This window comes from Saccopteryx leptura, chromosome 2, assembly GCF_036850995.1.
Source record: "Saccopteryx leptura isolate mSacLep1 chromosome 2, mSacLep1_pri_phased_curated, whole genome shotgun sequence".
In the NCBI taxonomy this organism is placed as follows: domain Eukaryota; kingdom Metazoa; phylum Chordata; class Mammalia; order Chiroptera; family Emballonuridae; genus Saccopteryx; species Saccopteryx leptura.
In genome coordinates, this window is record NC_089504.1 from 290,713,058 (window position 1) to 290,840,015 (window position 126,958).

A 126,958-nucleotide genomic window follows, 5' to 3' on the forward strand; every position below is an offset into this window, starting at 1 on the left:
CTGTGTTTCCTGAATGAGTTCAATTTCCCTGCCTGACCAGGTAGTGGGCAGTGGATACAGCATCCATCTGTGATGCTGAGAACGCAGGTTGGAAACCAGAGATCACCGGCTCCGTCGTCAGCTTGAGTGCAGGCTCAGCTGGTTTGAGTGCGAGGTCACCAGCTTAGACATGAGATCATAGACATGATCCCATGGTAGCTGGCTTGATTGAGCCCAAAGGTTACAGGCATGAAGCTTAAGATTGCTGACTTGAGCCCAAGGTCACTGGCTTGAGCAACCAGTCACTAGCTCAGCTGGAGCCCTCCTGGTCAAGGCACGCATGAAAAGTAATCAATAAACAACTAAGAGTTCCATAACTATGAGAGATGCTTCCTTCTTAGTGTATGTATATATACTAGCTGTACCCAGCCTCATTAAATAGAAAAGGAAAAGAGAAAGTGCATGTTTCTAATATGTTTAATTTCACAACGCTTGTGGGTATACAATATTTTTTGTTGTTCCACTGTCTGTGCAGATATAGAGATTATCTAGTTTGCCGACTCTAGAATATGCAACATATAATTGTCCATGTGAGAAGCAATCCGTGTCTAGATCTAAACTGCATAATTCTAAAGATTGGCCCTGAGCTTTGTTGATTGCAAATGTCAATCGAATTGGGAACTGCAATTCCTTAAATTGAAATGGTATATCCTTTGGAATCATAGGAATGCAATGAATGAGGACATCTTTACCTTTGAAAGGTCCTGTCAAGATTGTTGCTTCTACGATGTTGCTCATTCATTTTTTTTACTGCAAGCTGCGTGCCATTGCAAAGTTTTGGCTGGTTGATATTTTGCAACATGATAATTGGCAAGCCGATTTTTAATTGCAGTACGTGCGGTGGCATCCCTGGCAGATCGAGTGAATTCAAAAATTCTGTTGGATAATTAACCACTTCATCTGCTTCCACAACAGTGTCGATGGACTTGTATGTGACTGCCTCACTTTGAATATTAGACTAAATAATATTGTTAAGTTCATAGACATCTTTGTTCTTGGCCACAAGAATAACTCGTTCACTCAGCCAGTCGTGATTCTTATAATTGGTTTGAATATCGGGAAATACTTTTTCAACCAATTCTTCTTTTGACGTCACTAAATTGCAGAAGTTATGAGGTAATGAAATTTGTCCTGAGGTCAGATCAACCGGCATCTTTCCGTTCCCAATTTCCAGCAATTGATGTGAGAATATCTCAGCTGATCGATCGTTTTGCATCTGGACATGCATATTTGTAGTTAATTTTAACGTTTTTATGTGTCACCACAAAGTAGAGTATTTCAGGCAAGCATTTGTTTCATCTGTTGGTGTTGATCAAAGAACTACAGGTAATGTTTGCCTGAAATCTCTTGCAAGCAATATTAATACATTCCCAAATGGTCTGATGTTTCCACGCAAATCTTGCAATGATTGATCAAGAGCCTCGAGTGATTTTTTGTGTGCCATTGTGCATTCATCCCAAACAATAAGTTTGCATTTCTGCAATACTTTTCCCATGCCAGATGATTTGGAAATGTTGCACTTGGGAGTTTCAATGAATTGCATGTTCAATGGCAATTTCAAAGCAGAATGAGCAGTTCTTCCAACTGGTAGCAATGTCGCAGCTATTCCGAACGACTCAAGAGCTAAGGCTATGTCATTTTGGGATCGAATTGCTGCCAGAATCAATCTAATTAAGAACATTTTACCAGTTCCTCCTGGAGCATCTAAGAAAGATTTCTCCAACCCTGTTATTGACAGTTTGCATTATTTGATCATAAATGCCTTTTGCTCAAGCGTTAGCTTAGGAATATTTGATTGCACATACAACAAACGATCACCCATGTTGTAATTTTATTCACAACGCAATTCTACATCGAACAAAGCAGCAGCAGATCAATTCGGCGATGGCATTCCCAATTGATTGAGAACTTTGTTCGTGATTTCTAAGCACAAATCTTCAATCATTATTAACATTTCGTTGTAGATTTCTGCTGTGAAATCCATGTTCATATTTGAATTTTCCTTGAGTATTCGATGGAAAATATCTTCAGCCATGTATGATTTATATTTCTCCCATAACATTAAAATGGAATCGTAAAATATTTAGTATAGCATGTGTTACTTTTATGTGCAACAGATGGCGCTGTTTTTCAAAAACAACATGTTTTTACCTGTTACAGGTGTGACAGCTATATAATAGTAGGTATATAAAAACATGCACATATTTGAATGCAATGTTGTGTCAAAATTTCAAAGCAATCAGTGAAGAACTTTCAGAGATTTAAGATTTTGAACAAACAAACATTTACATTTTTATTTATATAAGATATATCGCAAAAAAGTAAAAAATTAAAATAAAATAAAAATGCTTCAATTTCCCCATCTATAAATTGGGGATAATAATTGACCTTACATAACTAAAAAATTGAGTCAAAATACATTAAATATTTAGAACAGTGGATGGCACCTAATTAGTATTCAGCAAATGTCAACTTTATTATTATCATCTCTCCCAATGAAAATCACTGGCAACTCAAAAATACTGACTCCATTGGACAGTGATTTTCAGCAAAATGATGTCACCTCTAGAAAGTGTCTAGGAAATTTACAAGTGTGGGTTGTTTTGTTTTGTTCTCAGCTGTCGCAATGATTGACAGGCATTGTTAGCAGTCAGTGGGTAGGGGCAGGGGTAGGGTTAGTATTAGATACTAGATGTTCTATAATCTATGAGTCAGTGCAATGGTGTTCTATAATACCCTAACGGAACTACATAATTACCTTATGTAGAGTTCTACATACCATTATGTAGAACTGCCTTATGTTCTACATAACTTTATATATTCTCCCAGTCTTCATGTAGATAAAAAATTTGATTATGATTATCTGAATCTGGAACCTATTTTCATTTTACATATACACGCAGAGCATTTTTAACATAGCTTGAATATTACTATAAATCAAGTGAAGCTAAATTTCATGTTGTTTGGAACCTTCCCAAGAATTCTTCACATTTTGTAAAGTTGATGACTAACAACAAATTTGAGTCACCAATATACCTGTATCAGCCAGTATCTTTAACTATTGCGGTCACAGTGGTTCTATGTGTACCTGCAAGATTTTTATTCCATCATTGCGTCTTCTGAGGTATCTAATCCTGAACAATTACATATTGGCATTGATAATGTTTCATTATAAATTACTTCCCTTTTATTTATTCTTTGCATAACTGCTTGGGCATTAGATTGGTTTTTTTAAACTATGGATATCAATATTATCTATGAATTTTGTTTCAAGAAAGCAAAGGAAGCATTATTTTGATTGATTGATTTTAGAGGAAGAGAAGAGAGGTAAAGAAACTGATTTGTTATTTCATTTATTTATGTATTCATTGGTTGATTCTTTTTTTAAAAGATTTTATTTATTAATTTTACAAAGAGAAGAGAGAAGGGTGTGGGGAGTGAAAAGTATCAGCTCATAGTTGTTTCACTTTAATTGTTCATTGATTGCTTGCCTTATGTACCTTGACTGGGCAAGCTTAGGGTTTCGACCTGCTAATCTCAGCATTATAGGTCAATGCTTTATCCACTGCGCCACCACAGGCCAGGCACAGAGAGTTATTTGAAAGAGGATTTGTACCATAAGTGATGAAAGAACCATACTCACAGAGCCCACAATTAAAAGGAAATTCATTAACTTCCAAATTATGCATACAACAAATTCTTTAGTCAAATAGATGTTTCATATGTCAACTATGGTGATACCTAATGTGATAGAATAATGTACTTCCTGCCAAAAATGTTCATGTCCTAATCCCCAGAACCTATGCATATGTTAGATGACATGGCAAAGGGGAATCAATGTTGCAGAAGAAATTCAGGTTACTAATCAGCTGACCTTAAGCTAGGAATTATCCAGGTATGCCAATGTAGTCACTATAGTTCTTAAAAGTCAAAGAGAGAAGCAGAAGAGTAAGAGTCAGGCCCTGGCCGTTTGGCTCAGTGGTAGAACATCGGCCTGGCGTGCAGGAGTCCCAGGTTTGATTCCCGGCCAGGGCACACAGGAGAAGCACCCATCTGCTTCTCCACCCCTCCCCCTCTCCTTCCTCTCTGTCTCTCTCTTCCCCTCCCATAGCCAAGGCTCCATTGGAGCAAAGTTGGCCCCGGGCACTGAGGATGGCTCCATGGCCTCTGCCTCAGGCGCTAGAATGGCTCTGGTTGCAACAAAGCGACACCCCAAATGGGCAGAGCATCGCCCCCTGGTGGGTGTGCCGGGTGGATCCCAGTCAGGCGCATGCAGGAGTCTGTCTGACTGCCTCCCCGTTTCCAACTTCAGAAAAATACAAAAAAAAAAAAAAAGAAGAAGAAGAAGAAGAGTAAGAGTAAGAGTCAGAAGAAGATGTGATTTTGAAAGAAAGGTACAGAGAAACTCAATATGGTGGAAGAAAGCGGCTGTCTCTAGAAGCTGGAAAAGGTGAAGAAACATTCTCCCCTGGAACCTCCAGAAAGGAAAACAACCCTGCTGACACCTGGATTCTAGCCCATTGGGACCTGGGTTTGACCTTGAATTTACACATCTGTAAGATAACAATACATTTGTGTCGTTTAAATCTGTGGTAATTTGTTAAAGCAGCAATAGAGAACCAATAAACCTGAAAATACAAAATATTATTAAACAAATTTTAAAAAATTCAGAACACACACACAGCCTGCAGCTGTGTTTAAATTTCGATGGGTAGATGAAGAGTGTGGGGCTGGTGTTTCAGTGACTCAACACTAGCAAGTTAGACCAGTGAACACAGAGCAGGTACTCTGGGTCTGGGCTTGGATCCACAGCAGACTTGCTGTGTGAAGTTGTTAATATTCTTGTGAATCAGTCATTTCTCTGGGCCTCAACTTTCTTCATTCAGATAACAAATATTTATGGAACACCTGCTACTGACAAGGGTCTGGGCTGGGCTTTATGGTCAAAGAATGTGTCATTGTCCTTGGTCTCAGCTTTCTCAGCCAGATTCTCAGTCACTCCAGGGAAAATAAAGTGGTGACTAGATGTTGTCTGAGTTCTCCTTCTGCTTTAACAGTCTATGAGTCCATGAGTCTAAATTTAATTTAATGCTTACTACCTTTGATGAATGTGTCTGAGGTTGCCTGAAACAGTCACGTGAAGTTAGAGCACTGGAAAAGTTCCTCCAGAATAGTAAAGAAAATCACATTCTCACTTTATTTCAATTCAAATCTGCTAAATTTTTCTTTTTTCCAAACTAAGATTTAAGTATTGTTATTACATTCTATTCCATTTCATTTTAATTCAGTGCCCTCCCCCCACTCTACCTCCACACTCCCTCAAAAAAACCAGTGAGTACTTACTAGCATTCTCTTTGTAGTGATTCTTTTATATTAGTGCTGCTTTGTAACCTTCAGTTTACATGTATAGAAACAATTTTAAACAAGTATATTTCAAGACAAATTTGAAGTTCTTCAAAAGAAGAGAAAGAATCTAAAGGTAGGGGAAAAAACAGTAGGGAGGAGAATGATCTAAGGAATAAAGCAGTTAAGCTAATGTAGCAAAGAGAATGTAATTATGATAGGCAGGTTTAAGAAGAAAAACTGGTCAGGGAACACACAGGAACAGATTGATGTTTCTGTCTCTCTCCCTTCCTCTCACTCTAAAATCAAGAAATAAAAATTTTTTTAAAAGAGAGAACAGTAAAACAAAAGTATATTTTAAGAAAAGAAAGCGAAATGTGGTAGGAAAACAGCCAGGAGGAAAGTGAGACACTTCTTCTTCCCAACAGTAAACATCACTTTGTTTTATTCCTGGCCCACATCCTGCGTACATAGTGACACCCCTGTCACAGTGCCCTTTGCCTACTTTCTGAATTGGGCTCAAGACCAATGAGGACCAGGTTCAATGGGCCTCTGATGCCCCTACAGGTTCTCAAGGCAACTTGCTTTTTTTCTTTTTCTTTTCTTTTCTTTTCTTTTTTTTTTTTTAATGTGACTTAGCAGACCACACTTAACCTTTGTATAGAAACCCGGGTCCAACAATGCGCTAGCGCAACTGCAGGTTTTAACAAGTGTGTAGTTCTGGGAATTACTTTGAGATTATGCTTTGGCATTCCCCATATTAATGAAATGAAAGATATCATCATGATTTATAAAAGACTGGTAGTGTAGTTCACTGTGATTTAGTTAAAATGCATGAACCTTGTCAGAAAGACATGGCTTTGAATTCCTGCTCCATAACTTCCTGGCTGTGTGATCCTGGGAAAATTTATTAATCTCTTGAAGCTGTTTCCTCACATTTTTAAGGGAGATATCAAGATAGATCTTAGAGGCCTGACCTGTGGTGGCAAAGTGGATAGAGTATCGACCTAGAATGCCAGTTTGAAAACCTGGGCTTGCCCAGTCCAGGCACATATGAGAAGCAACTACTATGAGTTGATGCTTCCCACTCCCTTGCCCCTCCTCTCTCTCTCTATCATCTGTAAAAAAAAAAAAAAGATAGACTTTATAGGGCTGCTGTGAGAATTAAATGAGATATTATGGTATTATGGGTATAAAGTGCTTCATTCAGTATCTAGTACCTGGTAGCTCCTCAGGAAGTGATAGCTTTTATTACTTTATTCCAAAGAGAAAAGTATATTGTTAAGAGCTCTATATCTCCTTGTGATACCAGAAGCCAAGAAGATGTAAATAATAATCTTATAATAATAATCTTACATTTTTTATTCTCTCTCTCTTTCTCTCCCCCACTATTCCTCCACGTGAGATGGCTGCAGTTTCTGCTCTGCAGTGAGAAATCCTGCAGGGGGAGCCCATGCTTCTGCAGCTGACAGCTCCCTCCTGAGAAGTGCCGTCCCTGAGGGGACTCGCACTTCATTTTCCAGGAGAACCCTTAGAACTCAAGTACTTTTTTCTCACAGCCCTAGAAATGTGCCAGAGCATTCATACAAACTTTTCACACAACAGATTTCTATGCCTTGGTACCTGCTTTCTCTGATCATAATCCCACTCTGGGGAGGACACAGGTACTGCTCGCTAGGCACTCCTCAGTGCATCTGCGGTACAGTCCACCTGGCAGTATCACCTGTACAGTGCCACCAAAAAGTAACAATTCAAGATCTATCAACTCTGCAATTCCATGAGATTTGATGGTGACAAGCACTGCAGTCCAGGCTTCTAGGAGAGCTAGGATGTCCACTCCTGGTGGTAATTTCTAAGCTAGTTTGAATCACTAAATATACTTGATTGTGTTTAGGTACATTAAGTCCTGCCATGAATGTAAATATAAGAACTGAAGAAAGAAGAGTGGAGCATCTTATCCTTTTTTTTTTTTTTTTTTTTTAGAGAAAGAAAGACAGGCCTGACCTATGGTAGCACAGTGGATAAAGCATCAACCTGGAACCCTAGGTTGCTGGTTCGAAGCCCTTGACTTGCCTGGTCAAGGCACATATGGGAGTTGATGCTTCCTGCTCCCCTCCCCTTCTCTCTCTCTCTCTCTCTCTCTCTCTCTCTCTCTCTCACTCTCTCTCTCTCTCCTCTCTCTATAAAAATGAATAAATAAAATATTTTTAAAAAGTAAAAAAAAAAAGAAAGAGAGACAGGAAGGAAGGAGGGAAAGGAGAGAGAGATAAGAATCATCAACTCATAGTCACTTCACTTAGTGGTTCATTGATTGCTTCTCATATGTGCCTTGATAGGGGGAGGGCGGGGGAGGGTGCTCAGGCCGAGTCGGTGATCCCCTGTTAAAGCCAGCCACCTTGGGCTCAAGCCAGTTACCCATGGGCTCAAGCAAGCAACTTTGGGATAATGTTGATGATCTCACACTCAAGCCACTGACCCCACACTCATGCTGACAAGCACGTGCTCTAGCAGATGACCTCGGGGTTTCCAACCAGGATCCTCAGCATCCCAGGTCAACACTCAATCCACTGCACCACCACCAGTTAGATTTACCTCCTTTTTTTAAAGAAGAGGAAAGAGTCCCCAAGATCTCGCTGTTTGTATCTGTTGGCTCTTTTATACCCAAGTTGGAAGCCAAAATGATTAAATAATAAAGCAATCTAAATCTGGGTAAGGCCCAGGTGACTAAGTTTTAAAGATCTTCTAAGCTTCAAATGAGACAATAGTCATCAATTAAAGTACAAACTATTAGTTATTTGAGATACATATTCGCTTACTGAGAAAAATTAGATCAGGAAATAAAGATGCATGAAATCTTTCTAATTACTCAAATGATATTTAATATATCCAAAATTTTACCTGATGACCAAAATATCAGACAATTCAAAATAAAAGTAAATAAAACAAAGAGATGCACTTGTGGCAGGAAGAATGGGCTCCCGTAGAGGTCCACATCTTAATGCCCAGAACCAGCGGTGGGATTCAAATAATTTAACAACCAGTTCTCTACCCTAATTACCATTTTAAGTATAAAAAACAATATGCCAAAAGGTAGTTTATTATTTCATGCATTTAATACTTACATAAGAACAATAAAAGAGGTCACAAAACTAGATTATGTTATGAGTTTTAAAATATTAAATAATACCTGACAAAAAACAATAAAACTGTTATTTAAGATATTTCCATATTGCTTCTTGATTGGCATCCTCACTTGCAATTTGCTTCGCTTTTATCCATGCATCATCGGCTGTGTGATTTATCCTTGACCATCTTTTCCCTGTAGGAGTAGGATCCCATTCCTTTACCTATGGACAGAATGAACATTACTATGGGCACTTAGAATATGCTGTTGCGCAGATGAATGTTAAGAAAGAGTAAGGAATGTACATTTGTGACTTCCACATTGGACAGCTGCCCAGGCCATTTTAACAACCAGCTCACCAAACTCAACAAAAAGTTAGGTATCTGCCTAACCAGGCGGTGGCACAGTGGATAGAGCGTCGGACTGGGATGCGGAAGGACCAAGGTTCGAGACCCCGAGGTCGCCAGCTTCAGCGCGGGCTCATCTGGCTTGAGCAAAAAGCTCACCAGCTTGGACCCAAGGTCACTGGCTCAAGCAAGGGGTTACTCAGTCTGCTGAAGGCCCGCAGTCAAGGCACATATGAGAAAGAATCAATGAACAACTAAGGTGTTGCAACAAAGAACTAATGATTGATGCTTCTCATCTCTCTCCATTCCTATCTGTCTGTCCCTATCTATCCCTCTCTCTGATTCTCTGTCTCTGTAAAAATAAATAAATAAATAAATAAATAAATAAATAAATAAATAAAGTTAGGTATCAGTTCTACCAAACTGGTACAAAACATCTGAATCCCACCACTGCCCAGAACCTATGTGTATATTACCTCACTTAGCAAAATGGACTTTGCCAGATGTGACTGAGTTAGGGATCTTGAAATGAGGAGATTATCCTGGGTTATCTAGGTAGATCCAATGGTATTACAACAGTTCTTAGATATCGAAGAAGGAGGCAGAAAAGTCAAAAGAGAAGGATGACAAAGAGGTTGCAGTGATGTAACCAGTGATGCCCACAGGGGGCCTCAAACCAAGGGATGAGGGCTCCCTCTAGAGGCTAAAGGTAAGGAAACAGACTATCCCCTAATCCTCCAGCCCTGCAGAAACCTCAATTTTAGCTTCATGAGATCCATTTCAAACTTTAGACCTCCAGAAATCTAATACATTTATCTCATTTTAAGCCACCAAGTTTGTGGTCATTTACAGCAGCAATGAGAAACTTATACACACACTATTTTGGCTATTTCAAGTTAATGCGCAGTTTGGGTCAGAACCTATTGATCAAAATTGTCAACAAATTCTGTGATGTTCCTTTTGTGTGTACTCAGTGATACTATAAGGTAATTTCAAAACAAACAAAAAAATAGTTTTAAGAAATAAATGGAAGGCATAGTTGCTGCAATTTAATTAGAAGGATGAAAACTACAAATTTTATGGAACATATAGCTTTAAACAGCTCCACACAGAGACACAAAAGGAAAGTAATAAAAAAGCCACTAGGAGTTTGGCATTATTCCTAAAGCATTTCCTCACAACCTACTATTTCAGAATAAACTAAAGACATTAAGAATATGACATAAACTTTAAATGAAGTTCATTTGGGCTTATGCAAATGAATATATCCATGTAAACACCACCCATTTCAAGAACTGGAATAATACCAGCATCCTTCTAGGTTTCCTTGTGTCCCCTCCTTACCAATCCCTCCCCAAAGGTAATACCACCATCTTGGCTTCTATCATTTTTAATTAGTTTGCCTGAGGTTTTTTGTTTGTTTGTTTTGTTTTGGGGGTGTTTTTTTTTTAAGTGAGAGGAGGGGAGATAGTGAGCCAGACTCCTGCATGTACATCAACTGAGATCTACCTGGCAACCCCTGTCTGGGGCCAGTGTTCAAATCAGCTGAGCCATCCTCAGCACCCAAGGCCAACATTTGAACCAATCGAGCCACTGGCTATGGGAAAGAAAGAGGGAGAGAAGGGGGAGAGGGAGGGAGCGAGAAGCTGATGGTTGCTTTCCTGTGTGCCCTGACCAGGAATTGAATTTAGGATGTACATACACTGGGCCAATGCTCTATCTATGGAGCCAGCCAGCTCCTCTCCCCTCTGGCAACCCTCAGTTGTTCTTTGTACCTTTGATTATTGTAAAGCCAGCAGCCAGGGCCAGGGCCACCATCAAAGCAGCCCAGCCAGTGCAGGTTCGCATTGGATTCGGACAGTCGGTAAAGAAAGAACGGAGCCACAAACTGGTGGGCCATAGTCTTTAATCCTAGCTTGCACCCGGCAGGCAAGTAAAAACACACACTGGGCTCCAAAACCCAATCACATTCAGTGCTCACAAAGCCACTGACTTATCCGAGTTTCCTAGAATCAAAGGTTTCTAGCTCACCAGCCTTATTCTCCTCAGTTCCCCATCTCCTTCCTTATCCCAGATACAAACTCTGTACAAACTGGCATCTCACTCAGCACTCTGCCATCTTGGCTGCTTTTCCTGGCCTCCTCCATGTGGCCTCCTCCCGCTGCTGGCTCTACTCTCTCTCATGCTAACCTCAGGAACCAAGAGCCCAAACTCCCATTCTGCCCCTATTTTATAGTGTAGCTTCACAACCTTTAATCCAATATACAAAATAGGGAAGTCTCTAATACAAAGTCACTTCTCTGAGGCATGATTGGATTGTACCGCCCCACATCAAAAAGGGTGGGAAAGGCTTAATCCCAAAACCAAGCCCCAGGCTACAAGGATTCTGCCTGCCCAGAGAGACACACATTAATATCACCTGGGCAACGGCCTCCCTGTGGGCAGCGCAGTCTTTAACAAAGTGAGCATAATACATTTTATCTGCCCAACAATTATGTTTGTATTTTGTTTGTTCCTGTATTTTGTTATTTAGATTCCACATATCAGTGAAATCACATGGTATTTGTCTTTCTCTGTCGGATATTTCACTTAGCATAATACCCTCTAGGTCCATGCATGTTGTTACAAATGGTAAGATTTTATTCTTTTTATGGCCAAGTAATGTTTCATTGTATATATGTACCATCACTTTTTTATCCAGTTATCTACTTATTGATCGGCTCCTCGCAACTACAAGTTGGTGCCTCTCATTTCTCTTCTTCCCCTCTATCTCTCCCTTCTTGTCTCTCTCTCAAAAAAATCTAATACTCCAGACACAAGAGGAATTTCCTGAGGATAGGGTATCTTTTGTTATTCATAACAAGCCCCTTTCAACTATAGTTTATGCTAATGAAGTGACTCCTGTCAGGGCTTCTAGATAGCTTCAGGATTGGGGAACCAATCATGTGATTAGTGAGTTAGACCTTTCTGTCCACCCCTTGACCTTGGAGGAGAGAGGGGTTAATGATTGAGTTCAATCATCAGTGCCAAATGATTCAATCAATCGTGCCCACATAATGAAACCTCAGTAAAATACTCTGACAAGGTTTGGTGGACTTGATGTGCTGCTTGAAGTGTGGCACATGTGAAGCTCTGTACCAATTCCCCTCCAGCCAGCCACCTACCTGCCCCTTCCTTGCATTCGGCAGTTCCTGTATTATATTCCTTACAAAAGAAGTGTTATGGTTATTATATGCTTTCCTGACTTTTGTGAATTATTGAAGTTGGGGGAAGGGTGCAAGGAGAGAGGCAAGAGAAGCCCTGAATTTATAGTCAGCTGAATGGAAGTAAAAGTAGCCTGGGTACCCCATTTGTAGCTGGCATCTGAAATGAGGGCAGTCTTGTGGGATAGAGCCCTTAATCCATAGGGTCTGCATTAAATGCAGATAGTGTCATAATTGAGTTATAGAAAACCCAGTTGGTGTCAAAGAATTGAAGGATTGCTTGTTGGTTGAAAAAAAACAAAAAAAAAAAAAAAACAGCCACAACCAAGAAGAGACAAAGTCTGATTTGAACCCAAGCATTCTACCAGAATACAAACAGTAATTAAGGTTGGCAGCTCAGACTACATAAAAAGAAAAGAGGACAGATGTCCCCAGATTTAAAGAGAAAGTAAATTATCCAAGAAAGAAGCAAATTTCCAGAAACAAAGAAATTTAACTTGAATGAGGTGGTATTGAGAAAACTAAGAGAAAAAGAAATGATCAATAGATTAAACAAAAATCATCACTACTGTTAATTGTTGTGAAGAGATCAAATAAGATGAGGCTTGACAAATATCTACCTAACTTAGCAGTTCTGAATGTCAACTCAATAGTGTCTGGGGCCTGAATATCAGTTGAAAAATATGGGCTTTTTTATTTTTATTTTTTTTTTATAAATTCAGCTTGGTGGAAAGAGGGGAAATAACAATAGGTAAGTAGGTAAGTGATACAGGAGGGAGGCTTTCTGCTGCCTTTATTGTGGTTATTTCAGATTTAAACAGAAGTAAAATCACTTAATGGTGGTTGCCAGGCCCACAGCTGAGGAGTCTGGTGAAAAAGCAAACTGACAAGTCTTTGCTTTTATTTTTATGACTTCTGTGTTGTTTGAATTTTCTTAGCATGTACAGTTGATATTTTCTCTATCAAAAAAAAAAAAGAGCCAAAAAGAGAAAGAACCTTATTTATTTATTTATTTATTTTTGTGGAGGAGACAGAGAGAGTCAGAGAGAGGGACAGATAAGGACAAACAGACAGGAAGGGAGAGAGATGAGAAGCATCAATTCTTTGTTGAGACTCCTTAGTTGTTGATTGATTGATTTCTCATATGTGCCTTGACGGGGGGGGGGGGGGGGGGGGGCTACAGCAGACCAAGTAACCCCTTGCTCGAGCCAGCGGCCTTGGGTTCAAGCTGGTGAGCTTTGCTCAAACCAGATGAGTCTGCACTCAAGCTGACGACCTCGGGGTCTCGAACCTGGGTCCTCCACATCCCAGACTGACACTCTATCCACTGTGCCACCGCCTGGTCAGGCAAAAACCTTATTTTTAAAAAACAAATAATCTTTTCTTCCCTTCTAGCTGCTTCCCTCTCCTCTCATGGTCAAGTTTCAAAAGAGCAGTCAATCTATTCTGATTTTTTGCAGGTTTGTCCATTTCTCACTCATTCATCCCACCTTTCATGTCTGGCCTCCAACCTCACTTCACCCTAACAAGTCTTGTTACAGTCTCTAATATGTTCTGAATTGTTCAATCAAAGGACATTTTCAGGTCTTACATTTAAGTTCCTGACTGAACTCCTCTACTGGTATGTCCAACTCATTCCAGTCTAAGACAGACTTTTCGTCCCTCTTCCCTCAAATACACTTCTCCTTTTGTCCACTTTGAAGATTACCTTCTACCCACAACCCTATGCAAGCCCAGAAACCTGGATGACACTGTGACTCCTTCTCTCTCTCATGCCCCAGGTCTCATCCATAATTAAATCCCTTCACTGCCACCCACCCCCACAAAGACCTCTCAGGCGTATCCAACTACAATGCCATCATCTTTCTAAAATATAAATCAGATGTTACTCCTCTGCTAACAGTCCTCCTGTGGCTCCCCATTGCCCAAGCACATTAGTATGAGTGGTAATAGCCCTTCAGAATACAGATGGGCCTGCCTGCTTCTCCAAACTCATTTCTCGCTGCATCCCCCTCCTATCAAATGCCTAAATCCTACAGAAACTATTTGTAGTTCCCTGAACTTGCCAAGTGACTCTAAGCTCTTCTTTGGCATGGAGAATCACTCTTGGACACCCCACACTTGCAAATTCGCTGCCCTCTCATTTGCTGGGCCAACCCCTACTTCCCCTCAAGACTTAGATCTCACCTGCTCAGGGATTTAGCAACTCACAAGAACAGTTTCACTGTGAATGTATTGTAACTTCTTTCCCTCAAAGCTGTTAAGGAATTTGGATTAGTGTCTAATCCTAAATGGTTTTATAACAGAAAAGGACTGCCACAACTACAGACGTGGATATTTCTTCAGTCACATGTGGGTGTCTTAAAAATCTGTATTGAACATTTATAAGTATTTATAAATGGTGCTTTTATTACTCATGGCATACCAAAGCAAAAATAACTTTCTTAAATTAGAATTCTGTAAAGAATGCTGTTTATCTGGTTCAGCTGACCCCACATTTATTACTAGAATCTTCATCTAACAGCTTGATTGGCATGAGACAGACAGTTGCTGTGGGTGTCACTAAAGCAGTGGACAAGAAGGCAGCTAGAGCTGGCAAAGTCACTGAGTCTGCCTAAAAAAGATCAGAAGGCTAAATGAATATTATTCCTAATACCTGCCACCCCAGTCTTAATCAGTGGAGGAAGAATGGTCTCAGAACTATTTGTTTCAATTGGCCATTTAAGTTTAATAGTATAAGGCCCTTTAGAAGGAAAGAAAGTTATGTGGACCATTTAGTATATTTGCGTCAGTTTTTTAAAAAATTTTATTTAGAAAATTAAGTTTAACAGGGTGACATTGACCAATAACAGGACATAGGTTTTAGGTAAACATCTCTATAGCACTTGAACTGTTGATTACGTTGTAAACCCATTACCTAAAGTCAATCATTTTTCATCACCATATATTTGTCCCTCTTTACTTCCTTCCCCTTATCCACTTACCCCACCCCCACCCCTGGTAGCCACTTCACTTTTATCTATGTCCATCAGTCTCAGTTTTATATCCCACCTATATATAAAATCATATAGTTCTTAGCTTTTTCTGATGTATTTATTTCACTCACTATAATGTTCTCAAGGTCCATCTATGTTGTTGTAAATGGCAATAGGTCATCATCTCTTATGGCTGAGTAGTATTCCATCATATATATGTACCACATCTTCTTTATCCAATCCTCAATTGAGGGACACTTTAGTTGTTTCCATGTCTTGGCCACTGTGAAAAATGCTGCAATGAACATGGGGAAGTTAGTAGTTTTTAAAATCAGTACTTTCTAATGGAAACAACTTTACCAAAAATTTGTCACCAAATTGAGGCCCACTAAAACAAGTTTAATAAGAAACTGGTATGTTCTTTGAGTCAACACTGTAACTTCCTGTAGTTTTACTTACGTAAAAGACTTAAGAGTTGCCTGTGACCTAATTCTGGTGTTACAGCTGCTGAAACTTTAGAACTTGATGATTTTGTTAACTTTTTTTTTCTGGGTGAGAAGGTTTTTTCACCTTATCCTTTGGGGAGAAATTATCTGATTACATAGTAAAAAGCTGGTAGAGAGGGTCTATTGGTGCAACACTAAATACCGTATTTTTCGCTCCATAAGAAGTACCTGACCATAAGACACACCTAGGGTTTTAAGGAGAAAAATAAGAAAAAAAATATTTTGAACAAATGGTGTGTTAAAATATTTAATAAAATACCGTATTTTTCACTGTATAAAATACACAGGCATTTTCGCCTCCACTTTTTTTTGGGGGGGGAGGGAAAGTGCGTCTTATGGAGCAAAAAATACGGTAAGTTAGGACAGATAAGCGAAGAGTAACTTTATGAGTAAGCTAGTTTACAAAAACCAATTCCATTATATTAAAGTCCTAGTGTTGCATATAAAATTTTGTGTAGTTACATCAATACAGAGTAAATTTGTTATGTCAAATTTTAGTTTTTCAGGTTTACTGAATGTGATTTTACTCCTAAAATAAGTATTAAATTGTATTGAGCACTGTCTTGCTGCAGTACAGTATCTAGATTCTAGGAAAAATAAATTATACTAGAAGTTGAAAAAATAAAATTCCACCCAAACTCTTCCAGAAATTGAACAGAAGGAAATACTTCCCAACTAATTCTGTGAGGTCAGCATTATCCTATTATCACAACCAGGAAAAGATATTACAAGAAAAGTATACCCCTCATGGTTTATCCCAGGAAAGCAAGGTCAGTTCCACTTTAAAAAATAAATCACATTCCACATAAAAGTGAAATCATATGGTGTCTTTCTCTGTCTGACTTATTTCACTTAGCATAATACCCTCTAGGTTTATTCATGTTGTCAGAAATGGCAAGATTTTCTTTTTCTTTATGTCTGAGTAATATTCCATTGTATATGTGCACAATTGTGATTATACTCAATATTGTCGTAACTATAGTGCCAGATGGATACTAGACTTTGTGGTGGGCACTTCATAAGGCAAGGCATATAAATGTCTAATTACTGTGATGTACACCTGAAACAAATATACTATTGTCTGTGAACTATTAAAAAAAAACTAAAATTTTGCCTGACCCGGTGGTGGCACAGAGGATAGAGTGTTGGCCTGGGATGCTGAGGACCGAGGTTCGAAGGTTACTGGCTTGAGCACAATCTCATCCAGCTTGAGCATGGGCTCAGCAGCTTGAGTGTGGGGTCACTGGCTTGGCTAAAGCCCCCCAGGTCAAGGCACATATGAGAAAATAATCAATAAACAACTAAGGTGCCACAACTATGAGTTCATGCTTCTTATCTCTCTCCCTTCCTGTATATCCCCCACCCCCACCCTCTAAGAAAAAAAACCTACAGAAATCAAGATACTATCAAGAAAGATAACTAGATCAATGGTACAGTATAAAGAGTCCAGAAATAAATGCATACTTATATGGATTACCAGGTTTTGATCCAGGTGCAGACAACTGGATTGAGAAAGAAGAATCTTTGAAACAGTATTGCAATTACTGCAAGTTAATTTCATAGATAGTAATTGCAAGAAGAAGAAGAAGAAGAAGAAGAAGAAGAAGAAGGAGGAGGAGGAGGAGGAGGAGGAGGAGGAGGAGGAGGAAGAAGAAGAAGAAGAAGAAGAAGAAGAAGAAGAAGAAGAAGAAGAAGAAGAAGAAGAAGAAGAAACAGGGCTCTCTGTGAAAGGTGAAAACTGTGGGCCAAACCAAAAACACAAGGCTAGTGTGTTCCAAAAGAAAAGTTTATTTTAAAAGTGCCTAGATGCAAGTAGGCTGAGACCAGCAACAGATGTCACCCTGAGCTGCAGGAGTGATGTTAGATATAGGAATTGCTGAAGGCATTTGCTGGTATGGAGTTGCCTGCACCTGCTCAAATTAGCATATCTTGGTTTGTTGCCTTTGGTCACAGACTGTCTCCCTTTCTGAACTCTCAGGTCCCTCATGATGGCCTTGTCCAAAGGACATTTCTCAGAACCTTCTCAAGGTGAGGGGAGTTGTTTAAGAGGAGAGGGAGGTTGGGCAAGGGAGATGCTTAATGAAAAAAATTGCCTTTCCGCAGGAGGCGACCCAGAGAGACACCCTGTGTGCTGGTGGGGCAAAGCCCGCAAAGGCACGGAGTCCCCCATGCCCACAGGGCAGCCCCAAGGGGCAGCCTGAGATACAACCCACGAGCCATGAGCCCACGAGCCCGTGAGCCCACGACGAGCCTGTGCACCAGGCAGTGTTGGTGCCCAAGTGCCTCAGAAGGCTGCAGCAGTGGGAGACCAGCAGAAAGAACACACCTCGGGAATAGAGAGGCCACACACACTGGCCAAGAGTAGATAAAAGCCAGCCTAGGAGTACACCTGATATTTACAACGGCATCAGAGCCCAGCAGAGGCACCCACAAATTCTGGATCGTGTGTAGCTCCAAAAAGGTTGCTAAGGGCCAGTCATATGCATGGACCCCCCTAGTCTCCACCAGGTTCCAGCCAGGGAGGTCTAGGGCTGGAACACTCAGTGGCCAGAAACGGAGAGCATCAGCTCAGGACCTAACAACCCTAGTTAGAATGGTATCTTAAGGAAAGGCTCCACACACCTGACCCAGCTAAGACATAAAAAACGCTGACAGAAATAGCAAAAAGAGCCATACAGCAGACAAGTAGCCTAGAGCAGATTACAAATAACAGCTGAGGCCAACCCAAGATCTAGAAACAACACAACTGAAAGCTGGAGGCAGACAACACCAACCCTATACTCAGCTAGTTACAAAAACAACACATCCAAAGGATCAGTCTATACAGAGACAAAATAGGAAGACAGAGAAATGCAAAATCCCTAGAAAAAGAACTGAATGAAATGGAAATAGCCAAGATATTGGATGTAGAGTTTAGAATAATGATTTTTAGGATGCTTAAGGATTTTAGATGGACAATAATGAGCACCTAAAAAAAGAGATAGTAAGCACCAAAAAGGACATTGAAATCATAAAAAAGAATCAGACAGAAATGACAAACACAATATCAGAAATTAAGACTACACTAGAAGAAATTAAAAGCAGGCTGGATGAAGCAGAGGACTGAATCAGCAATTTAGAGGAAAAGATAAGCAAAAGCACAGAAGCAGAACAGCAAAAAGAAAAGAGGATCAAAAAGTCTGAGGAAACTATAAGAGAGCTCTGTGACAACATGAAGAGAAACAACATCCGTATCATAGGGTTTCCTGAAAAAGAAGAGAAAGAACAAGGGATAGAGAACCTGATTGAAGAAATCAGTTGAAAACTTCCCTAAACTGATGCAGGAAAAAGCCATACAAGTTCAAGAAGCACAGAGAATCCTAGTAAAGAGGAACCCAAAGAGACCTACATCAAGACACATCATAATTAAAATACCAAAGCTAAGAGATAAAGAAAGACTACTAAAAGCTGCAAGAGAAAAGCAGTCAATCATCTACAAAGGAGCCCCTATAAGGATGACATCCAATTTTTCAATAGAAACACTTGAGACCAGAAGGGAATGGTGAAAAATATTCAAAGTAATACAGAACAAGAGCCTACAACCAAGACTACTTTATCTAGCAAGGCTATTGTTTAAAATCGAAGGAGAAATAAAAAGCTTCCCAGACAAAAAAAACTCGAGTAATTCATTACAACTAAACCAATGCTGCAAGAAATATTAAGGGGTCTATTGTAAACAGAACAAAGGGGAAAATATCTAGTAAAAGAGGAATGTAGATTTAAAGGAAAAAATGGCAATAAACAACTACATATCAATAATAACCTTAAATATAAATGGAGTCAATGCTCCAATCAAAAGACATAGGGTAGCTGCATGAATAAGAAAACAGGACCCATACATATGCTGTCTACAAGAGACACATCTCAAAACAAAAGGTACATATAGACTGAAAGTAAAGCGATGGAAAAAAATATTTCATGCAAATGGAAATGAAAATAAAAGCTGGGGTAGCAAAACTTATATCTTACAAAATAGACTTTAAAACAAAGTCTATAGTAAGAAATAAAAAGGTCACTATATAATGATAAAGAAAGCAATCCAACAGGAATATATAACCATTATAAATATCTATGCACCTAATATAGGAGCACCTAAATATATATAGCAGATTTTGATGGACATAAAGGGCGAGATCAACAGCAATATTATAATAGTAGGGAATTTTAATACCCCACTAACATCACTGGATAGATCCTCAAGAATGAAAATTAACAAAGAAACAGCAGACTTAAAAAACATACGAGATCAACTGGATTTAATAGATATCTTCAGTACCTTTAACCCTAAAGCAGCAGAATATACATTCTTTTCAAGTGCTCATGGTATATTCTCTAGGATAGACTACATGTTAGGGCACAAAATGAGTCTCAATAAATTTAAGTAGATTGAAATCATATCAAGCATCTTCTCTGATCACAATGGCATGAAACTAGAACTCAACTAAAATAAAAAAAACTGAAAAACACTCAAACACTTAGAAACTAAATAGCATGTTATTAAATAACAAATGGGTTAACAAGATCAAGAAAGAAATCAAAAATTTCCTTGAAACAAATTCATTTGTATGAACATACAACAACTCAGGACACAGCAAAAGCAGTCCTGAGAGGGAGGTTCATAGCATTACAGGCATACCTTAAGAAGGAAGAAAAACCTCAAATAAACAACTTAACCCTGCATCTAAAAGAACTAGAAAAAGAATAGCAAGGAAAGCCCAGGGGAAGTAGAAGGAAGTAAATAATAAAGATCAGAGCAAAAATAAATGACATAGGCTAAAAAAAAGACAATACAGAGGATCAGTGAAACCAAGATCTGGTTCTTTGAAAAGGTAAACAAGACTGATGGACCTGAAACCATACTCACCAAGAAAAAAAGAGAGAGGACTCAAATAAATAAAATTAGAAATGAGAGTGGAGAAGTAACAACTGACACAGCATAAATACAAAGGATTGTAAAAAAAAAATACTATGAAGAACTGAATGTCAAAAAATTAGACAACCTAGATGAAACGGACAAATTCCTTGAAACATATTATCTTTCAAAAATCAATCTGGAAAAATAAAAAAACCTAAACAGATCGATTACAACAAATGAGATGGAAACAGTTATCAAAAAACTCCCAATAAAAAAACAAAACTCCCAATAAACAAAAGCCCTGGGCCAGATGGCTTCACAGGTGAATTCTACCAAATATTCAAAGAAGAAATAATTCCTATCCTTCTCAAGCTATTTCAAAAAATTCAAGAGGAAGGAAGACTTCCAAGCTCATTTTATGAGGCGAGCATAATTCTGATTCCAAAACCAGGCAAAAACAATACAAAGAAAGAAAACTATAGGCCAATATCCCTGATAAATTTAGATGCTAAAATTCTCAACAAAATATTAGCAAACCAGATCCAGCAATACATGAAAAAAAATCATACATCATGATCAAGTGGGATTTATTCTGGGGAGGCAAAGCTGGTACAATATTCGCAAATCAATCAATGTGATTCATCACATAAACAAAAGAAAAAATATCACATGATAATATCAATAGATGCAGAAAAAGCATTTGATAAAATCTAGCACTCGTTTATGATCAAACTCAGCAAAGTGGGAATACAGGGAACATACCTCAACATGATAAAGGCCATCTATGACAAACCCACAGCCAACATCACACTCAATGGGCAAAAATTAAAAGCAATGTTCTTAAGATCAGGAACAAGGCAGGGGTGCCCCCTTTCACCACTCTTATTCAACATAGTTCTGGAAGTTATAGCCACAGCAATCAGACAAGAAGAAAAAATAAAAGGCATCCAAATTGAAAAAGAAGAAGTAAAACTATCATTATTTGCTGATGATATTATACTGTACATAGAAAACCCTAAAGTCTCAGTCAAAAAACTACTGGACCTGATAAATAAATTCAGCAAGGTGGCAGGATATAAAATTAATTTTCAGAAATCAGAGACATTTTTATACACCAACAATAAACTGTCTAAAAGAGAAATTAAGAAAACAATCCCCTTCACTATTACAACAACAACCAAAAAAGTACCTGGGCCCTGGCCGGTTGGCTCAGCAGTAGAGCGTCGGCCTGGCGTGCAGGGGACCCGGGGTTCAATTCCCGGCCAGGGCACATAGGAGAAGCGCCCATTTGCTTCTCCACGCCCCCCCCTCCTTCCTCTCTGTCTCTCTCTTCCCCTCCCGCAGCCAAGGCTCCATTGGAGCAAAGATGGCCCGGGCGCTGGGGATGGCTCCTTGGCCTCTGCCCCAGGCGCTAGAGTGGCTCTGGTTGTGGCAGAGTGACGCCCCAGAGGGGCAGAGCATCGCCCCCTGGTGGGCAGAGCGTCGCCCCTGGTGGGCGTGCTGGGTGGATCCCGGTTGGGCACATGCGGGAGTCTGTCTGACTGTCTCTCCCCGTTTCCAGCTTCAGAAAAATACAAAAAAAAAAAAAAAAAAGGACCTAGTACTAAATTTAACCAAGGAGGTTAAAGACATGTACTCAGAAAATTATAAAACATTGATAAAAGAAATCAAGGAAGATACAAACAAGTGAAAGCATATACTGTGTTCATGGATAGGAAGAATAAACATCATTAAAATGTCTATATTACCCAAAGTAATTTATAAATTCAGTGCAATTCCTATTAAAATAGCAATGACATACTTCAAAGATATAGAACAAATATTCCAAAAATTTATATGGAATCAAAAAAGAACATGAATAGCCTCAGCAATCTTGAAAAAAATAAATAAAATGGGTGGTATCACACTTCCTGATGTCGTTATGCTACAAGGCCATTGTATTCAAAACGGTTTGGTACTGCCATAAGAACAGGCATATAGCTCAATGGAACAAAATAGACAACCCAGAAATAAACCCACACCTTTATGGACAATTGATATTTGACAAAGTTGGTAAGAGCATACAATAGAGTAATGACAGTCTCTTTAACAAATGGTGTTGGAAAATTGGACAGCTACCTACCAAAAAATGAAACTAGACCACCAAGTTACACCATTCACAAAAATAAACTCAAAATGGATAAAAGACTTAAATGTAAGTCATGAAACCATAAGCATCTTAGAAGAAACATAGGCAGTAAGCTCTCCAACATCTCTCGCAGCAATATATTTCATTTATGTCCACGGGCAAGTGAAATAAAGGACAGCATGAACAAGTGGGACTATATCAAACTAAAAAGCTAAAGACAATATGAACAAAATAAAAAGACAAACCACACAATGGGAGAACATATTCAACAATACCCCTGATAAGGGCGATAACCAAAATTTACGAAGAACTTGTAAAACTCAACACCAGGAAGATAAACAATCCAATCCAAAAAATGGGCAGAAGAAATGAATAGACACTTCTCCAAAGAGGACATACAGATGGCCAATAGGCAGATGAAAAAATGTTCAATATCACTAATCATTAGTGAAGTGCAAATTAAAACCACAATGAGATACTACCTAACACCAGTTGGAATGGCGCTCGTTAACAAAACAACATATAATAAGTGCTGACGAGGATGTGGAGAAAAGGGAACCCTTCTGCACTACTGGTGGGAATGCAGACTGGTGCAGCCGCTGTGGAAAACAGTATGGAGATTTCTTAAAAAATTAAATATGGAACTGCCTTTTGACCCAGTCATCCCACTTTTAGGAATATATTCTAAGAACACCAAATCACTGATTCAAAAGAAGAAATGGCCCTGGCCAGTTGGCTCAGTGGTAGAGCGTCGGCCTGGTGTGCAGAAGTCCCGGGTTCAATTCCCGGCCAGGGCACACAGGAGAGGCGCCCATCTGCTTCTCCGCCCCTCCCCCTCTCCTTTCTCTCTGTCTCTTTCTTCCCCTCTCGCAGCCGGGGCTCCATTGGAGCGGGGATGGCCCGGGCGCTGGGGATGGCTCTGTGGCCTCTGCCTCAGGCGCTGGAGTGGCTCTGGTCGCTGCATAGCGATGCCCAGGATGGGCAGAGCATTGCCCCCTAGTGGGCAGAGTGTCGCCCCCTGGTGGGCGTGCCGGGTGGTTCCCGGTCAGATCCCGGTCTGGCGCATGCGGGAGTCTGTCTGGCTGTCTCTCCCCGTTTCCAGCTTCAGAGAAGTACAGGGGGGAAAAAAAATTTAAAAAAAAAAAAGAAGAAGAAATGCACTCCCATGTTTATGGCAGCGTTGTTTACAATAGCCAAGTTCTGGAAACAGTCCAAGTGTCTGTCAGTGGATGAGTGGATTAAAAAGCAGTGGTACATATATACAATGGAATACTATGGGGCCATGAAAAAGAAGAAAATCTTATCTTTTGTGACAGCATGGATGGACCTGGAAACTATTATGTTAAGTGAAATAAGCCAGGCAGAGAAAGAAAAATATCATATGACCTCACTCATTTGAGGAATCCAATGAACAATGTGAACTGAGGAACAGAGTAGAGGCAGAGCCGGGATCAAAGGGACCAGAGGGAAAGAGGACAGAGGGAAAGTGGATGAGAAGATAGGATTAGAGATGAGAAAGAGATTGGTGAAATTATATATACATAACACAACGTTGTAGAGAGCAGAAAAGCAAATCCTGGAAGGGAGAGGGTGTGGGGGGGAGGGGGGCAAGGGGAAGGTTGAAGGGAACACAGTGGTGGGGGATATGTATTCAGTGGGACACTGAAATCTATGTAAACACAATAAATTAAAATCAATAAAGTATACAATTAAAAAAAAAGTTGCCCTGTGGGAAATTGGGTGAGGGGAATTTGAGTTTCAAAGGGACCTTGAATTTAAAGGAGCCCTGAACCTAAACTTAACACAAGCCCAAGGCCAAGTTTATTTATCTCTGACAAATCTCTCAAAAACAATCCGTCCAGTCCCACCCTTTACTATATGGTTACACAGTTGTGTCTGTGAGAAAATATTGTGTAACGATGTGTTGGGGTTAAGCAATTCTAGTAGCCCATTATTCTAGTAATTCCTAGAGTCTTAAAACTTAATCTCAGGATGGACATGGATTGTAGTATATTGGTCGTTTAGTAGAAAGGATAGAGAAGAAGGCCCTTATTTGTAGTATCTGAGTGAATACTCCCATCCAGTACATTTCAAATTACCATTGTGTTATGACTGAATGTGGATATTGGAAGAAATGTTTCTAGTATTACCACCATACAAACATGATAGAGATAAATAACCTCAAAAGCTCAGATAATAGCAAAACAATTAGGAATACAATTTTAGTATCTAATACCTTCATTTTTAATATAACTTATTTACTTGTAAGTTCACATAATTTACATTTTAATAATGACAGTGTTTAAGAATTGGCTAACCGCATTTTTGAAATTTTATTTTCTAAAACAGGGAACACTTCACAAACATGTCATCCTTGCACAAGGGCCAAGCTAATCTGCTGTGTCCTTCCTATTCTAATATATGCACCGCCAAGCAAGCACCAAATTCTTTAAATTTTAACGACCTGCTCCCAACGAGCCTGTACAAGCTAGCTGCTGGGGACACGTTCTTTGTAAGGGAAGCAGTATAAGGCAACTCCAGGTAACTTCTAAATTCGTGATTCCTACTGAAGGAGAGGGTCCTGGGAATAGTAAAACTCTATGTACACTCTCTTTAGTTCTCACAACAAACAGATGAAACAGACCAGGTGCAGTTGAAGAGTCTGTACATGGCACTAAGGAGTGGAGGGGGAGTTTGAGCTCAGGTCTGTCTCCAAAGACAAAGGTAACACATCTTTTAAATGGTCCTATGATTCCTATCTGAAAAAGCCTGGCTTATGGATTTATAGCTTTGCTGAAAGTTTTAAGGGTGTGAGAAGGGTGGGGCGTGGAGTAGACACGGGAGCATTTTAAGCGCATAAATACCCTTTGCACCCAGAAAACGCTCTGTAAGGCAATACCAACCCCATCCCAGGGTCTTGTCCACGGCCTACAAGGAAAGACCTTTTTTCTACAATTCCCTTGGGCGCTCCTACCGCCCCAGGGCGTTAATTCTCCTGCGCGAGGGACAACTCAGAAGCAAAATATCACGGAGTTCGGCAGGCGCGCGGGGCGGGAGGACACAGCGCGCAGGCGCGGGAGGACACAGCGCGCAGGCGCGGGGCCAGGGGCGGTGTATAGCCACCCGGCCGGGCAGGCTCTCTCCGCCTCACAACGGTTTAGGTCTCGTTAGACTTCACGCCCCTTTCGGCGCACCGCCCCTCGCGACCGGCTCCGCCCTCCTCCCTGTGGATTTAAAGGAAGAGCGTGCTTCTAGTGAGTGAGTTGGCGGTGTCAGGTCCTGGCCACGTTCTCGAGCGATGCTGAGGAGCTGCGCCGCGCGTCTCAACTCGCTCCGGGGCCTGCGCGGCCTGAGGGGAGGATTCGCGGGGGTGAGTTCCGGGGGCGGAGAGGCGGGAATGGCCGGGACTGTCTGTCAGGAGCACCCCTGCGCTAACGAATAGGTTCAGCTGTTCTTCCATTAGCTCAACCAACTCAGAATAAGCTCCGAAAAGGTCATAGGATCTTTCAGCCCTGAGATGGGAACCTTGAGAGACTGTAGGAAGGTGGTTCCGGTTTGAAAGCGTGCGGGATATTTGGTCAGAAAATGCGGGACTACCACTACTACTGATCATAATAAAGAAAGATTATTCAAACAAGGTCACACAGAAATCAAGTGGTAGGGTTTAATCCTAATTTTCTGTGCTTGTTGGGTAATTATATCCTCTCTAAACCAGGTTCCTCATCTTTCAAGGTTATTATAAGATTTAAAGCAGATTATGCAAATAAAGTGTTTAACACAGTGCCCGGCGTTAGTAATAAGTATTGTCTTATGTCACCATTCTTATATCACTGTTTTGTTTCATTGATGTACACAGTTAATACTAATTAGTTCGGAAGAAAGAAGTGAAATTGCAAAATTAAAAAATATATACTATGTGCTATCAATATAATGAAGTACTAAGGGACATAGAATAGGAGCAGAGAATAGAAAACAGTTGTGTGTTGAACAAGAACCAGAAGCTAGTGCAGCTTTCTTTTAAAGAATAGCAAAGTGTAGATTGTTTGTTAATCCTGTGTCATTTGTACTTTGGAAAAGGAAATGTCCCTTACAGATTTGACAAGAACAAAGATAAAGTCGTTTCCCTATTATATGTTGGTGCCTTTTAATCTGTTGCGAATATTTAACAGTATTGAATTTTTATAGGCTAAGTCATACTTCCTGATTTTCAGTAAATTACTCTTAAAAGGAGACACTTTTTTTTTAAGTCAGAACTTTACTTAACAAGTCCCACTTATAGAATTATTTAATTGAAAGAGCAATAAGAACTTTTCCTCTACTTAGGACAACAAAAGTTCATGATTATCCCTAACATTTATCCCTTGTATGCTCTGAATTTACAAGTGCCTTTGCTTCAAGTATCTCTTAGTTCTCAGCTCCGTGAACTGAAACTTTTATTATTTTTATTTCTCACATCTAGGGTCCTAAATTCAACATGCCGCAAACTAAATAATTCAGCTTTTCTCTTTGCATCCTAACACACACAGGAACACTAACAAAACCTCTTTCTTTTCTATCCACTACAGTCTTTAAAGTCACAACTCACCCAAGACTTCTTTCTTCTCCCCATCTCTCCATATCCCTTGATGCCTAAAATATCTCTTAAATATTTTCTTTCATTCTTCTCTACATAGTTCAGCTTCTAACCATTCTCTCACCTGGACCTTTGCAACAGTCTTTTACTAGTTCCCATACCATTGCTTCTCTCCTTACAATTCATCTGTTACACCACAATCAATTTGGGAACTTTATTCACTGGCCAGTGGACTGCCCGCCGTGCCTCCCCCAACAGACAGCGATGAGCTCAGGGGGTGTGGGGAAGAAGGGTATTTATAGGCGAAACCCATAAGGTTACAATTTTTTAGCACATTTGTACAATATCTTTGCAAAAGCACACAAACACACACTGTTCTAAGATAATAAACCACCTTCCTGCAATATCTGCAGGGAGGGCTGATGCACAAGGAACTTATCCTGCCTTTGCTAGCAAGATTAGATTTGTTGAGGCTCATGAGAATTTTCTACTTTAGCTGTAGCTATAAGCTAAATTGGGTCAGGGGTCCTCCCCAGCATGTGCTGGCACACCAGTACATTCCCCACTGGTTTTACCAGGGAATCAAATCATTGTTCCCTTATTGGTGTGAAGGGGCTGATAGTGTGCCCTTAATACTAGAAGCTTTACGGCTTGAATTCTCTCTGCCTTGTGGTTTTCTTCTCTGTACTAACCTCCTACAACCTGTACAAACCCTCTGTAACTTACATAAACTCTCAACTTTTATGAACTTTCTTAACTATTTAGAAATAACTGGCTTTTATAATAACTTACTTCCTTTTTCGTTCAAAAGTATTTCTATACCTCGTAGCTTCCCTTCTAGTAAAGGGATTTATAGTAGTACATGTATTAACCCTTCAGACAACTTGTTCTGGCTTTCCTTTGATCTTAGTTTCCCTCCCTTCTTAAAGTCCAATTAAAAGGAGGTCCTTAGTGAATTTCTTCAGGTATTAGCCATGTGTAGACCAGCCAGCTTCTGGTTTGTGGCTGGAGCAAGGCATGCTGTTCTTCACAGAGTCAACTTCAAAGGGCTGGCGGGGTCAGTCTCCGCTGTCAACGAGGGTGTCTCTGCTGGGACTGCAGCCTTCAACCGTCTGTGGTGGACCCATCCACGTGGAAGTCAGTCCTTGGGTGGTGTACTTCTTTACTTAGACTGAGTCTACAGGCTGGAAGGAATGTACTAGATCTCCTGGCAGTGCTGGGGGCGCCTCTCACACAGTCTTTTGGCTAGCCTACTGAGTAGTTTGTAGACCCTGTAAATACTTAAGGAAGGAGTGGTTGCTTAACTTAGCTTTTATTTCTTCTCTGAGTTTCGGTAGGAAGGGAGGGGGTCTCCTAAACATGATCTCAAAAGGAGTGAATTCTTCCCTGTAGGGGATGCCTCATCCTACGGAGGGCTACTTTTCACCTGTTTCAGAACAAATTTGGTTAAAGTTTCCTTTAAGACCCAATTCATACATTCTACTTGCCTTGTACTTTGGGGCCTGTAGGCACAATGCAATTTCATAACAACTGTTACTGCAGTTTTATTTCTAGTAGGAAAGGCTTCTGCCTACCTGTTAACTACTTTTTTTTTTTTTTTTTACAGAGATAGAGAGTCAGAGAAAGAGATGATAGGGACAGACAGATAGGAATGGAGAGAGATGAGAAGCATCAATCATTAGTTTTTTGTTGCAAAACCTTAGTTGTTCATTGATTGCTTTCTCATATGTGCCTTCACTGGGGCTACAGCAGACCTAGTAACCCCTTGCTCGGGCCAGCAACCTTGGGTCCAAGCTGGTGAGCCTTACTCAAACCAGATGAGCCCGCACTCAAGCTGGCGACCTCGGGGTCTCGAACCTGGGTCCTCCGCATCCCAGTCCGACGCTCTATCCACTGGGCCACCGCCTGGTCAGGCCTGTTAACTACTTTAGTAAAATTTATTTCTAAATGTTTACTTGGGAAAGTTCTTGTCTCTCTGTTTCTCTTTATAATCTCTCTACTTTGCTTAGTATTTATTTGGGCACAGACTAAACACTCGGACATTATGCCTTCTTTATTAGATTCTAAGTCTGACTTTTCTAATTGGCTGCAAAAAACCTTTGGCAACCTGGGTTCTAGTAAAGTTACTAAAATTTCCTAAAACCCCACTGGTTTTAGGGCTACTTTATTGGTAGTATCATCAGCTGCTTGCTTTTCTAGAGTTTCTATGGAGCTCTCCCTCTTTTGGTGCCCTGAACAGTGGATGAAGGCCACTTTTTCAGGTGAGCAGTCTCCTGCATTCTCCAGGGTGAGGGTTTGAGCCTCACCTTTGTTAGTTCTTAAGCCTTCTCCTGATGGCCCCTCTTCAACTGTGCCTGTCTTAGGTTGTTCCTGCCTTCAGGAATCTTACCCGTCTTTGGCTAACCAGCCATCTTAGGGGCCAAACACAGTTAGTTATAGTTATGTGAGTGAGGGAGGAGCAATGTCCCTTCTGAATACTTAGTTTTAGCAGCTGATGATTCTACTTTTTAAAAACTTATAATACATTTCCTTTCTAATTTCTAGAGCTGAATGCTATATAAAGGCTAAATTGACTGCCTTAGTATCTTCTGGTGCCTCTTAAGTCTAGGGATATATAGACTCTGTAAGCTTTCTATAGTCTAAGAAAGCTGAGGAGGTCTTCTAAGGATCCTGAATAACTTCTGACACCTTAGACAAACTTATGGTTCTTTTTCTTAGTATCTTCTCTGATCGTGGCTAACAGAAACTGGTAGAAAGTGTCTAAAAATTTCCTCACTTGCTTGAGTGATAGGGTCCCACTTAGGCTCGGCAATTAGAAACATTTTCTCGAGGTGGTCTCACTTGTCTTAAGTGGGGCAGTGTATTTGCAGTACAGACTCCTAACAGTCCTGTTAAGGTTTGAGGCTTCCTCAGGAAAAGGGGATTCTGAGCTGTCTAATTCTATAGGTTACTTGGAAAAAAGGATTTAAACTAAAGTGTGTCTGTAAAGTCATGGTGCACTTTTGACCAGTCACAGGAAAGCAACAAAAGACGATAGAAATGTGAAATCTGCACCAAATAAAAGGAAAACTCTCCGAGTTTCTGTAGGATGATGTGGCAACATGTGCAGATGATGACATAACACCATGTATACAGCAGAGCAGCCCAAGGCCATGCCAGTTGAGATGTGTATGGTACAGAGGAAAGTTCAGTGTGTTCTGTGGCTCACTAAATTCAAATTCGTGACCAAAGTGCGACGTGAATATCGGCACATTTATAACAAAGCGCCACCACATAGAAATAACATTACTCGGTGGGATAAGCAGTTGAAGGAAACTGGCAGTTTGGTGGAGAAACACCGTTCTGGTAGGCCATCAGTCAGTGACGAGTCTGTAGAGGCTATACGGGATAGCTACCTAAGGAGCCCTAAAAAATCTGTGCATGAGCCCACATTGAACTGCACTGAATAGGTATGAAACTGGGAGAGTTTTCCTTTTATTTGGTGCAGATTTCACATTTCTATTGTCTTTTGTTGCTTTCCTGTGACTGGGTCAAAAGTGCACCATGACTTTACGGACACACTGTATTTCCTATTTTCTCCTTCCTTGATTATCAGCTGTAATTGAACTATAGTTCTTATGCTACCTTAAATCAGCACCTTGCCCTTTAACTCAGTCAGAACCATGAGGGCTCTAATGTATGACATTTCCATAGGAAATATTAAGTAAAACCCAAGCAGTTTCTCCTCTGCAATTATCTCAATGTACCTATTTACTTAGCTGATTAACAATTGTAGTTTGACAGAGTGGTAAATCAGGTGGAGGTTGAGAATCATGTCTCTAAAGTTCTCTTTTCTACTTACTATGTTGAGAATTCTTCTGTTAAACCAATCAATAGTAATATTTGTCACTCTGGGTTTGGTGACCTAACATTGAACAATTAACAATTACTGAATTGAGAAAGACAAGATGGTGCTGGAGTAGGCGGACGTACCAACATCCACCTCCCAGAACCAAAGTGGATTACAAACTAATCTTAAGAACTATCATCTGGAAAAACCAACTTTGGACTAAACTAAGAGGACTCTTCAACCAAGGAACACTGAAGAAGCCACACCGAGTCTGGTAGGAAAAGTGGAAACGCGGAGAGGGCTGCCCAGCTCCCCGGAGCGAACAGCAGCCGGGTGAGACTGCTGTGGTGGGAAGTGAGTTTAGCAGAGAGGGGAGGGTCCTGAATCCCAGGAACAAAGCCCCAGCCTACAGCCCCAGAGCCTAGAAGAGGTGTATGGACAGTATTTAGCTGGAAACAAGTCAGGATACTGTTTGTGAGAAAGAGACTGATTTCTCAGACCCAGGATTCTTAAAGGGACCACAGAACACCCCTCTCACAACCACTCACCCAGGGGACGGGGAGAGAGGAGAGTACCAGAGTAGCAGGAAGAGAGTATAATCTAGGAGGCACAGGGAGAAACATTTTGGGAGACAGCCACCCTAACCCCTGGGATGAGTCAATCCCCAAATCTGAAGTGAATATTTCCCCTAGAAACAGCAATACCAGCAAAGGGAAGCAGGACGCCAGCCAAACAAGCTCTCCCACGGCACTCAGAGCAGAGTCGCTTAGAAGGAGGGAGCCTACAGTAGTGAGTGTTAGGGTCTGAGCTGCAGTGCCTGCACCCCACATGGCTGAGGGCTCTCCGGAGGGAGGGCGGCGGCAGGACGCAGAAGCGCAGTTCTGTCGGCAAGGGCGGAAGTCGGCTGGCCACCACTGGGCCCAGGTGTGAGCTCAGTCTTGCCCAGCGGGGGGGGGGGGGGGGGAGGCGTGCAAAAGTGATCAAGCCCAGCTGCAGGCAGCCTGTAATCCAGCCTGTGGGAGGACAGGAACCCCAGAAGGGGTGGAGACCAGCCCTTGAGCAAGGGCACAGAAGCACAGCCTTGCCCCGCCCACAGAACCGAGGCTTGTGGCTTGACTTAGGAGCCGGCTCCTACCGCGGGGGTGGAGCCAAAAACTCAGAACAGGCAGAGTCCCACTACTGAGTGTGGGCAAGCAGTCCCGCCTGGCCTGTGGAGCCAAGGCTTACAGACGTCCCATGAGCAGGCTCCTCATGCAAGGGCGGGGCAAAAGCCTGGAAACAGAGACCCGCAGCTGAGCAAAGGTGCTAGCTACTGTCCTCAGGGCCGAGCATAATGCCACCCATGGGGGCAGGGCAAAGGCCAAGGCCACCAAAGCTTGTACACCCGAGCACTTGATCACAGCCACTCCCATGAAGGAGAGGCAGAAACCACAGCAACAGCCCCAGTGGGCAGACACTGGCAACACCCATACCCAAACGCCCTAGGCAGCAACAGCAGAGGGGGTGGCGGGCCTGAAAACAGACCATACCTAGGGAACAGAGGCCACACCTAGTGGACTCCAGTGGCCAAAACCTTCCTTTATACAGAGAAAATAAGAAGGCAGAGAAAAGCTACACAAATGAATCAAGAGAAATTCCCAGAAAAAGACCTGAATAAATCAGATATAACCAAATTTCCAAATGCAGAGTTTAAAATAACGATTGTTAGGATGCTCAAAGATATTAGAACAACAATAGATGGTCATTACAAATACTTAAATAAAGAGATAGCAAATATAAAGAAGGACATTGAAATAATAAAAAAGAATCAGTCAGAAATGACAAATACAATATCTGAAATGAAAAACACTATGGAAGGAATTAAAAGCAGGATGGATGAAGCTGAGAATCAAATCAGCGAGTTAGAGGACACGATAAATAAAGGCACAGAGCAGAGAAAAGAAAAGAGACTCAAAAAGTCTGAGGAAACTCTAAGAGAGCTCTGTGACAACATGAAGAGAAATAACATCCGCATCATAGGGGTTCCTGAAGAAGAGAAAGAACAAGGGATAGAGACTTTGTTCAAGCATATCATGGCTGAAAAATTCCCTCAATTAAGGCAGGAAAACATCTCACATGTTCAAGAAGCACAGAGAACTCCATTAAAGAGAAACCCAAAGAAATCAACACCAAGACACATCATAATTAAAATACCAAAGCTAAGTGATAATGAGAAAATATTAAAAGCTGCTAGAGAAAAAAAGACTATCACCTACAAAGGAGCCCCCCATAAGGATGACTTCCGACATCTCAACAGAAACACTTGAGGCCAGAAGGGAATGGCAAGAAATATTCAAAATAATGCAGAACAAGAGCCTACAACCAAGACTACTTTATCCAGCAAGGCTATCATTTAAAATTGAAGGAGAAATAAAAAGCTTTACAGACAAAAAGAAACTCAAGGAATTCACTACAACCAAACCAAGGCTGCAAGATATGTTAAGGGGCCTGTTGTAAACAGATCAAAGGAGAAAAAGAATATAGCAAAAGAGAAATACAGTTTTAAAGACTAAAATGGCAATAAACAATTACATATCAATAATAACCTTAAATGTAAAGGGATTAAAAGATCTGATCAAAAGACATAGGGTAGCTGCGTGGATAAGAAAACAGGACCCATACATATGCTATCTACAAGAGACACACCTTAAAACAAAAGATGCACATAGACTGAAGATAAGTGGATGGAAAAAAATATTTCACGCAAATGGAAATAAAAAAAAGCTGGGATAGCAATACTTATATCAGACAAAATAGCCTTTAAAACAAAGACTATAGTTACAGATAAAGAAGGTCACTACATAATGATAAAGGGAGCAATCCAACAGGAAGATATAACCGTTATAAATATCTATGCACCTAATATAGGAGCACCTAAATATATAAAGCAGACTTTGATAGATTTAAAGGGCAAGATCAACAGCAATACGATAATAGTAGGGGATTTCAATACCCCACTAACATCACTAGATAGATTCTCAAGAAAGAAAATTAACAAAGAAACAGCAGACTTAAAGGACATACTAGATCAACTTGATTTAATAGATATCTTCAGAACCTTTCACCCTAAAACAGCAGAATATATGTTCTTTTCAAGTGCGCATGGTACATTCTCTAGAATAGACCACATGTTAGGGCACAAAAGCAGTCTTAACAAATTTAAGAAGATTGAAATCATATCAAGCACTTTCTCCGATCACAGTGGCATGAAACTAGAAATCAACCACAACTGAAAAATACTCATATTGGAAACTAAATAGTATGTTATTAAATAACGAATGGGTAAACAATGAGATCAAAAAGAAATTTAAAAATTCCTAGAAATGAATGATAAGCATACATCAACTCAAAATTTATGGGACACAGCAAAAGCAGTCCTGAGAGGGGAGTTCATAGCATTACAGGCATACCTCAAGAAGCTAGAAAAAGCTCAAATAAATAACTTGACCCTACATCTAAAATAACTATAAAAAGAACAAGTAAAGCCCAGAGCTAGTAGAAGGAAGGAATTAATAAAGATCAGAGTAGAAATAAATGACATAGAGGCTAAAGAAACAATACAGAGGATCAATGAAACCAGGAGCTGGTTCTTTGAAAACGTAAACAAGATCCATGAACCTTTAACAAGACTCACCAAGAAAAAAAGAGAGGACTCAAATAAATAAAATTAGAAACAAGAGTGGAGAAATAACAACTGACACAACAGAAATATAAAATATTGTAAGAAAATACTATGAAGAACTGTACACCAAAAAACTAGACAACCTAGATGAAATGGACAAATTCCTTGAATCATATACTCTTCCAAAAATTAATCTGGGAGAATCAGAAAATCTTAACAGACCAGTTATACCAAATGAGATTGAAACAGCTATCAAAAAACTCCCAAAAAAGAAAAGTCCTGGGCCTGATGGCTTCACAAGTGAATTCTACCAAATATTCAAATAACTAACTCCTATCCTTCTCAAGCTATTTCAAAAAATTCAAGAGGAAGGAAGACTTCCAAGCTCCTTGTATGAGGCAAGCATAATTCTGATTCCAAAACCAGGCAAAGACAACACAAAGAAAGAAAATTATAGGCCAATATCCCTGATGAATTTAGATGCTAAAATCCTCAACAAAATATTAGCAAACCGGATCCAGCAATATGTGGAAAAAATCATACACCATGATCAAGAGGGATTTATTCTTGGGAGGCAAGGCTGGTACAATATTTGCAAATCAATCAATGTGATTTATCACATAAACAAAAGGAAGGAGAAAAAACACATAATAATTTCAATAGATGCAGAAAAAGCATTTGATAAAATCCAGCACCCATTCATGATCAAAACTCTCAGCAAAGTGGGAATACAGGGAATATACGTCAACATGATAAAGGCCATCTATGACAAACCCACAGCCAACATCATACTCAATGGGCAAAAATTAAAAGCAATGTTCTTAAGATCAGGAACAAGGCAGGGGTGCCCGCTTTCACCACTCTTATTCAACATAGTTCTGGAAGTCCTAGCCACAGCAATCAGACAAGAAAAAGAAATAAAAGGCATCCAAATTGGAAAAGAAGAAGTAAAACTATCATTATTTGCAGATGATATGATATTGTATATAGAAAACCCTAAAGTCGCAGTCAAAAAAACTACTGGACCTGATAAATGAATTCAGCAAGGTGGCAGGATATAAAATTAATACTCAGAAATCAGACGCATTTTTATACACTAACAATGAACTGTCAGAGAAAGAAATTAAGGAATCAATCCCCTTTACCATTGCAACCAAAAACATAAAGTAACCTAGGAATAAATTTAACCAGGGAGATTAAAGACTTATACTTGGAAAATTATAAAACATTGATAAAAGAAATCAGGGAAGATACAAACAAGTGGAAGCATATACTGTGCTCATGGTTAGGAAAAATAAACATTAAAATGTCTATATTACCCAAAGCAATTTATAAATGCAATGGAATACCAATTAAAATACCAATGACTTACTTCAAAGATATAGAACACATATTCCAAAAATTTATATGGAACCAAAAGAGAACACAAATAGCCTCAGCAATCTTGAAAAGGAAGAATAAAGTGGGAGGTATCATACTTCCAGATATCAAGTTATACTACAAGGCCTTTGTACTCAAAACAGCCTGGTACTGGCATAAGAACAGGCATATAGATCAATGGAACAGAACTGAGAACCCAGAAATAAACCCACACTTTCATGGACAACTGATATTTGATAAAGGAGGTAAGAGCATACATTGGAGTAAAGACAGCCTCTTCAACAAATGGTGTTGGGAAAATTGGACAGCTACCTGCAAAAAAATGAAACTAGACCACCAACTTACACCATTCACAAAAATAAACTCAAAATGGATAAAAGACTTAAATGTAAGCCGTAAAACCATAAGCATCTTAGAAGAAAACATAGGCAGTAAGCTCTCTGACATCTCTCGCAGCAATATATTTGCCAATTCGTCTCCACAGGCAAGTGAAATAAAAGAATAAACAAATGGGACTTTATCAAACTAAAAAGCTTCTGCACAGCTAAAGACAATAAGAACAAAATAAAAAGACAAACTACACAATGGGAGAATATATTTGACAATGCATCTGATAAGGGCTTAATAACCAAAATTTATAAAGAACTTGTAAAACTTAATACCAGGAAGACAATCCAGTCCAAAAATGGGCAAAAGAAATGAATAGACACTTCTCCAAAGAGGACATACAGATGGCCAACAGGCATATGAAAAAATGCTTAACATCACTAATCATTAGAGAAATGCAAATTAAAACCACAGTGGTATATCACCTCACACCAGTCAGAATGGCGCTTATCAACAAAACAACACAGAATAAGTGCTGGTGAGGATGTGGAGAAAAGGGAACCCTCCTACACTGCTGGTGGGAATGCAGACTGGTGCAGCCTCTGTGGAAAACAGTGTGGAGATTCCTCAAGAAATTAAAAATCGAACTGCCTTTTGACCCAGCTATACCATTGTTAGGAATATACCCCAAGAACACCATAGCACTGTTTGAAAAAAAGAAATGCACCCCCATGTTTATGGCAGCATTGTTCACAATAGCAAAGATCTGAAACAGCCCAAGTGTCTGTCAGTGGACGAGTGGATTAAAAAGCTTTGGTACATATATACTATGGAATACTAAGCCATAAGAAATGATGACATCAGATCATTTACAACAACATGGATGGACCTTGATAACATTATACTGAGCAAAATAAGTAAATCAGAAAAAACTAAGAACTATATGATTCCATACATAGGTGGGTCATAAAAATGAGACTCAGAGACATGGACAAGAGTGTGGGGGTTACAGGGGTGGTGGAGAAGGAGGGGGTTGGGGGAGGGGAGGGGCACAAAGAAAATCAGTTAGAAGGTGACAGAAGACAATTGGACTTTGGGTGATGGGAATGCAGCATAATCAAATGTCAAAATAACCTAGAGATGTTTTCTCTGAACATATGTACCCTGATTTACCAAGGTCACCCCATTAAAATTAATTAAAAAGAATTTGTCTCACGGCTATTTCAGGCAATTACAAGAATAGTATAAGGATGCTAATTCTGCTTCTTAGGCCACATCCTGCAAAAGGGGCCCCAAGAAAATTGGTGATTTGGCTCCTCTGATTTTGCCAATTGGATTTAAAAAAATAGGTTAGGAACGCCCTGAAATGGAACTAACAATACATGGGCATAAATTTAAAGGACTTTTAGATACTGGAGCTGATGTATCTGTTATTGCTAAGCTACATTGGCCTCCTTCCTGGCCCACTCATGCAGTAGCCACAGAATTACAAGGTATAGGGCAGAGTAAATCCTCTCAACAAAGTTCTAGTTTTTGACATTGGGAAGATTAAGAAGGTCATTCTGGATTTTTTAAGCCTTATATGCTCCCTGGATAGCCAGTTAATGTGTGGAGTAGAGATGTTTTGAAAAATACGGGAGCGTTGCTTGTCAGTCCTAATGGTCTAGTCAGTACTCAGATGCTTGATCGGGGATTTTTGCCCACTAAGGAACTAGGGAAAGAACAGCAAGGAATTCTCACCCCCATAGAAGTGGCACCCAATACCAGAAGGTGTGGATTAGGATATCAAAATTTAGCATAGGGGCCTTGTTAGCTCCTGCTACCCCAATAATGCATTGTGCAGACCCAGTTACTTGGAAATCAGATAATCCTGTATGGGTAGACCAATGGCCCCTTCCTCAGGAGAAACTTAGGGCAGCTGCTAGATTGGTACAAGAGCAGCTACAGCTTGGGCACATTGAACCATCTAATAGCCCACGGAATATACTTCCATATTTTGATCTTGTCGCCTCCTGGATTATCAAGGGGCATAGGCGACCGTTACAGCTTATAGGTTTTGAGCCTCAAAATTATTGTTGTTCCTTTTTTCAAAGGATCAACAACAATGGCTCTGGGAAACTTCACTAAATGGCAAATCACTTTTGTAAATCAATGGACAACTTCAGTGGGGTTTGCCACTGAAGGCTGAAGGTGCCCAGGGCCATCGGCACCATCTACGACACTGTGGACGAGCCTAGGGTATTTCTTCCAAGAAGCAGGTAAACTGATCTCACTTGCACAAGTGCCACTTAACTATGTTTTGCCTGAATAGTCAGGTTTTTTATTCTTCCCTCGAAGATCTCTGTTGTGGGTGTTGATAGTCCTATTTTCTGCTGCTTTGTTTAATATATAGTGTTTCCTTTATTCCTCCTACCTCAATGCCCCACTCATATTTCAGGCTGGGACCTACTCCTATTTTAGAGCTCTCTTTCCCCCTTTTGCCAACTTCTATTATGAATTTACCTTTGCCACCCAGCTTAGTGTATCCCAAGGTTCTCTTTACCATGCCACAGTCGCAGAGCTCCAGGGAAAAGCAACCTGGTCTCATCTCTCCAGGCAGAGGAGAACAGAAGCTCCATCTCCACACATGCTGCAGATGGCTTTTCCAGTCTACCTGAATCATTACCAGCTAGAAGCAGCGGTCATTGGGACTTGGACGTGAGCTGCAAAGTATAGAATTGTGACAACAATTCCAGTGCCATGTGGACTTTTCCTGGATGTGGACTTTTCCTGGACTCCTGCTCCTTGTGACAGCTCCTAACGGACTGAACTGGGGTTGGGTTGCATTTGCAGGGATTTGGAATGGTGTTGTTGCCAACTTGGACTTGGTGAACATGTTAAGGACACTACTCTTTTATGGGTTCTTGTTGTATTAGCCAAGAGTTTGCTTAAAGGCCTTAAATCACTGTAAAAAAAAAACAACAGAAGACTGGATAAAGAAGATGTGGCACATATACACTATAGTATACTACTCAGCCATAAGAAATGGTGACATTGGATCATTTACAACAAAATGGTGGGATCTTGATAACATTATATGGAGTGAAATAAGTAAATCAGAAAAAACCAAGAGCTACATGATTCCATCCATTGGTGGGACATAAAAACGAGACTAAGAGACATGGACAAGAGTGTAGTGGTAACAGGGGGGGGGGGTGGAGGAGGGAGAGAGAGGTGGGAGGGGCACAAAGAAAACTAGATAGAAGGTAACGAGGACAATCTGACTTTGGGTGATGGGTATGTCATTCAACACAATTGAATGACAAGATAACCTGGACATGTTTTCTTTGGATATATGTACCCTGATTTACTGATGTCACCCCATTAAAATTAATAAAAATTTATTTATTTATAATAAATAAATAAATAAAATTTACAAGGAAGATAAAAAAACCAATTACTGAATTATTACATTAATAATTATTACATATCCAGTAATATTTAAACTTAGATTTTTAACATTACAGGGCTATGAAATAGCAAATAAAAAGGAATTAACAAAAGGCTCTTGAAATAATATATACATTTCTAACATAGAAAATATTTTTTCTACAACAACAGATTTTTGGTACAAAAAGGAAGTCTTCGTATTTGGCAGACTATACAATTCTATATGCCTTATTAGTACAAACAGTACAGTTTACAATAAAAAGATTATAAACTGCTATCCCTAATGAACTACTGATTTACAGAGAAAAATAAGGAATGGTCAAAATGTAGTTACTGTTTTGTGGCTACCCAGCTGGCAAAGAGACACTAACCCTCTTTTTGACCTATAGAGTTTTACAACATTAAGTCAATATAAGGGTCAGGGTAGCAAACCCAAATAACACAAATTTTTCAAACTCATTTTCTCAACAGTGGGGCATTCTAGTTTACATAAGGTCCTCAATTTTCTCAGGGACATAGTAACCCTATAATTCCTGAGGACTCTTGCTTACAACTCCTGACTATTATGGCTAAAGGGGTGGGTTTAGGAGGGGCAGTATTCTCTAAATCTTATCCTCGGGTCTGGCTCTGAATGGAGGTGGGGATTCCCTGGAGCCAAAGCAGAGGAAGGGGGTGGCTGTAGCTTGCTGCGGTGTTATCTTTTGCCTGACTAAGCAGTGGTGCAACCCTTGAGCTAAGAAAGTGGTTTCTTTGTTAGTCTGGGATTCCCAGTGCCTGAGGAGGAGGGGCAGGTGACCAGAGCTGTAAGAGGAGCCTGCCGCTCCTATTTTTTTTTTTCCTTTTCTCTGCTGCTTTTCATGCAGCCAGCTACTCTTTCTTTCCCTGCTGCTGCCACACTCGGCTGCATCCTGGCTATGCCACCTGCTTGCAGGTGGGTGCCAGTGATAGTATGCTAGACTGACTGCCTGTGCTTTCTCTGGGTCTAGCAATTCTTGATTTGGCTATTCTGCTCTAAAGTTGGCTATTTTAATTTACAGAGAGTTTTCAATGTATCTTCTTAATATTAATTCCTACCTTGTATTTTCTAAATGGGTACTAGTTTCTACTCTATATTCCCTCTAGCACTCTCTTAGGTCTTTAGTTAGTTTTTATAATTTGTGGGCTTGTTTACGAATTTCCCTTTACTTTTGCCCTCTGGTTTTACACCAGAAATTTCTAATTGAAATCACCTCTTCAAGGCTAAGTACCTCACACAAGAGGAGAGATAAGAGCTAACAGAAAAAGCACTTTTCTCAAGGGAAAAGTTGCACAGAGAGCCTTGAAACTAGAGGTCTTGGATCCAAGAAAAGATATCTAGTGGGTCCAGGGAAGGTGGCTTTAAACTAGAAAATGTCATGAGAGATTTCTTTGATGAACAAAGAGAAACTTTAGAACAAACAGCACTGAGGTGTCCCAGGAAGCCTGAGACAGGACTTAATTTAGTCTCTACTATTTCCTTTCCCTGAGAACACAAACAAATGTGTCCTAGAAAAGCTGGAGGCAGAACCTAATTCTCTACTAATGTCCTGGTCCTGGAGAGTTTCAAATTGACTAGTCACAAACAGAAAAGCTAGAATTCAGTAAAGCAAAAGATTTGCTTTACTTACCTCTGGAGGTCCTCAATTTTGCCGAATCTAGGGACCGGGGGTGTCTGCCGGGAAGTTGTCTGAGACCCACAGAAAACTGGAGCCCTGGAACATCTCAGGGGGCACCCCTCCTAGAGATCTAGCGAGGTCAGGCACCCCCCCCCCCAGAGGCCAACTGGTCTAGATGTCCAGGACGCCTGAATATGACTGATTGAACCTGATAAGCAAGAGAGATATTAGTAGATCCCTCGGAAGGCCAATTCCCTGGGGGGAGCGCTGGCCGCTGTAACTCACACAGAGTGCATAGTCTCCCGGAGCTAACGATTACTCCATAATCCGCAGCTCGTTCCTTGAAGTCCTGGAAATTATTCAAAAAACATTGAAGCGGCGTACACTTAGCACACAAAGCAGACTGACCCATATTGACAGACTTGAGGTCTAGACTGAGAAAAACAACTAGACAAATACTCCAGAGAACATATAAATAGACACAAACTAAACAGACAAAAAACAAACATGAAACTTGACTGGCCAACTAAACCTGACTGGCAAACCAAACCTGGGATTGCTGGCCACCGTCGTGTGCCAGGATCTGGTCGCAGAGATTATGCTGCATCCAGCCCTGCTGCTGACGCCCCCTGGGAGTGCCACAACCTGTCCGGACCCTGTTGCTTACCAGTAAGACCCTGTGCGGCTCAACGTCCAATTGAGTGCTGCCTTCTGCCTGGGGCTAAGGAACATCTCTCAGAGATCTCCCCCTCGGCAGGCACTCCCTTGGTTCTTCGGTCTTGCCTGGGGCTGAGGAGTGTCCCTCAGAGATCTCCCCCAGGCAGATGCCCTATAGGCTCCGGTCACACCAGAAAAGTCTGGTGGATCCCCAACGAGCCCCCAAATGTTTTGGTGCAACCACAACATACAGAAACCGGAGCCCCAAATTGATGCAGTCAATTTGGGAACTTTATTCACTGGCCAGTGGACTGCCCACTGTGCCTCTCGCAATGGACAGCAATGAGCTCAAGGGAAGAGGGGTATTTATAGGCGAAACCCACAAGGTTACAATTTTTTAGCACATTTGTACAATATCTTTGCAAAAGCACACAAACACACACTGTTCTAAGATAATAAACCTCCTTCCTGCAATATCTGCAGGGCTGATGCATAAGGAACATATCCTGCCTTTGCTAGCAAGATTAGATTTGTTGAGACTCATGAGAATTTTCTACTTTAGCTGTAGCTATAAACTAAATTGGGTCAGGGGCCCTCCCCAGCATATGCTGGCACACCAGTACATTGGGAAAACAGCTGTGTTAGGCCTGCTCTCTTGCACTTTGCATGATTAGTGTGTGAGCTTCAGGCAGAAAGCCATGTGTGTGTCTCTGTGAAAAGCTATAGGTGCTTTCCCTTGATGGTAATTCTCCCAGATTACTCTCCTGCCACTGCGAGGTACAGTTTCCTGATTCCCTCAGCTGCCACCATGAGGGGCAGTTTTACTGATCCCTTGCAGAAAGGGATCCACTGCAGAAAGCAGTTTTTCTTTGCTTATTTACTCGCCCATCTCTATGAGCCTTCATTGAACAGGAATAGCCCAACCCTTTCCAGCTGCACAGTTCTGTCTGCCCAAGTCCACTGTGAACCTGCCTGGCCTCGGCCACCAGCATATATCTGGCATAGTGGGCAGGATTCATATGATTGCTATGGAGCTGCCAACATCCTTGAAGGGAGAGATAGTGGTGTGGCCATTGTTCCCCAGCATATGGTTTCCTGTAGCTGTTTTGTTGGGGGCCATGGGCTAGATGTTTTTTACATCCCTGCAAGAAGAAACTGAAAGCTCTATGCAAGAGGCTACATGACGTCAGAAGCTCCAGAAATAGCTACAGACTAAGCATCAACAGTGGCTTGAACTGCAAAACTTGCTGGAGAAGGAGATTGACTGCTTTTGAGAGCATCATTGTGAAATGCAGGCTGAGCACCAGCAGCCCCTGGAACTGGAATAGTCACTGGAGTAGGAATTGCAGATTCAAGAGCTTCAGTTTGCCCTAGAAGCCAAATGCGAGCAACAAGAGTCATTAGAGAAATAACTATGGGCTCAAGGCCTTCAGTCTCAGCTTAAGGCCAAGAGCTGGCAGCCACAAGAGCCAAAGCGGTTGCTGAAGAAGAGGCTGCATTTGTACCAGCAGAGTGTCTCTGGGTTGGCAGTAGCAGTCATTTACAACTACTTTTCAGGAGCAGGAGGTTCAGGCTGAAACTGCTGTCAGCAGACTCAGAGCCCAGCCAATGGTCACCCAGAAGGTAAAAACTCAGCAGCCAAGAGTGCCTCAGGGGCAGGCACAACTGCCTTCACAAGTAGTTGAGTACTCTGTGGTTTAGCCCTACACCCAGACAGAGTTGATGGCATTAGGGGCAAAATTCAGGCAGAAACCCACCAAGTCCCTGGGAGCTTGTTTGCTGCAGTTGTGGGGCATATGGGTGGATGGCATTATGCTCTCCAGAACAGAGATGGAGAAGTTAGCTGCTATTACCACACACTCCTCCTTGAGGCAGCATCTTCAGAACTGCCATGATAACCCAGGAGAATGGGTAATGATTGCCATTTGTATGGTTTGGCAGAATGCTAGAGACTTGCCCGGGGCAGTGAGTCTGTGGCAGTTGTATACTGAGCTGCAGCAGGTTCTCTGAGAACTGGGTATGAAGAATACTGCTTTCAACCTGAGGTCCCATGGGCCAGATGAGGAAGTATTTATGGCAGGGACGAGAGAACTTACTCTGCAGTTCCCTTGCAGCTCTTTTTGGGTCCTTAGTTGCCGGGGTCCAGCCCCGGGGGGGATCCAGGGGTCCCACAGGAGGAGACGGCGTCGGTGAAAATCAAGTGAGAGAGCCGAATTCTTTTCTTTCTCTTTATTCTCTGGTTAGCATTTACTGCCAGGCATCTCCGCTAAATGCTGGTCTAGCTTTCTTTTTATACACACACACTAAGTTACAATCACATGGTATTTTGAATACATCATTGTTTTAGTTTCACTGTGGTTACATATTTCCAAATAACAGTTAATTCATATCTATAAACTACAAATCAGGTGGTAAGTTATTCAAAGTACAGTTATACAATAACTTGAATAGTAATAACAATATTGGTACAAAATTCTAAAAGATTAGTACTAATTAATAACTCTATATTACTGTTGTTGTGAGTCGAGGGCGCAGAAAGAGATAGCAGACGAAATCATCAAGGGCTAGCAAAAGGACCACCGCTTGCTCAGGCAAATGGCCTTGAGTTCATGCAGTGTCCTAATTCTTTTCCCACGAGACTACAAAAGGCCTGCTATAAGAAACTGACATAGTATCAAGAGTAACTTTCACCCAAAGATACATAGAGCGCATCTGCAAGATAGCTAGCAGCAACACAATATCAGAAGGCATTAGTTGCTACTGCTGCTATGAATCCCACCACATTCCTCTCCTTATTCTTGGAAAATACAAAAATCTCATGAGAATGTTTTACTGAGAAAAGCCCAGCAACTGTCTTCAGTGACAAAACAAGTCTTTTAACAAAACATTCTTTACTTGCCAGCTGCACTCTTATCCAAGGCCATGCAACAGGCCACTCTACTACACTTTACCTAAGATTCTAATGTCTAGTTAAACTTTATTCATTTACTATATTCATACACTAGTTAAGTTCTAACTTTATTCTTTCTAACATGATTAATAAGAAGAAATTCTCCTACAAACTTAACCCTTTATGAGAGATATCATAGCCAGCCTCTTATGTTTATGAGCCCAGTTCAAGGGGCTTACAGGCTTTTCTGTGGAACTTACACCTTCTGTCTCATTTCCAAAGAAATTACTACAAATCTACAGGGAAAGCATGGTACTATTATCCCTGTGCCACAAATAATAGCACACACCCAGAAAAGGGGGGAATATAAGGCCAGATTAATTCACAAAGGTCAAAGGGGGAAGTATCGTTGTGCCTTTCCTTTGCGGTGACTTTGTCACCCCGCAGCCATTGGTCTTCACTGCAGTGACTTTGTCAATCAGCAGTTTTTGATCTTCTGCTGTGACCTTGTCAGCCAGCAGTTGTGGGTCTTCTCCTGCTGTGACCTTGTCAGCCAGCAGTTGTGGGTCTTCTCCTGCTGTGACCTTGCCAGCCAGCAGTCGTTGATCGGCTCCCGACACTTAGTGGCTATCTTGAGTCCCTATGTGGGGCAGCCCATCAACACTGTTAACACAGACAGTGGCAGATTTGGGGTAGGAGGAGGCAGCACAGACCATAAGGCTGTGCAGGCTGCTGCTTCTGCTTCTCCCCGCCCCCTGACTAACAAGAGAAACATTTCTATAAAGGTTACCCAAACACAGATGTGGTTAGATTTGATTGTAGGTGTTATTGTGGCCAGGGAAAATAAAGAGAAATTGGATGGTAAGTCTAATAGAGTCCTGTTAGAGCTTTGGCAGCAGCTTAAACTAGAATAGAGGTTCCAGCTGCTGAAACGAAAAGCCCCAGCAGCTACCAATAAAACAGTTGGTGTACAGGTAGTACAGTTGCAAGGTTATATGATGGAGACTGCTGAGAGAGAAGAGGATCCCCAAGACCCATTGTTCCAGTTTGAATATGGGGAAGGCTGAGGAACCTGTCTAACGGACATGCAGGGGCTAGAGGTCCCATGTGAAATTGGCAATCCACTGGTCCCCTTCTAATGTGCAGCAGGTGTTGGCCTTCGAAGATAATAGGAGGCCCTGCCAGTTGGCTCAGTGGTAGAGTGTCAACGCCACGTGTGGATGCCCTGGGTTTAATTCCTAGTCAGGGCACACAGGAGAAGTGACCATCTGCTTCTCCACTCCTCCCCCTCCCCATGTCTCTCTTTTTCTCTCTCTCTCTTTTCCTCTCCCCCTTGCGCAGCCATGGCTCAATTAGTTTGAATGCATCCACCCTGAGCGTTGAGGATGGCTCCATGGAGCCTTCACCTCAGGCACTAAAAATAGCTGAGTTGAGAGCATGGCTCCAGATGGGCAGAGGATTGGCCCCAGAGGGGGTTGCCAGGTGGATCCTGGTCAGGGTGCATACTAGAGTCTGTCTCTCTGTCTCTCCTCCTCTCACTTGGAAAAAGAAGAAGAAAAAAGGAGATAATAGATGCTTTTTTGCAGCATCAGCAACTAAGAGACCTGTCAAGGTGGCACAGGCCTTGAACATGTTTGACCCCGCCAGGCCCAGTAAGCTTGCTGGGGAGTTTGGATGGGGTTTGTGGCAATGGACAGAGCGCTTATGGAAAGGCACTGAGGTCTGTTAATAAAGAGCTGTGTGGCTAGTTACCTGTAACAGACCTTTACCTTGGTTATTTGCACAGATAGCTCTACTGTTGTTGATCATGGACTGATCATTGATTGGTGTAACAAACTTTTGAAGCAGGGGCTGTGATTAGAAGGGGGCACTGGCTCCCTTGCTGGATAGACACGCCACTTGCGGACAGTATTAGACACCCTGCCCTGATGGGGGCGGGGGGAACAGCACCTGTGGAGGCATCTCGCACCACACAGCCGCCCCATGCAGTTGCAGAGACTCACCAAGGACACTTTCTTCAATGGGCATGGCCCTGGACTGTACAGGCCCCTCACACATGATGGTGGCCTTGTCACCATGCAGTAGGGGGCTAGAGGTGGGCCTCCAATTAATTCCCTGGGAAGAGTGCTCAGGGAGACATTGTGAAGGACACCTTTGTAATGTCATTTTTCCTATAGCTTGTGCCTTTGTAATTCGGTTCCTGTGGTCTGTACCGTTTCTGTTATGTACCGTACCTCATTCCTCACACAGGAACCATTGCGGAAGATACCTGTTGCATAGGTTGTGAGGTGAGCAACCCTAAAGCAGTGGATTGAGCTTTGCTTGCTTGCACTTTGCATGATTAGTGTGTGAGCACATGGCAGAGTCACGTGCATAACCTATATAAGTCTATGGGTCCTTTGATTCGGGTCGGATTACGGATCACTTGCCCACCTCTGTGAGGGGCCATTTTGCTGTTCATTCTCATGCTGCTACCATGAGAAGTGGTTTTTCCTCTGCCTGCTTGCTTGCCCGCCATTGCAAGAATCTATTAAATAGGAATGGCCCAATACTTTCTGGCTCTACAGTTCCTCTACCATCTGCCTGGATCCACTGTGAACCTGCCTGACCATGGCCACCAGTATTAAAATGGCTAGGCTATGCAGAAGTGCTGGTAGGGCAAGTTTTAATTGAAGGACCTTGAAATCTGGCCATTTATGTTACCAAACTCAAGGGGTTTGCTGTTTAAATACAAAAACAAGGCGTATTTGTCACCAGGTAGTTTTATTTACCTGAAATAAGTAAAGGAGACAGGATTTATATTCAAAGCCCTGTTTCCCCAAAGGTAGGTTCAGCCATTACTTATGTAGACTATTTAGTCAGTTACACATTGATGTCTTCTTTGTAGCTGACTGCATTTATCCAGTTGAGTTCCTGTTAAGCTCATCCTATTTATAGCTGATCTGCAAAATATTGTGCTACATTTTAACATTTAGCAAGAATAGCATTTATAATAAGAATGGCCCAGACCTTGAGACCTTTGCCCTATCTAACAACTCCCCCTAAACATTTTCACTCCTCATTCTTTTTTTTTTTTGAGACACAGATAGGAAGGGAGATAGATGAAAAGCATCAACTAGTAGTTGTGTCAGTTTAATTATTCATTGATTGCTTCTCATATTTGCCTTGACCCCTTGCTCAAGCCAGTGACCTTAGGATCATTTTGAATATCCCACACTCAAACTGGCGAGCCTTAGCTCAAGCCAGATGAGCCCACACTCAAGCTGGCAACCTCAGTGTCCCAAGCTGATGCTCTGTCCACAGCACCACCACCAGCCAGGCTTCACTCCTCATTCTTAAGAGAATGGGAACAAAGAACAGAAGTAACTGTTTCCTGCTAAATAAAGGCAGAGTATGTCTTTAAGTTAGAATAGTGAAAGTCTCTGGCTGCCCCATTTTATGAAAGTCTTGTATTCCCGTAGATTCTGGGATTCATGAGAATGAATGTGCAGAAAGAGAGCACTACTCTAATGGGAGACTTGTGCCATAAGAGGTGAGACAGACACGGGGAAAAAATCAAGGAGACCAGGACCCTGCCACTGATAAATTCACACTGTGGTTGGTGGGGATCTAATGAGCAAGATGGACTAGAGTGGCAGCCTCCCTGAAGACAGATGCCAACAGGGAGAGAAGGGGGAAGATGGCTGTCGTATCTGATTGCCTTTCATATGACCTAGGATACTGATCCTTGATTTTTATTCAGGTATCATTTATTGAGCTGCTAAGTCTATCCAGGACTTTGAAGAACAGGTGGGATCTGGGCAGGAAGTGACTATCCAGAGAGGGCCAGCCCCAGTGGATGAAGCACAGCAATCCCAGAGGGAGAAAGGATACTAGGTATGATAGTTCTACACAATATCTGGTAGGTGTTCCATGTTTTCTCAAGCACAGTGATGCTTGCCATGTGGCTGAGGGAAGAGCTGCACCTCATAAGACACCTTGGCCTGGGGAGGTGTCTTTGCATCCATGCTCTTGAGACAGTGCCTCACAGAAAAGACCCCTGTGGTGACAGGAGGCACTCCCAGGATATATAAATTTTGTGTGTGCACACACATAAGCAAGCATGTGTATACATATGCACACACACTTGGAGGAGGGTAAGGCCAAACTTGTGAGGCCATGGTATTCTGGCCCACACAGCACAAAGCCCTCTATGATCAGACATCCTGTTAGACATTCCCTAGTTAACAGTGACACAGCTGCAATTCAGAGACTAAAGCCCTTCTGAAAACCAGGACACAGGGAGAAAGCATAACTCACTCGTAACCTCTTTGTCCCCCAAACCCACTGCCCAGTAGGCACTGGGACTGGCCTTGAGATGGGTATATCATCTGAGGTCTGTATAACTCACAGTTTTGATCTTTCACAGACTTTGGCTCCTCCACCCCTTGATTCCGATTTGAAAATACTAGGAGTGAAGCTCAGATTCTGAGCTAAGAAGATACAGAAAACAGCTGTGGGCACAAGCTGTAATGAAACAGGAAGAAAAAGTAAGGAGAGTCAGTGATGCCACAAGGTGTTGCTCACGTGAGGCACTACCCTGCCTCATCTTCTCTCCAGGCCCAGACACCCCCCCTAGCTGTCACATCCTGCTGCGGTTCCAGATCCCAGCTCCTCTCAGCCCTCTGGCTTCTGGACTCCTAGAAAGGGAGAGCCGAGCCAGCCTCCCCAAGGTAGCTTACCCCCTCCCTCGCCACCCTGTCCTAAGCAAGCCCAGATGCTTGTTTTAATAGCTTGGCACATGTGCCAGAATTCAGACCCAGTCTGCTAAAAGGAAGGTTCTGGGTAGTGTGGCCTCCCTGTACTTGTCTCCCATTGTCGGTGTCCAGGGCCCCTTGGGAGGTGTGATGCCAAGGTTAAAGAATGCACGCAGAACATGGGGGGGGGGGGGAATACAACAAAAGCTGCAGCACACTTTATTACTCAAGGCCAGTTTATGTACATTGTAGGAGGGTTTGCACATGTCCTCCTCCTCCTTCTGCTGGAATAAATTATAGATAAGGCAGCAGGTTATATAACTGTGGGAGCAACAGCACATGTGCTCCCACTTCCAGGTCAGGTCCTTTGGCCTAGTTCCTATGCAGGCACCCCAGGTGCTAGCTAGCCACAGGGCCTGACACCCGTCTAGCTCACACCTTAGCAGTGCAGTATTCTGGTCTTGAACTTTCATGGCTGCCTCTGGCTGTGAAAGTCACTGGACTGCTCCACCTTGCTGCTTTCACAGAAGGACATGTGCCCTGGTCAGCCTGTCTCACTGCTAGTTAGTAGACCCCCAAAGCCATAGAAGCCTTTGCCCAAACTGAATGTAGGCCACTCCTCAAGAGGGGACACACCTTAGCAGCACTTTATTCTGCCCGTGGATGAAGAGAGCAAGCTCCCTTACCTCAGCCTGCCCCACTCCCAGCCACAGCTTTGGAGGAAAGAGGGCCAGCTAATAGGCTGCTGCTCAGAAAAGCTGAGCTCTCATAAGTCTTCCAGACTTGACTGGATTCTGACACAAAGGAATGCATGACTCTGCACCTGCCCAGGGTCAATGATTTCAAAACCATCCTTACAGATGAACAAACAGGGAGCCAGCGAATTACTTCTTAGGAACACTCTGAAATCTTACTAAAAGTAATTTCCCTGTGTCGCTTTCACCTTCCTTCCATACCATGTGACTAGGAAGACCAATATTTTGACCTCTGTTACTCAAAATACATGCACATGGTTGATTCTCCCTGCTTCATTTTGCAAGTCCAGTAAAGCTGACTCAAGCTACATTTTTAAATCATAGCAAACTTCTCTTTTTCTGGCACCAATCCAATCGGATAATCTTTGGTGTTTTGTTTTATTTTTGTTTTTCTCCTCCCAGTACTCCTAAGATATTTGGCCTGTGTTACCACACCTTTGATAAAACTTCTGAAATCAAAGCTGTTAATATCAATGAGACTCTTTGAAGAGATGTCATGTAATTTTTTTTCCTCTTGTCCTTCAGAGGAAGGAAGGCAGTGGGAATCTTACTCAAACCTCTCATAAGTAAAACTAGTAATTCTTCCCATATAACCCCAATCATATATCTTTACATTATTGGTTATAGACTGACCCCTGGGTCCCATAGCCCAACCTTTGCCTCTGTCTTACTTGTCCTCAAGTAAGAGGTCCTCTCTTCTATTCCACGTCACCTCCACTGGGAATTGTGAGCTCTCTTACTTGTCCTCTTCAGTGAAGGTAGTGTGATCTGTCTGATGAAAACTTTGTTGTTCAGGGAACTGCTGGGTTGCCATTCCCATTTCCATCATGAGTACCACCCTGGCTGGAGGTACTCCAGAAAGTGTACTACTTGGGTGGAAGCTAGACAGGAGTTGCAGGGGAGAAACTTATATGTGGTTAGTAAATGCTGAAACTTGAGGATGCAAGGAAGCTACACTTAGAAAGCAGTGCTTCCCAAATCCACAGTAGACTCCCAGCATAGAACAAGGCTGCTTTGGACAGTACAGGCAGTTTTTACCATTGACCAATTTGTTTTCTTTCTTAATTTATATAAGTTCTTTTTTTAAATTTTTTTTTTTCTTTACAGGGACAGAGAGAGTCAGAGAGAGGGGGATAGATAGGGACAGACAGACAGGAATGGAGAGAGATGAGAAGCATCAATCATCAGTGTTTCGTTGCGACACCTTAGTTGTTCATTGATTGCTTTCTCATACGTGCCTTGACCGCGGGCCTTCAGCAGACCGAGTAACCCCTTGCTTGAGCCAGCGACCTTGGGTCTAAGCTGGTGAGCATTTTTTTATTTTGCTCAAGCCAGATGAGCCCGCGCTCAAACTGGCAACCTTGGGGTCTCGAACCTGGGTCCTCAGCATCCCAGTCCAATGTTTTATCCACTGTGCCACCGCCTAGTCAGGCTTTTAATTTATATAAGTTCTTCATTTCTTTAAGTCAAATAAGCAGAGCTCTTTTTATCCAATTCTGAAGAATGCACCCCACAGAGGCTGCGTTTGGGGCTGAAATTTGTGTTTCCCATAGCCATCACCCACATTTACATATAAGACAAGGCAAATGAAATCATGTACTCACAAAGAACAAAATCTAGCTCCTGCAGAACAGATAGCCAGACTGGAGCTTGTCACCTAAGGATGTCTTCCATTGCCCCACAAACATTTCACAACCTTCTAGAGTTAAACCTAGGTTGGGCCCTGAATCTAGCATCCCGAGACAGTTCCTGCTTAACCAACCAGAAACCCAGTGTGCACCAGAACTGAAACTACCTTTCCAACAACCTTATACCCAAAGTGAGAATAGAAACACGAATTAAAGCAACCACAGGGGCTGACCTGCCCACCTCCTTTTCGAAGCACTGAATGAGAATTCAATTAGCCACTCCACTTTGCCGCTGAGGCATGTTAGGCAGCCATTCTAGTGGTCAGCACCAAGTGGGAGTCTCCTATGAAAGAGTTCTTTTAAGAGACTCCCATCTGTAGTCACCAAATTTGTTATTGATCTCAAGAAGTTTGCCACTTGGGGTGCTCAATTCAAAGACATGGCTTTTACAAGGTAGTTTTATTTACAGTACTTGCAACAAGTGATTTGGAGATAAGATTCATATCCAAAGCTCTGTCTCCCCAAGGAGAGGCTTAGTCATTGCTTATAATACTATTTCATCTGTAACCCAGGTCAGAAGAAGGATCCACTTTGGGAAGCCAACTAAAAAGATCATGGAGGATGTCAAACTCCAGTTCTTTATTAGAGACTGTCTAATTTTATCTAGGTGGGTTTCAACTTTTGCAGAAGTTATTATATAAATGCAATATACTAAGTTGGCAGACTATATGACAAACTTCTGCCTAAGGGTTAAATTTCATGCATCAGTATTTGCTAAGAGGTGTACTTATGAAAACAAAATCAAAGGTTAATGATCGGAGAAAATTATAAACCAGTTTCTGAGTTTGTAAGGCTGTCAGTTGAGAGAGTTTTTAGATGTAAGACTAGAAGCATCCTTTGTAGTTTGAAATGTCTCTAATGATGTCATCAGGTACTCAGGCAACCTCTGTTTGGCTTACACAGAATCAGTCACTGAGATTGTTTAAGCATCAGCTGTTGTGGTGATTTCTTTGACATTTATACCATGTCATTTAGCTGCAGTTTGTAATTGCAGTGTTCGGGAAAAGGCAGTTTGAGTTTCAAAGATTCCAAGTCAAAGGATGGGAGAAAAATTAGAAACATGTTGGACAGTCATAGGTAATTATTGGAAGAAAGTAGAAGAATTCAAGATTCAGTCCAATTTGCAAGTAGCAAAAAAACAAAAAAGACAATGGACAGCACTAACATATGTCTAATATCCACAAAGGTGTATTATAGTTCCTATTGAGACATAATTTTCTCTCTAATATCACCCCTATATTTACCAATGATAGCTAAATTAAGACTAATGTATCTGCAAAATAAGTCTAATTTCAACAAAATTGGTCTGGTTATTTGTACAAGTCTAGCAAAAACAGTAATCAACCATATAAGCACTTTTAAATCTGCTTTGCTGGAATTTTTCATAAGGAATCTCCAGAATGAACTTTAGCCTCTTAAGGCTAAGAAGTCAAGCCACATAATTGCCATCAGACTTCACCTGTAATACCTATAGATTTAAATGAATTCCTCTCTTCTTCAGGTCCCTACTGTATCCTGAAGTTTCTCTTTGCATTTCCCAGGAAGCAACCTTTATTCTTCATCTGGAAAGACTGCTATGAACCTTGTAAGCAAGGTACCAGGCTGTTTTCCCAAAGAGATTTTTTTTAAGTGAGAGAAGGGGAGATAGACATACTCCCACCTGTGCCCCAACTGGGATCCACTTAGCAACTCCCATCTGGGGCCAATGCTAGAATCAAACAAAGCTATCCTCAGCACCTGAGGCTGACATTTAACTGACCAACTGAGCTATCCTCAGTGCCTAGGGCCAACGCTCGAACCAATCAAGCCACTGCCTGCAGGAGGGGGAGAGAAGCAGATGACCATTTCTCTTGTGTGCCCTGACAAGGAAATGAACCTGGGATGTCCATATAGTGGGCTGTCACTATCCACTGAGCAAACCAGCCAGGGCCAAAAGGATTTTTATTGGCTTCCAAAGTCAATCTTAATTCCTTAAAGCTTTCTGGTCATATTTGAGTCTATATATCTGTCTCTTTTTAAACATGATGTTTCAGTCAAAGCCTTGGTAATAAAAGCAGTTTTCAATTATGTCCTATTGTTAAGAGAACAGATTCTTATTAAACTTATGCAAATAATCATATATTACCATGAAAATAAAAATACTCATTAAGAGTTTCCAAATTCTAGAGGGATCAAGTAGGGAGGAAAAATAAATGTTTCAATTCTGTTTACTCATATATAATACCAGAATTACTTTTAGTCATAGGTAGTAGCTGGCAAACAGAAGATTTTTAAAAATCAACAATATTTTAAATATAAATTCATAAACATTATAATCATCCTCAGTTCACTGAGTCCCATATAATCAATTATTATCTGTCTTGATTACTTGCCACCATTTTATGAATACAGTTATTCCTTAGAGTTCTATATATCTTTATCCATTTTAAAGTTATGATGTGAAGGCTTATTCTCAGAAACCAGTATTTTAGAATAACTTAGAGTTCTCTTTATGGATCTTTCTGAAGATGAAATATATTTACAAAAGTATCAGAGTAGACCCTGGCTGGTTGGCTTAGTGGTAGAGTGTGACACTGACATGTGGAAGTCCCAGGTTCAATTCCCAGCCAGGGCATACAGGAGAAGCACCTATCTGCTTCTCCACCCTTCTCCCTCTCCTTTCTCTCTCTCTCTCTTACCCTCCCGCAGCCAAGACTCCACTGGAGCAAAGTTAGCCTCAGCACTAAGGATGGCTTGACAGCCTCCACCTCAGGCACTAGAATGGCTCCAGTTGCAATGGAGCAACACCCCAGATGGTCAGAGCATCACACCTTGGTGGGCTTGCTGGGTGGATCCCAGTCGGGCACATGAGGAAGTCTGTGTCTCTGCCTCCCCGCTTCTCACTTCAGAAAAATACAAAACAAAAAGGTATCAGAGTAAAATAATGACTGTGTAAATGACCAAAAAAACCTGCAAATGGCATGGTTATAGGCCTGATAATGCATTAAGAAATTTACTTTTCTCTGTAACATATTTTAAGATACCAACTAGAATTACAAATAATTTTTTTTTTATTTTTTTTACAGAGATAGAGAAAGGGATAGACAGGGACAGAGAGAAATGAGAAGCATCAATCATCAGTTTTTCGTTGTGACACCTTAGTTGTTCATTGATTGCTTTCTCATATGTGCCTTGACCGTGGGCCTTCAGCAGACGGAGTAACCCCTTGCTCGAGCCAGCAACCTTGGGTCCAAGCTGGTGAGCTTTGCTCAAACCAGATGAGCTCGCACTCAAGCTGGCGACCTCAGGGTCTCGAACCTGGGTCTTCCACATCCCAGTCTGATGCTCTATCCACTGCGCCACCACCTGGTCAGGCACAAATAAAAATGTTATATGAGGCCTGACAGGTGTGGCACAGTGGATAGATCATCAGCCTGGGATGTGGAGGACCCAAATTCAAGACCCTGAGGTCGCTGGCTTGAGCGTGGGCTCATCCAACTTGAGTATGGGGTCACTGGCTTGAGTGAAGGGTCCCTGGCTTAAGCATGGATCATAGATATCATCCCATGATTGCTGGCTTGAGCCCAAAGGTCGCTAGCTTGAAGCCCAAGGTCGCTTCCCCCTCCCCTTCACCCCCCCCCCCCCGCCGTCAAGGCACATATGAGAAAGCAATCAATGAACAACTAAAGTGCCACAACTACGAGTTGATGCGTCTCATGTCTTTCTCCTCCTGTCTGCCTGTCCCTGTCTGTCTCTCTCTCTTGCTAAAAAAATATATATGAGGACATGTTAGACTCTTGGAGGTTGTACTCTCTAGAAACTCATTTTACTGATACGAATATACATATACAAATACAACATAATTTATTTTACAAAGTTTCCCATGTAATTTTAATATATTAAACAGGACTAATTAGTTTAAATGTTTTCTTTTATAAAGAGAATAAATCTTTAAGGCATTCCAGGGTCCCACTGGAATAACCCAAAACTATTTCAGGTTAAGAAAAGTCTCCTTTTAAACCCTGAACCCTGGGAAGTTTATCAAAATATATCAAAAGTTTTGGACATTTGACTGGGATCATAAGTTATTATGAATATATGCATTAATAATGCATTTAACCAAAGTGACAATAAAAGATTTTTAAAGGTTTTATTTTATTGATTTTTGAGGGCAGATGGGAGCAAGAAGTATCAACTCATAGTTACTTTAGTTGTTGATTGCTTGTTTGTTGTTTGTCATGTATGTGTGCCTTGACTGGGTAAGCCCAGGGTTTCAAACCCATGACCTCAGCACCCTAGGTCAAATGCTTTGTCCTCTGTGCCACCACAGTCCAGGCGACAATAAAAGATTTTAAAGACAAATACAGAAAGTTTACATAAATGTTAGCAAAATTTAGTAACTATTGAGGAGATTCAGTTTTCTTATGTAATCAAATACCTGATTTAGATAATATAAAACAAAATTATTTTGATAAAACACAGAATCTGCTTGCTAAGCAGAACACTTTTTCATTGTATCAGTAGCAAACCAATAGTCCTTTTTAACAGAGAGAGAAAACTTAGCTCTAATTTTGCATTATCTTACTTTTGATATTTAAATTTGCTTTCTTGATAAAATTGACTTCAATCTTCTTCAGCTTGACCTCACATAAAACTTTCTCAGAATTTCTTTTTTACAAACCTATAATTTCCCTTTTTACATTTAGGTTTTGTCCTTTTCTGCCCCTCACGCTTCCTCTTTCTTTTTCATCTGAAACAACCAACTTACTTCAGGGCAAAATTACTAAATTTCCTTGCCCTCAAAAATAACAATAATCTCCATATCTTATACATTCTCTACTGAAAACATATTTTCTTCCATAGTTTTTTGGGTTTTTTTATTCAGTGAGAGGAGGGGAGGCAGGGACAGATTCCCGCATGTATCTGGACCAGGATCCACTGAGCAAGCCTACTAGGAAGTGATGCTCTTCCTATCTAGGTATTGCTCTGTTGCTCAGAAGAGCTATTCTTAGTGCTTGAGAGGGAGACCATAGAACCATCCTCAGCACCCAGGGCCAACTCAGTCCAATCGAGCCATAGCTGCAGGAGGAGAAGAGAGAGAGAGAGAGAGAGAGAGAGAGAGAGAAATGAGAGGAGGAAGGGTAGAGAAGCAGATGGGCGCTTCTGTGTGCCCTGACTGGAAATCGAACCCAGGACATCCACACGGTGGGTCAATGCTCTACCACTGAGCCTTTCTTCCATATTAATTAGGATTCTTAACCCTTAGAAATTTTTAATTTCTAGCTACAGCTAAAAATAATCAATTAACATTCTTATTTGGTAATGACTTAGATATTCAGTGAATATCCATCATTTAATTTAGCTATAAAAACTTTAAAGGTTCAAGTTACCAGAGATTTAGAAAACCACTTTTAAGTACACATATATAGTATAATTACTGCTAAAGAATTAACCTAAAAGAAACATTTTGTACTACTTACATTCATTTAATATACTTGCTTCTAACAAGTTTGGATTACTTATGAGAATCTTATCATACCAAGTTATTTTTCTTGCTGTGTTTTGCAACAAAGATAATATGAACTTATTTGACTAATAAACCCAGGTAGAATAAAAGTACTATTTAATGCTAATGATTCTAAAGATAAGCTTATTTAACCAAACCAAACTCAAAACCTGCTAAAACGTAGAATATTTTCTCAGTACATGTGATTCTGAAAAGCATTTGGGTTTCTGTTAATTTTTGAGAGTTGTCATAAAAGTACTTGTTTGTTTAAGCCAATTTAGTATTACAAATTAGTACCATTCAGCAGTATATGCTATATCTAGAATGTATAGACATACATAAACACACAAATAAACATAGAGATCTCATAGCTTTCATTTTAAAATGTTAGCTTTTGTGTCCCAGGTACAATGAAAAACTCAGAGGAAAAACTGGATCCCAATGATGTTTCTGACAGATGGACTAAGTGAAGATTTTGCTCAGGTGACCAAAGCTTTGCATGCTGCAAGAATTTCTTTAAAGCTACCTTTAAATTAATTTATATTCGATCAAAGAGTATATTCCATTCTCTTTGAGAGGCCTGGGATCCTCTCCTTCAAGGATACACCGTGTTTTTTTAAAGGGCACACCTTAACATGGACTTGTTGACAAACACAAACAACAGAAAATGAAAGTGAGTGTTCATAATCAAGGTGAAAAACTCAGCAAGAAAAAAGAATGGCTTCAGAAAACCTGAATTTAAAGTGGCAGCTTTTCATAGAGGAAGATGGCAGTGGGATGGAGAATGAACCCAGGATGGCTGCTGCCACAGGTCTTGAGACAAAGTAGATGGGGGAGGGGAAGAAGAAGCCTCAGACGCTATTTTATCTCTTACTTCCAAGTCAATAAAATACATCCAAAACAAGATTGATACACAGGTAATACACAAACAAGACAAATTAAGTACTCTTCTATCCAAACTTCAGATAACCAGAGGCTGTTTCTTCTCTTAAAAGTAAAACAAATGAGCCTGACCAGGCTGTGGCACAGTGGATAGAGCATCAGACTGGGACCTGGAGGACCCAGGTTGGAAACCCAGAGGTCGCCAGCTTGAGCGCAGGCTCACCAGCTTGAGCACAGGGTGCTGGCTTGAGCCCAAAGGTCACTGGCTTGAAGCCCAAGGTGGCTTGCTTAAGCCCAGGGTTGCTGGCTTAAGCAAGGGGTCACTCACTCTGCTGTAGTCCCCCAGTCAAGGCACATATGAGAAAGCAATCAATGAACAAGCAATCAGCAACAAAGAATTGATGATTCTCATCTCTCTCCCTTCCTGTCCATCTGTCCCTATCTGTCCCTCTCTCTGACTCTCTGTCTCTGTCAAAAAGGAAAAGTAAAAAAATGGCCCTACGGTTCAAAACCCTGGGCTTACCTGGTCAAGGCACATATGGGAGTTGATGCTTCCTGCTCCTCTCTCTCTTTCTCTCTCTCTCTCTCTCTCCTCTCTCTGAAAAAATGAATAAATAAAAATATAAAAATAAATCTTTAAAAAAAAAAGATGGCCCTGGCTGGTTGGCTCAGCAGTAGAGCATAGGTCTGGTATGTGGATGTCCCAGGTTCAATTCCTGGTCAAGGCACACAGGAGACATGACCATCTGCTTCTCCACCCCCCTACCTTCTCTACTTCTCTCTTCCCCTCCAGCAGCCATGATTTGTTTGGAGCAAGTTGGCCCCATGCTCTGAAGATGGCTCCATGACCTTGCCTGAGGTGCAAAAAAGAGCTTGAATGCTTAGCAACTGAGCAATACGCCAAATGGACCTAGCATCACCTGTTAGAGGGCTTGCTGGGTGGATCCTGGTGGGGGTGTATGCGGGAATCTGACATCCCACTTCTCACTTAAAAAGAAATGTGAAAAAAATGATACCAAGGGAGCTTAGAACATATTATCAGGAGAAGCAACCTCCCAGCAGCCAAGCCTCTACCAGGCATGGCCAACATATGGCCCAGATCCGGCCCGCATAATGAGTTTATGCGGCCCATGATTAAATTTTTCATTTTCTCTGCTACTTTAAAATCTCAGCTACTGAGAAGCAGAAGCATCTTTGATTATTGGAAATCAAGATATTTAAGAAGACAGTGATATGCGGAAAAGAATTCCACGTGTGACTAATCTAGGGTTAACTTCCAATAATTGGTCAAATGGATTCGCGATACTTCTTTATTTTTTAAAAAAATTCCATTATAAAGATTTACAACTTTGTACTCGTCTGTACTCGATACGAACTGACATTTAGCAGCGATGTGAAACCCACATTTTTTTAGGTGGACTTTGCCAGTGCGCACCCAAAGTCAAACAATTTGTTATTTTTGTGGTCAAGTGTGCTAAATTAGGTGGCATTGTAGCATAGACAATAGCTGTAGTTGATAACTGAAAACGTGTCCAGGCTATTTGTAAAACGAAATAATTGTTTTATTTGCAATATAACCCATTCAAGCTCATTCTATTAATTAAATATTGTTTCAATTAATTTCTATACAGTTTGGATATTTATACAGTATGTAATTACATTTTTATTAAAATAATATTGTATATTAAAATTTTTTTCACTCACTTACATTTATTCATAAATTATATAATAAAATTTTGTTTACTTAAACAAATTATTTTTGTATTTAACATTTTTTAATTTTAATATTTCATCCGGCCAGTGAAAAAAATTTTCTTTCTAATCTGGCCCAGGGGCAAAAACTGTTGGCCATCCCTACTCTAGACAAACCAGTCTCAGTGGCCACTCAGGGTCAGCTGCTAGTGTCCACACCCTGCTGAGAGCTACAGTACCCTGGGAAGGTGGCCAAGAGACCATCTCCTCATAAGGAGGCGGTGCTATTGTAGTAGGATAGTCTGAGTTAATAACAGGTCATCTTCTCTTTCCCTATTTTGCTTAGATTCTGGCAACAGTGGCCTCGTATTAGGTTCCTCTAGCTTCACCATGACCTCACATTTCTTTTGAATTATCTACTAAAGGCAGTCCAGTTCTGAAGGGTGCATTCCAGCGGGCTATCATGAGGAACTGAACTTGGATTTTCTATTCTCTTAGTTATAGACTCAAACTTCCAAAATAGAGATGTAGAAATATAGACAAAACAAACATAGTCTACCAAAAACAAAGAGATAAATGGGTATAGTACAATAATCCTGATCTACCCTCAGAAAAAGGCCCACAGTTAAATTAAAAATGCAGATTAGATGGTTTTGTCCTAAGGGAGAGAAGACCCAAATAGAGAGCAAGGATTCCTAACTGCTCACACTAGAGCAACCTACCCCAGGTCTACCAAACTGTAGATCAAATTCCAAAGATATTTCCTTATTGCATACAAGTCATGTGCATAGGCCAACCAGTGCCTGCCAGGGAAAGAGCCGCCTATACCCCACGGCAGAACAGCTTTGGCATCTGCTTACCACTCAAGGGGAACCCCAGCCGGGCCAGCCTAACATGGGCATCAGCTCCTGGCTGGCTTGCCAAAGTGCTACCGAGTTAGTGTGCCCAAAATTTCAAGTGTCAGAGTTTGGAGTAAGGAAAGGTTTAGGGAACCAACCAAGAAGACAGGAGACCTAATAGTGCCTCAGCTCCATCATGTTCACTGGACTTGATGAAGGGTTAGGGGAACAGTTACGTGGAAGTGCTGGTGGGTCAAGTTTTAATTAGAGGACCTTGGAGCTTGGCCATTGATGGTAAAGGGGCATCAACACCACATCTTCCTGGACAACGGACACTTTGCTTCTGAAAGGGTTCCAGTGTTCAAGTGTCTTGGTTCTTTGGTTCCATGGTGGGGAAAGGTTGGCAAACTTTGGTTCCAAGTGTAGCTGGAGATCCAGGTTCTCTCCTCTGTCCATGCTGCTTTAGCCAGTGGTCCCCAATCTTTTTTGGGCCACAGACCTGTTTAATGTCAGAAAGTATTTTCACGGACCAGCCTTTAGGGTGGGACGGATAAATGCACAAAATAAAATTATGCGACCGGTGTAAAAACTGTGGTATTTTTAAATATAATTGTCGAACTTACGAGACAAGCATCAAGAGTGAGTCTTAGACGGATGTAACAGAGGGAATCTGGTCATTTTTAAAAAATAAAACATCGTTCAGACTTAAATATAAATAAAACGGAAATTATTTATTTTTTCTCTGTGGACCAGTACTGGGGATTGGGGACCACTGGCTTTAGCTGTATGACTTGCAGTTTTGGTCTATTTTCTCATAAAAGCAACTCAGTATCTCGTTAAACAGGATAGGACCATTTTGAGTTCTGCAATTATAAGTTCATGTTACTGCTTTGCTTAAAACTTCTGAAGACTCTACATCAGCGGTTCTCAACCTGTGGGTCGCGACCCCAGTGGGGTCGCCTAAAGCCATCGGAAAATATATAATGCGTATCAGGTATTTACATTCCGAATCATAACTGTAGCAAAATTACAGTTATGAAGTAGCCACCAAAATTATTTTTTGGTTTGGGGTCACCGCAACATGAGGAACTGTATTGCAGGGTCACGGCATTAGAAAGGTTGAGAACCACTGAAAAAAAGTATTTTATCACTCAGTCCCACCTTTGTGATTCTTTAAAAACTTTTTTAATTAGCTTCATCCTAGGAAATAATATGTGTGGCCCTGGCCAATTAGCTCAGTCGGTTAAGAGAGTCCTCCCGAAACGAAGTTGTGGATTTGATTCCAGTCAGGGCACACTCAGGAATCAACCAACAAATGCGTAATTGAGTGGAACAACAAATGAATGCTTTACTTCCCCCTCACCTCTCTCTTCCTTCCTCTCTCTGTCTCTCTCAAAATCAATCAATAAATAAAACCCTGGCTGGATAGCTTAGTTGGTTGGAGTGTCGTCCCTATGCAGACTCCCCAGTTAGGGCACGTACAGGAGCAGCTCGGTGTTCCTGTGTCTCTCTCCCTGCTGAGAGAAAGAGAGAAAGAGGAAGGGAGGGAGGGAAGGAGGGTGTGAGAAAAAGAGAGAAAAAGAAAAGAAAGAAAAAAGAGGGAGAGAGGGAGGGAGAAAAGGAAAGAAGGGAGGGAGGGAGGGAGGGAGGGAGGAAGGAGAGAAGGAGAGAGAAAGAAGAGAAAGAAGAGAAAGAAAGGAGGTTGAATCAGGGAATCCTTGAAATTTGCTCCCATTCAAATGACAAGCTTCTGGAAAAGGAAAAGTGCAGAAGAGTCTTTAAAAATAGGGGAATATGTTATGACATAGAATGTACCTCCCATTACTCTTCCTTTATTTCCGGTCTTTCAGAGTTCGTTTCCTCTTAAGAACATCATTCATGAGAATCATTCTCTCCCCAAACCCTGCTGGAGCAAGGACATGAGACTCCTCTTTGACCAGATGATGAAGAAATGTGAAGATGGCTCCTGGATATGTTTTCCGTCACATACGTATGGATCAACTAAAATGAGTCAAGATTTCTCAGCCTTCATTCATGGTAGGAACTGTCCCATAAAGAAAATTATATAGCAAAAACATAAAACTAAGAACAGATTGAAGCACTGGTTACCACTTGAAAAAAGAAAGACTATTACGCAGGGGTTTCTTTATTTTCCAGTTTTATAGGTCAGAAATCTCAGTGGATTTTATACATTGTGGGAAGGCATAAGACCTTTTGCCAAGAATTAGACTGCTTCCCACTCTGGCATCTTTATCACCATTAGCAGGAATGAACAAGGAAGCCCAGAGAGCCACCCTCCCACAGCCCCCTCATTTCTCTTGTGTTGAGGCTGTTATCAGTAATTTCATTGTACCATTTATCCCAGTAAATTACTCTGCCACTGTAAAGAATCATAGGATGCTTAGGTTTCCCCCTGATCTCCTAGACTTATAACTCCCAAGCAGTTGTGGGTTTCAAATAATTTAACAACTGGTTTTCTGCCCTAATGACCCTTTAAAGCAGTGGTCCCCAACCTTTTTTGGGCCACGGACTGGTTTAATGTCAGAAAATATTTTCACGGACTGGCCTTTAGGGTGGGATGGATAAATGCACGAAATAAAATTATGTGACCGGCGTAAAAACTGTGGTATTTTTAAGCATAATTGTCGAACTTACGAGACAAGTGTCAAGAGTGAGTCTTAGATGGATGTAACAGAGGGAATCTGGTCATTTTTTAAAAATAAAACATCGTTCAGACTTAAATAAAAATAAAATGGAAATAATGTAAGTTATTTATTCTTTCTCTGTGGACCGGTACCAAATGGCCCACGGACTGGTACCGGTCCGCAGCCCAGGGGTTGGGGACCACTGTTTTAAAGTATAAAAAATGATATACCAAAAGTTAGTTTATTATTTTGTGCATTTAATACTTAAATAAGAACAAAAAAAGAGGTACACAAAACTAGATTGAGTTTTAAAATATTAATGAAAGAATATTAACTAATACATGACAAAAACCAAAAAACTTAAGATATTTCCATATTGCTTCTTGATTGCCGTCCTCACTTGCAATTTTTTTCACCTATGGACAGAATGAACATCACTATGGGGGCTTAGAATACGCTGTAGCGCAGATGAACGTTAGAAAAGAGAAAGGAATGTAAATTTGTGATTTCCACATTGGGCAGCTGCCCAGGCGCCCACTTGAGAGAAAACCCTGATTAAAAGTTCCATTTTAACAACCGATTCACCAAACTCAACAAAAGATCAGGTATCAGTTCTGCCAAACCAATGTGAACTGGCTGAATCCCACCACTGCTCCTACTCCACCTCCAGCACACACACATTATATATACTTTTTGTTCTTCTGTTGTGTGTGAGAAGAGCTTTCTAATTAAGACTTTTTTTTTTTTTGGCCCTGGCCAGTTGGCTCAGTGGTAGAACGTCGGCCTGGCATGCGGAAGTCCCGGGTTCGATTCCGGCCAGGGCACACAGGAGAGGCGCCCATCTGCTTCTCCACCCCTCCCCCTCTCCTTCCTCTCTGTCTCTCTCTTCCCCTCCTGCAGCCAAGGCTCCATTGGAGCAAAAGATGGCCTGGGCGCTGGGGATGGCTCCATGGCCTCTGCCCCAGGCACTAGAGTGGCTCTGGTTGCAACAGAGTGACGCCCCGGATGGGCAGAGCATCGCCCCCTGGTGGGCGTGCCAGGTGGATCCCAGTCAGGCGCATGTGGGAGTCTGTCTGACTGCCTCCCCGTTTCCAGCTTCAGAAAAATACAAAAAAAAAAAAAAAAGACTTTTTTTTTAATTTTCTTTATTAATTTTTAGAGAGAGGGAAGAGACAGAGAGAGAGAGAAGGAAAGAGGGAGGAGAAACAGGAAGCATCAACTCATAGTAGTTGCTCCCTATATGTGCCTTGACCAGGCAAGCCCAAGGATTTGAACCAGCAACCTCAGCATTCCAGGCCAATGCTTTATCCAGTGCGCCACCACAGGTCAGGCAAATTAAGACTTTTTTTTTAAGCAGTTTCAGGTTTACAGAAAAATGAGTGGAAAGTAGAGGTCCCGTATACTCCTTACCCTCCCACCAAATTTGCTGCTATTATTAATACCTTGCATTAGTGTGGTGCCTCTATTATAACTGATGAGCTAGTATTGATACATTATTATTAACTAAAGTTCATACTTTACATTAAGGTTCACTCTAAGTTGTATTTACTATGGGCTTTGACAAATGTAAAATGACATGTTATCAATCATAAAAGTATCATACTGAATAGTTTCACTGCCGGAAAAATGCTCTCTGCTTCTGTCCGTCCCTCCCTCCTTCCCTCTGAACCCTTGGCAGCCATTGATCTTTGCACTGCCTCCATAGTCTTGCCTTTTCCAGAATGCCATGTAGTTGGAGTCATTTTCAGATTTTCTTTTGCCTAATATGCAGTTATAAAAGTACATTTATTTTTCTTTTACAGCACTTATCATCTGACATACTTTGTGTTTTCTTTTTGCAATAGTGTGTCGTTCACCACTAGTGGGTGAACTTCATGTTTTATTTCCTACTGTATCTCTGGTGCTTAGAACAGTACCCAATACATAGTAAGTGCCTTACAAGTATTTGTAAAAAGATGAGAGAAGAGAGAAAACATACCAGGGGACCCGTGTAAGAGGCTCTATCCTTTTATTCTTTAAAATGTGGTGCCCTATCTTAGGGATCTGGTGGCTATGGCTCAGTGGATAGAGCATCAGCCTGGCATATGGACATCTTGGTTGGATTCCCAGTCAGAACACACAGGAGAAGCAACTGACCAACCATCTGCTTCTTCCCACTCCCTCTCTTGCTTCTCTCCCTCTTCCCCTCCTGCAGCCAGTGGCTCAGTTGGTTTGAGCTTGGTTCTCGGGGCACTGAGGATAGCTCAGTTGGTCTGAGTGCATCAGCCTCAGGTGCTGAAATAGCTCGGTACTCAAGCATCAGCCCCAGAAAGGGTTGCCGGGTGGATCCCAGTCAGGGTGCATGCAGGAGTCTGCCTCACTATCTCCCCTCCAATCACCTAAAAAAATAAATAAATAAATAAATAAATAAATAAAAATAAATTGGGAAGAGTAGTGAACTACTTTCTTTCCTGTCCAGTGCTTTATTGAAACAAACAAAAAGCCCAGAAGTTTAACATAATATATACCTCATGTATGTTAGGGAAATACCCAAGGAATAGTAACTCCCCACGGTTGTTTAAGCCATCAGTTTAGTTTATTTTGTTAAGGCATATCAAAATTTTTTATTAGCCAATAAAGTCTTTTTCTTGGCCTTTTATTAATTTTTAAAATTTAGATATTAAATTTAATGGGGTGCATTGATCAATAAGAGTACATAGGTTTCAGGTGAACACCTCCATAGCATTTGAACTGTTGATTGCGTTGTGTGCCCATCACTCAAAGTCAAATCATTTTCTGTCAATGCCTCAGACTAGAGCAGCTAGTAATTCTGGGTCCTGAGGGAGAACGGTGCAGAATTAAGAAAATAGACTTACTGAGAAAAGAGGATGGGATCGGAAGTCCTCTTCAATGCTGATGGCAATATCCGAGAGCGCCATAGCCCCCAGTTTGCCATATGCAAATAAGGAAGTCTTAGATACAAAGTCACACATCTAAGGCAAAAACAGGAACTCTCTTAAGGCAATTAACAGGAATCCCCCCACCATGCATAAGTGAAATCAACCAACATCTGAACAAACAAAGGGTGAGAGGAAGGGCATGTAAATTGCTTCCAGCAACTTAAGCAAGCAAGTGAAGTGGGGCTATGGGATGAGTGCAAATACTCAGCTTCATAGCAAATATGGAGGTGGTGGGGAGAACTTAGCCTTTTGCTAAGCCTCAAATTTACAAAGGCTTTTTGCCACTTGCAGTTTACCACATCACCATGTATTTGTCCTCTCAAACTCCCCTCCCAGCCTCCCCAATAACCATTTTACTTTTATCTATGTCCATGAGTCTCAGTTTTATATCCCACCTATGTGTGAAATCATATACAGTGTGTCCGTAAAGTCATGGTGCACTTTTGACCGGTCACAGGAAAGCAACAAAAGACAATAGAAATGTGAAATCTGCACCAAATAAAAGGAAAACTCTCCCAGTTTCATACCTATTCAGTGCAGCTTTTTTAGGGCTCCTTAGGTAGCTAACCCGTATAGTCTCTACAGACTCATCACTGACTGATGGCCTACCAGAATGGGGTTTCTCCACCAAACTGCCGGTTTCCTTCAACTGCTTATCCCACCGTGTAATGTTATTCCTGTGTGGTGGCGCTTCATTATAAATGCACCGATATTCACATTGCACTTTGGTCACGGATTCGAATTTAGCAAGCCACAGAACACACTGAACTTTCCTCTATATCATCCACATCTTGACTGGCATGGCCATGGGCTGCTTCGCTGTATACACGGTGTTACGTCATCATCTGTGCATGCGCACAAGCTGCCACATCATCCTACAGAAACTAGGAGGGTTTTCCTTTTATTTGGTGCAGATTTCACATTTCTATTGTCTTTTGTTGCTTTCCTGTGACCGGTCAAAAGTGCACCATGACTTTACAGACACACTGTACTTCTTAGCTTTTTCTGATTTACTTATTTCATTCAGTATAATGTTCTCAAGGTCCGTCCATGTTGTAAATAATAATATATCATCATTTTTTATGGCTAAGTAGTATTCCATTGTATATATATGTACTGCCTCTTCTTTATTTCATCTCTATCAAGGGACACCTTGGTTGTTTCCATGTCTTGGCCACTGTGAATAATGCTACGATGAACATGGGAGTGCCTGTGTCTTTATGTACCAACATTTTCGATTTGGGGGGGTAGATACCCAGTAGAGGGATTGCTGGGTCACATGGTAATTCTAGTATTAATTTTTTTTTTGTACCTTTCTGAAGCTGGAAACGGGGAGGCAGTCAGACAGACTCCCGCATGCGCCCGACCAGGATCCACACAGCATGCCCACCAGGGGGCAGTGCTCTGCCCATCTGGGGCATCGCTCTGCTGCAATCAGAGCATTCTAGCCCCTGAGGCAGAGGCCACAGAGCCATCTTCAGCGCCTGGGCAAACCTTGCTCCAGTGGAGCCTTGGCTGTGGGAGGGGAAGAGAGAGACAGAGAGGAAGGAGAGAGGGAGGGGTGAAGAAGCAGATGGGTGCTTCTCCTGTGTGCCCTGGCCGGGAATCGAACCCGGGACTCCTGCACACCAGGCCGACGCTCTACCACTGAGCCAACCGGCCAGGGTCTCTAGTCTTAATTTTTTAAGATGCCACCATACTGTCTTTCGTAATGGCTGTACCAGTTTTATTCCCACTAGCAGTGAATGAGGATTCCTTTTTCTCCACACCCTCTCCAACACTTGTTATTACCTGTCTTGTTAATAACAACCAGTCTAACATTGAGAAGTGGTATCTCATTGTAGTTTTGATTTGTATTTCTCTAATAGCTAGCAAAGATGAGCATCTTTTCATGTTTATTGGCCATTTGTATGTCTTCTTGGGAGAAGTGTCTGTTCAGGTCCTCTCCTCATTTTTTAATTGGATTTTTGGTTTGTTGCTGAGCTTTGTGAGTTCTCTATATATTTTAGATATTAACCCCTTATCACAGCTATTGTTTGTGAATATCATCTCCCATTTGGTTGTCTACCTTTTTGTTTTGTTGTCAATTTCTTTTGCTGTGCAGAAGCTTTTTATTTTGATATTGTTCCTTTCATTTATTTTTGCCTTTACTTCCCTTGCCTTTGGGGTCAAATATATTGAATATTCTCTATGACCAAGGTCCATAAGTTTAGAACATATGTTTTCTTCCAAGTAATTTATTGTTTCAGATCTTATATTTAGGTCTTTGATTCATTCTGAATTAATTTTTGTGCATGGGGACAAACTGTAGTGAAGTGTCATTGTTTTGCATGTAGCTTTCCAGTTTTCCCAGCGCCATTTATTGAAGAGGCTTCCTTTCTCCATTGTGTGCTTTTGGCTCCTTTGGCAGAGATGACTTGTCCATATATATATTTCTGGGTCCTCGATTCTGTTCCATTGGTCTGTATGTCTGTTTTCTGCCAATACCATGCAGTTTTAATTATCATGGTTCTATAGTATAATTTGGAGTCAGGTGGTGTGACACCTCCAGCTTCATTCTTTTTTCTCAGGATTGTTTTGGCTAGTCAGGATCTTTTATGGTTCCATACAAATCTGGTGATTTTTTTTGTTCTATTTCTTTTAAAAAATGACATTGAGATTTTAATGAGGATTGCATAAATTTATTTATTGCTCTGTGTAATATGGCCATTTTCACTATATTGATCCTTCTAATCCATGAACATGGAATATTTTTCCACTTCATTGTATTTTTTTCAATTTTGTTTAATAATGCTTTTTAGTTTTCAGAAATGGGTCTTTCACATCCTTTGTTAAGTTTATTCCTACATATTTTATTTTTATTGTTGTAATTATAAAAGGCATTTATTTTTCAATTCATTTTCTGAAGTTTTGTTTTGGCATATAGGAAAGCAATAGACTTTTATATATTGATTTTGTATCCTGCAACTTTACTATATTTATTTATTGTTTCTAATAGTTTTTTGGTGGAGTCTTTGGAGTTTTCTATATACAGGATCATGTCATTTGCAAAAAGTCATACCTTTACTTTTTCTTTCCCGATATGCATTTTATTTCTTTCTTTTACCTGATTGCTCTGGCTAGGACTTCTAGTACTATGTTGAATAAGAGTGAAGAGAGTGGACATCTTTTTCTTGTTCCTGATTTTAGAGGAAAAGCTTTCAGTTTTTCACCATATACTATAGTATAATATTGGCTGATGGTTTGTCATATATGGCCTTTATTATGTTGAGGTACTTTCCTTCTATACCCATTTTTGAGTGTTTTAAATATAAAGGGATGTTATCTGTTATTGAATGCCTTTTCTGCATCTGTTGATACAATCATATGATTTTTGTTCTTTGTTTTGTTGATGTGGTATATTACATTGATGGATTTGCATATGTTGAACCATCTTTGTGCTCCTAGAATGAATCCTACTTGATCACAATGTATTTTTTTAATATGTTGTTGTATTCAATTTGTTAGTATTTTGTGTAGGGTTTTTGCAACTGTATTTATTAGAGATATTGATCTGTAGTTTTCTTTCTTTGTATTGTCCTTGCCAGGTTTTGGTATCAAAGTTATGTTGGCCTCATAGAATGTGTTAGGAAGTATTGCTTCTTCTATTTTTTGGAAAACTTTGAGAAGGATAGGTATCAAATCTTCTTTGATGTTTGGTAGAATTCACTAGTGTAGCCATCTGGTCCTGGACTTTTATTTTTAGGGAAGTTTTTGTTGTTGGGTTTTTTGGGGGTTTTTTTGGTATTTTTCTGAAGCTGGAAACGGGGAGAGACAGTCAGACAGACTCCCACATGCACCCAACCGGGATCCACCCGGCACGCCCACCAGGGGCAACGCTCTGCCCACCAGGGGGCGATGCTCTGCCCCTCCCGGGCGTCGCTCTGCTGCGACCAGAGCCTCTCTAGCGCCTGGGGCAGAGGCCAAGGAGCCATCCCCAGCGCCCGGGCCATCTTTGCTCCCATGGAGCCTTGGCTGTGGGAGGGGAAGAGAGAGACAGGGGGGGTGGAGAAGCAAATGGGCGCTTCTCCTATGTGCCCTGGCCGGGAATCGAACCCGGGTTCCCCGCACGCCAGGCTGACACTCTACTGCTGAGCCAACCGGCCAGGACCTTAGGGAAGTTTTTGATAATTGTTTCTATTTCCTCCCTGCTTATGGGTTTTCCACTTCTTCGTGACTCAGTCTAGGAAGATTGTATAGTTCTAGGAACTTATCTGTTTCTTCTAGATTGTTGAATTAGTGGCATATAATTTTTTTCATAGTATTCTATTATTATCCTTTATATAGCTTTGATGTCTGTTGTAATTTTTTCTTTTTCATTCGGATTTTGTTTATATGAGTCCTCTCTCTTGTTTCCTTAGTGAGGCTAACCAGGGGTTTGTCAATTTTATTGTTCTTTTCAAAGAACCAGCTCTTTGTTGTATTAATTTTTCTATAGGTTTTTGTTCTCTATTTTATTTAGTTCTGCTCTATTTTTTACTATTTCCTTTCTTCTTCTGACTTTGGGTTGCCTTTGTTCTTCTTTTCCTAGTTACTTAAGATGTGATGTTAGATTGTTTACTTGGTATCTTTCCATAGGCTTGGGAACTTCTCGTCAATTATTTGTTTGGATATGCTCTCCATACCCTTCTCCCTCTCATCTTCGGATATATCCATTATTTTTGCATTCCTCTTTCTGATGGAGTTAGACAATTCTCATAGAGCTCTTTTTTATTTTTAGTCTCTCTCTTCCCTCTCTAGCATCTCTAGTTGCCTGCCTTCAATGTCACTGATTCTCTCCTCTATCTGGCCTGTTCTATTAGCTAAACTTGCTAGCTCATTTTTCAATTTATGTATTGAGTTCTTCATCTGTTTTTAAAGTTTTGATCTCCTTGATGTATTCGGGGTTTTTTTTCTGAGTTCATTAAGTTGCCAATCAGTGTTTTCTCGTATCTTGTTGAGAATTTCAGAACTTCAATTTTGAATTCTCTATCATTTATCTGCAAGGTTTCCATGTAATTGAGATTGCTTTTTAGAGATGTTTTATTTTCTTTCTGAACTGATTTCTCTTTCTTGCATAGCCATGGTGTTAATTCTATTTTGCCTTGATGTCACTGAGGGTGTTATTGTTAAGAAATCAAATAAAAAACAACAAAAGATAAATATAAAAAATAAATAAATAAGAGAAAAAACACAAAGAAACCAAAGAACAAAAAATAATCTAAAACAACAAAAAACCCTAAAGAAAAAAAAAGTTAGAAGAACCGCCCCCCCAAAAAAAAACACACACACAAATAAACAGAAAAGGAGCACTTCCAAGAGAATTTTCTGTTTTTCTAGTAGGTGGCACTGAATTACAAGTTTTAGCTCTGTAAAATTCCAGGCTGACTTTCTTTGAGTAGCTGCTATGGAGATGATGGAGGCAGGGCTGTGGTGACAATGATGAGTAGGGTATGCTGTGGGGTTTACAGCTTCAGCAGTGGTGATCTCAAGCCTGCGGGTGCACCTCCCTGTGTCTTCCATTGACCAGGCGACCAGACACAGAGCGCCTCTGTTCTTCAGGGATAAGAATGGCCCTATAGAACTAGCTGTGGAGTATGTCTCTGCTACTCCCCATAAGTAGTGAGGGGAGGGAGGCAGGATCTAGAAGGTTGAAGGAGTGCAATTTGTATTTTTGTGTTTCTGTCCTGAGTGTAGGCTGCCAGCAGAGTGTGGGAACACTGGTGATAACCCCACACTCTGCTACCACTTTGGTTCAGTATCTCTCCAAGTGCTCCCCTAATCTCTTTACTTCTCCAGGCAGAAGAAGACCCAGACAGTCCAGGCCTCTCCCTTCTCCAGAGCCTGACCCCTAGTGCTTTTTTTTAATTTATTTATTTTAGAAAAGGGAAAGAGGGAGAGAGAGAGAAGGGAGAGGAGCAGGAAGCATCAACTCCCATATGTGCCTTGACTGGGCAAGCCCAGGGTTTTGAACCAGTGACTTCAGTGTTCCAGGTTGATGCTTTATCCACTGCACTGCCATAGGTCAGCCTTCAACTTCAGTCCCTCATTTTTTACCCTTCCCACCTTTAGTTGACTCAGTGCACAGATTTTTTGGGCAAGCCTGCAAGTCCAGTTGGAGTTCCTTCACTGAGTTATAGCTGTTCAATTTGTTGAAATTTCAAGGGGACAGATCGAGGGTATCTCTCACATAGCCATTATTCTGACATCATTCCTAAGCCATCAGTTTAAATACCATCTTCAGCCCTGACCAGATAGCTCGGTTGGAGTATCATCCCAAAGCACAGACATTGCTGGTTCAATCCCTAGTCAGGGCACATGCAGGAACAGATTGATGTTCCTCTTCCTCTCTCTGTCTTTCTCTCTGTCTCTCCCTTCCTCTCTAAAATAAAAAAATAAATAAATAAACATTTTTTAAAAATAAAAAAAATACCATCTTCAGCTAATGACAAAAGAAAGGCATAGGGAGGGAAATAGTTGTGGGGAGATTGCCAGGGAAAGCATGGCAAACAAGGGTAAGATTTGTTAAGCAAATTTAGGTAGGTACTTTCTTCACTGATAAGATTCTTCTGATTTATAGTTATCCTCTTTCTGGTACAGAGGGGGACACACCCTTACAAATGGAGATTTTCTTCATAAATGTAAATTCTCCTCACAGAAAGTTAACTTCTGTTCTATTTTCAGAGCTTCTCTTTTAGCTGCTGTTTCTCAAAATAATCCTGATACCAGAGCCAGATTTTGGGGTGGCATATTCTGCTATGCTTCATTCCCTGCCTTTGAAGCTTCTCCAAGAAGTTTTACATTCTAGAGCTTAGTTGGTAGATTACTCCATCTCATTGAACCAATTTCTTAGTCCCGAGAAAAGGTCAGTCCAGTTCAACAGTTGTGTCATTTCAGGATGCAGTATTGCAAGTAAGCTCTAAATGGTGTGAGCAATCGTGTATTTTATGAGTCATTTCTGTAGAAACAAAAGAAAAACAAAGATTAATAGGTAAAACAAACTACTGTATTTTTCGCTCCGTAAGACACACTTTTCTTCCCCAAAAAGTGGAGGGGAAAATGCCCATGCATCTTATGGAGTGAAAAATACAGTATTTTATTAAATATTTTAACACACTATTTGGTTCAAAATATTTTTTTTCTTATTTTCCTCCTTAAAACCCTAGGTGTGTCTTATGGTCAGGTGTGTCTTATGGAGCAAAAAGTATGGTATAAACCAGGGGTAGTCAACCTTTTTATACCTACTGCCCACTTTTGTATCTCTGTTAGTAGTAAAATTTTCTAACCTCCCACCGGTTCTACAGTAATGGTAATTTATAAAGTAGGGAAGTAACTTTACTTTATAAAATTTATAAAGCAGAGTTATAGCAAGTTAAAGCATATAATAATAATTACCAAGTACTTTATGTCAGATTTTTTCTAAGTTTGGCAGAATAAATCTTTATAAAACAACTTACTATAGTTAAATCTATCTTTTTATTTATACTTTGGTTGCTCCGCTACCGCCCACCATGAAAGCTGGAATGCCCACTAGTGGGCGGTAGGGACCAGGTTGACTACCACTGTATAAACTTATAGGCAATTAGTCTAGATGATTTCTAGATGTTGTCTTCAGATGGAGTGAGAGCAGGCAGTGGCACTATGACAGATTTTCCTGGTTTGCAGTTTGAATGTCTCTGGTGATGTTATCAAGTGTTCCTTCCAGTGAAATCTCTGAGTAGCCCACACAGCAACAGGTGAGTTGTTTGCCCGTTTATGAGCTTGTTGTGGTGATTTCTCTGAAGCTTATATCAACGTTGTCCAGTTTCAGTTTGCAGGGCTTCAGGAAAAGCAGTTTGTTTTTAGTGATTCCAAGTAAAATGGTGGGAGAAAGCTGGAAATATTAGTTTGGAGAGTCATAGCCAGGTGATGGAAGAAACTAGAAAAATTTAGGGTCCAGACAGATAACTAGAAAAATTCCAGGCCAGTTCTCAGGTAGATAACAAAACCTCAAAGACAGTGAACAGCAGTAGGATCTGATATCCACAAAAGTGTGTTACTGAAACATAATTTTCCTCTCTGCAGTCACTACTTTTCTATTAGAGATAAAATCACAGGAAGACCATTTGTTTGCAAAATAAGTTTAGTCTCATTTAAATGTGACCTGATTATTTACATAAATGCAGTAAGTCTAGTGCCTTTGGCCACCAGATTCTTTTAGTTTTTACAAGGAATCTCAGTTTGGACTTCTGAAAATCTCTTAATACTAGGAAACCAACAAGAACTCACCATCTTTGTCTGCAATACTGATAGATTTGGGACAATTCTTTTCTTCTCAGGATCCCCAAAGTGTCTTGAAGTTCCTGGGCCTGCCAGGAAGTGACCTCCTTACTTACCTGTAAAGCCAGGAGCCCTGTAAGCAAGATACCAGCTAGTTTTTCAAAGGAGGCTTTATTGGCTTCATAAAGTCAATCTTAGTTCCTTGAAGCTGTCTGGTAATATCTGATTCTATGCACATTATCCTCAACTATAACTGTAAGGTATTTTTCCCCGCTGAGGAAGAAGGAAAGTCATAGCCACCAAGTGTGGAACAGCAAAAGCTTTATTTAGTACAGCGCTTCCTGGACGATATTCTCTGGTCCTGGGGACAGAGACCAGAGAAGTCACATGGGGAGATCTGCATGGGGGATATTTAAAGGGTCTCATCTAGGGTAGTCGAGTTAATATGACATGGTGAAATCTCACTGGCTGGCAGACAGTCGCTCTTTTCTAAAGGGCTTCTGGGAAGTTTCTTTTGGCGTGCATGGGTATGGGCAGTTCCAGCCAGAGTTCCCAGGTTGGTTCCTAATGTGACCTTTCCCCATTGCCCACCAACCTTACATTTTGACATTTTATGTTAAATAGGGGTGCCATTATTTATTTGGCTACTTCCTGCTGGTTAGAGGCATCTTAGGGAGGGGATGTCGGAAGGTGGTGGCTTTGAGGGGAGTCAGGAGGAACATCTATTTGACTGTGATTCAAGAAACTTCATGGATGTGGTCCTATAAGGATTTAAGTAAAAGAGGAGCAATAGGAGGATTTGCAGGGTCCAGCCTTCTGGTGAGCCAGAGATGGGTAGGGCCCAGTGGTTCTGACTGCCAGAGGTCCTGCATGGGGGCAAGTTTGAGGCAAAACTGCATGTCAGGAGTGGCGTAAGAAGGGCAGACCATTACTTTCTAGTTGAACGATGTACTGCATTCTCATAAGGGAAGATGCTGCAAGTTTTTGTTTTAAATGCAAGTCTAATTTAAGCCTCACCAGATGGTGGCGCAGTGGATAGAGTGTTGGACTGGGACACAGAGAACCCATGTTCAAAACCCTGAGGTTACTGGCTTGAGCACGGGCTCATCCAGCTTGAGCACAGGTCCCCAGCTTGAGCGTAGGATCATAGACATGACCCCATGGTTGCTGGCTTGAGCAAGGGATCACTTGCTCTGCTGTAGTCCCCCACCACACCCAGTCAAGGCACATATGAGAAAGCAGTCAATGAACAACTAAGGTGCCACAACAAAGAATTGATGCCTCTCAAGCCCTGGCCAGTTGGCTCAGCAATAGAGGATCAGCCTGGTGTGTGGAAGTCCTGGGTTCAATTCCCGGCCAGGATATGTGATCATACGCTGTTTTTTCTTGCCAATGCCCTTTGTATGGATCAGACAGAAATAACAGTCACTGCTGTGGTCCTTAGGTTCACGCCAAACCATGGGAATACCAAGAGGCATTCCTTTGCATTTTTCTTTTGTCCAATCACGAAGCATTTCCTCACAATTATGACACACAATATGAGGAGCCCAATTCTTGTCTTGATCGCCAAGGGGAACTTGAAAATAGGCAATATATGCACGTGTCACAAATGATGAAATATTGCACCTTTGACGTTGAAGTGTGTAACAGCCACATATATAACAGAAGGTGTCAGGACTATTCTTACATTTATGCCTACTCCAAGAAGCCATGATTCAATCTTAAAACAAAATAAGAGGATGTTTTTATCAGATAATAATTTTTTACATTTAAAAACAACTACAATTGGCCCTGGCCTGTTGGCTCAGCGGTAGAGCGTCGGCCTGGCGTGCGGGGGACCCGGGTTCGATTCTTGGCCAGGACACATAGGAGAAGCGCCCATTTGCTTCTCCACCCCCCCTCCTTCCTCTCTGTCTCTCTCTTCCCCTCCCGCAGCCAAGGCTCCATTGGAGCAGGGATGGCCCGGGCACTGGGGATGGCTCCTTGGCCTCTGCCCCAGGCGCTAGAGTGGCTCTGGTCGCGGCAGAGCGACGCCCCGGAGGGGCAGAGCATCGCCTCCTGGTGGGCAGAGCATCGCCCCTGGTGGGTGTGCTGGGTGGATCCTAGTCGGGCGCATGCGGGAGTCTGTCTGACTGTCTCTCCCCGTTTCCAGCTTCAGAAAAAAAACAAAAACAAAAACAAAAAAAAACAACTACAATTATGTAAAAGTGATGTTTGTAAAACATTAATTATCTTGTGGTTATATTCAATCCAAGAGTCGTTGCCCTTTAACTCCAATTTAAAAACCAATTGCATGCCATTAACTGTAACAAAAAGAAATTAAAATTGCATAAAAACTAGAGCAAGAACAAAAAATAGATTTCAGATTTGGAATCAGTGATGCAGAAATATATAGAAAAAGTTCTAAAACCTCATGCAACAGAAAATGAAAAAGAAAATTGTTTCCCAGTGTTGTTTTCTTTAAATCCCATTTAAACCACATTTATTCCAAGAAGAGTTTCTGCGTACACCTTAGTGTCTTATTCACTTCATTTATATAACGTATTTCCTGATTGTCATGTTGTAAGTACTTTGTTTTGATTTCATTTGTGTTTACTACGTCTCCAGTCAGGCTGTTAATTCCACAAGGGCAAATATCTTATATTCTGTTTCTTTGGGATCCTCCTATTCCCTTCAATTTTATACCTGTTTTATTTTCATCCATCATCCACTGATCTGTTATTTTAGCAGGATACAGATGTTTAGCTCTCTCATGGCATCTTTCTCAGACCTGTTTCTCATGTACCCACCCAGATTATTTCCCTACAGCCTCAAAGGCTATAAACAAAGAAAAACTGTCTCAGGCTCGGTTGTTCTGCGGAAGCTTTGAGGATGGCCTGGGCTTTGAATATGCGATGTTCTACAATGATGCTGAGGAAAGGATAGTTTGCTTGTTTGAAGGTGGCCCTTACCTGCAAGGAGTACCCGGGTAAGTATGAGAGCCTAGAAATGTGGGTCTGAAGATTGTTATCTTACAGTATCGCCATGTGTTCGTGGACTAGGATGAAGGCATTAAAGTGGTAATGTAGATAGATTTATTGACATGGAAAGATGTTTATCTCTGACCAGGTAGTGACAGTGGATAGAGTGTTGGACTGGGATGCAGAAGACCCAAGTTTGAAACCCTGAGGTTGCCAGATTGAGCAATGGGTTCATCTGGGTTGAGCACAGCTCACCAACTTCAGCCCAAGGTCGCTGGCTTGAGCAAGGGGTCACTCGGTCTGCTGTAGCCCCTCTGGTCAAGGCACATATGAGAAAGCAATCAATGAACAACCAAGGTGCCGCAACGAAAAATTGATGTTTCTCATTACTCTCTCTTCCTGTCTGTCTGTCCCTATCTGTCCCTCTCTCTGTTTCTATCTCTGTCACAAAAAAAGAAAGGTATTTAAATAAATTAAATTATTAATTCTCAAAAGCATAGGACATAAGGCAATACAGTATAAATTGAGAGAGTATTGTTGATATGTTAACAGTGGTTTGTCACTAGATGCCTTCTAATTATTTTTCTCTTTTTCTTCTGTTTATCAATGTTTTCTAAATTTTTAAACAATGGTGTTATTGTTAGTTTAATTTAAAAACTAGTATAAATTTTCCAAATGATATTTTAATGTTTTCTTATGATCAGATTACCATTAAGTTCTGGTTTATTACAAATAACTACACTATTATGGTATGAACCAAGTAAAGTTGAGGACATGGATATTTGACATTCAGTAAACTGAACATGAAGTAAGTGGACCTTTCATAAGTAAATTATATAGGGATGCTCTTGTTTCAGACTTTTTGAAAACATCTTTTTCACTCCTATTGTAACTAGATTCCTTCATGGAGGGGCTATTGCGACCATGGTTGATCAGACTGTTGGTATGTCGGCTATATTGGCCGGAGGAGTTGTCATGACTGCCAATCTCAACATCAATTTTAAAAGGTAAACTCATGGGTATGTTCTGCTTCTTAGATGTCATAGGTCAGGTTCCCCAGCAACAGACCCTTAGACAAAGATTTGTGTGTACGTAATTATTAAGGAAGTGCTCCCAGAGGAAACGAGCAAGGCAGTGGGAGAAGCAGGACAGAGAACCGGAAGAAGCCAACCAAAGTGGAGCCCTCAAAGTCCTGCAAAGGGGAGCTTCAGCCTAAGCATGCATGGAACTCTGGAGTGAAATGTGTGCCTCAGGATCGCCACTACTGCATGCAAGGGAACTGGAGACTTCATATCTCACACATTGGTCATAGGAGAAGTCATAGGAAAATCCTATCCTATGGACTATAAATTCCCAGGCACTTCTCATTGTGAGCAGTAAATGAATGAATCCATGTAAACACCTAGGACGATATCTGGCCACATAACAAATCCTCAGTAAATATTAGCAGCTTATTGTTATTATTAACATTATTGTTGTTGTTATCATTACTTTTTCTTTTAGCAGCAACAAGGCACATCTGTGCCAAGACAAGGAATAGCTACAAAGATCCCAAATTTCTGTTAATGGAGAAAGTACTAAAGATCAGAAAAATATTATATTGCTCTACATGTGTTTTCCTGATGGGCAGGTTGACACTTTGGGTACTATTGACATCTTAATAATATTAATCTTTTGATCCATAAACACAGGATGTCTTTCCATTTATTTGTATCTTCTTTAATTTCTTTTAGAAATGTTTTATAGTTTTCAGTGGACAAATTTTGGGCCTCCTTAGTTAAGTGTATTCCTAAGTATTTTATTTTTGATGCTACTGTAAATGAAATTGTTTATAATTTCCTGTTTAGATTGTTTGCTGTTAATGCATAGAAATGCAACAGATTTTTGTGTGTTAATTTTATATCCTACAACTTTGAATTCATTTATTAGTTCTAACAGTTTTTTGTTCAATCTTGAGGGTTTTCTACAATAAGATCATGTCATCTGTGAACAGAAATAATATACTTCTTTCTTTTCAATTAGAATGCCTTTTTTATTTTTTTTATTTTGGGGGCTAATTGTTCTGACTAGGACTTGCAGTACTATGTTGAATAGAAGTAGCAAAAGTGGTCATACTTGCCATGTTCCTCATCTTAGAGGACAAACTTTCAGTCTTTGACCATTGAGTGTGGTGATGGTACATGTGGGCTTTTCATATATCACCTTTAGTATGTTGATTTATTTCCTTGTCCTTATCACATTAAGATAAACTTATGATATTAATATAAATAGACAAAGCATCTAATGATTAGAGGTAGCTAGCCACCTGAACATTCTCCTTTCATAACAACTATATCCTGTGTCAGGTTCACAAGGAAATAACCACTGTCAGTGAGAATTAACAGAAATAATGAAAAACAGATTTAGATCCTCAGGAACTTACGATGTCATGATAATCAGATACACACTATGAAAGAAATAAAAGATGAAATCACAGCCTGACCCGTTGTAGCACAATTGATAGAGCAACGACCTGGGATGCTGAGGACCCAGGTATGAAACCCTGAGGTTACTGGCTTGAGTGCTGGCTCATCGGACTTGAGCACAGGCTCACCAGCTTGAGTATGGAGTTGCTGGCTTGAACACGGGATATTGAAATGATTCCATGGTCGCTAGCTTGAGCCCAAAGGTCACTGGCTTGAAGCCCAAGGCCTCTGGCTTGAAGCCCGAGGTTGCTGGCTTTCGCAAGGGGTCACTGGCTCGGCTAGCCCCCCCCCATCAAGGCACGTATGAAAAGCAATCAATGAACAACTAAAGTGATGCAACTATGAGTTGATGTTTCTCATCTCCTTTCCTGTCTGTGTCTTTCTCAAAAAAAAAAAGAATTAAAAAATTTAAAAACGATGAAATCATGAAAAGAGAAAGCAATAACAAAACTATAAAAATTATTAAGCAGATTTGCCACAGAATCTAAAACTTTTATAAATAAAAATGTGATTGTTTATAAACAAGCACCCCTTAGTGAGCTAAAGAGCTATTTAAACACAACTGAAAGTGAACAGAGATATAGAACTGAAGAAATTACCCTGAATCCAGCACAAAGATAAAAAAAGAGATGAAAAATATAAAATAGAGGTTACGCTATAGAGGACAGATGAAACATCCTAATGTGATCTATTTAGAGTCCTAAAAGTATAGAGTGGAGAGAATGGAAGGGATCCAATATTTGGAGAGATAATGGACAAGCATATTCTCAAACTAAAGAAAATCATGATCCCACAGATACAGAAAGCATGACATATATCAAGCAAGAAAAATCAAAATAAAGTCATATCTAGACATATAACAGAGAAATTAAACAACACTGATGGTAAAGAAATCTTAAAAACAGAGCTAAAAGGGACCCTGAGCAGAACAGCCTTGTTTCTTAGAGGCGAGAGAGCACCTCCCACTAGCAATAAGCTCATCAGTAGCAACAGTGGAAGCCAGAAGATAATTAAGTATCTTAAGAGTCCTGAAAAAGACATGTAACTTAGAATCATGCTCTCAGCAAAACTAGTTTAAAAACTAGGGCATAGTGAAGGCATTTTCATTTAAACAGAAGTAGAGACAGTTTACAAACAACAGGACAGTACCTAGGGAACTTCTAAAGAATGTACCAGAGAAAGAAGGAAAGTAATCCCACCGGGCAGAAGGATGAAAGATGGGACAGTGAGCAAATACATCAGTAAACATGTAGATAACATAAATCTAAACAGTCTACATATAAGTAATAATAATGTCTAAATTCTGGGAATTAAAAAAAGGAAAGCTAAAATACTGGACAAAAATAGCATGTAGTGTGCGAGGAGGCGAACATAATTAATGTTCAAGCATCTTTGTATTTTTTAGTGGAGAGGGTGAGTGAATGAATAATTAAAGCCTAAATCCATAGAAAAGTAAAAACAAGGTAAATCAATCAATAAATAAAATTTGATTTTTAAAAATACAAGAAGGAAGGAAAAAAAACAAGGTCAGAAAAAGTGAGTCACATAGAATGCCAAAATAAGAAATAAGTCTAAATAAGTCAGTAATTGTACTAAATGTATAAATGGACCAAACCATTATTTCAAAGAAAGAAATTATAAAATTGAGTTTTAAAATGTAAAAAGCTATAAACTGTTTATATGATAAATCTAAAATGGGACACAGAAAAGTTTGAAAGGAAAGAAAAATATGCCGAGAAAACACCCAACTAGAAGAGGGCTAGAATATCAGAAAAATATATAATAAATTGTTTAAAAAGTTATTATTAAGTGATAGAGTGGGATACTTCATAATGAAAGATTCAGTTCAATAGCAGATAGTAACAATTATAAATCAGTATTTACCTAGTAAAATAACTTTAAAGTATATAAACAAAACTAGTAGAATCAGGGAGAAATTGACTAATTTACTTTCAGAGTGGGAGATTTTAATACACTTTTAAATTAGTGATAGAGGCCCTGGCCGGTTGGCTCAGCGGTAGAGCGTCGGCCTGGAGTGCGGAGGACCCGGGTTCGATTCCCAGCCAGGGCACATAAGGAGAAGCGCCCATTTGCTTCTCCACCCCCACCCCCTCCTTCCTCTCTGTCTCTCTCTTCCCCTCCCGCAGCCAAGGCTCCATTGGAGCAAAGATGGCCCGGGCGCTGGGGATGGCTCCTTGGCCTCTGCCCCAGGCGCTAGAGTGGCTCTGGTCGCAACATGGCGACGCCCCGGAGGGGCAGAGCATCGCCCCCTGGTGGGCAGAGCGTCGCCCCTGGTGGGCGTGCCGGGTGGATCCCGGTCGGGCGCATGCGAAGGTCTGTCTGACTGTCTCTCCCTGTTTCCAGCTTCAGAAAAATACAAAAAAAAAAAAAGAAAATTAAATTAGTGATAGAGCAAGCAGACAAAAAAATTAGAAAAGAGGAAACAAACATCATGCAATAACAAGTATGATTTATTGGACATATATAGAATCCTATATCCAATAATTAAAGAAAAATACACTTTCTTCCCAAGCACAAATATTGATCATGTATTAGACCATAAATCAAATCTCAGTGAATTTTAAAGAATCAGAACCCTACAGGCTAAGTTCTCTGGCCACATTAGACAAGATCGGGCGCGTTCAGGGTGGTATGGCCGTAGACTCTGGCCACATTAAATTAGAAGGAAATTTGTTAAAAATCTCTAGTAAATTAGTTAGGAAAACTAGTTACTATTACAACCACATTTTTATTTAATCAATAGACTCTTTGTTTACATTTAGTCTTGGGTGGTTATTCTGATCAGTGAGGGACTTAACCCTGAAATGATCCAGAGACCACGGCCCTTTCCCTACCCTCACAGGGGCCTCCCCATCTTCTTCCTTTTTTTTTTTTTTTTTTTTTAACTTATTTACTGATTTGAGAGAGAGAGAGAGAGAGAGAGAGAGAGAAACATCTATCTGTTTCTGTATGTGCCCTGACCAGGGATCAAACCTGCAACGTTTGTATATTAGGATGATGCTCTAACCCAGTGGTAGTCAATCTGGTCCCTACCACCCACTAGTGAGCATTCCAGCTTTCATGGTAGGCGGTAGCGGAGCAACCAAAGTATAAATAAAAAGATAGATTTAACTATAGTAAGTTGTTTCATAAAGATTTATTCTGCCAAACTTAGTGAAAATCCAACATAAAGTACTCGGTAAGTAATTATTATTATATGCTTTAACTTACTGTAACTCTGATTTATAAATTTTATAAAGTAAAGTTACTTCCCTACTTTATATATCTCCATTACTGTGGAACCGGTGGGCGGTTAGAAAATTTTATTACTAACAGAGACACAAAAGTGGGCGGTAGGTATAAAAAGGTTGACTACCCCTGCTCTAACCAACCAAGCTATCCAGCCATGGCTTTCAGTATCTTCTTTATTTAACTATTCAGGCTTCTTAATCTTTTCTATTTTTCTATTTTGATACCATATTTTTCTATAAGTTGTTCATTTCATCTGAGTTTTAAAATATATTGACATGAAGTTATTCATAGTAGTCTTTTTTTTTCATTTTAGCTAAATCTGTAACTGTACTCTTTTTTTTTTTTTTTTTGGACTTTTCTGAAGTGAGAAGCAAGGAGGCAGAGAGAAAGACCCCAGCACACACCTGACCAGGATCCACCCAGCAAGCCCACCAGGGGGCAATGCTCTGCCCATCTGGGGCATTGCTCCGTTGCAACTGGAGCTATTCTGGTGCCTGAGGCAGAGACCATGGAGCCGTCCTCAGTGCCTGGGCCAACTTTGCTCCAATGGAGCCTTGGCTGCAGGAGGGGAAGAGAGAGATAGAGAGAAAGGAGAGAGGGAAGGGTGGAGAAGCAGATGGGTGTTTCTCCTGTGTGCCCTGGCCAGGAATCAAACCCAGGACTTCGACATTCCAGGCTGACACTGTACCACTGAGCTAACCAGCCAGGGCCTGTACCCTTTTGATCTTAATAGCTCTCTTATTTAGTATTTATTATACTCTCTTATATCTTGACAGAGACTATTAGTCTTTTCAAAGAGCCATCTTTGTCTAACCGGTAGTGGTACAGTGGATAGAGCATCAATCTGGGAAGCTGAGGTTTCCGGTTTGAAACACTGAGGTCCTAGGCTTAAACTTGGGCTCATCCAGCTTGAGCACAGGGTTGCCAGCTTGAGTGTGAGGTCATAGACATGATCCCATGGTTGCTGGCCCAAGAAAAGAGTAAATAAAGCTGGGTTGTTCCATTGAGGTTCAGGAACAGCAAATGGGAAGGGAGAGTGGGCAGAGGGTAATCACAGTGGTAACTTCCTTTCCACCTGGAGTAGGTCCCTCACCCACGTGGGGGTGCTATAGGAACACAAAAAACACGTCTCCGTGCTCTCTGTTGCTCTGCCAGCTACCATATCACCTTTAAAGGAGTATCTTTTCCTTTATGGTCCTATGTCTCCAGGATTCTCAAAGGTGACAGTAGCCACTAGTCACATGTAGCTGTTTAAATTGAAATACAAATTAATTAAAATCAAATAAATTTAAAGATTTGGTTTCTCATTCACAGGAGCCACATTTTGAATGCTCCGTCGTCACCTGTGGCTACTATATTGGACAGCTTAGATATGGGACATTTCTGTCATCACAGGAGTTCTGTTGGACAGCACTATTTAACACATTAAGCTGCTAACCAGCAATTTGTTGTTAAATATTAGTTGTCTTTCTAGTGAAAGTTACTCTAAAGGGATTGGGTGAGAAATCTCGTTTATAACAGAGAAAATGAGAGAAGCTGACTGGTACCATCCCATAGTCCTGTTTTCATTTCTTTAAAGGATTTTAGCTCCCTTCAGACTTTGCTCTGGATCAAGGGTCCCCAAACTTTTTACACAGGGGGCCAGTTCACTGTCCCTCAGACCTTTGGAGGGCCGGACTATAAAAAAAAAAAAACTGAACAAATCCCTATGCACACTGTATATATCTTATTTTAAAGTAAAAAAACAAAACAGGGACAAATACAATATTTAAAATAAAGAACAGGTAAATTTGGCCCTGGCCAGTTGGCTCAGCGGTAGAACGTTGGCCTGGCGTGTGGGGGACCCGGGTTCGATTCCCGGCCAGGGCACATAGGAGAAGCGCCCATTTGCTTCTCCACCCCCCCCCCCCTCCTTCCTCTCTGTCTCTCTCTTCCCCTCCCGCAGCCAAGGCTCCATTGGAGCAAGGATGGCCCGGGCTCTGGGGATGGCTCCTTGGCCTCTGCCCCAGGCGCTAGAGTGGCTCTGGTCGCGGCAGAGTGACGCCCCGGAGGGGCAGAGCATCGCCCCCTGGTGGGCAGAGCGCCCCCAGTGGTGGGCGTGCTGGGTGGATCCCGGTCGGGCGCATGCGGGAGTCTGTCTGACTGTCTCTCCCCATTTCCAGCTTCAGAAAAATACAAAAAAAAAACAAAACAGGTAAATTTAAATCAACAAACTGACCAGTATTTCAATGGGAACTATGCTCCTCTCACTGACCACCAATGAAAGAGGTGCCCCTTTTGTAAGTGCAGTGGGGGCCGGATAAATGGACTCAAGGGGCCGTAGTTTGGGGACCCCTGTTCTGGATGGTCAGAGGGGACAGCCTGTGCCACCACAGAGCTGGACTCCCTGGTGATCCTTTGACTCTAACCCAGAAGAGCAGTCAGGGACCAGATTCCCATGAGCCGCCCGGGAGCAGTGGTGCTTGGGAGGAAGGGGGTGTGAGTGGCTGCTGATGTCAGCCTCTTTAAGGAACGTTCATCTAGGATTCTCAGCACCCGCTGGCATCGGGTATCATAAATTGCCACCCCTGTCATGCACTCGATCATCTCTCAATGTTGCAGAAATCTGATATAAACTGATTTTTTTCCTTTTTTTCTTTTGCAGACCTGTCCCCCTTTGTTCTGTTGTGGTGATCAATAGCCAACTTGAAAAAATTGAAGGAAGGAAAATATTTACTTCCTGTAATATTAAAAGTGTTGATGAGAAGACCCTATTCACAGAGGCAACAGGTAAGAAGCTGCCACTCCCCTTTTTTGCTTTGGTTTATTTTGGTTTTGCTTGGGGCTTTTTTGCTTTGGGAGGTTTGTTTGGGGTTTTATTTCCAGATCTTTTTTGTGTTGTTGTGTTTTTTGTTTAGTTGAGGTTTTGAGTATTTGTTTTGCTTTGGTTTTATAAACCCATGTGCCCAGAAAATTTTAATTCCCTCCTGTCATTCAAAGAATAAGTTAAACATACTGCTTATACATGCCTGTAGGCAGCTATTTGCCAATATTTATCAAAATTACAAAGTCATGTACCCTTTGACCCATTCTAGGATTTAATCCCACCAGTGTACTAACGTATGTGCAAAATTACAATGTGTGCAATTGCTCTAGGGTCGCATTAATTGTGTAACTCGTGCAATATTATTTGGAATAGCAAAAGATTGGCAAAACACAGGTTTCTGTAGATAAGAGACTGGTTAAAAAGACTACAGTTCATCTGTAAACTGTATTGTGTGTGCCATAAAAATACTGTGTAGGCCCTGGCCGGTTGGCTCAGTGGTAGAGCGTCGACCTGGCGTGCGGAGATCCCGGGTTCGATTCCCGGCCAGGGCACACAGGAGAAGCGCCCATCTGCTTCTCCACCCCTCCCCCTCTCCTTCCTCTCTGTCTCTCTCTTCCCCTCCCGCAGCGAGGCTCCATTGCAGCAAAAAATGGCAGGGGCGCTGGGGATGGCTCCTTGGCCTCTGCCCCAGGCGACAGAGCAATGCCCCGGATGGGCAGAGCATCGCCCCCTGGTGGGCATGCCAGGTTGATCCCGGTCGGGCGCATGCGGGAGTCTGACTGCCTCCCGTTTCCAGCTTCGGAAAAATACACACACAAAAAAATAATACTGTGTAATATCGTGGTGCCATAAATAAGAATAAGGTGCAGATGTTATCATTAGTGCAGAAAAAGTAGTTGTTCTTCCCATTCTCTTCCCCTTTTCTTCCTCTTTCCCTTTCACGTTTTCCTTCCTTCCTTCCTCTATAATTTGTTCCAGAAGCGTGTCGAGTGAGGCGTGGTAGGTTCAGTGAGAGGGGGAGGCCAGGGGAAGAGGTGGCTGCCGCGGCCCAGCACCATGTTGGAGTCTGAGTGGAGTGAAGAGGGTGTCCACACAGGGGAGTGGCCCCGCGGGGGGACAGAGCTCAAGCTGGGTAAGCAAGGCATCCACACGGGGAGGGGCGTGTGGGCGTCAGCGCCCCCAGAGTGAGGGTGGCCTCTTTGCGGCTGGCAGTCAGGGTGAGAGCTAGGTTTCTCACTGTCAGAGAGCAGTTCTGGATACGGAAAGAGAGAAAATAAGAATGGACTCTGGTGTGGGTTGGAATTGGAGATGTTAGACATATGTGTTTTCCCAGTCTTTTGCTCTTGCAAATAATGTTGTGTTGAGTAACTTTGTATATTGTCATTTTGCACAAATTTTCACAAGTTACTCTTCTCCAGTGGTTCCAGAGGAAACAGTTCTTTGTACTCATCTCAGTTTTTCTGTAAGCTTGAAATTAATTCAAAATAAAAACTAAGAAATGGGAGGAGAGGTGAAATATCTGTATATAAGGAAAGTCACACGTATTAACGTCGGTTGCCACTGGGAAAGGGACCAGATAGGTTGGGGGAAAGATTCCACTGTGTGCTCTTTGTACCTCGTGAAAATGGTTTTGTAAATGGATTATCAAAAATGGAGCTAGGTTTTGTAGGGAGCTTATATGGCCCTGGCCAGTTAGCTCAGTCAGTTAAGAGCATCGTCCCAAAATGACAAGGTTGCAGGTTCCATCCCCGGTCAGGGCACACACAAAAAGCAACCAAGTGCACGACTGAGTTGAACAGCAGGTGAATGCTTTCCTTCTCCCTCCCCTCTCTCTCCCTTCCTCTCTCTGTCTCTTTAAAAATCAATAAAAATTAATCCCTGGCTGGATAGCTCGGTTGATTGGAATGTCATCCCAGAGCACTGAGGTTGCCAGTTTGATTCCCCAGTCAGGGCACATACAGGAGCAGCTCTATGCTCCTGTCTCTCTCTCTCCCGACCTCTCTCTCAAAAAAAAAAAAAAAAAGTATACAATTTAAAAAGCCAAAATTAAGAAAAAGAATGCAAACTTGGGTGTAAAATCACAATATATACTGCTGTCTGGGAGGTGCAGGCCCCTTCCTTTTGAGATCTCTGTAGCAGTTTACTAGAAGTACTGGACTCGCATAGAAATGCTTCCCAACTGCATCCGTAAGCACTGCACAACTCCCACTCCCACAGGGCCTTTGCAATGAGGGGCCCTTGAAGCCTCACCTTTATTTACTTAAGATTTAGACAAGTTAATTTAGATATCCAATGCTTTTTGTTTGTTTGCATTTTTTATTGTAATGGACGTCAGATGCACAGGTTTGGGTTAATCATAATCCTTGATTTAGGACATACAGTCATAGGTACATGAATGGTCATCTTTCATTTAACATTTACTAATGTATCTATTTTTTTAAAATAGGATAATAAATACCCTGGAACCTACCATCAAACAAGTACCAGAATCTTAATAATATTTTATCCCGGCTAATTACTTTTCCCCATCTCATCCTCCTACTTTTCTCCCAGAAGTAACTCTGGTCTAGAATTTTGTTGGTTTTATTCCTTACTATGTTTGTTTGTTTTGTTTGATCAAGGATATAGGCATATAGAAGTAATATATTGTTTAGTGTTTGTTTTTGAACTTTGCAAAAATGATTTTGTGCTGCATGTGCTTGTCTGAGACTTGATTTTTTTTTTTGTCATTCAACTTCACAGTATTAAGGTCCACTTGTATTGCTGGCTATGTAATATACTCATTTTTACTGCTGTACAATATTGCACTGTGTGACTGTCACAATGGATTTATCTCTTCTTCTAAAGATGGGCCTCTGACTGTTGTGAATGGGGCTGCTCTGAGCATTCTTGAGCATGTCTCCTGATGGTGTACATAGGCAAGCGCTGACATGTATTTAAGAGTAGCATTTCTGTGTTGTAGAATATGAGTGTTCAGCTTTATAATGGCAGATTGTTTTCTAAAGCTGTACCAATTTACACTCCTCCCAGCAACATAGATTCTATTGATCCCCGTCTTCTCTAGCAGTTGGTAAAATCAGACTTCTGGAGTTCTGCCCGTCAAATGATTGCAAAATCGTCTCTCTGTGGTTTTGATTTGCATTGCCCTGAATACACATGGAGTTGAGCATCTCTTCATATATTGATTAACCATAATTGCCTCTCATTCTGTGACATTCCTGCTTGTTCAGCCTCTTGTATTGTTTTTTTCTCATTCTTTATGTAGTTATTTTATATTAAACTAACCTTTTTATTGGATACATAAGCTGTATATATTTCAGAATGTAAGTTGTCTTTTATTTTCTTTAAGTGGTATCTTTTTATAAATAAAGCTTTTTTTGTGTGACAGAGACAGAGAGAGAGACAGAGAGAGGGACAAATAGGGACAGACAGGAAGGGAGATGAGAAGCATCAATTCTTTGTTGCGGCATCTTAGTTGTTCATTGATTGCTTTCTCATATATGCATTGACTGGAGGGCTACAGCAGAGTGAGTGACCCCTTGCTCAAGCCAGTGAGCTTGGGTTCAAACTGGTGAGCTGAGCTCAAACAAGATGAGCCCGCGCTCAAGCTGGGTGACCTCAGGGTTTCAAACCTGGGTCCTCTGTGTCCCAGTTTGACACTCTATCCACTGCACCACTGACTGGTCAGGTTATGAACCAAACTTTTTAATGTTAATGTAGTCACATTTATTAAATTTTTTCTTTATGGTTAATGCTTTTTGTGTCTTGTTTAAGAAATTCATTTTTATATGAACTGAGGAGCAGAATAGAGACAGAGGCGGGATCAAAGGATCCAGAAGGAAAGTGGACAGAGGGAAAGGGGATGATAGGGTGATAGGATGGGATGAGAGCAGAAAATCAAATCCTGGAGGGAAGGGGGGAGGGGGAGAGGGGAAGATGTACTGGGGAACATGGGGGAGGGGAGGATGAATTCTGGGGGACACTAGAATCTATGTAAACACAATAAATTAATTAAAAAAATTTTTTAAAGAAATTCATTTTTACCCTAAGCATCAATTGTTTACAGGAATGATGGATGAAAGAAGCAGGAGGAAGATCATGAATAATCTGAATCCATAGTCAATTTAACAACTCCATTCCAGGCTGTGGTTTATACTTCTCTCACTAAACATTTCAGTATCAAAAAGGTACCAGATGGCTCGGTTGTAATTTCCCTTCCTTTCCCTTCCCTATCTCTAATGGAAGTGGTAATGAACCATGAAATGACCAAGGGGTAGAGGATCTGGTTACCTAGGGAATATAATACAGTATTGAGATAGTCAAAAATTGACTCTTAATTTGGCTGAAAAATGAGAGACTGAATACGAATCTAAATGCCTTTTAAATATATATATATATATATTTCTACTTAGAGAAGTCCCATCAGGTTGAATTTAGTTGACTGATAATCTTTTGTTTGTTCATTTAGGCTTATTTATAAAGCTGGAGCCTGAGAAAAACATTTGACATAAAAGAGCTTCTGGCAAATTCCACTCCACCTGCATGAGGCTCTCCTTCCTGCAGAAGAAGCTGTGGCCCAGCCCTGCTCTGTCCACGCTGCCATCCTGAACAAGCTTCTGAACACAACTCCAGCAGCTGTGTCCCCGTCTCAACTTTTTAGCACAGAAACACTTACTGTGGGAGCATCAGCAACTCTTTGTGTGTCCTTATAATAAGTAGTTTTCCTGAAATTTGAATGGGATCCTTAAGGTGACATCTGCAAACTTGGAAATGCCAGAAACCAAAGGAAGGAACAAATATGTGGATGCATATATACATGTGTGTGTGATGTGTACATGCATGCATTCATGACTGATAAGTTTGTTGTAGCTAAATAAATCTTTTTGTTTTGTTTTATTGTTTTATTATCTAAACAAATATTTTTTATTTTTATTTATTCATTTTTATTAGAGAGAGAGGAAAGAGATAGAACAGGGGGAGGAGCAGGAAGCATCAACTCCCATATGTGCCTTGACCAGGCAAGCCCAGGGTTTTGAACCGGCGACCTCAGCATTCCAGGTCAATGCTTTACCCACTGCTCCACCACAGGTCAGACTAAACAAATATTTTTGACTACAGTAGGAAACACAACTAGTTCCTATAGCAAGAGATACCTCAGTTTGGTTCTCTTGGATTCTAGGGATTCAAACACTGTGCCCTTTTTTTTTTTTTTTTCAGAGAGAGAGCCAAACAGAGAGAGAAAAGCATCAACTCATAGTTGCATCACTTTAGTTGTTCATTGATTGTTTCTCATATGTGCCTTGACTGAGGGCTCAAGCCAGTGAGCCTGCACTCAAGCCAGATGAGCCACCACAGGTCAGGCACTCTTTGGATCCTTTTATAAGGGCACTGATCCTATTCATGAGGGCTCCATCCACATTACTTAAGCATCCACATTACTCCCAAAGGTCCCACTTATTAGTACATTGAACATTAGGGTTTCAACATAAGAATCTTGAGGGAACAAATATTCACACCATAGCATTAGGGTTGCCATAACAACATTATGGGTTGCCTAATGCCACATTAGGGTGTGGCATTAGGAAGCCACACCCTGGGTGGCTTCAAACAACAGACTCCTTGTCTCAGTTCTGGAGACCAGAAGTCCAAAGTCAAAGTGTCAGCAAGGCCATGCTCTCTCCGTGGAACTGTTCCATGCCACTCCTAACTTCTGGTGGCCTCAGGCATCCCTTGGCTTATAGATACAAGCATATCTCATTTTATTGTTTCTCTTTATTGCCCTTTGCAGATACCATGTTTTCCTTGTTTTTTTTTTTTTGGTTTTTTTTCATTTCTGAAGCTGGAAACGGGGAGAGACAGTCAGACAGACTCCCGCATGCGCCCGACCGGGATCCACCCGGCACGCCCACCAGGGGCGATGCTCTGCCCATCCTGGGCGTCGCCATGTTGCGACCAGAGCCACTCTAGCGCCTGAGGCAGAGGCCAAGGAGCCATCCCCAGCGCCCGGGCCATCTTTGCTCCAATGGAGCCTTGGCTGCGGGAGGGGAAGAGAGAGGCAGAGAGGAAAGCACGGCGGAGGGGTGGAGAAGCAAATGGGCGCTTCTCCTGTGTGCCCTGGCCGGGAATCGAACCCGGGTCCTCCGCACGCTAGGCCGACACTCTACCGCTGAGCCTACCGGCCAGGGCCAGTTATCATGTTTTTACTCACTAAAGGTTTGTGGCAATTCCGTGTTGAACAATTCTTTCTTTTTAGTTGATTTAAGAGAGAGAGACAGAATCATCGATCTGTTTCTGTATGGGATGTTTCTCCTGGGATAGAACCAGCAATGTCTCGTTTTAGGACAGTGGTCTAACCAACTGAGCTATCCAGCCAGGGCTCAAGCAATTCTAATAGGCACCATTTTTCTAAGAGCATTTGCTCACTTCATGTCTTTGTGTCACATATTGATAATTCTCACACTATTTCAAACTTATTATCACTACGTTAGTTATGGTGATCTATGATCCTTGATCTTTGATGTTACTATTGTAATTGTTTTTAGGGAGCTATGAACTCTGCCCACATAAGACGGTAAATTTAATAAATGTATGTTTTGCCTGACCAGGTGGTGGCGCAGTGGATAGAGCGTTGGACTAGGACGCAGAGGACCCTGGTTCAAAACCCCGAGGTTTCCAGTTTGAGTGCGGGCTCATCTGGTTTGAGCACAGCTCACCAGCTTGAACCCAAGTTCTCTGGCTTGAGCAAGGGGTCACTCTGCTGTAGCCCCCAGTCAAGGCACATATGAGAAAGCAATCAATGAACTACTAAGGTGCCACAACAAAGAATTGATGCTTCTCATCTCTCTCCCTTCCTGTCTGTCCTATCTGTCCTTCTCTCTGTCTCTGTCACAAAAATAATAAAAAATAAAAAAATAAATGTGTGTTCTGACTGGCCATTCCCTCATCTCTCTCCCTCTACTTGGGCCTCCCTCCGTATTCCTTGAGACAATATTGAAATTATACCATGGTCTAATTATGCCATTGTATAATATGCAATTATACAATGGTCTCATAATTATTCAAGTAAAGGAAGAGTCACATGTCTCTTACCTCAAACTGAAAGCTAGAAATCATTCAGCTTTGTGAGGAAGGCATGTTGAAAACCAAGATGTACTGAAAGCTAAACCTCTTGTGCCAAACAGCCAGGTTGTGATGCAAAGGAAAAGTTCTTGAAATTAAAAGTGCTACTCACCCTGGCCGGTTGGCTCAGCGGTAGAGCATCGGCCTAGCGTGCGGAGGACCCGGGTTCGATTCCCGGCCAGGGCACACAGGAGAAGCGCCCATTTGCTTCTCCACCCCTCCGCCGCGCTTTCCTCTCTGTCTCTCTCTTCCCCTCCTGCAGCCAAGGCTCCATTGGAGCAAACATGGCCCGGGTGCTGGGGATGGCTCTGTGGCCTCTCCCCCAGGCGCTAGAGTGGCTCTGGTCGCAACATGGCGACGCCCAGGATGGGCAGAGCATCGACCCCTGGTGGGAAGAGCGTGGCCCCATGGTGGGCATGCCGGGTAGATCCCGGTCGGGCGCATGCGGGAGTCTGTCTGACTGTCTCTCCCTGTTTCCAGCTTCAGAAAAATGAAAAAAATAAAAATAAATAAATAAAATAAAATAAATAAAAAAAAAAGTGCTACTCTAGTCCAGTGGTCCCCAACCCCCGGGCCGTGGACTGGTACGGGTCCGCAGAGAAAGAGTAAATAGCTTACATTATTTCCGTTTTATTTATATTTAAGTCTGAACGATGTTTTATTTTTTAAAAATGACCAGTTCCCTCTGTTACATCCATCTAAGACTCACTCTTGACGCTTGTCTCAGTCACGTGATACATTTATCCATCCCACCCTAAAGGCCGGTCCGTGAAAATATTTTCTGACATTAAACTGGTCCGTGGCCCAAAAAAGGTTGGGGACCACTGCCCTAGTGCACACAACTGATAAAGTGAAATAGCCTTACTGCTGATTTGGAGAAAGTTTTAGGGGTCTGGACAGAAGATCAAACTGAGAGGGCGGAGTGTGGACCCACATTCAGACAGTGTCCACGTCCTTTGCAGACCCTAGCGACCAGGCAGTCGGGGCTCTTGCCTCACGCTCTGTTCTAGGTGCCCACTCACCTGCCAGGGTGCCTGCGGGCCACGCTTTCAGCCGCAATGTTCTCTGAAGTCAAAACCTAACCCAGAACAAGGCCTTAACGCTCTTCAACTCTGTCAAGACAGAGAGGCACGGAAGCTGCAGAGGAAAGGTTGGAGCTAGCAGAGGTTGCTTCCTGAGGTTTAAGGAAAGAAACCGTCTCTGACAGAAGTGCAAGGTGAAGCACAGTGCTGATGTCAGAGTTGCCTCAGGTTATCCAGAGGTCTCGATGATACGGTGGCTACACCAAACAACACACTTCCAGTGAAGACTACACAAAACAGCCTTAAATTGGAAGAAGATGACATCTAGGACTTACAGCTGGAGAGAAGTCAATGTCTGGCTTCAAAGCTTCAAAGGACAGGGGCTACTGCAACCGGTGACTTTAAATTGAAAATCCCAGGGCTCTCTAAGACAACACTAAATCTACTTTGCCTGTGGTCTATAACTCAAACAGCAAAGCCTGGGTGACAGCATATCTGTTTACAAAATGATTTACTGAATATTTTAAGCCCACTTGAGACATGCTGTTCAGAAAAAGATGTTTTAAATATTACTTATCGACAATAACACCTCATCACCTAAGAGCTCTGATGGAGATGTATAAGATTAATGTTTTTCTTTTAATTTTTAAAAATGTTATTGACTAGAGAAAGAGAAGAATACCAATTTGTTGTTCCACTTATTTATACATTCATTGGTTGCTTCTTGTATGTGCCCTGACCAGGGGTCAAATCCATAACCTTAGCATATCAGGATGACACTAACCAACTGAGCTATCTGGCCAAGGGAAATTTGTTGTTTTTATGCCTGCTGACACCGTATTCATTCTGCAGCCTGTTGGAGACTGCAAGCTGACAGGGTCCTTGTGGTTTAGATTTTGGGGGGACAGGTGTGGGGGACTGGCAGTAAGCTGACAGTCTGCCCAACCCTCCACCTCACTTGCTTGGTTAAATTGCTAAAGGCTGTTTTTCTCCACACCTTCATGTTAGCTGTGATGCTGGAGTGTTTCTACTCATCCCATCCCCACTGGTTTAAGTTGCTAGGGGCAATTTATCGTATACATGGCCTTCCTCTCACCCTTTGTTTGTTCTGATGTTGATTGATTTCAGTTATGCAGGGTGGAGGGTTTTCTGCACTTGGGAGAATTCTTGGGTTGCTTTGGAGATGTGACTTTGTATCAGAGATATCTTTGATTTGCTAAGGACTTTACTCTGCCCTATAAATAAAGCCATTTGGGGATGGAGACTAGCTCTTGTAAGCTACCTGTGTTGCAAAGAGACCCTCTGATCCCATCCTTTTTCTCTCTGAGTTTATTTCTTCATTCCGCACTGTTCTCACTCAGGACCTGGACAATTACTAGCCGCGCTGGTCTGTGGCAGCAGCCCATGGATCAAGGAGTAATTTTGACTCTCAAGTCCTATTATTTAAAAAATAACTTCATAAAGCTATAGCTGCCACTGATAGTGATTCCTATGATAGATGTGGGCAAAGCAAATTGAAACATTTTGAGAAAAAGTTACCATTCTAGAGCCATCAGGAATATTTGTGATTCATGGGAAGAGGTTAAAATATCAATATTAAAAGAGGTTTGGAAAAAGTTGATTCCAACCCCTTATGGGTGACTGAGGGTGTAAGGTATTTTCCCCTGAGGAAGAAAGAAGGGCATGGCCACGAAGTGTGAAATAGCCAGAGCTTTATTTAGTAGAGCACTTCCCAGACGATGTTCTCTGGTCCGCGGGAGGGGAGCCAGAGAAGTTGCGCGGATTCTTCCGTGTGCGGGTAACTTATAGGGTTGTTAGGGTGGTCAAGTTGATATGATGTGACGAAATTTCATTGGCTGACAGACAGTCCTTTTTCAAAGGGTTCCTGGGAAGTTTCTTTTGGCGCGCATGGGTGTGGGCAGTTCCAGCCAAAGTTCCCGGGCCTGTTTCCTCACGTGACCTTCCCCCATAGCCAACCAACCTCACAGAGGGGATCAAGCTTTCAGTGGAAGAAGTAATGCAGATGTGGAAACAGCAAGAGAACTAGAATTAGAAGTGGAGCCTGAAGATTTGCTCCAGTCTCATGAATTGCTGCAGTCTCATGGAAAAATTTTAACATGAGGAGCTTCTTCTTATGGATGACCAAAGAAAGTGGTTTCTTGAGATAGACACTAACCCTGGTAAAGATTATTGAAATGGCAAGAAAGGATGTGAACTATTACATAAGCTTAGTTAATAAAGCAGTGACAGGGTTTGAGAGGGTTGATTCCAATCTTGAAAGTAGTTCTGTGGCTAAAATGCTTTCATCATATGCTACCGAGAAATCATTCATGAAAGAGCCAATTGATGAGGCAAACTTCATTAACATTTTTTAAATTGCTACATCCACCCTGAAATTCAAAATCACAACCCTGATCACTAAGCAGCCATTAACATGGAGGCATGACCCTCCACCTGCCAAAAAAATTGACTCACTGAAGGCTCAGATGGTGGTTAGTTTAGCAATGAAATACTTTTAAGTTAAGGTATATACATTTTTTTAAACAAAACTCTTGCACACTCTAGTGTGAACATTTATATGCACTGGGAAGCAAAAGAATATTCATGTTACTTGCTCTGTTGCAATATTCACTTTATTGCGGTGGTTTGAAATCAAACCAAAGGCATGCCTATACATCAGCCCTCCATCTTCACATGGCATTCTTTTGTGTGTCTTCACATCCTCTTCTATACACATCTCTCTCTGTGTCCAAATTTCCCCTTTTTATAAGAGCACCAGTCATATTGGTAGAACCCACCCTAATGACCCCATTTTAACTTCATTACCTCTAGAAAGACCTTATTTTCAAATAAAGTCATATTCAAAGGAATTGGGGGTTAGGATTTCAACAAACCTTTTCATGGGAGACACATTTCAACCCTAACAGACCGTAGATAAAACTAAAAATAAATTGAGAGACTAATGTTCTAAGCATGGACACTAGCCATGTTTAAACATGTGAAGTTTGCCTGACCAGATGGTGGTGCAGTGGATAGAGCATTGGACTGGGATGCAGAGGACCCAGGTTCGAAACCCAGAGGTTGCCGGCTTGAGCGCGGGGTCACTGGCTTGAGCGTGGGGTCATAGATTTGGTCCCATGGTCGCTGGCTTGAACCCCAGGGCCACTGGCTTGAACCCCAAGGTTGCTGGCTTGAGCAAGGGGTCACTTGCTCCACTATAACCCCCAGTCAACATACATATGAGAAAGCAATCAATGAACAATTAAGGTGCCACAACAAAGAATTGATGCTTCTCATCTCTCTCCCTTTCTGCCTGTCTGTCTCTATCTGTCCCTCTCTGTCTCTCTGTCTCTGTCACAAAAAAAGAAAAAAATGTGAAGCTTAGGAGCGAGACTGCACTGCTGTCTAGTTTCACCTAATAGGTAGTGAAGGTACTTTAATCATTTGGTGTGTGTCTGAGCAGGTTTGCAAAACTGCTAAAGCACATCAGATCTACATTGAAGGCAAAAGAACCTAACTGAAAGAATGCCAAATGGCCAGGGTTTTTTGCTATTAAGTGTGCTCACACCTCCCTTTCTTTCCACTTTTAGTTTTTATTCTCACCCTGGTTTGATCACATCCAGGATACATTGCAACATATGAATGAGACTGCAAACGATCAACTGAGATAAAAGCAGGGTTTCTAGTGAAGTCAAAATGCTTTTGCTGCTCTGCAGCGGACTGTTCCTAAGCTTCATCAAACCTTGGTATCCTTGCCTTCATCAGGTTGTAGTTTGGTAAATGTGTAAGTTTGGCAAAAGCTGGCTGAAGAGTCAGAGGACGGAGGCGCAGTCACATCGCTCCCAGGTCCACTCCATCGCACCAAGTGGTAAATTACATTCTGAATGATGATCAGGAATTGATGCTGGTCATTGTTAAAATATTTCTGAACTATCAGTACAAACAATGCAGTGAGTTTTTATCTTAACCCAGGTTTCTAATTGTCTAAGAAGTATGATATAAAGATAGTGAAATACATTGTTGGAGAAATGAAAAATAAAGGGACAAGATCTTTAAATTTCCAGAGTAAATCAGTTTGATCTTTCAGAATTTGGCAAAATTATCATGACTATAATTCCACCTTTGCATATTCTGACCTTGAGAACATTAGTGAACTAGTCTAGTGAACTAGAAACTGAGGCTTTTACTTCAAAACTGGCAGTTTTACCTCAAAGAAGAAACACTACCAAATAAGTCCACAGCCTGCACATGCTGCTGAGCACTCCTCTCCTCTCTCCAACATGCTAGCTGAGCACTCCTCCCCTCTCTCCACTCAAAGCCACCTCTTTTCCAGGCTTTGCAGTGACAAAGCTTCCACTCCCCCGGGCCCCACCTCACCCCAGCACTGTCTGCTGCCACCATCCTCTCCCTGGGGTTCTCAAAGCATCCGAGTGCCTTGCTAAGCTGCTTCCTCCCACGAGATTGTCTGTGCTCCCCTCCCAGACCTTCCCCTCCCCACCTATCCCTGCTGGACCAGCAGCTAGAGGCCTCCCTGTGTTGACCCTTGTTTGGGATAAAAGAAGGGGTTAACTAGGGCTGTGTGTTGGTTTTGTGAGGCCCCGAATGGGAACAGAGCTTTCTGAACAAGCATGCACTGTAAACTCGCTGGCATACACAAACATGCCACCAATACAACAAACAAACACCCTACAATCAAGAGACAGTCCTCCCTTATCTTTCTGGGAATTCTCTTGGGTCTCCCCAAACAACTCCAGGGCAGCTCTCAAGCCTTTGTGTACCTCATACATTTCTTTATGCACTTTTTTCCTTCCTTAACAAATAATTCTTTCTGCACTCAAACCAGGCCTGCTATGCAATCATGCCCAGCAGCACCTGCCCCTCCCCAAGCACTGGGTGGGGCTTGGGAGCAGTTGAGGCCCAAGCACCTATGGGTGTTGTCTCAAACCAGCCTGGCCTTGCCTGATCACCTGCAGTGGAAGATTGCTAATGACAGTTTTGTGACAGGAGAGAGGCTTGAGGGCTGCCTGATCCAACCCCAGCCAACCCCAGCTTGCGTGCAGCTAAAAGTGCTCACTCACCTTGCTGCTTCCTCAGGAGTCAGCTGGCTGTCCTGTTGACCGGGTCCCAGTGCTCAGCCATGATGAGGAGAGGCTTCCAGTGGGCGGCAAGACTTGGCCACCACAGAGCCCTTCCTGGGGCCCTCCACATCCTGCCCGGATTCACTCCCTCCTCAGCATTTGGATCCTCTGTGGATTCCCTGGTGAGTGAGTTCCCGACTCAGCCAGATGGACAGACTTACTCCTGGAGGCCTAGAACATAGGAGCAGCCCAAACCTTCTTCTCTTCCCAGATTGTGGCCCGGGCAGGTGGGCAGTGTGTTGGGGAGCTATTTGATTTGGCAAAAGGACAGTGCTTTTGGAATACCAAGTAGCTTAGATAAAAAAAAAACTAGGACCACCAGGACACTTTTGACCTGGTCTGAATTTTGTGTGGCTACCCGGTGAATCACTTTATTCTTCTGGGACTCAGATTGCTGCAGCTGAGTTGGGACATCCCCAGACAGAGGACCCTGTGTGTGGTCTTGGTAAGCCCCTGGCTTACTGCTCACACTTGTGATTGGTGCAGGAGCATTTGATGCTATAGGGAACTCCCAGTCCTACAGGTTGTACCCCAACTCTCTGGGCACACAAAACATGTTTCAGTGGAGCCACCTGGCAGGGACAGGCACACAGCTGTAAACAGAGCTGGAGTAGCCCCAGAGGTGAGAGGTGGTAACCACAGACCTCACCAACTGTTGTCAACGTCCTAGGGGAGACAGTCTCTCAGAATAGTTTCTAGTCTGACCATCAGCTCTCACACTCACAAGCTGGGCAGCCTGAGCAAAATTTCCTGAATTCCCCCATCTCTACAATGGGGTTACTACTAGCGATTCACAGCCTCGAGAATAGCTCACGGGTTTTAAAACAGGATAGTTGCAATGCACAAACCATGAGCAGCATGTCCCTAACTGTCAGCCCCAATTCCTTTCCTTTCCTTATTCTGTACTTTAGGGTCCCCTTGCCCAGTCAGCCTCATGGGTCCTCAAACCAAAACCTCAAGTCAAAAAGATGGGTCATTTCCCTCAAGTCAACACTGGCGGAAGGGATTAGGGAACTCAAGAATGCTGGAGCACACGACTCAGAGGCCCTGCAGTCCACGCAGCAGGCCCCACACCACTCAACCCCCGGAAAGCTGTCTAGTCTCCCTGATTTTTCTCACACAGGTCTCAAGGTTCTGCCTAGAGAAGACCGATTTAAAAGATTATGCCCTTCCCAATGCCAGCTGGTGTCCAGACATGCTGAGCCTGTACCAGGAATTTCTGGAGAAGACCAAGACCGATGGCTGGATCAAACTGCCCTCCTTCAAGTCCAACAGAGACCACATCCAGGGACTCAAGCTCCCATCTGGGTTAGCAGTTACCTCGGGTAAGGCCTGGCTTCAGACGGCCCATCAGCACAGGTGTCCCAGCCCACTGCAGTCTTTTCAGCGAGCCCCTTTCCCTGTGTTCAGTGAAACTCACAAGTTCCCATCTAGTTCTGTCAGAAGTTCTTTTTCCTGCCGAACTCCCCCACTGTCTTGCTGCAGGCCCAGCCCATAGATCAGAGTATTCTTTCTGCTCTCCGGTTCCCCTCCTGCCACCTGCAAAGAGAGCGCACCCTAGCGGCAGCACTGGAAAACCGCCAGCTCAGCCCTCTGAGCATGCCCCCCCTACCGCCTCACCCCAAATTCTCCTCCCCCAACCCAAAAGGCCTTTGGGCTCCCTCCCCCACTGCCAACCTGGCCCACCATCCTGCTCTATTAGACCCTGACTGCCTCTTCAGAAACACGCACCAATCACACTGATAGAGCTTTTCAGCTCCGTCTTTCTTATGCGTGTGTGTGTGCCTGTGTGCCTGTACAACGTGTTCTTGTCTCTCGTCCATATATATGGTTTCCTGCCCAGTGATGCAATCCTGGTATAGTACACAGATTGTACAGGGGTATATGGCACAAAAAAATGCAGAGGCACCAAAATAATTTTTAAAGAATTTGGTATCTGTCTGACCAGGCAGTGGCACAATGGATAGAGCGTTGGACTGGGATGCAGAAGACCCAGGTTCGAAACCCCGAGGTCACCAGCTTGAGCTTGGGCTCATCCGTCTTGAGCACAGGCTCATCCTTCTTGAGCACTGGCTCACCAGCTTGAGTGCAGGGTCGTTGGCTTGAGCATGGGATCATAGACATGATCCAATGGTCGCTGGCTTGAGCCCAAAGGTTGCTGGCTTGAAGCCCAAGGTCACTGGCTTGAGCCCAAGGTCTCTGGCTTGAGCAAGGGGTCATTCGCTCTGCTGTAGCCCCCCCCCCTCCCGGTCAAGGCACATATGAGAAAGCAATCAATGAACAACTAAGGAGCCACACGAAGAATTGATGCTTCTCATCTCTCTCCCTTCCTGCTTTTCTGTCCCTGTCTCTCTGCCTCTGTCACACACACACACACACACAAAAAAAATATTTGGTATCCATCCAAAAGGATATGGTTGTAGTTGTCTTGACAGAAAAAATCAGAATTTTGATGGGCTTTTCTGCACTTATTTTACTGTTTAGCATTATTGTTATTTTGAATTTCTATATGTGAATTACATGAGTTACTTTTTTTTTAGCAGGAGAGAAACAGGCAGGAAGAGAGAAAAATGAGAAGCATCAACTCATAGTTGCAGCACTTTAGTTGTTCAATGACTGCTTCTCATATGTGCCCTGACTGGGAGGCTCAGGTTGAGCCAGTGACCCCTTACTCAAGCCAGCAATCTTTGGGCTCAAGCCAGCGACCTTGGGCTTCAAGCCAGAGACCATGAGATCACATCAATGATCCCACACTCAAGCCAGTGACCTTGGGATCATGTTGATCTCGCACTCAAGCTGGTGAGCCTGCGCTCAAGCCAGATGAGCCCATGCTCAAAGCCAGTGACCTCGGGGTTTCAAACCTGGGACTTAAGTGTCCCAGGTCAATGCTCTATCCACTACACCAACACTGGTCAGGCATCAGTTGCATTTTTAATTTTCAATGTTTAAACTCTGTTCAAGTCTCGACTGGACCTTGATCCTATCACCACCCTCAGCCAGGGAACTACCTGAGTGTTTTTCCCTCCAGTGAGGGCTCCCTAGGGACAGGGCTGTGCTTCTGGTCTCTGATTAAAGGTTCCCTGAGGGTGGAGCCTGAGTGTCCTCTGGTTCTCTGCTTGACGCTGTACCTGATTGAGGGCTCAATCCATGGTGCTGAATGACTGGCCCGCATCCTGAGCAGGCCCTGTGCCCTTGTACACTCCCTTCCTCAGCTGTATCACGACCCATCTCTCCCCAGACAAAAGTGACTGGCGCATCTTCACCAGGTGCATCCAAGTGGAAGGACAAGGCTACGAGTATGTCATCTTTTTTCACCCATCCAAGAAGAAGTCTGTCTGTCTTTTTCAACCAGGCCCCTACTTGGAGGGGGCCCCAGGGTAAGACTAAAGGCAGGGCTGAAGTGAACATCCTTGGCTGCTTCTTAGGCTTGGCTTAGGTGGATTAGGCACACACTGGGCCCTGGGGACGTACCTCTCCATTAGGAGCTCTGTAAGGTGGGGGAGCACTGGACAGGAAGGACGTCCAGGTGATCTGGTCCAGTCTCATTGTGCAGATAATTACTACCTGCCAGAGTGGCTGAGAGGTATAATATTATGGGCCAATGTGTATGTGCTCATGAGCCATAAAGCACAATATAGCTGTTATACGCCATCTATGCACAATTCATGTTTTACTCACAGGCAGACTGAGACACACAGAGGTAAGGTAACTTACCCTCGTGCAGGAATTGAGGCTCCAAGCCCATTGCTCTCTTCACGGTACTCTGCTGCCTCCAGACTTGGAAGAGAGCTAGGAAAGAACCCTCTGGACATAAATACACCCACAGGGGAATCAGGCGGACCCTGAGCCTTTCCTAAGGCCACTGAAGCACCAAGACCACAGTTGTCTGCCTTCTCCTCCATCTCTGTTTCTGCTCTGGACAGTTACTGAAGGCTAGTGGTGGTGCTGCAGTTCCTGCAAGGGAGAGAAAGGAGGGATAAGGAGCAGCTTTAGGATCCCAAGGCCAGAGGACCCAATTGTCATTCAAAGAGTTCAGTAGACCCTGGCAGGTTGGCTCAGTGGTAGAGCATCGGCCTGGCGTGCAGAAGTCCCGGGTTCAATTCCCGGCCAGGGCACACAGGAGAAGCGCCCATCTGCTTCTCCACCTCTCCCCCTTTCCTTCCTCTCTGTCTCTCTCTTCCCCTCCCGCAACCGAGGCTCCATTGGAGCAAAGATGGCCCGGGCACTGGGGATGGCTCCTTGGTTCTGCCCCGGGCGCTAGAGTGGCTCTGGTGGCAACAGAGCAACGCCCCGGAGGGGCAGAGCATCACCCCCTGGTGGGCAGAGCGTCGCCCCCTGGTGGGCGTGCCAGGTGGATCCCGGTCGGGTGCATGCGGGAGTCTGTCTGACTGTCTCTCCCTGTTTCCAGCTTCAGAAAGAAAAAAAACAAAACAAAACAAAGAGTTCAGTAGATGTCAGCACCTCCATAGGTAGAGGGTTCAGATTGCAATTCTTGGTCACCTTTGTCATCTCAAAGGCATCTTCCATGAAGACACTGGAGGACCAGTTCAGAGCCCTACAGCAGTCAGGAATCCTCTCCCTTTGAAGGAGAAAACTTCAAGAAGGCAGAGATAAACTGGCTTTTATTTAGGGGCTCATGGAGGTGGGGCAGGAGAGGCAGAGGAGGATCCCCCTCTGAGAGGGTCCAGAGAAGAGATTACTACTGAATTAGAAAAACCCAGTTCAGTCTGTCTCCTATGGAGGAAAAACCCAGTTCTTTCCTATTGTGTCTTTCTTCTTTGTGTGTCTCCTGTGCTACTCACACAGAACACTTCACTTCTGACATATCTGGTCACCAAATGTGTGTGCCCCCCACAAGAAGGGACTCCAGCTGGGTGTCCTATAATTTAACTCAATTCTGACACTATCTTCCTGGAAATAGTGTCAATTCCACAGGTTACGGGTTCAGTCCCTCAAGACTGCCCCCACTTCAGATGCCAATTGCAAGTAATAGGTCCCCAGGTTACTCACAACTTCTGTCTGATTTGGCTACAAATTTGAAGTTCCCCCAACCCTTTCCTCAGTTTCGATTAATTTGCTAGAGCAGCTCAGAGAACTCAGGGAAACACGTTTACTAGTTTGCTGAAGAACAGAATAAAGGATACAGGTGAACGTCAGAGGAAGAGACATGCGGGCAGGGTCTGGGAGGGTCCTGGGTGCACGAGCTTCCTTGGGGTGCCTCACCCTCCCAGTGTGGTGGTGCTGGCCAACCTGGAAGCCCTCCGAACCCCATGCTATTGGGATTTTGTGGAGGCTTCCTCACGTGGGCACGATTGATCATTAACTCCATTTTCAGTCCCTGCCCCTTCTCAAGAGAATGGGGGGGAGGGCAGGGCTGAAAAATTCTAAACTTCTAATTACAGCCTATTTTTTTCTGGTGACCAGTCTCCATCCAGGAGATAGTCTCCATCTATCTAAAAAAGATTCCTATCCTCCTGGGAATTACAAGGGTTTTAGGAGCTCTGTGCCAGAAACTGGAGGCAGAGACCAATCTATAAGTTTTCTATTGTCTCACAAGTACCCACCCAGCCCCTAGGCAATGAGGAGAGGTGGGTTACTGGCTGGCCCAGGGCTGCCCCCAGAACTGACACAGTTGCCTCTGGTCCCTGCTGGCCCGGAGGACGGCGAGGAAGAGCCGCAGGTCTAGGTTCTTTGACACCAACTCCTTTGTCCTTTTTCCCAGCGCTGTGGGAGGAAAGTGACTAGAAGTGTGTGTGAGATTTTGTAAGCGTTATCTCATCTTATCTGATGAGGTAGGAATTACTTTTATTTTGCAATTTATAGTGGTAAACTAGGGCTCAGCAATGTTTAGCAACTTGCCAAGATCAAACAGGTAGTGCAAGGAGTCACACCAGGTAGGTGTGGTGCCAGGCCCTCATTTCAGGAAGACTGCTGGTGACAGGAGTAGGTTAACCCATGTGGTGCAGCGAGGACAGGTGACCTGGTCCATGGAGAACCAGAATGGTGCTTCTGAAAATCAGAAACTTGAATCTGTGTTGTGTTACCTGCATGCTAAAGTTGGGTACCTTTCTATTTTCTCCAACTTACCTACAGTGAACTAGCTTTGGCGTAAAGCTCAGCTTGCATAAAGAGAATGAGTTTTATGCACTTTAAATAAAGCAGGTGCTCGCCACCTTGCTGAAGGGGACCCTGGCTTTCCCAGACAGCACAGCTCAGGAGTCCATCTTGTCAGCACTTTATGAATCATAAGTGACTTTACAGGTCATGAGTTGGCTTTCACAGTTACTGGTCTCGAAAACGTGGGCTCAGCACTGACCACAGTGACTGGTGAGGTGGAGCTGGCCCAATCCTCAGAAACTAAGGCAAAAAAGTCGGGGGCTTTCGCATCCCTGTGTAAGTGCATCTTTTCTTTCTTTCTTTTTTAATTCAGTGAGAGGAGGAGAGGCAGAGACAGACTCCTGCATGGGCCCTCACCGGGATCCACCCAGAAATCCCACTGGGGGGGCGATGCTCTGCTCATCTGGGGTGTTGCTCCATTGCTCCCCAACCAAGCTCTTCTTAGCACCTGAGGTGGAGGCCATGAAGCCATCCTCAGTAGCTGGGGGCCAGCTCACTCCAGTCAAGCCATGGCTGCAGGATGGAGAGAGAGAGAGAGAGAAGTGAGCAGGAGAGGGGTGGAGAAGCAGATGGACACTTCTCCTGTGTGCCCTGACTGGGAATCGAATCCAGGACATCTATACACCGGGCCGATGCTGTACCACTGAGCCAGCCAGCCAGGGCCTTGTGCACCTTTTCAAAGTCTAGCAATTGCAGGCTGGTCCGATGGTAGTGGGTTATCAGAACTTATTAACTTAGTGTCAAAGTCTAGCAATTGCATCCAGCAATTAGAATATGATGAATCAGAAAAAATGTTTTTCTATTAATTTTATCAGGAAAAAAAAATCTTTTTCCTGGTGAAATAAAATAATTGTACCAGTGATTGCTAATACCTGCTGAAGCAACAAATGATTTTGACTGATTTGATCAGATAGGATCCAGCTCTGTTTCCTTTCTGTTCCTGGGGGAGGGAGAAACAGGTGGTTTCAGCTCAGGGTGAAGGGAAGGCCGCCCAGGGAGCCAGTCTGCCCAGAGCTGCAGCCTTGCTCCCCACCCCCACCCCAGGTTTGCCCATGGAGGGTCCCTGGCAGCCATGATGGATGAGACCTTTTCCAAAACTGCCTACCTGGCTGGCGAGGGGCTGTTCACACTAAGCCTCAACATCAGGTTCAAAAAGTAAGTACAGATGCTCACGGTGCTGTCCAAATTCATGACCCTTTCCATCACTGAGGGGGTGGCCATTCTCGGCAGCTGGGGTGCAGGAGCCCTGCCTGTCACTCGCCTTCCCCAGCCCACTCTCAGAAAAACCTCTGCCATCCAACTGTGGTAGCTGGCAGGCAGGCCGTGAGCCCCGCGCCACTTATATCCTTGAAGCAGGGTGGGATGGAGAGGGGATTGGGGGAGGAAGGGGGAGGGGATGAGGGCCAGGAGTCCACGTGAGGGGTGGGCTAAGCCGCCTCTGCTCCCAGCTTGATCCCCGTGGGCTCTCTGGCTGTACTGAACACTAACGTGGAGAAGATTGAGGACCAGAAGCTGTATATGTCCTGCGTCACACAGAGCAGAGACCAGAAGACAGTCTATGCTAAGTGCTCAGGTAACGAGGTCCTTCAGCCCCAGGCCCTGTCCTGTCACCACCAGCCCAGAACAAGTGGAAGAAAGAAGGCTGAGGACCCAGTCTCAAGCTGGGGTCCCGCTCTGCAGGCTGGGATTGGTCACCTGCAGTAGACATGGGTGAAATGAGGAAAAGGTCAACTAGGATTGTTTTTCTATGTGTGGGTTGCCCCATCTGTGCCACAGGACAGGACTCAGGTACTGGGAACTGGATGCCCATGCTCAGAGCGCCCCACCAAGCCCCTGCCCTCTCTGCCCTCATTCCTGCCACCCGGCTCACCATTCTCTTGCAGGTGTTTTCCTTCAGCTGCAGCTGGAGCAGGAGTAACAGTCACTCTGCCTTCAGGAGAGCCTACTTCTGACAGTCCTGCCTGCCTGGGACCCACCACGGGGCAGGGAGGGCAGGGAGGGCTCCCCAGGGAAGCACCTGATGAACTGAGGGAGGGCACTGTCCTCTGAGCAAATAAAGTCTCACAGCCCCATTCTCAGCCCAAGACCCTTCTTTTTTTCTTTTTTTTTCTTTTTTGTGACAGAGACAGAGAGCGGGATAGATAGGGACAGACAGACAGGAAGTGAGAGAAATGAGAAGCATCGATTCTTCGTTGCGGCATCTTAGTTGTTCAATGATTGCTTTCTCATATGTGCCTTGACCGGGGGCTACAGCAGACAGAGTGACCCCTTGCTCAAGCCAGCGACCTTGGGCTTAAGCTGGTGGGCCTTGCTCAAACCAGATGAGCCTGCACTCAAGCTGGTGACCTCGGGGTTTCGAACCTGGGTCCTCCACATCCCAGTCCAACACTCTATTCACTGTGCCACCACCTGGTCAGGCAGCCCAAGACTCTTCTGTAATTGAAAATCGAAATCCTTCCAGGGTTTCCCACACACCCACCTTTCCAGTCAGTACCACTGCAAGAGATTCACTGAGCCCCCGCCAGGCACCGGGCGCTCTGTGAGGCACCAGGAACACAGCAATGAGAAGACGGGACCCCTGGCCCTGAGGTCACAGCTGTGGCCAGGCGCTGAGTACACAGAGCACCCATCACTTCCCCCCTCCCCCCTGGCTCCTATGGATGACACATAGGGAAAGGAGTCCATTCTACTCTAGGAAAGCGATCACAGAAGGCTTTCTAGAGGAAACTGTTCTTAAACTGAGTCTCAAAAGTTAAGCAACATTCTCCAGGCCAGCAGGAGACAAAGTATACTCCAGGCAGAAGGCAGAGTAAGAGCAAAGGCACAGAAGGGGGAACGAGCCATGACCTTGGAGAACAAAAAGAAGCTGAGTGGGGCAGGAGTTTACGGCAAGAGAAGCGGACAGGAACAAAGGCAGGTCACAGAAGGATTCCTAAACCCTGCTGTGGAGCTTGAACTCTGTCTTGTAGGCAACAGGGAGGTTTGACACGGTTTGGGCTGAGAAAGACATCAAATTTTGTGTTCTTAGAAAGCTGGCCCTGGTGGCAGTAAGAGGTCAGCAGGACTGAAGGTGGGAGTCTGGTTAGGAGACCACTGCAGGGCTCCAAACTTGAGATGGTAAGGGCCTGACAGGGCTCGGGGCTGAGAAGATGAAGGATGTGGGAAGTGCTACAAACAATAGCGTGCAGGACTCTGCCATTACCTATATGCAGGGGATCTGTGAAGGCGACTCCGAGTTTCTGGCTTGGCGGTTCTAAGTGGCACGATTAGGAATCCAGATGAGCAGGTGTGAGGTGGGGGAGAGAACAAGTCCAGTGTCACGTGCATTGAGCGTGAAGTGCTCATGGAACTTTCACCACATGGTGAGTCCCAGAAAGAACCTGAATATTGTGATTTAGAGCTCGAAATTGATGAGCCACTGAATTCATTTGTAAGTCATCAGTATGAAAACTGACATGGAACTCCTGGGAGTGGATTATGCAGTGAAGCGAGGGGACGGGGGAGTGATGGTGAGAGGAGCAGAGAGAAAGGGGTCAGAGATATAAATATTAATCACAAGGCTTAAAACTGGAGCAGAGGCCCAAAGGCCCGTGAAAGAGGCAGAAACGGGACAGGAATGACCATTCTTACAAGGGTGAGTTCAGCCGTATCAAATGCTAAAGAGAAGGCAAGGTAGATGAAAAGTGAAAAGAGGCCTTTGGACCTGGCTGTAAGGAAGGTGGTGGTCTCCTTTGCTAGGAATTGGGAGCGAATCCAGATTATGGGAGATAAAAAAAAAATGAGTGGGAATGACAAAGTGAATTTAGATGATTCTTTCTAGGAATTTTGTTGTTGTTATGCTATTTAAAGAAAAGGGTTTGAGTATATTTATAAATTGCTTTGGAAGAAGCCAATGGAGAGAAGCTGAAATGGTAGGGGAGAGAGGTGTCATCCAACAGAATAGCTGTCTGGTCTTAGGGACGGATCAAGAGCACACTGGAGGCAGGAGTCATGGGAGAGCATCAGCATGATTCTGGGACCAAAAGGAAGGAGTTGGGGGGGGGGGGGGACAGTGGATGGGAAGTTGGGAGAGATTCACCCAAGAGCACCTTGACTTCCTCAGTGAAAGAGGAGGCAAGACCATCAGAGGGAAAAGAGGTCTGGAGGAAGGACAATGAATTGGATAAGTCACTGTGAGGATCAGGAAAACAAATTGACCGAGTACTATGGGCCGAGCATGCTAAAGGCCCAGTTGCTGGTGGAAAACAGGTGCCTGGAGTGGCACTAACTTTGGGGAAAAGGAAGGAGTGAACCAGCTAACAAGACCCCAGGGGCACTGGTGGATGAGTCAGTGGTATCTGTGGAGGAGAGGGGTGGGAAACTGAGCAGCTTCCACGAGGACGGGCAGGACTCCATCAAGGCCAATAGGTGGAGGTGATGCCCAGGAAACTGTCAAGGACGAGAGAAGTTTTACCAAAGATTGAGAGCTCCAAGGGACATGTCATAAAGCATCTTGTTATTAGATATGGTAAGGCCAAATGACCTTTCCACCTCCACAGCCTAACCTTTGTCTTTTTTTTTTAAGACTTTATTTATTCATTTGAGAAAGACAGAGAAGGAGGGAAGGAGCAGGAAGCATCAACTCCCATATGCACCTTGACCAGGCAAGCCCAGGGTTTTGACCAGTGACCTTGGCATTCCAGGTCGATGCTTTATCCACTGCTTCATCACAGGTCAGGCTAACCTGTGTCATAAATAGAATGTGCTTCTCACTCACAAAAGTCCAGTTGGTGGTGTCTAAGAGTTATTCAAGGATTGGACAAAAGTTCTGCCATTTCGAACACATGATTTACAAAGTTATCCTGGGTACTGACATCCAGAGAGAAGACAGAATTACAAGGAAGGTGTTTGAAGGCCAAGCCTCAAAGTGTTTCCATTGGCCTGAACTCAGTCACTAGGCCCTGCCAAACTGTAGGGGAGGTTGGTTGGAAAATATGGCCTAACTCCATTTGTAGAAGAAAGGGAAATGGGTTTGGTGAGTAGCTATCAGCCACTGCCTCAGTTTGAGAGAAGGATCGGCAGAGGAAGAGTCTATGTCTAAAACTTTATTCTAGCAAGTGAAGAATTCAAGTTCAAGCCTAAGCTGAGGTTCTAGGATCTGGGGCTAGGGCTGGGGCTGGACTGGATCTAAGAGAATGAAACCATTTGTGGCATCTAACAGGGTCAGAGACTTGTGCACAAAGTCAGGAGTAATGGGGAGGCAGATGGATCAGATTTTCTTCCCAGGAACTAGACCACAGGCTCCCCAAGCTGTCAATCTTGAATAACAGGCAAACAACTGGTGAACATGGATACAAAAGGGCCTGATCCAGTACCTTCCAAAAGCCAGACACATAGCAGAGGCCATAGCCAGAACTCTTGTGGCAAAAACCAATGCCCTCTCCCATATACTCACATAAAAACCTCTTTCTCCTTTCACAGTTGCCCTTGATAATCCGTTAAACCCAGAGTCTAAATCAGGGGTAGTCAACCTTTTTATACCTACCGCCCACTTTTGTATCTCTGTTAGTAGTAAAATTTTCTAACCGCCCACCAGTTCCATAGTAATGGTGATTTATAAAGTAGGGAAGTAACTTTACTTTATAAAATTTATAAAGCAGAGTTACAGCAAGTCAAAGTATATAATAATAATTACTTACCAAGTACTTTATGTTGGATTTTTGCTAAGTTTGTCAGAATAAATCTTTATAAAATAACTTACTATAGTTAAATCTATCTTTTTATTTATACTTTGGTTGCTCTGCTACCACCCACCATGAAAGCTGGAACGCCCACTAGTGGGCGGTAGGGACCAGGTTGACTACCACTGGTCTAAATCATTCTCTATCAAAAACTTGATTATCCTTTATTGGTGATCAAGAGTGTCTAATCTTCATTTAAACACTCCCAAGAGAAGAAGGGAAATAAATTTCATCCTCTTTATGCAGTGAAGAAAAAGAAGAAAAACAAAACAAAACCGCTATACTTAAGCTTCCATATTAAAGTAGGTTGAGTGCATTCTGGCAATTCTATGCTGGGGCCAGTTTCTAAGAGAAACAGGCATTAGCATGAAAACCTACAGAGGCTCTCAGGCAAGGCCCACAGCCAGGTGGGGAGTGGCTGCCTTGACTGGATAAGGCCAGGTGGGGAGGCAGGAATCTTGATAAGGGAAATAAGGTCATCAGCTATTGGAACAGTTCTTAGTGTCTCGGACTTTGACAGATGCCTCTCCCATCCCAAAAAGCCAAGTACTGCAGCTTTCTAGGCAGAAACAAGAGGGCTTGCTGCCTCCCCACTGAAAAAGCCCATTCTGATGTGTAGTGCATTCATCTGTAATACAAATACTGCAGAGGTAGATGGGATGGAATCCAACAGGCTGTCTGAGCTGGGATGGCAGCTTATTCTGCTTGAAGCTATGCATTTTTCAGATGCCCGAGTCAAATGTCAGGAGTAACTAGAACGAATATAGCAATTATAAGAAAAACCAGTTCAAGAGAGCAGAGGACACCAGTAGCTGAGACCAGCTCTTAAAGACGGAGCTCTTAAGGCCTTCCTGGATCAGAGGCCATAGAGCTAGGTTATTTTTTTTTTTAAATAATTTTATTTTTTTAATGGGGCAACATCAATAAATCAGGATACATATATTCAAAGATAACAAGTCCAGGTTATCTTGTCGTTCAATTATGTTGCATACCCATCACCCAAAGTCAGATTGTCCTCTGTCACCTTCTATCTAGTTTTCTTTGTGCCCCTCCCCCTCCCCCTTTCCCTCTCCTTCTCCCCCCTCCTCCCGTAACCACCACACTCTTATCAATGTCTCTTAGTTTCACTTTTATGTCCCACCTACATATGGAATAATGCAGTTCCTGGCTTTTTCTGATTTACTTATTTCACTTCGTATAATGTTATCAAGATCCCACCATTTTGCTGTAAATGATCCAATGTCATCATTTCTTATGGCTGAGTAGTATTCCATAGTATATATGTGCCACATCTTCTTTATCCAGTCATCTATTGACGGGCTTTTTGGTTGTTTCCATGTCCTGGCCACTGTGAACAATGCTGCAATGAACATGGGGCTGCATGTTTCTTTACGTATCAATGTTTCTGAGTTTTGGGGGTATATACCCAGTAGAGGGATTGCTGGGTCATAAGGTAGTTCTATTTTCAGTTTTTTGAGGAACCACCATACTTTCTTCCATAATGGTTGTACTACTTTACATTCCCACCAAAAGTGTATGAGGGTTCCTTTTTCTCCACAACCTCTCCAACATTTGCTATTACCTGTCTTGTTAATAATAGCTAATCTAACAGGTGTGAGGTGGTATCTCATTGCAGTTTTGATTTGCATTTCTCTAATAACTAAAGAAGATGAGCATCTCATAGAGCTAGGTTATTTATCACAGGTGAGGACCCAGAGCTGCAAGACACAGTCTATCACCAAAACCATCACCTGACAGCACCTGCTGTGAGCATTGGTGGCCAAGGTATGCTGCCTGAGGCCACCATGCAAGGCCATGGGAGAGACAGCTTACTTAGCAAGACCCAAAAGCCCAGGGAATCTTGTACAGTTGCCAGGAGGAAAGGTTTGTCCTCTCTCTCTGCCCCTTCATTTGGCTTGAACCTAGAAAAGCACTCTGTAATGCCCAGTCCTCTAACTGTTCTTTAATACAGTGGTACCTTGAGATACGAGTTTAATTCGTTCTGTAGCCGAGCTCGTAAGTCAGTCAACTCATATATCGAACAAATTTCCCCCATTTAATATAACTGAAATAGATTTAATCTGTTCCAGCCCTGTGAAACATCCCCAAACCATCCTAAATTATGAAAAAAGACATGTTTTTAATTAAAAAACACACATGTATATATACTTTACCAAAGCATAACAAAATATATGAAATAAAAGAAAAGAGTGTTATTTAGTACTGTATTCTTACCTTGGAGACAGACGAGTGTGGCTAACGGAGGTGAATGGCGGAGGAGGAGGGAGGGAGGAAGGGATGCAGGCACTGTAGACACGTAAACTAAAACTGCACTTTCTTAACACTAAATGTAAACTAAAACTGCATTTTCTTTAAACAAAACTAAAACTGCACTTTCTTCACTTAAAATGTAACCACAAAAACTTAATTGTAAAAAAAAATGCACTTTCTTAACTTTAAACTTAACCTAAGCTTAACATTACATATTTTTCATTTAATCATCACCTGTTTTTGCCTTTTTGGCTGCACTTTCGGCACTTTCACTTGTAGGACTTTTGAATAAAAATCTATCCAAAGAGGTTTGCTTTTCCCTGCCTTTTAAAATGTTACGAAAATGTGACAAACAAGTGTCATTAAAAAGTGCTGAAATGGCCTTGGCCGGTTGGCTCAGCGGTAGAGCGTCGGCTTGGCGTGCGGGGGACCCAGGTTCAATTCCCGGCCAGGGCACATAGGAGAAGCGCCCATTTGCTTCTCCACCCCCCCCCCTTCCTCTCTGTCTCTCTCTTCCCCTCCCGCAGTCAAGGTTCCATTGGAGCAAAGATGGCCCAGGCGCTGGGGATTGCTCCTTGGCCTCGGCCCCAGGCGCTAGAGTGGCTCTGGTCGCGGCAGAGCAACGACGCCCCGGAGGGGCAGAGCATCGCCCCCTGGTGGGCAGAGCATCGCCCCCTGGTGGGCAGAGCGTCGCCCCTGGTGGGCGTGCCGGGTGGATCCCGGTCGGGCGCATGCGGGGGTCTGTCTGACTGTCTCTCCCCGTTTCCAGCTTTAAAAAAAAAAAAAAACTAAAAAAAAAAAAAAGTGCTGAAATGACCAGTTGAAATTTTTTCTGAGTGTTTCTTTTCAGTGAAACTTGAAAGCTTCTCCCTCATTGCCAGCATGTCTTCAATTTCACTTGTAGAAATCACTTCCTCCGACTCTGCCCCCTCCTCACTACTAATCTCTTGCAGAAGCTCCTATGTTGTATCATCTGTAGCTCCTTCAACTCCTCAGTTGAGAGTTCCTCCTCATGTTCCTTGATGAGCTCGTTTACATCACCCTCATCTACCTCCAGACCCATCAACTTTCCAAGGGACACAATCTCCTCCAACGCTTCTACCTCAGTCTCAGTCTCTAGTTTGAATCCCTCGAAGTCCCTGTCTGCAACAACATCAGGCCATAACTATTTCCATGCCGAGTTCAAGGTTCTTCTTGTAACCTCTTGCCATGCCAAGTCAATAATGCGTAAACATATCACGATGTTGTAGTGATCTTTCCAAAACTCTCGAAGGGTTAGAATTGTATTCTCAATCACCTCAAAGCAGCTGCGAAACAAGTGCTTCGTGTAAAGCTTAAAGTTGGAAATAACCTGCTGATCCATAGGTTGCAAGATAGAAGTTGTGTTGGGTGGGAGGTAGAGGACTTTCACAAATTTGAACTCATTGAGAATGTCATCTTCAAGACCAGGTGGGTAGGCTGGAGCATTTTCAAGGATTAGTAATGTTTTCATTGGGAGTTTATTTTCTTGAAGATATTTCTTTACTGCAGGACCAAAGACAAGATTTACCCATTCAATAAAAAACTGCCACATAACCTATGCCCTAGCATTAGTGCGCCACATAACCTGCATTTTTTCTTTAAGAATCAAGTGAGTCTTAAAGGCTCAAGGATTTTCAGAATGATACCCTAGCAGTGGCTTTACTTTACAGTCACTGTTAGCATTTGCACACAATGCAAGTGTCAAACTGTCCTTCATGGGTTTATGGCCTGGCAGCTTCTTCTCCTCTGCAGTGATGAAAGTCCTCTGGGGCATTTTTTTTCCAAAACAATCCTGTTTTGTCACAGTTGAACACTTGTTGGGGGATGTAGCCTTCCTTTGCGATAAGCGCAGCAAAACGTGTGATGTACTCCTCAGCTGCCTTACCGTCAGCACTCGCAGCTTCACCATGCCTCACCACCGAGTGGATGCCAGACCTCTTCTTGAAATTTTCAAGTCAGCCGTGACTTGCCTTAAATGTATCTTCTGCTGCCTCTTTTGAGGTTAATGGTTCTTTCTTCTTCAAGTCGCCATAAATAATACATGCCTTTTCACATATTACAGTCTCCGTCACAGTATCTCCTGCCAGCTCTTTCTCTTTCACCCACACCAGCAGAAGCTTCTCCATTTCTTCATGGATATTTGTCCTTAATTGGGACAGAATTGTAATTCCTTTTGCTGAATTTGCACTTTTGATAGCATCCTTTCGTTTAAGGATGGTACAAATTGTAGATGTATTGCGGTCGTACAGCCTTGCCAGTTCAATCACTCGTACACCACGCTCATGTTTTTCTATTATTTCTTGCTTTACTTCTATCAACATCATTCTCTTCTTCTCACCACTGTCCTTTACATTCATTTTCTTCAGCCCCATGATAGCACACAAAAAAAGTTAGTAAAAAAATGCAAAAATGATGCAAGAACGAGTACAGCGCACGAGATTTGACTTGATTCTGCAGGTAACACGTGAGAAAGAATGAGATGCTGGTGTTGTGCTGCCGATAATGGACCCGTGCGCCAACGCGCCAACTAGCGGCAGCTTCCAGAATCACGACTCATATCTCGGAATTTCGCTCACATCTCCAACAAAAATATGTACTGAGTTGCAGCTAATATCTTAAAAAAAAAAAATTGTATGTTGGTCTGCTCATATCTCAAGGTACCACTGTACCAGCAAAAATAAAGAAGGTCATCTGTGAAGTTCTTGAAGAGTGGCAGCAATGGTTCTGGAAGAGGTCAGAAGGTGGCACTCTAGGTCCTCATTCAAGGGAGCAATTCTGCTCAAATCCGAAGACAGCCAGAGAATAAGAAAGAACAGTGCTCTTTGAGATAGATTTGGATTCTAGTCTCGACTCTGCCACTGTTTGACACATGATTTCCTTCTGGCTCTGTTTCCTGCTCTGTGAAACTAAGAGGTTAAATAAGGTGACTTCCAAGTTCATTCCAGGTCTGATACCTATTGCTCTAATTTAGGTCAACTCCAATCTTCAAGTATCAGATGTCAAAATAATCATTTCGTCTGTTTCCTGCATTTCACAATCTTTTTTGTTATTGTTGTTTGAACATTTATTGTCTGTCTCTCCCCTTGAATTCTTCCCCATTTTATCTACCCCTAGAACCTAGCACAGTGAATGAAGAAACAAAATGATTCAGGTATAATTCTGCTTAATATCATTAATTAATTCAATAAATTCTGGCTGAATACCTGCCTTGTTATAAGCACTATCCTTGAGTTGCTTACAGTATAATAGGATATTAAATTAATCACATACATACAGAGCAGGGAAAAAGTAGGGTTACAGTTGTTCATATGGGAAATAATACAATAACTAATAAATAATAATAAACTGTTTTGTGTATTCACAACTATAAACCTACTTTTGTCCTACCCTATAAATCACATAAATAAAAAATATATATATGGTCAATGCCATAAAGGAAAAGGATGGGGTGCTGTGAAATTATACAACTGAAGCCCCTAATTTAGATGGCAGGTGTCAGAGAGGACCTCCAGATTTGAAGAATGAAGAGGTAGTGTGATCCTAGGAGAAGAGAGAACTTATGCAAAGACCCCAAGGAGAAAATGAGCTTGATGCCTTTGAGAAATAAAAGGGTATGTAGTAGGTATGCCTGAGTGCAGCTGATGATCTCATTTCATCAGCAGTAGCCTCTGCTTCCTAGGATCTGCCTATGGGGAAGAGAGGAAATGGGGGGACATCCTCCATGCCTACAGTTCAACAGCCTTCTGACAAGGATGAGGGGCACAGACAAGCCTGACCTGGACTACTGATGAAACCAGCTCTGTCCTCAGTGTCTCTATGTCCAGAAATCTTGAGCCTGGTCACTTTTCCTTGGGCCAATGTAATTCAGAGAACTAGTCACTACAAGTCACTCTGTCTGGGAGCTATTGGAATGGCCCCAGAACGGGACAATGGGGGCCAAGGCAGGATTCCAGCAAGGAATATTTGCATAAGATGTGATTTGTGTGGCAATGGCTATGTGCTTCAGCTAGGAGGGCTAGGGTGGGGCCAGTGCTGCACAGAGGGATGGAGCCCACTGCACACTGATGGCCACCTCTTTTTTCACGAAGCCCCTACAAACTCCAGCAGAGCCTCAGGCCCTGCAGAGGGGGGGAGGGGGCGAGACTGGCATGCTACTAGAAACCTGGTTGGAGGAAGGAGTTAAGAAGTCCGGGCTGATGGCCACAGACACAGAGCGGTGTTTATCCAGGAAAAGAGGTCATACGTAGGCAACAGAGGCCCCTGCCAGCTCCTCCCAGAAGGACTGGACTGGGGGAGCAACGTGGAGAGGAAGCTGCTCCCCTGATATCTGAACGCCTCCCGGCCAGAGGCCAAGACCCAGCGGCGGCCCAAAGGTAAGGCCTGCACTCTGAGCGCCCGACTGAGCCCGCCGTAGACTCAGACTCCCAAGCAGACTGTTGGAACACGCGCTCGCGGCGCTGCGGCGCGGGGGTGCGGTGAGTGCGAGGTGGCAGAGCCTCCGGGAGCCCGCTGGGGGTGGCGGAGAATCAATGCCGCCTTTGTGCTCAGTGGTTTCCCAGGGAAAAGGAGTGGAGAGGGGAGGGGCGGCCCAGCGGTCGGGCCCCGCCCTGCAGACTGGGGATGCCGTGGGGCTGGGAGATGGGGCGCCGACCTTCAGGGCTTGAGGCGGGTGGAATTCTGCACCCTTGGGGGTGCGACTACGTGGACAGACCGGGGTGCTCGCACGGCAGCAACCAGGTGTGCAGTGCGTCTGCTTCTGGCCTGGAGCAGTTTGGGAAGGCGAGGGAGGAGCAGGAGGAGGCAGGTCGGTCTGCGGCCGAAGGATGGCTCAGCCTGGAGAAGCTTGCGGAGGGGCAAGGGGCCCAGGGGGTCCCTAGGGGCTCCAGATTAGACCTCAGAAGAGACCCCGAGTCTTCTGAATGGGTGGGGGGAGGAGAGGTGGGTGAGCCGGCCGAGGGCTGCAGTGTCTCTTCAAGGGAGAGTGTGTATGAACGGGGTTCAGGACCTGGGTCCCTTTTGCGACAAGTGGCCTTTTGATAAGTGGGTGTTACTCTAGTGTCCTGACAGGAGTCTAGGACTCTAGGGGATGTGTTGGGCCTTCCAACTCTGACGTGGGTGCCGTCTTCAGTACCAATGGGAGAGTCTGTGTACTTGGAGGTCCTGAGGCCTGCATCTGAAAATGTGTCTAGCCCAGGACTCCCTCATTTCTACCGAGCCTCCAGGCTTCACCGCCCGTGGTCTTTCCTGCTCCGTGCGCGCCGTGGGCACCGGGCGAAGTGGCGTCGGCGCACGGCCGGGTGTACTTGAGCAGCATCGCCCACCTCGGCTTCTCTTCTCTCCTCGCCCAGCCCAACTCCCCAGACCCGCACTGAGACGCTGCGTTTGGAACCGTTTGTCCTCTCGGAATTCGCACGTTCATCGCCCCCACCTACCGCATGTGGCTCCTGGAGAGAGCTGGCTACAGGGTGGGGGCCGCGGAGCCCGGGGCCGGGTGGGCGCCCTGCAGCCTGTTCCCTAAGCGCCGCGGCCCGAGCCCGCCCGCACGTGCCTGTCCCAATGTCCTCACCCCGGACCGCATCCCGCCGTTCTTCATCCCGCCCCGGCTCCCAGACCCCGGCGGCGCCGAGCCCCAGGCAGGGCGCGAGGCGAGCGGACGCGGCCCCCCTGCGGCCTGCTCGCTGCCGCACCTGGCGGGCCGCGAAGGCTGGGCCTTCCTGCCGGAGAGCCCGCACACGCGCCGGCGCGAGTCCCTGTTCCACTCGCCGCCGCGCGCTCCGGCGGAGCGGCTGTCCCCGGCGCTCGCCCGGCTGCACGTCTCCGCCCCGGACCTGCGCCTCTGCTGGGCCATCGACAGCGACACGGCCTCGTCGCCCGACTCGTCGCCCTTCAGCTCGCCGCGGCCAGGCCCGGGCCGTGGCCGGCCGCCCAGGCCGCACTCGCTGTCCCCGGACGAGGCCAGCTCGGCCGACACCAGCCCGTACGCGCTCCGCCGCACGGAGCCGCCCCCGCCGCCGCTCTTCCACTTGGACTTCTTGTGCTGCCAGCTGCGGCCGACCAAGGACAGCGTGCTGCGCCTCGGGCCCCGTGGGGGGCAGCTGCGGCTCTCCGCCGAGTACCAGGCCGGGCCCGGGCAGCTGCGGCTGCGCCTGGTCAGCGCCGAGGGCCTGCCCAGCTCGCGAGCCGGCCCCGGGAGCGGTGGCGGCGGCTGCTTCGTGGTGCTGAGGCTGCGTCCGCGCGTCCGGCCGCGGAGCCAAAGGAGCCGCGTGGTCAGATGCAGCACCAACCCCATCTTCAACGAGGACTTCTTCTTCGATGGGCTCGGCCCGCCGGACCTGGTCGCCCACAGTCTGAGGGCCAAGGTACTGGACAGGGGCGCAGGGTTGCGCAGGGACGTGCTGCTGGGGGTGTGTGAGACGCCCCTTATTGCTCTACTGCCCCCGTTGGGTGGTAGGCTAGGTCGAGAGGCCTCCCTGGCGCCTGCCCATCTCAGCCTGTAGACTGAGACCATCTTTTCCTCAGGAGCTATCTGTTGGGTATCCAGTCCCCATTCCTTCCTTCCATCTCTGCCTGGCATGTATTTATTTTTGCTAATAAAATGTCTGTTTGTCTCTAGTGGGATATCTCCACTTATTGGCACCTTACACACTCTCGGGTCTGCAGCCTACCTTTCTCCTTCCGCCCTGGCCATACCAGTATGGAAGAAGTTCATTCAGATTGAGTCGAAGCAGACCTGAAGTCGTGGTTCTCCACCTTGAAAGAGTATCAGAATAACCAGACATCAGAAACCCTGGTGTAATGCTGGTGGCTCAGGCCAGGCAGGTTCACACTGGATTCCGGTAGACTGTAGAGGAACTATGAAGTCAGAAAGCCTCGGGTCATACCCATTTATTGAAGGCTCGCAAGAACAGGGGAGCAGATAAACAAAAGGGAAAGAGCTAATAAAGGAAAATCTGCTATTCGCAGTAAGGGCAAAGGAGCAAGGAAAATCACACCTCATGGTGGCAGGAGAGCAATCTGGGAGAATAGCCCATCTCTCCCGATTGCAAGCACCCATAGCCTTAATATAGGCCATACACATGTGGCACAGCCGTGGACTCACGAACCAGACAGGCAAAGTGCTTGCAGCCCGTAACCCAGTGAGCAAGCCTAACACAGCTGCCTCACACCTGGGTAGCTTGTTCAATATACAGAGTACTGAGCTCCATCCCCAAGAGACTCTGACACTAGTTTCAGTAGATCTGAACTGGGGAGGACCTAGGGTCCCTGTCCAACAATGCCCCCACCCTTTCAAGGGGCCTTCCAATTACTGAGTCACTCCAGAAAAAGTTCTGTGGTAGAAACCAACATAAGCCACCTTTCCCTGTGGGTTCCTTGGGACTGCAAAGGAGAAATCAACGCTCCTTCACCCATCCCCTCCCTACTCAAGCCATTATCTGTTCTGAAGAGAGATGAAATGTCTGTGTCTTAGGAGTGAGTGCCGTTAGTTGTCCCCTCTCTTGCTCGTCCCTTTCACACCTGTGCCACCCTGGGAGACCAAGCCAGAGCCCAGAGCCATAGCAGCACTTGGGTACTGAACGATCAAGATAGGATGTCCCAGGAACTGAGAAAAAGAGGGGGTCCTACCAGAGTGTGAGAGCTAGGGGATGCCAGGGGAGGGTGTGGAAGATGGATGAATGAATGTGTTTACCTCCTACCTGAATGTCTCTGACGTCAGCAGTGACCTTCTCTGTCTCTCCACCTGCTCCATGGAGCTGGTTCCTCTAGGCTCAGGCCTGGCTTAACGGAAGTAGGTGGGAGGCACTGGGCCAATTCAGCTTTTTTTACCCGCCTTCTTGCACCCTTTCTCATTTTCCACTGTGCCCTGAACCAGGGCCAAGCCTTCTGGATCCTAATAAACCTCAGCATGTGTAATGCTAGCACAGTACAAACACTTCTCCATTCACCTCAATCCCAGTTCCTTTTCCCTCCCCTGATTAGGTTCTTCCACTCGAGCCTTAGGCCACTGGTTCTCAAACTTTTTGAAGTCAGGGTGCATTTAAAATCCTACAAATAATTGTAGGTGCACTATATACAAATTTCTGAGAAATATGTTATAATAATTAAGTCAAATATTAAAGAAAAAATATAAAGTCCAAGTGTAATGGTAATTAAACAAATAAATATGACAAAATTAAATTTATTTTGACATTAAAAAAACATTTTGTTGTTACATTTTTTGAGTTATGCTTTTTAGAACTCTTAAAAAATAAAAAAATGACAAAAAAACTTATCTTTTTATATATATAGATACATTCTTAGTAAGATTTAGTAAATTCAGCAGGTTCTGGCACAAATGTGTTAAGTTTTTTCATTGTTGTGTTTATGAGAAACATGAGCCTGATGTGTTCTAGCTATGTCTTCAATGTTTGGGCATATATATAAAAGGCAAACTCTCATTTCCTCATCAATACATTGAAGAATTCCTCTCTTTTTACTCTTAATTGTGTTGAGGGTAGAAAATCCTAATTCACATAAATAGAATGTTGAAAATTATAGTAAAATGTTCAAAGCTTTTTTAGATATTGCCACATATTCTTCTTTTATAGAAATCCAAAAGGCTTCAAGTGTTGGGGACCGAAAAATCAACAGGATTTTTAGAGTTTGGATATCTAGGGGACAGAGGTGCTGGGAGCTGACTGTAAGCTGACAGTCTGCCCAACCCCCCACCTCACCTGCCTGATTGAGTTGCAAGGGGCTGTGCTTCAGTACTCGTCCTGCCTCCATGTTCCCCGGAAAAACTGGAAGGAAATTACTTCTTTGTATAAGGTTGTGTATGTTAAGTATTAGTGAGAGGTTTTCTACACGTGGTGGAATTCTTGAGTTGCCTTGGAAACTGTATGCTATTTCCACCTTGCCCAGAAAATAAAGAAGGTTGTGGCTAGGGCGGCAGCCATGTTTTGCGGCTCTGCCAGGGCAGGAGTTACTGCTGGCAAAGAGCTGTGGCTTCTTTCCGAAACTCATCTTTTATATGTCTTTAGTTCTTTGTTTATATTCATTAATTTTGTACCGTTTCTGCTCGGGACCCTGGAATATACTCGTTGTGTAGGTCACGACATTCAAGAGACAATTCCTATGTTTAATCATCAATCCATGCCTGACCAGGCAGTGGCGCAGTGGACAGAGTGTCAGATGGGGATGTGGAGGACCCAGGTTTGAGACCCCGAGGTCACCAGCTTGAGCACAGGCTCATCTGGTCTGAGCGAAGCTCACCAGCTAGGACCCAAGGTCGCTGGCTTGAGCAAGGGGTTACTTGGTCTGCTGTAGCCCCACGGTCAGGGCACATATGAGAAAGCAATCAATGAACAACTAAGTGCCATAACGAAAAACTGATGATTGATGCTTCTCATCTCTGTGTTCCGGTCTGTCTGACCCTATCTGTCCCTCTCTCTGACTCTCTCTCTGTGTCTCTGAAAAAAAAATCATCAATCCATGATCAGTGGATATAGCTGCCAGTTCTTCTTCTTCTGTTAATATTAAACCAAAATCACTTGAAGCTTCCATGAATGGGTTTCTAATCCAATCATATTGTTCAGTGTTAAGTGATGGAAAATGCTATAAATTAAATTCTGCCTGTCAGCCTTCAAGTCCTATTTTATTTACACTTAACTTTTGCTCACTTCCAGAATTAGATTCTTCAATATCACACTTCTTTTTGAGAAATCTATCCATTTTCTTTGGGTGCATTTATCTAAAAATAATATAATGATGTGTTAATAATAAATATAATAATGATGTGTTAACAAAAAGAGCAGTATTTCCATAATGAAATGGTATAATAGAGTAACTATATTTATTTTTATATCTGGGCACATGCCGCGAACCAGCACAGCTAGTAATTCCAGGTCCTGAGTGGGAATGGTGCAGAATTAAGAAAATAAGTGGAATTAAGAAAATATAGGGTCAGGAGTGCCCTGTAATTGCTGCTGGCAAGAACAAAGTGCACCCAAAAACCGCATCTTGCTTTATTTATAGGGCAAAGTGAGGCCATTAGCAAATCTTAACTTTACACCAAACAAAGGATAGAAGAAACTTGCCTCCAGTCTTTCCGGGGAACATGGGGGGTAGTGTAAACAATCCAGCACCACAGCTTAACAGCCTTTTGCAACCTAATCAGGCAAGTGAGGTGGGGGTTGGGCAGACTGTCAGCTTACAGCCAATTCCCCACACCTCTGTCCCCCAAAAATCTAAACTCCAAAAATCCTGTTGATTTTTTGGTCCCCAACAGGCATGTATTTCTCTGGAATACCATAGGGCGCACCTGGAAATCTTCTAGGGCGCACCAGTGCGCCCTGGCACACATTTTGAGAACCACTGCCTTAGGCCATTTAGGCCAGGGACATGGCTTGCTCCAGGTGTCCACCAGGTGGTAGCATTGACCAAACAATGATAAATGCTCCATAAGATTATCACCAGGCAAACAACTACTTACTGTTCCAATAACCTGTTAAGTCATTTATTCCTCCCAGCAACTCCCATGAGTGATCATACTACTGTGTTTCGTGTGACCTTGGACTTAAATCATCTAGTAAGAAGTAGAATTTGAACTTAAAGAGTCTGGCAGTCTGGGCTCTCAATCACTTCACTGTAATTATCCCTAACATGCCAGCTGCCACCTCCTCACCAGGTCACTCTAAATTTTAGAGTCTAAAACGAGTCTCCTCCCTCCAACCAGTTCAGTCTGGTGAAGGCCACCCTTCAGTCTAATCTATCCCTAGTACTGTCCCCTACTTCAGCCCCAAATCTTCCTGTAACAACCATTTGAAAGTAGCTGAAAAGAAATGTGAAAGTCATTTAACCTTTTTTATTATTATTAACTTTAGTGCGGTAACATTGATCAATAAGAGTATATAGGTTTCAGGTAAACATCTCTATAGCATTTGAATGGTTGCTTATGTTGTATATCCATCATCCAAAGTCAAATTATTTTCCATCACCTTATATTTGTCCTTTACACCCTTCCCTCCACCCCCTCCCTTTTCCCCATTCACTCAAGTCCCCTTCCCCCTCCTCCACATTCCCTTCTCCTTGGTAACAAGTTCACTTTTATCTATGTCCATGAGTCTCATTTTGTGTCCCACCTATGTGTGAAATCATACAGTTCTTAGCTTTTTCTGATTTACTTATTTCATTCAGTATAATGTTCTCAAGGTCCATCCATGTTGTCTTTTTTTTTTTTTTTTTTTTTTTTTACAGAGACCGAGAGAGAGTCAGAGAGAGGGATAGACAGAGACAGACAGGCAGGAACGGAGAGATGAGAAGCATCAATCATTAGTTTTTCATTGCGCATTGCGACATCTTAGTTGTTCATTGATTGCTTTCTCATATGTGCCTTGACCACGGGCCTTCAGCAGACCAAGTAACCCCTTGCTCGAGCCAGCGACCTTGGGTCCAAACTGGTGAGCTTTTGCTCAAACCAGATGAGCCCGTGCTCAAGCTGGCGACCTCGGGGTCTAGAACCTGGGTCCTTGGCACCCCAGTCTGACATTCTATTCACTGCGCCACCACCTGGTCAGGCAGAATCCATGTTGTCTTAAATGTCATCATTTCTTATGACTGAATAGTATTCTATTGTATATATGTACCACATCTTCTTTATCCAATCCTCTATTGAGGAACACTTTGGTTGTTACCATGCCTTGGCCACTGTGAATAATGCTGCAATGAGCATGGGGGTGCATGTGTCTTTACATACTAATGTTTTTGAGTTTTTGAGCTAGATAACCAGCAGAGGGATTGCTGGGTCATATGGTAGTTCTATTCTTAATTTTTTGAGGAACCACAATACTTTCTTCTATAATGGTTGTACTAATTTGCATTCCTACCAGCAGTGAATGAGGGTTCCTTTTTCTCCACAGCCTCTCTCACACTTGTTACTACCTGTCTTATTGATGATATCCAAAAAATCATTTAACCTTTGTCCATGCATTTTTCCAACAAATACTTAGCGAGGGCCTATGAGGTAACAGGCATAGAATACAGCAGTGGTCAAATCACACACTGGGGTCAGACAAGATACAAAATAAATAAGTGTAAAAAAACTGTGATATGGTCTTGAGAAAAATAAAGCAGGAAAGGAACATAAGAAAGGGGAGTCAGATAAAGAGAAGAAGGGAAAATTAAAGGAATGGAGGGAAGGAGGAAGGAGAAATTAAATACTTTGTGTCCAGTTCATTGTCACACCTACCCAGGAAGGTAGATGTATCCCCATTTTACCAAGTAGCCAGATCAGAGAGGTGGAGTAAAATGGCCTGGGGATCAGCCTGGCTACAGGGAAGATTCAGGACTATCGCTCTACCCAGAAACCTTACTGCCCCCACCACTCAGAGGAGGCTGCGAGGTGGAGTTCAAGTCCGCCCCATTAAGGAGCAGGTCATTCCATATTCATAGCTGTGAACTGTACCCCTGTGATGGGGGCCACAATGTTCCTGGAGGAACTTCCGGCTAGCTAGCACCACAGAAACATGCCCTGGGGCAGATGAGGTCAGAAGAACACCTCCTGTGTGTAGACTGCTCTGACCTCCAAGCACAAGCACTTTCACAAACACAAGTCAGACCTCTTTTGGAACTGAGGACTAAGTGGCAGGACACATTCTTATCTAAGTCTTTTGGATCCAAAAATCAGCTCCTGCTTTTCAACCCTCCTTGCTGTGTCCAAGCCTAAGTGACCACAAATGTTAAATGTGACCAAAAATGTTAGACAAGTGGTACAGGCAAGGTCACCGTGGAAAGTTCAGGGCCAGGAGCTGGGGTCAAACTCCAGCTGTTCCCTCCACCCACGGTGTGGCCTTTGTGACAGGTAGGGGGGGGGAGGGGGGAGGCTGCTAGATCTATAGATGTTGTTTACAGAGACTGGGTTGTCCCTTTCATTAATGGATGAGGGGGTAAGGAGTACTGCCCCCTCCTTGAGTCACTCTAGGTGATTGAGGTCTCCCCAGGCATGGACATCCTAGAGAGGACCCAAAGAAAGCTGTTCCCTAGTCACTGGATTAGGCATCCCAGAGGGGGTGGCTTTCAAAGGATGGCGCTGAGGTGGGGTGGCATGCAGGCTGCCCGGGACCCACGTACTTTTCACCTTCACAGTCCCAGGCCCTTCCTGGAAGGGCAGGCTTGCCCTGAGTGTAAGTGGTTTCTGTGGTTTAGGGAGTGGGGGG

The 126,958-nt window shown here is 43.0% G+C and overlaps 3 protein-coding genes and 1 pseudogene across 6 annotated transcripts; 3 read left to right on the forward strand and 1 right to left on the reverse strand.

Annotated features, from left to right (window-relative positions):
• Window positions 1-24,900: 24,900 nt before the first annotated feature.
• LOC136395967 (U6 spliceosomal RNA) lies at window positions 24,901-25,000 on the reverse strand (annotated as a pseudogene).
• A 671-nt stretch (window positions 25,001-25,671) lies between these two features.
• Window positions 25,672-91,573, forward strand: THEM4 (thioesterase superfamily member 4). Of its 4 annotated transcripts, none has more exons than XR_010748812.1 (8): window positions 25,672-25,929; window positions 53,620-53,703; window positions 62,867-63,053; window positions 77,671-77,845; window positions 78,734-78,844; window positions 86,199-86,323; window positions 90,427-90,547; window positions 90,829-91,573. XR_010748812.1 is itself a non-coding variant. In XM_066362487.1 (6 exons), the coding sequence occupies exons 1-6, from the start codon at window positions 25,858-25,860 to the stop codon at window positions 90,864-90,866; spliced, it is 708 nt and encodes a 235-aa protein (XP_066218584.1). In that variant the 5' UTR covers window positions 25,672-25,857; the 3' UTR covers window positions 90,867-91,573. The 4 variants fall into 4 exon arrangements, 1 of the variants encoding a protein (XP_066218584.1); XR_010748811.1 differs by lacking the exon at window positions 53,620-53,703 and adding an exon at window positions 58,009-58,086; XR_010748810.1 differs by lacking the exon at window positions 53,620-53,703.
• Window positions 91,574-99,531: 7,958 nt separating this feature from the next.
• Window positions 99,532-107,815, forward strand: THEM5 (thioesterase superfamily member 5). Its single transcript, XM_066362485.1, has 6 exons — window positions 99,532-99,761; window positions 100,763-100,964; window positions 102,878-103,016; window positions 106,801-106,911; window positions 107,205-107,329; window positions 107,640-107,815. The coding sequence occupies exons 1-6, from the start codon at window positions 99,639-99,641 to the stop codon at window positions 107,672-107,674; spliced, it is 735 nt and encodes a 244-aa protein (XP_066218582.1). The 5' UTR covers window positions 99,532-99,638; the 3' UTR covers window positions 107,675-107,815.
• A 10,162-nt stretch (window positions 107,816-117,977) lies between these two features.
• On the forward strand, window positions 117,978-120,265 carry C2CD4D (C2 calcium dependent domain containing 4D). The gene is made up of 2 exons (XM_066366130.1): window positions 117,978-118,141; window positions 119,117-120,265. Exon 2 carries the CDS (start codon window positions 119,204-119,206, stop codon window positions 120,263-120,265), a length of 1,062 nt encoding a protein of 353 aa, XP_066222227.1. The 5' UTR covers window positions 117,978-118,141; window positions 119,117-119,203.
• The last annotated feature ends 6,693 nt before the right edge of the window (window positions 120,266-126,958 follow it).

Bases quoted from the DNA above. Each gene is read 5' to 3' on its own strand.
- THEM4 (XM_066362487.1), top strand. From the start codon at position 25,858: ATGCTGAGGAGCTGCGCCGCGCGTCTCAACTCGCTCCGGGGCCTGCGC. The intron at 25,930-62,866 runs GTGAGTTCCGGG...CCGGTCTTTCAG, and splicing joins TGAGGGGAGGATTCGCGGGG to AGTTCGTTTCCTCTTAAGAA. The intron at 78,845-86,198 runs GTAAACTCATGG...TTTCTTTTGCAG, and splicing joins CTCAACATCAATTTTAAAAG to ACCTGTCCCCCTTTGTTCTG.
- THEM5 (XM_066362485.1), top strand. From the start codon at position 99,639: ATGATGAGGAGAGGCTTCCAGTGGGCGGCAAGACTTGGCCACCACAGA. The intron at 99,762-100,762 runs GTGAGTGAGTTC...TTTCTCACACAG, and splicing joins GATCCTCTGTGGATTCCCTG to GTCTCAAGGTTCTGCCTAGA. The intron at 107,330-107,639 runs GTAACGAGGTCC...ATTCTCTTGCAG, and splicing joins AGTCTATGCTAAGTGCTCAG to GTGTTTTCCTTCAGCTGCAG.
- C2CD4D (XM_066366130.1), top strand. From the start codon at position 119,204: ATGTGGCTCCTGGAGAGAGCTGGCTACAGGGTGGGGGCCGCGGAGCCC.